The sequence below is a fragment of the Lithobates pipiens genome, unplaced genomic scaffold (assembly GCF_037356315.1).
Source record: "Lithobates pipiens isolate NorthernLeopardFrog02 unplaced genomic scaffold, aLitPip1_a1.2 Scaffold_8, whole genome shotgun sequence".
In the NCBI taxonomy this organism is placed as follows: domain Eukaryota; kingdom Metazoa; phylum Chordata; class Amphibia; order Anura; family Ranidae; genus Lithobates; species Lithobates pipiens.
In genome coordinates this window covers 480,619,355-480,763,533 of record NW_027507903.1, presented here as the reverse complement: position 1 = coordinate 480,763,533, position 144,179 = coordinate 480,619,355, and the positions used below count along the sequence as shown (strand labels likewise).

The following is a 144,179-nucleotide window of genomic DNA, read 5'->3' as shown; positions in this document are numbered from 1 at the left end:
CGAGAATTGAAATGCTTCTAGTCAAGCTTCAAATGTGAATAGGACCAATGTGCACACATTCTTACCAGCTTGATTTGCATTGTATTTGGGCAGCTCATTCAGTTTGAGTTGTGATTCACACTGACAGCAGGAATCAAATTGTGCGACTTCAGCTGAACTCGCACATTTTCATTCACGCATGTCAGTCCCGACTTCGGGGGGCGATTTCAGAGACATCTGTGTGGGGTGCTGTACAGATGTCAAAGGAAATCACACCCCGAAATCGGCAAAAGTCGTACAGAAACTACTTTTGGGAATCGGTGCGACACCACAGATGCGGTGTCGCACCAATTCGGACGGTGCCATTGTCAGCAATTGTCGCTGATTTGGCATGTCAAATCACATGCCAAATCGCATCCTTGTGAACCAGGGCTTAATCAACGCACAAAATAACGCACCTGAGCTTTTTTTTGGTAATGCAGCACACCGCACACAGCAATTAACCATTTGCATTGTGTTGTGCTATATTTTACCGTATATGTGCATTGGGGTCATAGGCGTGCGCACAGGGTGTGCCAGGTGTGCCTAGGCACACCCTAATCACCCTGTGTGGTCCAGTTTTCCCCTGTTATTTCACCAAAATCCCCTAGCAGTGCTCCCACAAATAAATTGTAAATAAAAAAAAATAAAAAATGATGTAAAATAAAATAAAAAAATAAAATAATAGAAATAAAAAATACTGACACCATCCACTGCCCTACTGATACTGTCCACTGCTCTACTGACACCATCAGTAAACAGTATATACACATGTACACACGTTTGAGCTAATGCACCCTAATGCAATAGGCTGTGCACACCTATGATCGGGGTACCATTACGAATAAATGGGGTTACTGCGAATTACAGTAAACTCCAAGAGAAGAAATGAATTCGCTATGGTATATCACTTTAAAAGTTCCTGGTTATCAAATCTGCTGCACTGTGACATCAATATCCTTTATTTCCACCATGTAAGCACATACATCTGTTATAGAGGAACTCCAGACAAACAGACTATATCACTTGTTTGTACAGTTATATAATCATTTCAATTATTGACATTTCAAAATTTACATGAATACGTCTAAAATCTTTCAGAGTGAAGTGTAGTTATAACACTGGTATTTGTGGTTCACCGACGCTAGCGGCCTCTGATTCAGTGTCTGCAGCTCTCACTAATGGCTGGTTTCCCAGTTTTAATATTTACATAAAAGATTTAAAATAAAGATCACGTTTGTCATTTATAAGGCCTCATGCACACAGAAGTATATAGTCATTAACCACGCGCCGACCATATACTGTAAATATACGGCGGCAAGCTGCGCTGGATCACGTGCTTAGTATGTGATCCAGCACTTCCAGGTCTGGGGCGTGCGTGCTGCCAACTGCTTGCCCCCGCTGTGATTAGACACAGCGGGAGCTGATTGGTGGATACAGCGGACTCAATGCTTCGGTACAGAGGCAGGACGGTGGTCTGCCTGTGTAAACAAGGCAGATTGCCGTTCTGTCAGTACAGAAGACATGGATCCTGTGTCTTTGCTAAGCAGGGGCACTGATCCATGCCTTCTCTTAGTACAAGCACCTCATCCACAGTAGTAAAGCATTGGTCAGGCACACATTTAACCCTTTGATTGCTCCTGATGTTAACCCCTTCCCAGCCAGTGTCATTAGTACAGTGACAGTGCCTATTTTCAGTACTGATCACTGTATTAGTGTCACTGGTTCCCAAAAAGTGTCACTTAGTATCAGATTTGTCCGCCGCAATATCGCAGTCCCACAATAAGTCACTGATCATTACTAGTAAAAAAAAAAAAAAAATATCCCATAGATTGTAGATGCAATAACTTTTGTGCAGACCAATGAATGTACACTTATTTGAATTTTTTTACCAAAAATATGTAGCAGAATTCATGGCTTAAATTGATAAAGAAATTAGATTTTTTTCAGTTTTTTAATTGGATATGTTTTATAGCAGAAAGTAAAAAAAAAATTTTTTTAAACTTTTTTTTTTTCAAAATGGTCAGTCTTTTTTTGTTTATAGCGCAAAAAATAGAAACCACAGAGGTGATCAAATACCAGCAAAAAAAGCTCTATTTGTGAGGAAAACAAATACATAAATTTTGTTTAGGTACAGCGTTGCACAACCACGCAATTGTCAGTTCAAATAACGCAGTGCCGTATCGCAAAAAATGGCCTGGTCAGGAAGGTGGGTAAATCTTCCGGAGGTCAAGTGGTTAATATGCCTAGCTTTAAAAAACTCTGAAAATTCATGCAGAATAAAACATTCAATAAATATTGTGAGCAAATAAAGTCCTCTGAAAATAATACAGGAAAATATTTTCACCAAAATGAATTTCAAATTAAATAAATTCAAATGCAGCAATCCAATGGTGCAATGACAAAATATTTCCCTTTACCAATATGATTCTTCCAAGTGTAGAAAAATCTTTAATCCAAGGTGATCACCATCACTAATAGAGGAAAATGCACTCACCAGACATGCATGCCTAGCTCACCTATCTCATCTTAAACATCCAAATTTATTTGACACAAGAAATCAAGGTACTCACAAAAGCTGTTTAAGCATAAATGTGTGTTTGCAAAGATATACAGAGAAGCTGCCAGCCACTCCAATTCTTCCCAGCTCACAGAAACAGCAAAAATGACAGGACACAGTTCCTACTCACTTCCAGTGTCAGCTCCACCCCTACATGTTTTGTCTGTGCTGACTACAAGGGGGATGTGATTGTCAGAAACCATGAATCAAGCCGAGACAGAAGTACAGTTAAATTACACTTGTTTATTATTAATAATAATAATAATAATAATAAAAGGTAAACAGAGTAAACATAGTCAAAACATAGCCAGAGTTCAGGAACCGGAACGGATAGTCAAACAAGCCAAAACGTTGGGGAGCCAGAGATGAGAGTAGTAGAACAGCAATCGGGATCTGGAGCCAGAAGGAATGTCAGCCAAGCAAGTCTTTAACAGGAACACAGGGCAGCGTCTCTAGAGATGTGACCAAGGTGAAGGCAGAGATCATCTGGGCTGGATGGCTTAAGTACACAGGACTGACAAGCAGGATATCATCAACAGGTGAGTCACTGTGGAGAGATAGGAGCTGGGAATTAGCCGGCAGCTGAGTGGCCAGCTCAGAGAAGGAAGGGCTGAGCCCAGCCCTAACAGTGCTGAAGTCAGACTCAGAACAGACAAAACATGTAGGGGTGGAGCCTGACATTGGGTGAGTTTAGGGGGTTATATTTATTTATAGCTGCTAGTTATTTGTAGAAGAATAAGTTATTTGCTTTACAATATAATTTTCTCATAGCTTATTATACCCATCAGCATGGAAGCATTTATACAGTTAAAAACTCTGTGTTTTCCTGCATCTGGGGAGACCACAGGTGCAGCATACAGCCTGTCATAGAAGTGAATGGCTGTATGCCCCTGTACTCATGTAAACACCAATGCTTCATTACATTGGCAGTCAACTGCACATACGTGTATGGGAAATGTTTGGCGCCTGCAACACTTCTGTGTAACACTTCTAAAAAGTATGCCATACGCACATGCACGCTTAAATGCTGATGCAATGAGTTGTACTCACAGGGATGTATATCCATTCACTTCTATAACAGGCTGTACACTCCACTTTGGCTTTCCAGCCTCCAAGGAAAACGCAGTTTTTGTTTTAAAATTTAGACATATTTAAATGCCCATATATATCTGTGTACATGTACCCTACAGCCCTGGTGCCCCACCTGCAGCCCTTTTGTATATGATGTGCATGATATTTTGCGCTGTGTTTTGGCGTAGTTTTTCGCAAATTTTAAAACAAAATTTGCAGGCTAAAGGCCCATACACACGTTACGAAAATCGGAAGTAAAATGTCGCTCCGACGAACGATCTCCCGAATTTCAGATCGTTAGTTTGGTGCTTTCCATTTTTGTGTCCAACAAAAGCTGGATGTCCACGTAAAATATATAGAACAAATATGCCATGTATTTATGTCCACATAAAATAGAGACTATAAAATTTTTGTCGTACGTGAACTCAACGTCCGATTTTCGTTTAATTAGTATGGTTTTCGTCCGAAAAAAATCGTAAGAGCAAGACTACGCATGCTTGGAAACTAAATAATACATACAAAACTATTCAACACAACGTTACTTCTGACGTATTCTGTCGTACGAGAATTTTCGTATGATGAGTAGCATCTTCACTTTCGACATGAGATTAGCATGCAACAAAAAACGGCCGTCCTAAAATCTGATTGTGTGTACGTGGATTAACGCTGCACCAGTAGGCACACAACAGTATTGTGAAACTATGAAAACATTCTAGGGTGCTTTCATTCACAAAAACGGTCTCCCTCTGATGAAATTTACAAGTTATTTTCATTCCTGAGCTCAGATTAGAATGAATTAGAGCATTTTCACACTGATACTTATACTGTATACTTTTCACTTCCTAGCCAGTGCAGAGTCATACTAATTGTTATTTTGTACATTTCTAAACTACTGCCAGGAAAGACCAGGTGATAAATAATGAATGGGTGTTTTTTAGTGAATTTGACTTTATTGGTTTATCTCATGTCTTTTTGCGGTATTTTTCTCACTTTTTTAATGGATAAATGAGTCACGTGACCTTCACATGGCATAAGGTAACCTTTAGTGAATTTACTCCATGTAACATTCCACCAAAGGAAGATCGTTCTGTGAATGAAAGCACACTGGAATATTTTCGTGGTTTTATAGTGTTACTGTGTGCATTTATTTCTACATCCGGTACAGTGTTAGCATGTGAAAAAAAGAATAAATTAATAAAATAAAATAAATTGTGAAAAAAACTACGCCAAAAATAACGCAAAATTTAAGTGATAAATATCACAAAACATAAATATTTAACACAATCAGTAAATGACGCATTTTTATTTTGGTGAATAGATTACTTTTGAGATAAGCATTTTTAATTAATGGCGTATTTAATTATCTCTTAGGCCGGACATACACAGTTCGAATTACGACCGGTTGAGCAGGAACCAGACGCGTTTCGAATAATTAATGGGCAGGCTGAATGTACCAAGTCGATTTTTGATTGATTGATGAACTTGGGTACAACCAACCTGCCGGATTCTCTTGCGATTGTCACTAGCAGTTGCTATAGCCACTAGCGATAATCACTGTCTCCTCCCAGTGGGGACGGCTTCCCTGCTCGCCACATTCTCCTGCCGGGAGAAGACAATAGCTCGGTAGGAGGTATTCCCACATCAACACTGTTGGTGGGGGAATAGAGCAAATTTCTTTCTGCAACCCATGGTTGCAGGAAAGAAATTAATTCCGGGTATGGCCAGCCTTAGTGAATTGCCCCTTACTGTAGTTGCACTGCATCATTATTTGTATCATATTTTGGAGGGGTGAAATGAGCGGCACAGATTTGTGAGCACGCTGATGTGTTTGTGATTTATGTACATCAGGTTTATATGACACAGATAGTTTATAGTATTTTGCATTTATAGTGATTCCGTCTCTCACTTTTCTGTACTGAATTATGTGTGGCGCTTTGATGTCATGGGCCTTATTTGAGGCCTCCTTTAACTCATATGTTAACAACTACTGCCCTAGAGCAATCCCATCTCTCCTGTACATATTTACATTGATTGTATATGATACGCTATTAGGGTACATGAACACATGCGGTTTGGTCCTTGTGCGTCAAATAACAGCATTTTTGGCCACCTGAGAGGCAAAGGCAGGGCCAGGACAAGGAGTGGGCAGGAGGGACGGCTGCCCTGGGCACTGTGGTATCATGACAGGTTGGGGGACACCACAAGGAGATTGGGGGAAGGGAACTTGTGTTGGGAGAGGGAATTTGGGGGGAAGCAGGGGGTATGAATTGTTCTAGGGGGAGATTTTGGGAGGTGCTAGGAGTTGTGATTTGGGGGAATTGTGTTGGCAGGGGGAATGGAGCAGAGAATTTGTGCTAGAAGGGGGGATTTGAAGGGTTTGTGCTAGAAGAGGTGATATGGTGGAGAGGATTTATGCTAGGAGGGGGAATATGTTTTTGTGGGGGGGGGGATTTGTGCTAGTAGGGATAATTGGGGGGCATTTCTGGTAGGATTTGGGGGAGGGGGTTGTGCTAAGTGGGTGGATGGGGGGAATTTTGCTGGAAGTGGGAATTTGGAGTGGGGGGGGGGGGGGGATGTGTACTGGGAGGAGAAACTTGAGGGGTAGAAAATTTGTGCTAGGAGTGACTTTTTGGGGGATCGAGTTCTGATTTGTGTGTGGGGGAGTTGTGAAGAGAGAATTTTTGAGCAAAGATTTGTGCTGGGAGTAGGGTAGATTTCAGCTAGGGTTGCCACCTGTCCGGTTTTGACCTGGACAGTCTGGGTTTTGACACATGTGCCTAGGTTTCAACCCAACAGAAACCAGGGCACATTCACGTTTAACCGTTCTGTGACCAGTGGCCACGACTGCAACATCTAGAGTGGCACATCCCGATTTCCATGCATGCCAACAATGTTACACACATGCCTGAGCCTGCGCGCACTGAGCCCAGCTCAGAGATGGGCAGCGGCACCCTATGATTGGCTGAATGGGACATGTGCAGGCAGCGGATACAAGGGTCCGTGATTGGCCCGGTGGAGCTTGTCACAGGTAGAGGGCTGGACTGTGGATGATCACAGCCACCCGGAGTCCCAACTCCCTGCCTGGCGTGCGCTGTGTGTCTCCTCACTGAGGTCTATTTCTCATCTGCCCTCTCACCCCCTTCTGTCAGCCACCTCCTCTATGTAAGCCACCCCCCTCGTCTGTCAGCTACTCCCCCCGTCAGTTACCCCTTCCTCTGTCAGCTACCCCCCCCCTCTGTCGGCTACGCCCCTCCTCTGTCAGCTACCTCCCCCTCTGTCATCTACCCCCCTTCCTCTGTCAGCAACCCCCTCCTCTGTCAGCAACCCCCAAACAGCAAGCACCTCCCCCCTTCTTCCCCCGCTCCAGCGGGGCTAATGTTAGGGTTGCCACCTCATCAATTTAAAACCGAACACATATTAATTGCACAGTTTCTGTGGCTGATTAAGGTGATAATTAAACTCACTTGGTGCCTTATCTGCATGAAATTAGCCTCAGAACCTGTGTAATTCATATGTGTTCGGGTTTAAAGGGATGAGGTGGCAACTCTAGCTAATGTTCGGCAGCTGGGTCACACTGCACTGTCTGTCTGTCTGTGCACTCTCTCTCTTCCACCCAGGAACCAGCACCGATGCCGCCAGAGACAGTGAATGAAGGACCAATAGACTGGTGTCCCAGCAACCAGGGATGCTTTTGCAAGAGAAAGCATGGTACTACAGACTCCGCCCCCTAACAGGTTCACACACACACACACACATCTTTGCAGCAGCCCCTGAAAGGTAAGTTTTTTTTTGTCTCGCTGAAATGGGGGTCTCTATTGAGGGGTGCAGGCACTGTCTGATATTTAATCTGTTATTTTCTTCTCTACTTGTGGGGTACCTGTGGATTGCTTTGATTTTTTGGGCTTTTTTTGTAATTAAAAGGTGCTTGAAAGGGTTGTAGAATGCACAGTGCCACTTTGTGAACAGTTTGTATGGGGTTGAGTTCAGTAGAGCTTATACTCTACTAACACCATCCTCTGCCCTACTGACACCGTCCACTGCTCTACTGACACCGTCCACTGCCCTACTGTCACCAACCACTGCTTTACTGAAGCCATCCACTGCCCTACTGACACCAACCACTGCTTTACTGAAGCCATCCACTGCCCTACTGACACCTATCACTGCTTTACTGACACCTTCCACTGCTCTACTGACACCGTCCACTGCCCTACTGACACCATGCACTGCCCTACTGACACCAACCACTGCTTTACTGAAGCCATCCACTGCCCTACAGACACTGTCCACTGCTCTACTGACACTGTCCACTGTTCTACTGACACCTTCCACTGCTTACTGCTCTACTGACACCGTCCACTGCCCTACTGACACCAACCACTGCTTTACTGAAGCCACCCACTGCCCTACTGACACCTTCCACTGCTCTACTGACACCTTCCACTGCTCACTGCTCTATTGACTCCGTCCACTGCCCTACTGACACCAACCACTGCTTTACTGAAACCATCCACTGCTCTACTGACACCTTCCACTGCTCTACTGACACTTTCCACTGCTCTACTGACACCGTCCACTGCCCTACTGACACCGTCCACTGCCCTACTGACACCATCCACTTCTCTACTGAAGCCATCCACTGCCCTACTGACACTGTCCACTGCCCCACTGACACCAACCACTGCTTTACTGAAGCCATCCACTGCCCTACTGACACCTTCCACTGCTCTACTGACACCTTCCACTGCTCTACTGAAGCCATCCGCTGCTCTACTGATGCCATCCACTGCCCTACTGACACGTCCTCTTCTCTACTGAAGCCATCCACTGCCTTACTGACACTGTCCTCTGCTCTACTGACATAATTTTCTGCTCTAGTGATGCCATCCACTGCCCTGCTGACGCCATCCACTGCCCTGCTGACACCGTCCTCTGCTCTACTGGCTGACAGTGTCCACATTTAAAGCGGGACTGCACTGCGGAAAAAAATATTAAAAGCCAGCAGCTACAAATACTGCAGCTGCTGACTTTTAATAAATGGACACTCACCTGTCCCGGGGTCCAGCGATGCCGGCAGCCGAGGTCGATCGATCGCTCGGCCCTCGGCTGCTGCCGCCACCATTCTAGGTGAGGGAATCAGGAAGTGAAGTGAAGCGGCTTCACTTCCCGGTTCCCTACTGCGCATGCGCGAGTCGCGCAGCGCAATAGGAATTGTCTGCGCTGTCTCTGGGACCCATGTGTGTCCCAGCAGACAGCGCGCAGGGACAGGAAGAGGCATAGACTCCCGTGGGAGTCTATGCACGGAAGTGGGTGTAAATACCTGTCTTTGACAGGTATCTGAAGCCCCCTCCCCACTGAAAGGTGCCAATTGTGACACCGGAGGGGGGGAGGGTTTCCGATCAGCGGAAGTTCCACTTTAGGGTGGAACCCCGCTTTGAGGTAGGCTAGTTTCATATTTTAACTGACATTTCTCATATTAATCAAATCTTTTTTTATGGGTACACAAATGCTTTTGTTTTATTTAACCATGTCCCCGCCCTCCTCCCCCACTGTTAATGCAATTTGGCCACAGCCACTGTTCACCGTAGCACACCTCATTACTACTCTCTTTGGGTAACCCAAAAGGTGTCCCAAGTATTTTACAATCCTATAGTGTGTACTACAAAAAAATTGCCGTGAAAGTGTTTGGGTTTGACTTGAAGGTGGCAACCCTAATTTCAGCAGGTGTTGGATTTGTTCTGGGAGGAGCAGGAAGTTATGCTTTAGGGCAGGAGTCTCCAAACTTTTCAAACAAAGGGCCAGTTTACTGTCCTTTAAACTTTAAGGGGGCCGGATTGTGGCCAGCAGGGGAAGTAAATGCCTCGGGGGGTCAGCATGATAATAAACGCGGTGGTGGTCAGTAAGAGGGGGAGGTTCTGTCCTTGGACCTCTACTATTCTCGATCTACACATCCTCCCTGGGTCAGCTGATAGCCTCCCATGGCTTCCACTACCATTTATATGCAGATGACACCCAAATCTATCTCTCTGCCCCTCAGCTTACCCCATTAATCACGCATCACTGATTTACTAACAGACATATCAGCCTGGATGCCAAACCACTTCCTCAAACTGAATCTATCTAAAACTGAGCTCTTAGTATTTCCTCCCCCATGTACCTCTTCCCCTGACTTCTCTGTCAACGTCAAGATCAATGGCACATCTATCAGTCCGTCCCCACATGCCAGGGTGCTAGTGGTAACTTTAAACTCTGAACTGTCCTTTCAGGCCCACATACAGTCCCTGTCCAAATCATGCTGCCTTAGCCTCCGTAACATTTCCAGAATACGCCCCTTTTTAACTGACACCACCAAGCTTCTAATTCACTCCCTGGTCATCTCTTGCCTTGACTACTACAACTCCCTCCTCATTGGATTACCTTTACATAGACTATCCCCCCCTTCAGTCCATAATGAATGATGCTGCAAGACTCATCCACCTTACCAGCCATTCACTGTCCTCCACCCCTCTCTGCCAATCCCTCCACTGGCTTCCACTCACCCAACGAATAAAATTCAAAGTACTAACAATTTACAAAGCCATCCATAACTCTGCCCCCAGCTACATAACTAACCTAGACCCAAAATACCAACCAAGCCACTCTCTTTGGTTCTCCCAAGACCTCATGCTTTCTAGCTCCCTTATCACCTCCTCCCATGCTCGCCTACAAGATTCCTCCAGAGCTTCTCCCATCCTCTGGAACTTCCTATCCCAATCTGTCTGACTGTCCCCTAATCTATCCATCTTTAGACAATCCCTGAAAACCCTTCTCTTTAAAATAGCCTATCCTGCTTCTAACTAACACTGTTTTACTTCCTCCATCAGCTCATTCCCCACAGCTATTACCTTTTGTATCAATTGACCCTTCCTTTTTAGATTGTAAGCGCTAATGAGCAGGGCCCTCTGATTCCTCTTGTACCAAATTGTAATGTAACTGTAATGTCTGCCTTTATTTTGTTAAGTGCTGCGCAAACTGTTGGCGCTATATAAAACCTGTATAATAATATAATAATAATCATTGGTATTAGCAGGAGGAACATTACCACATCATTGGTATCAGTGAAAAAAAATAGTGCCCCATTGTTGGTGTTAGTGGGAGGAATAGTGCCTCAAATCATTGGGAGTAATAGTGCCCCAAGGGCTGGGAAAAAGCTAGCAAAGGGCCACATCCGGGCCAATGGGTCGCAGTTTGGAGACCCCTGCTTTAGGAGAAAAGCATGTAGATTAATGGTCAATTGTAAAAAAAAAAAATTGAAGGGGGGATTTTTGCTGTCATATAATGCTTATAAATCTTGGGAGGGTTAGTTTGGCATGTTTGCCCTGGGCTCTAGACGACCTTGTCCCGGTACTGGGCACAAAAGCCACACCCAGCTCATTGCAGCAGACTGTCAAGATCTATGCGTTTAGGGATGTATTCCTGGAATGTAGAATTCCTGATAGGTGGAGAGTGACTGAAAAAAATTTAAATAAATTGGATCCGTATTTGGACAAAGCAAACCATTTTGTAACCTCCAGAAAAGGTCTGCTGGGACATATGTATTTTTCCCTGTGATTACACAGCTGCAAGGAGCCAATTCCTGAGCAGTGCCAACCAGATACAACTGTGTTAGGGTCCTTTCACACGGGGCGGATCAGTGATGATCCGCCCCGTGGATATCCGCTTGCTCAGTGGGGATCGCTCCGCCGATCCCCGCTGAGCAGGAAGATAACAGGTCCGTCTCTAAACACTGCGCAGGGACGGACCTGTCACAGAGCCGCTCTCCTCTATGGGAGATTGGATGACGACGGACCGCAGTGTCCGTCGTCACCCGATCTGATGACGGATGGAAAAATAGCTTTTTCCTCCGTCACACTTTTTCGGATCGGAGCGGGTCGGATGTCAGCGGACATGTCACCGCTGACATCCGACGCTCCATAGACCTCTATGGAGCATCCGTTCAGGTCCGCCTGAAAAACTGCCAGGCGGGCCAGAACGGAACGGTAGTGTGAAAGGGGCCTTAATCATGAAAGCATAATCAAACAGTGGTAGCACCTGCTCCGGAACCCTAGCTGTGGGGGCCCTCTGACCACGATTTCAGTATGTTTGTTGCCTCCGCCCTCCTTGCAAATATAATTATTGCTCTCATCCGATAGAATAGGCTTTGTGCGACGAGTGACGTTCTTATTTAAGGCAGTATCTGGGTTTGCAAAACAATTTAGTGCACACAAAGTGGATTTATTTCCTTCGTGGCTAATGAGGAATATATATATATATATATTTTGCCCAGAGTTCAGCTTAAATGTATGTATATCCAGTCCATCTCTTCCTATCTTAGTGACTACTATCACCAAGACAAATATCTCCCCAGGTGATGAATCTCCCCGGTGGCGACAAAGACAGCAATAAAAACTTGACTGGGGCTCTGACACTTCCACATTTCATCCATAAATAAAAAAAAATAAGGTTTTAGTTTAGACAAACGTATAGAATAAAAAAAAAGGGGAAAAGGTTGCTCATAACCGAGACGCATGCAGTCCTGTGGCAGAGATATAATATAGGACATGTCTGGATTGGTAAACAGTGTAAATCTGTGCAGGAATCGAAAGCTGCCAGGGCCTCTTAGGGCACTGAGGGATTCAGTTACACTCCAGGCAGAGTCGCTCTGTCAGGAGATGGAGCTCTGCCACAGAATAGTCGTACTTTCTAGTTTCATTTCCTCCACTGGAAACAAGCACTCTCGTTTTTTTGTTGTCCCATCGCTTACAGAGAAGTGAAAAACCTGGATAGAACAGATGTTTCTACAATGAAACTATTCACTGCAATGGTCTCTAGGAGTTGTGTAGGTGGAGTAAATGTTAGGGCTTGTAGTTCACCAAAAGAGGCAGAGAAACCGTAAATTCTCCGTGAATTCAGCCTATACTGAAAAGATAAAGCACCTGTAAATCCAATCAGGAAAATCTCATAAAAGGTTTTAACGCATTAAAGTCTTTTACAAAGGTACTTTTTAAATTTTTTTTTTCTAAATCTGCAGCTTTCTTTAACCACTTCAGCCCCGGACCATTTGGCTGGCCAAAGACCAGAGCACTTTTTGCGATTCGTCACTGAGTCACTTTAACTGACAATTGAGCGGTCGTGTGACGTGGCTCCCAGACAAAACTGATGTCCTTTTTTTCCCACAAATAGTGGTGGTATTTGATCACTTCTGCGGTTTTTATTTTTTACGCTATAAACAAACAAATAGCGACAATTTTGAAAAAAAAAACGCATTCTTTTTTACTTTTTACTATAGTAAATATCCCCAAAAAATATATATAAAAAAATATTTTTTTTCCTCTGTTTAGGCCGATACATATTCTTCTACATATTTTTGGTATAAAAAAAAAATGAAATAAGAGCTTATTGATTGGTTTGCAGAAATGTTATAGCATCTACAAAATAGGGGATAGTTTTATGGCATTTTTAGTTATTTTTTTTACTAGTAATGGCGGCGATCAGCGATTTTTATCGTGACTGCGACATTATGGTGGACACATTGGACAATTTTGACACATTTTTGGGACCATTCACATTTATACAGCGATCAGTGCGATTAAAAATGAATTGATTACTGTGTAAATGTGACTGGCAGTGAAGGGGTTAACACTAGGTGGCGCTACAGGGGTTAAGTGTGTCCTAGGGAGTTATTCTAACTGTGGGGGGAGGGGGGGAAGCTAAGTGTGACACATCACTGATCACCGTTCCCGATTACAGGTTACACAAGTGATTTGCACCAAATAGAAATGCAAATTTCCCCTTCTGGCCACAGTGAATTACTATTTTGCCACAGAGACTATACACTCACAGCAGCAGTCAACAGACATTTTCCAGTCTGCTGGGTGATGTACACCTACCATAACACATCAAGGTATGGACTCTACTAGATCTCTGAGGGTAAGCTGTGGCATCTGACACCAAGCTGTCAGTAGCAGATCCTTTAAGTCCTATAAGTTGTGAGGTGGGACCTCCATAAATCTGACTTCTTTTTCCAGCACATCCCACAGATGTTCGATGGGATTGAGATCTTGAGAATTTAGAGGCCAAGTCAATACCTTGTACTCATTGTTGTTTCCTCAAACCATTCTTGAATTCATCAGAGCAGGCCATCTTCTTCCATTGCTCCATGGTCCATTTCTGGTGCTCACATGCCCATTATAGTGCTTTTGGCTGTGGACACAGGTCAGCATGGACACCCTGACCGTTCTGTGGCTACACAGCCCAAAACACAACAAACGGGGATGCACTGCGTGTTTTTTCTATCAGAACGAGTATTAACTTTTCAGCAATTTCAGCTACAGTAGCTCTTCTATTGGATCAGACTACACAGGCCAGCCTTTGCTCCAAATGTGCATCAGTGACGCTTGGCCGCTCATGACCCTGTCCCCAGTTCACCAGTTTTCCATTCTTGGACCACTTTTAGTAGGTCTGGACAACCGCAGACCTGAAACATCCCATAAGAGCTACCGTTTTGGAGATGCTCTGACCCAGTCATCTAGCCATTACAATTTGACCTTATTAAAGTCGTTTGCCCATGGTTTCTGATTTCAACTTCAGGGGCAACATGTTCACTTGTTATCTAATATATCCCATTCGCCTTCAGGTGCCATTGTAATGAGATAATCAATGTTTTGCACTTTCTGTGTCATTGTTTCTAATGTTAGACCACTCTAGGTAACACCCACTTGTGATGCTTAGCCTTCATGATAGAAAGATAGAAATCCAATGAATGAAAGGTGCAGGCGTGGGATAGGCAGGCTGGGGAGGAAAGCGCTAGATGATGCTGGATGTCATTCAGCTTAGAAATTAAGTGTAAAGCTCACAAATCAGAGTAAACTATTTCAGTACAGGAGAAGACCCTGTACATCTGTGCAAGGCTGAAGGGAAGGCTGGAGTTCAGCTTTTAACCTGTGAAAATGAAATGAAACTACTATATTTCCTTTTCCAAAATTGATAGATTTAATAATAAAAGTGGAATAAAAGAGAGAAAAAATAGCACAAAACAGCGACACAGATCCAGTAAATGGGCAGGAAGTGAACACGTCAGCTAATGCAATCTGATGATAGATAAGTAGAAACAGAAGGTACTACTCATGTGAGTGTGTTCTGTTATCACTTGCAAAATAAATAACCAAAAGTTTAGTGGGTAAGGTACGCCTTATTGCTGATGACACAATGGTGTGCAATACAATAGAGTTGTAATATTTCTTTTGTATATTCTCTTTTTATGAGTATAAATGATTCAAGTTAATCAACATTATTATTAATGCATCTTTACAATATTAGTAGCTCTGTCTTTCATTTTTAATATAGCATTCAATATTAAGCATACATCCCCTATTCCCAAACCCCCAGAAAAAAAAAAATAATAATTAACGAGTAAGTGAATCTCAAAACTGTGACTCCTCTTAAATTCTCCTGTCTTTTTTCCTCCCCGGGACTCCATTCACTCCTGCTCCCTCCCATCCCCCTTAATGCTCCACCAGCAGCATGTATTCTGGTGATTTTTTTTAAACTCTAACCACTTCCCCCATACACTATTGTATGTTACTATGGAGTCTTCAATTCTATGTATTGTTTCTTCTATTGGTTTCAACCAGTCTATCTTTACTGCCCATTTCTTCATAGAGGGGGGTTCAGGGGTTCTCCACACTCTTGGAATCAGACTTTTGGCTGCATTTAAAAGGTGGGGCACCAAGGTATTCTTGTATCGGGCTACTGTTTTATCCGTATAATGGAACAAACATTTCCATGGCTCTTTCCGAACATGATCCCCTGTTATTTGGTAGATGTTATCTATGATTCTTTCCCAATAGGGCTGGATCTTCAAGCAATCCCACCATAGGTGCACAAAGGTCCCAAGGGCGCCTCATATTGGGGAGTATTGGGGGGTCTCTACACTAAACTTCTGCATTCTCTGGGGGACGACGTACCATCTTGCCATCAATTTATAGCACATTTCTATTGTCTTAACATCTCTAGAGGTAGAACAAGCTACCCTAAGAATCTTACCCCTATGTTCCTCGTCCCATAGGGTACCTATTTCCTCCTCCCATTACCCCAAATAGGGTGGATATTTAGGTTCTATTTCTTCTACCAATATTTTAGATATTTTAGATATGCTCTGATGCAAGCACTGAGAAGAGAATTGAGAAGAGAAGAGAATCATTTCTCCATTAACCTCATATTACCTCTTCCTCGTAATGGTTGGGGGAGTGTCTGTGTAAAGTGCTGTATTTGTATTTCCATCTAAGGCTGGGTTCACACTGCTGCGGTGTATGAGATCGGATATGATTCGCACTGCACTGCAGTGCAAATCACATGCGATCTCTGTGCGATGCGATTTCAGCCATACAGATAGTATGGCTGAATTTGCATCGCATCCGGCCCAAACTCGCACAGGACCCTTTTTTGGTCCGCAGCAGAATTGGATCGCATGGGTGTTCACACCATGCGATCTGATTCCTGTCTGAGTTTGCAGATCACACTGCGATATGCAAACTGATTTGGAGTTGTCATTAACTTTTCACTGACACTCCCAGCAGTTCACATAGGGCAGTGTGAACTGCCGCCGGGAGGCGGCAACCCGCAGTAGATTCGCAGCATTCCCACATCGCAGCAGTGTGAACCCAGCCTTAAGGTCTATTTCCCCATTTTGTATTCATTCAGTGAAACTGCATAGTCTATCTTCAATCATCACATCTTGTAAAATAATTTTGTCCTTCCTTGCCCACCTAGTAAAATACATGTTATTGTCTTTCCCAGGTTTAAAATAATTTGTGTCTAATAAAGAAATTAAAGGTGAATTGTATTGCCAGTGATATAGTCTACTCAATCCATCCCATACTCTAAAAGTGTTTTTTTGTCAATGGGTTTGTGCTATTTGATAATTCACGGTATTGTCGTGGAATCCATATCCTTTTCCCTAAATAAACTTTGCTTTGAGCTTTTTTGATATCCACCCACCCTTTACCATCCTTATTATTTATCCAATCTGCTATCCGTGAGATAATAATTGCCTGGTAATATTTCTTAAAGTCCGCTGCTGCTAATCCTCCCATTTTTTTCCCCTTTACGGGTGTTGCAAATGAGATTCTGGGAGTTCCTAATTTCCCCAAAAATTCCTGTGGGACTCTTATTGGGATCATTTGGAATATATATGTTAGTTTTGGCAGAATATTCATTTTTAACCACTTGCTTACTGGGCTCTTAAACCCCCCTCCTGCCCAGACCAATTTTCAGCCTTCAGCGTTGATGCACTTTGAATGACAATTGTGCGGTCATACAACACTGTACCCAAATGAAATTTTTATAATTTTTTTTCCTACAAATAGAGCTTTCTTTTGGTGGTATTTAATCACTGCTGGGATTTTTTATTTTTTTGAAAAAAAAAAAAAAAAGATGGAAAATGTTGAAAAAAAAAAATCATGTTTCATAGTTTGTTACAATTTTGCAAACAGGTAATTTTTCTCCTTCATTGATATACGCTGATGAGGCGGCACTGATAGGCTGCAATGGTGGGCACTGATAGTCTGCACTGATAGGCTGCACTGATGGGCACTGATAGGCACAGTTAAGGCAGCACTGATAGGCACAGATAAGGTAGTACTGATGGCCACTGATGGGTGGCACGGATGGGTGGCATGGATGGGCACTGATAGGTACCACTGATAGATGGCACTGATAGGTGGCACTGATGTGCAGCACTGTTGTTGAGGCACTGATAGGAGGTGGCACTGATGGGTGGCGCTGGTGGGCACTGGTAGGCGGCACTGTTGCCTACTGCTAGGTGGCACTGGCAGTGGCACAGGTGGGCACTAAGGATCTGCAGCAGCTCGTCATGATCGGGACTAATGTCCCGATCATGGCCGCCGGTGATTGGCTTTTTTTTTCTCCTCCCGCTGTCGGCGCGAGGAGAAAAAATAGCCAATTACTGGCTCTGTTTACATCACGTGATCAGCTGTCATTGGCTGACAGCTGATCACGTGGTAAGGGGTCAAGATCGACCCCGATCTCCGACTCGCTGATCACAGAGCGCACCGCGCGTGCCCTGCAGGGGGCGGGCAGGCCACTTGGGCACGGGACGACGTCAATAGAGGTAGTCCCAGCAAAGCAGGTTTGCGCTGTAGCAGTAATTTGGCTATATCGCAGATCTATAGTGGTTAAAGCATTTATCCTCCCTAACCATGACAGGGGCTTATATCTCAGGTAATTGAGTTGATCTTTAACCTTATTCAGTATAGGGATATAGCTGTATATAGAGTTGACAATGCTGCTGTCAGTTTTACGCCTAAATACTAGAGCTGCACGATTCTAGCTAAAATGAGAATCACAATATTTTTGCTTAGATAGATCACGATTCTCTCACGATTCTCACGGCGTAAAATCATCTTTCACATTAAAACCCAAAAATGTTGCTAACTCTACTGTTTTTTTTAATTTTTTATTATTGAAGTGTATTTTTTCCCAAACAACTGCATTTGAAAGACTGCTGGGCAAACACAGTGTGACATAAAATATTGCAGCAATTGCCATTTTATTCCCTAGGGTCTCTGCTAAAATTATATATATATATATACATATATAATTTTTATTTTATTTATTAATGTTTGGGGGTTCAAAGTAATTTTCTAGCAAAAAATATTGATTTTAACTTAAGAAAGAAGTGTCAGAAAAAGATTTACACTTTAAATGGTTAAACTTCCTGCATTTACATGTGGTTGAAAGTTTGGCAGACTGCCCAGATTATTTGTTTACACAAGAAGTTCTATGCCTTTGATCTAAGAAGTTAGTTACAATGTTTCATGCAAGTTCTAAACTTGGCAGATTGCCTGGGATGCTTTATTTTGACAGCTGAGTGAGCAGATAATCTCTCCACTTGTTTATATGAAAGAATTGCCTATTCTCAGTAGGAGAGATGTCAGAGGAGAGAATCGAGATCGCAGTTTTTTAACGATTAATCGCGCAGCTCTACTAAATACCCAAGCTCCTCTTTATGCCATACAAGAGGGAATATAGGTTGAATTGCCTGCTGTTCTTCTTTAGATATAGTTATGTTTAAAATCTCTGACTTTGATGTATTCATTTTAAAATTTGTAATTTTCCCATATCTACTCAATTCCTTTAATACTATTGGTATTGTTATCCTGGGGTCGGAAATGTAAAATAGTATATCATCTGCATATGCAGCTACCTTATACTCCCTATCTCCTACTCTAAGGCCGCGTACACACGGGTGGACTGTCCGCCCAACTAGGTTCGTCAAACAGTTTGACAAACAGTCCGTTCAAAATTAGCATGAACGGACTTGACCACACACGACGAACGAACAGTCCGCTGAAAACTTGCGCGATGACGTGAACGGCACGTACGACGGGACGAGAAATTCGAAGTCCTATACACTGCAATGCAACCTTCGGCGTGTAAATCCTTTCTGAGCATGCGCGGAACTTAGTTTGACGAACAAGCCTACACACGAGCGGACTGTCCGCTCAAACCAAGTTTCAGCGGACAGTCTTACGGAAATTCCAAAAAACTTTGTTCGTCAGACTGTCCGCTGAAACTGTCCGCTGAAGCCCACACACGAGCAGACTGTTCGCTGAAACACTGTTCAGCGGACAAAGTTGGGCGAACAGTCCGCCCGTGTGTACGCGGCCTAACTCCTCTTATGTGAGTGTTTCCCCAAATCGCAGCTAGCAAAGGTTCCAATGCTTGTACGAATAACATTGGTGAATGGTGACAGGCCTGTCTTGTGCCATTGAACAGTTCCAGGGGGGAGAGAGACTTCCTTATATTCTAATTTTAGCTGTTGGATGATATCCAATCATCCTTTCCCTTATTTCTACGTGCCTTAATGTTCCCAGCATGAAGCCCCAGTCGACTCTGTCAAAGGCCTTTTCGGCGTCTACTGACAGTAGTATGACCGGGGGCCCCACTCTCTCTGGCCTTGTGTATCAGGAACAGAGACTTGAGACAATTGTCTTTCCCTTCCCTCCCTGCTACAAACCCCACCTGATCACTGTGAATCCATTGTGGCAGAAGTAGTTTTAATCTTTCCACAATGATTTTTGAAAAAAATCTTTATATCGGTGTTTAGCAATGATATTGGTCTATAGCTCGCAGGTGCCAGGGTTTACCACATAAAACAATTTGCTGATATTCAGAGGGGAGCGAAACCCCTAAATTACAGTAGGATAGTATGCCAATAGGTGTGTTTTACAATAAGGTCAGAGGAAGGGGTCATGGGGGGAGGAGGGACCCCAAGTGATAAGATTAGTTACAAACTCCACATAAGTATTAGCAGGCAAGAAAACAGATAAGGAAACAATTATCGCAGTGCATCCTCAAGACCCAGATCATCATCTGCAATCCCTGAGCCCCATGCGTCTATCATAGTTTCATAGTTAGTTAGGTTGAATAAAGACACCAGTCCATCCAGTTCAACCTGAGTGAGTGTCTACAACTGTCCCTACCCTCAAGGAGCCCACAATCCAAGGTCCCCATTCATATACTAGGGGCATTTTTGGACAGAAGCCAATTAACCTACCTGCATGCCTATCCACCCTGATCAGATTTTATCAAATTTGCTAGGGCAATAGGTAGGTGATAGGCATGTGCAATTCGTTTAGTTCCGAATTCATTTGAGAATTTCGTAAATTCTGAAATTTCCGAATTTCCAAATTTTTCAATTTTCAAAATAAATTTTCAAAAATTCTAAATTTCCGAAATTTGAATATTAGAAATTTCATACATTTAAATGTTCTAAAATGTGGAATAAGAATGAAAATTTGAAAATTCAAAAGAATGAAAATCTGAAAATTCGAAACACGAAAATCTGAAATAATACCTAATAGTAAATATTAAATTATAGGTATTGGAATTTCTTTTCAAATTTGGCTGTTAGTGAACGTAACAAGTACGAATTTATCCGAAGCTACGAATTATCTGAAATAACAAATGCCAAACAGCCAAATTTGAAAGGAAATTCCAATACCTATAATTTAATAGTTCATTATTATTTCGAATTTTACTGATTTTCTTTCGATTTTTAAAATTTCCGAAAATTTGGAAAGTGGAAATCTGAAAAAAAATCGAAATTCGGAAATTTGAAAATCCAAAAATTTGAAATTTGGAAATTCAGAAATCCGAAATTAGGAAATTCGAAAATTTGCAAATCCAAATTTTCGTTTTTACGAATTCCGAATTCCCAAATTTCAAAAAAAGGAAAAAAAATGAATGAAACGAAAAAAAAAATTTTTTTGTCAGTGCACATGTCTAGTAGGTGATTCTATACCATGGGTCTTCAAACTACGGCCCTCCAGTTGTTCAGGAACTACAATTCCCATCATTCCTAGCCATGTCTGTGAATGTCAGAGTTTTGCAATGCCTCATGGGATGTGTAGTTTCGCAACAGCTGGAGGGCCGTAGTTTGAGGATCCCTGGTCTATACAGTAGCAGGACAGAATTTAGAACAGAGCGCCAGGAGGATGCGGTGGGTGGTACAGCATCTTTCCAATGGAGAAATATCTCCCTGCATGCATAGAATGTGGCATAGCTTAAGAACAGCCTCTCATCTAGGGACAGGGACCCCTTCTCATCTGGGGACAGGGACACCCTTCTCACCTGGGGACAGAGACCCCTTCTCACCTAGGTACAGGACTGATAGAGACAGAGCACTGGCCCCCGCTGAGAAAGAGGACACTGACTCCAGCACCAAGACAGAGCACACTGAGAAAAAGTGCCCTGACACCAGCACTGAGAGCACACTGACACCAGTGCTGAGAGAGACACCAGCGTTAAGATAGAGGACACTGAAACTAGCACTTTAAGGGTCTTAATATGTGCAATTTATGCAGTTAATTTTTATCGCTTGAATTATTTTTTCCATTAGGGGCGTGAGTGGGGCCCCATGTCTAAGTTATGCCTAAGGCCTCACAAAGTCTAGAGCTGCCTCTAAGTTATCACTAGAGGGATCACAGCAGGAGGAAGGAGGTCCTGATTCCCTTATATAGATCTTTGGGTATGACTAGAGGGATCACCAGCAGGAGGAAGGCGGTCCTGATTCCCTTATATAGATCTTTGGGTATCACTAGCAGGAGGACAGAGGTCCTGATTCCTCCATATACAGCATAAATGAGTACACCCCAACTGAAATTATTTACTTTCCTTTCAGAATCAACATTTTCTATGGGACACTATACTACAAAATACTCCCACAAATGCAGCCCATTGATTACAACCAAGATTTGTTCATTTGCACACACAAAAAGTATTTTTCCCAACAAATTCATTCAAGATCATATTGCAAATATGAATACACCCCAATGAAAGTCTTAGGAGCAAAGCTAAAATTTTAGACAACAAAATCCTAATTAACAAGAATTCAACTACATGTTAATCTAATTATTAATTAAACAGGTGTCCAGCAGACAGTTGATTATAAAAGGGAATTACTTAACAAAGCAAACCCCTTCCCATTTCATGCTATCAGCAATGGCATCACATGGAAGAGAAATGTCACAAGGCCTAAGATTGAAAATCATTTCTTTACACAAAAAAGGTGAAAACTACAAGAAGATCAGCAAAGCTTTACTTATCAGTCAGAATATTGAAGCAAAAGTGACACGAAAATTTTACAAAGATGGAACTGCAACCAGCTCACAGAGACGTCCAGGCCGTCCATGGACGTTAACACCTCGACAGAAGCATCTTCTGAGGAGAAGGGTTGAAGAAAATTGCCATGCAAGTTCACTGCAGTTATCTAAAAAGTGTAAAGCCAAACTTGGGTGATTGTTTTCCCTACTACAATATGGCGTACACGTCAGAGGAATGGCATGCATGGGTGTCGTCCATGAAGGAAGCCTCTCCTAAAGCCCATGCACAAAAATCCCACCTAGAATTTGCCAGGGCCTATGCAGAAAGAGAAGAAGACTACCAGGACTCTGTACCAGTAGCAGCCAGTGCTTAATATATTGGGGGGGGGGGGGTGACCAACTAACGCCAACCCCCCACGCAGCGATCACACAACACCCCCCTCCAGAGATGGACGGGAATGCAGCAATCAACCCCCCCGCACAGGAGACGGACAGGGCGGCGATCTGGGCATTACCTTTGGAGTCAGGGGGAATGAAGAGCCACGTTGTTTATTCTCCTCCCAGGTGAACAGTAAGTGTGTACCTGGGCAATCGGGTCACAGAAACTGCTTCCTGATTGGCCAGGAGGAGAATCAGGAAGACGATAGCGAATATTAATTTGCTATTGTCACACAACTGGGTGGGTTCAGGGCGCAGTGCTCTGCACCCCTAGCCCACCCTTTTTTGAATCCAATTAGAGCCTCAGACTATAATCACGTGCTTCAAAAAAAAAACATGGAATCCATGCGTCCGGTTCCCCCGCATGTAAATTAGGGGACAGCCGTATGGATTAGGGGGCGGCGCCTGTATGGACGGGCCGCCACTGCTCTCTACTCTGAAATGAGACCAAGACAAATGTTTTTGGAACTGATGGCTTCAAAACTGTATGGCATCATAAAGATGAGGAGTACACAGAAAATTGCATGGTGCCTACAGTGAAACATGGTGGTGGCAGTGTCCTTCTGTGGGGCTGCATGAGTGCTGCTGGTGTCGGGGAGTTGTATTTCATTGATATTATTATGAATTCACAGATGTACCGCTCGACGTTGAAAGAGAAGATGCTGTTCTTGGGGCCTACAGGCGCGCCATTCCTCATCACAGCCCGCCGCAGCAATCCTGGGGACGCAGGGGAATAACAGCCGAGGCCGCTAATCGCCGCACAGCTTCTGGACAAATGGTGTGGAGGATCTCCTGAACAGCCCAGACCCCACTGAAGACAGGCTGAGGTATAGGCCTATAGCTCCGGCCTACAGCGTGCTGTGAGTAACTGGGACATTACCCCCCCACCCATAACAGATAACCGGACCCCATAAGAGCACAGAATAGGGGGAACACTGCCTACTACCCTGTTCTTGAGGGCCCTGGACATATAGGGGGTGAGACCTGGCCATGCGGCCTCATATACAGGAAGGCCTGATGCTCCGGCCTGCATACAGTAGCTGGCGGCCATATTGCTACTCTCACTACACCCTAGCCCTTTTTGATTTACGTAGCCTGGTCCGGTTGTCCTCATTAAGGACATTTTGGCAGCAAAACTTGGGACCATAGTACACCCCACTCTATCACTAAAACTGCCATATACCCTAAGGGACTTAAAATAGGGGCGGTGGCTTGGTGTGCTGCTCTTATGACGGTGATGTAACAAAGCCCTGGTGACCTAGGGGCCTGAGATTTGAAAACGGACCAAAACGACTATGTCAACACACTTACTGAGAAGTACACATAGCCATACCCTCCGCTCTCTGGGGACCCCTCAGAAAAAGGCATCACCCGCAAACCTAAGCAAATTTAAATATTCTAGTGGCAGTAAGAGCAACAAGAAGGCACCGCCACAGAGAAACAGTGTTATAGAAGACATGGAAGATGATGAAGTCTCCCTACCTGCTTCTGAAGACTCAGCTACAGGTAACAACAAGGCTGATCACCTACTTACCTACGCTGCTATGACAGACATTGCCGCCGACAATAAAAGGTTCTTTACGACCGCAATCACTGACATTAAAACAGAAATATTGAGACTAACAGAGCAGTTGGCAATTTCAGAATGTGCTGGGAAAAGGAGAGACAGAGCTCTGATCAGATTGGACGACATCACAAACTCACACTCCCAACATCTAATCGATATGAACAGGCAAATCGAAGACCTAGACAATCGAGGCCGAAGGAACAATATCAGAATTAGAGGAGTACCTGAGACTGTCCCCCCAGATTAAATAAGACCAGCTCTTACCGCCCGCCATATTCAACAACCTCATAGAACGGCCTGAACAGTCCCCCATCGACTTTGACAGAGCACATAGGGCTCTCAGACCCAGAGCGCAAGATGGAAACCCTCCGAGAGACATAATTTGCTGCTTGCCTAACTACGGCCTGAAAGAAGATATTCTCCAAAAAGCCAGGTCCAAAGAATGGATCGTACATGAAGAAGCAATAATTCAACTTTTTCAGGACTTGTCGCCCATCACGTTTAAAAATAGGAGAGCTTTGAGACCTCTCTTAGAAGTGCTGCGACAAAAAGGAATCAACTACAGATGGAAGTTTCCCTTCGCACTACAAGCAAATTTCCTAGGAAATGCTCAAAGTCCCTGATGATTTAAGCAAATGTTGCGAAGAACTGCAGAATACCAATGGACCTTCCAGACTGGTACGCTGAATTTCGTACACCTCCGGAAGTAAATAACCCGCACTTCTCGCCGGGCCCATCTCATGCACCTACCAACAAACCAAACACCGTAGAAACGTTGACAGGGGCAGCTTTGAGTCTCCATACTCCTCCAAAAGTACAAGGAGCCTGAGAGGGAGAGATACGAGAGGCTATTGACAAGAAGACGCCTCTCATAAGCTATAGCTTTACCTGTTGAAAGTTCTGGTCACCCAGTTAAATACCTCAAAATTTACTTTGGAGGCATAATACCCGGTTTGGAACTGTTCTTTCCTGAGTCCACACTAACAGTTGCAACAAATCTTACAACTTGGGAGATTCATTCCCTCAGAACAGGCACTCTATACAAGATTCCACTGACTCCTGACTGATTCACACCACTGGGCACAGTGCACATACCCGAACTGTGTCTCACCGCAAAACGTGGCATGATCCTGTACTCAGTCAAGCAGCTGCACTAACCTATTTTATTGCCGTATACATCTAGGTAGCTCCTTCCTAACCTTTTCTTCATTTCCAGGTGTGAGAGTGCTGCAAATGATGAACTGTGTAAGGGCTGACCACCTGGAGCTCGTTACTTGCTTCAAGCCCACGTGATACCGTCTCTCCAGGACCAGCTGAACTGTGAGTAACAAGACTGAACCCCCCATGATTCACATGGGAAGGCTATGTGCAGCTCACCCACTGTAGAGAGAATGGAGAGGCAAAAACCTACAGATATTGCCCTATTTATCATGCGCAATGTTTAGCACACTCTTTCTTGACACCAACATCCCGGTTCCCTCCTCTCATGCAGGACTGGTTGGGAGGCAGGGGGCAGAAAATTAACACCGCACTTGCTTATGCAGAACTTAAACCTCATGCGGTAATTTAACTACTCTGTCTGCTATACTAACCACTCTCAAAGAGATCTTTATGACTTTGTCATCATGTCCACGGAACTTTAAGTCTCCTAATGTGGGGACCTCTCTTACACCCCTAGAACTGTAAGTGATCATATCTATATACTACCCCTCAGCCTCCATCTCCACCTGAAGGCTTGATGAGTATTGGTCTACACGGAGTCGCTTGCTATTCAATTTACTATACAAGGTTTAGAGTCCAACCACTCCTGTTTATGGTTAATTGTTTTATGTGACCTAAGTTGACTCTAGTTATATAATTGTATCTTTGCTACGTCAGAGATTGAATTATGGGTGCCGTGGCTAGATGATTATTAAAATATTGGTATAAAGAGACAAACTAGTTTGGCATAGCATAAAGTCAGTTGCCACAAAAAGTTTGAAACATGTATATACATAGGTATAGCATGCACTCTATAGGAAAAAACGATTCCTCTTTATGATCAGAAGATTGTGACATTCATTTCAATATAGATGCAAAAATCAATATATATATAAAAGATATAATAAAATACCAAAATAGGTCAAAGTGTCCTTATATACTATCTCTCGGGGCCGGGCCCATCCCTGTCATAGGACAGCGCACCACTATTCCTTGCCTGCTGTTTTATTCTTCTGGGTTCCCCCCAGTGTGTGCAGCAGTACGCCTTCTAGCTATACCCTGACAAGGCACAGGAATATTTCTCTATACCATAATTGTATCTTTAGTATACTGCTTTCTCCAAACAGTTGCAAAAGGTTTATAAGGTTTATGATACTAGCAAACGGGTTGAGAACAATCTAAATGTCATGTTGTCTCCCTGTATAGCTCCTCCTGTCGTTGACTATTACATAGCATAGGCTTTACACATGGTCTCAGATACTCTAACCACCGGGGAAAATTTCCCAACCTGATACTCGGGCCCCTGGGTCCCACTGGACTCCCCCACAGGGTTACCCCCTCACAGTTACAGAACAAAATACTACACCGCATAACTTTATAACACTTTACTGCCAGCACACCTCCCACTTTCCCCCACAGGCAAAGTACTATCTTACACCCGTACAAGTCAGACCCCAAGCTGACTCGAGACCCACTGGTGGTACTAAGTGCTACCTAAACCATCTTTTACTTTCGTTACACCCATACCCACCCCTCCCCACCTGCCTCCCCCTCCCACCCTACCCCCCTGATCTTTCCTATATACACACACTTGGGTCCCTCAACCAAACCCAACATTGCCATCTTGTACCTCACACCAGTAACACGCACAGTGTAAACTGCTAATAGCTTCCACGTCTTTGGATACCTCCTACCCTCCTTGTCACCCACAATATGGCATACGCTTTCCTGGGGAAATCACCTACTATCCTCTCACATAATGTAAACAGTTTGAACATACCTGAAAAGAGGGCTAAATTATTAAGAGAACTCAAAAAAGCTCGCCCCTTAATTGCATGTATACAAGGAACCCACTTCAAGGGTGAAATTATCCCTAAGATCACTGACAAAGTCTTCACGAAAGCTTACCATGCTACCAACCCTCTCGTCAAAACCAAAGGAGTATCCATCCTTATTGACAAAGATGCTCCTTTTGAATCAACACACCAACTGAAGGATCCAGAGGGATAATATCTATTTCTTAAAGGCTCCTGGGAAGGATCCCCCATAACACTAGCTAATGTGTACTTCCCGAACTCCTCACATATATCATTCTGCAACAAAATTGTTGAGGAACTTAAATAGTTTGCAGAAGGGTGTATCCTCCTGGGAGGAGATTTCAATATCCCTCTCGCCCCTCTCAAAGATACCTCGACAGGACACACTCATGTCACTTACAGGATCCTTAAACAAATAAAATCACTATTACAGTCCCTGACATTGGTGGATACATGGAGATCCACCCATCCCACAGATAAAGACTTTACCTTTTTTTCCGCACCCCATAAAAAATATTCGCGAATTGACATGATCTTCATCTCACAAAAAGACTTGGGTATTTTACTCTCAGCAGAGATAGGCATTATAGCCCTCTCTGATCACGCACCCACGGCTGTCACACTAAAACTTGACACTTGACACTTTGGCAATACTGATACGGATACAAACCCATTAAACAACTGGGAGGCACATAAATCTGTGGTGAGAGGCGAACTTATAAAATGGGGTGCTAGGAAAAAGAGAGAAAGAGAGGGAGAAATCACAAAATTATCCCAACAAATTGCCAGCCTTGAGTTACAACATAAACAGTCTCAATCGCTCAGACTAGAAGAGCAATTGACGCAATGCAGAACTTCTCTATGGCTTATATTAGATATGAAGATTAAACAATCTCTTATTTTTTTTTTTTTTTTTACAAACTAGGAGACAAGAGTGGGAAACAATTAGCCAAAACCCTAAAAGATGCCTCCATGTTAAACCGCATCCATGCCATAAAGGATAAAGAAGGAACTCTGAAGCACAAATCAGAAGATTTGGCAGCACTGTTCCACAACTATTAGGGTCCTTTCACACTGACGTCCCGTTCAGGCCCGCCTGTCAGTTTTTCAGGCGGACCTGAACGGGTGCTCCATAGAGCTCTATGGAGCGTCGGATGTCAGCGGTGACATGTCCGCTGACATCCGACCCGCTCTGATCCGAAAAAGTGTAACGGAGGAAAAAGCTATTTTTCCATCCGTCTGTGGATCGGATCGGATGACGACGGGCACTGCGGTCCGTCGTCATCCGATCTCCCATAGGGGAGAGCGGCGCTGTGACAGGTCCGTCCCTGCGCAGTGTGCAGAGACGGAGCTGTCATCTCCCTGCTCAGCGGGGATCGGCGGAGTGATCCCCGCTGAGCAAACGGATATCCACGGGGCGGATCAGAACTGATCCGCCCCGTGTGAAAGGACCCTTACTCTAAATTATATAACTTGCCAGCTCAACACAAACCACCCCATCTCACACGCACAAAACAAGATATAATCCAAGACTTCCTGAAAGACATTAAAATACCTTCCCTAACGAAAGAAGATTCGAGCACACTTGAGGATCCCATAACTATTTCCGAAATTTCAAATGCTATCACAGATTTAAAATCAGGAAAGAGTCCTGGCCCAGATGGCTTTACATCACAGTATTACAAAACGTACATAAATTCTCTTTTGAAGCCCCTCCGATCAGCCTTTAACTTACTAGCTAAGAATGGAAACAACGCCAAGTCCTTCCTTATGGCACATATAGCTGTAATCCCTAAGCCCAACAAAGAACACACTGACTGCGCAAACTTTAGACCCATCTCACTCCTCAAAATCTTAGCCAAAATTCTAGCCAACAGATTAACCACTTAAGGACCGCCGTATTGCCAATGTACGTCATTACAATGGCACAGGCAGGCACAAGCACGTACATGTACGTGCCTGCCTTCCAGCGGGTGGGGGGTCCGATCGGACCCCCTCCCGCTGGATACGGCGGTCCGTTTCCCTCCAGGAGCGATCCGTGATGAGGGGATAGCCGTTGGTTTCTGGCCACCCCCTCTGGATCGCTCCTGACCAATGACGAACTTCCTCCCACTGTGTATTGTTTACACAGGAAGGAGGAAGTGATGTCATTCTCCTCGGGGCAGTCTTTTTGACCGGACTACGAGGAGAAGACACAAAGTAAGTGTGCACCAACACTACACTGACATGTAGGCACACACAGGCACACAAACCCCCCCCCCCCCGATCCCCCCCCGATCGCCCCCCGATCCCCCCCCCCAGTCACAGTGTCACTGATTGCATTGATCATTTCTTTACTGATCAATGCATTCAGTGTCAGTTGTAAAAGTAAAAACTGTCAGGACAGTTAGTGTTAGGTCCAGGGTAGCCCCCTATCACCCTCCAATAAAGATTTAACCCCCTGATTGCCCCTAGAGTTAACCCTTTCACCCCCTTTTGCCAGTGTCACTAAACGATCATTTTTCTGATCGCTGCATGTGTCGCTAGGTAGCTAGTTATTTTTTAAGGTTCACCGCTTGGTTTTTATAGCGCTAGGTACCCCGATATACTACCCAATAATGGTTTTAACCCCCTGATTGCCGCTAGTTAACCCTTTCACCCCCTTTTGCCAGTGTCACTAAGCGATCGTTTTTCTGATCGCTGCATTAGTGTCACTACTGTCGCTAGGTAGCTAGTTATTTTTTTAGGTTCACCGCCAGGTTTTATAGCGCTAGGTACCCCGATATACTACCCAATAATGGTTTTAACCCCCTGATTGCCCCTAGTTAACCCTTTCACCCCCTTTTGCCAGTGTCACTAAGCGATCATTTTTCTGATTGCTGCATTAGTGTCGCTACTGTCGCTAGGTAGCTAGTTATTTTTTTAGGTTCACCGCCAGGTTTTTATAGCGCTAGGTACCCCGATATTCTACCCAATAATGGTTTTAACCCCCTGATTGCCGCTAGTTAACCCCTTCACCCCCTTTTGCCAGTGTCACTAAGCGATAATTTTCTGATCGCTGCATTAGTGTCGCTAGGTAGCTAGTTATTTTTTTAGGTTCACCGCCAGGTTTTTATAGCGCTAGGTACCCGGATATACTACCCAATAATGGTTTTAACCACCTAATTGCTGCTAGTTAACCCTTTCACCCCCTTTTGCCAGTGTCACTAAGCGATCATTTTTCTGATCGCTGCATTAGTGTCGCTAGTGTCGCTAGGTAACTAGTTATTTTTTTAGGTTCACCGCCAGGTTTTTATAGCGCTAGGTACCCCGATATACTACCCAATTATGGTTTTAACCCCCTGATTGCCCCTAGTTAACCCTTTCACCCCCTTTTGCCAGTGTCACTAAGCGATCGTTTTTCTGATCGCTGCATTAGTGTCGCTAGTGTCGTTAGGTAGCTAGTTATTTTTTTTAGGTTCACCGCCAGGTTTTTATAGCGTTAGGTACCCCCATATACTACCCAATAATGGTTTTAACCCCCTGATCGCCCCTAGTTAACCCTTTCACCAGCGATCACAGTATAAGTGTCACTGGTGATGCTGGTTAGCCAGTTAGTTATTTAGGTTCCCCGTCAGGTTTTTATATAGCGCCAGGGATCCCCATATACTACCTAATAAAAATTTGAACCCCCTGATTGCCCCTAGTTAACCCTTTCACCACTGATCACCGTATAAGTGTTACGGGTGACTCTGGTTAGTTTGTTTTTTATAGCATCAGGGCACCCACCATTTATTACCCAATAAAGGTTTAACCCCCTGATCACCCGGCAGGTGATATCAATTAGGTTTTAGGGTCAGGGTCTGCGTCGCCCCAGGCAGCGCTAGGTTAGTGCCAGTACCGCTAACTAAGCATAAACCTCCCGTAGTGGTATAGAATCTGAACAGATCAATATCTGATCTGATCAGATCTATACTAGCGTCCCCAGCAGTTTAGGGTTCCAAAAAAACGCATTGTTAGCGGGATCAGCCCAGATACCTGCTAGCACCTGCGTTTTGCCCCTCTGCCCAGCCCACCCAAGTGCAGTATCGATCAATCACTGTCACTTACAAAACACTAAACACATAACTGCAGCGATCGCAGAGTCAGGCCTGATCCCTGCAATCGCTAACAGTTTTTTTGGTAGCATTTTATATTTAAATCCGGAAGGCAGTGCTTGGTTTTCGGGTCCCGTACGTGGCTAGGCTCCCAAAAAGTCCCCCACATGTGGTATCCCCGTACTCGGGAGAAGCAGCAGAATTAATTTTGGGGTGTAATTTGATTTATGCCCATAGCATGTGTGAGCAATATATCATTTAGTGACAACTTTGTGCAAAAAAAAAAAAAGTTTGTAATATTCCCGCAACTTGTGGCAAAATATAAAATATTCCATGGACTCAACATACCTCTCAGTAAATAGCTTGGGGTGTCTACTTTCCAAAATGGGGTCATTTTGGGGGGTTTTGTGCTATTTTGGCATTTTATGGCCTTCGAAACTGTGATAGGTAGTGAGGAGTAAAATGAAAAATTTGCACCCTTAGAAATCCTGAAGGTGGTGATTGGTTTTCGGGGTGCCGTGCGCGACTAGACTCCCAAAAAGTCCCACATATGTGGTATCCCCATACTCGGGAGAAGTAGCGGAATATATTTTGGGGTGCAATTCCACATATAACCATGGCATGTGTGAGCAATATATCATTTAGTGACAACTTTTTGTAAATTTTTTTTTTTTTGTCATTATTCAATCCCTTAGGACAAAAAAAATAAATATTCAATGGGCTCAACATACCCATCAGCAATTTCCTTGGGGTGTCTACTTTCCAAAATGGGGTCATTTGGGGGGGGTTTGTACTGCCCTGCCATTTTAGCACCTCAAGAAATGAGATAGGCAGTCATAAATTAAAAGCTGTGTAAATTCCAGAAAATTTACTCTAGTTTGTAGACGCTATAACTTTTGCGCAAACCAAAAAATATACGCTTATTGACATTTTTTTTACTAAAGACATGTGGCTGAATAAATTTTGCCCTCTTTCTGTTAAAAAATAAAAATAAAAAATTTTGCCCTCAATGTATGACTAAAATTTAGTTTATTAGATTTTTCTTATAACAAAAAGAAGAAAATATCTTTTTTTTTCAAAATTTTCGCTCTTTTTCCATTTATATCGCAAAAAAAAAAAATCGCAGAGGCAATCAAATACCATCAAAAGAAAGCTCTATTTGTGGTAAGAAAAGGACGCAAATTTCGTTTGGGTGCAATATTGCATGACCGCGCAATTACCAGTTAAAGCAGCGCAGTGCGAAATTGAAAAAAGACCTCTGGTCCTTAAGGTGTTTATTGGTCCGGGGCTGTAGTGGTTAAAACCCCTTTTAGCAAAGATAATCGGCTCTGAGCAAGTCGGGTTCATGCCAGGTAGGGAAGCCCGTGATAACACCACTAAAGCCTTAAATCTAGTTCACTTTGCTCAGAATTCTAAGACTAAAGGAATACTACTCTCTACTGATGCCGAAAAGGCTTTCGATAGAGTCTCCTGGGACTACATGATGGCCACATGTGCTCACATTGGCCTAAACGAGAACATGCTATCTTGGATCTCAGCCCTTTATCGAAACCCCCAAGCCAAAATCAAAGTTAATAATATATTTTTTGAACCCCTATCTATCCATAATGGTACTCGCCAAGGTTGCCCTTTATCGCCACTCCTCTTTATCATTACCCTAGAACCTCTAATAAGAACAATTAACCTGAACGCAGATATCCAAGGATTCACAATAAACTAAAGGGAATACAAAATAGCTGCCTACGCGGATGATCTCTTGTTCTTCCTCACCAATCCCCACATTTCTATACCCAACCTCCAAAAACATTTCAAACCTTTGGGTTTATCTCCAACTTTAAAGTAAACAAATCAAAATCTGAAGCCCTCAACCTTACCCTCCCACCTGATCAACTCAAAAATTTGAAAGACAATCATCCTTATAAATGGGAACAAAAGGCTCTTAAGTACCTAGGTATAAACCTAACCAGTAATATTGACTCCTTATATAGCGTAAACTATAAACCCCTATTAACCACGATAAAGAAGGATCTTCTCAGATGGAATGTAAAAACATTCTCCTGGTTTGGTAGGGCTTCCCAGGCTTTTATACTTATTTAACAGTCTACCAATCAAAATCCCAGAACACTTTTTCAAACTACTTAGTCGAATACAAAGATGATTTCTCTGGGCAGATAAGAAGCCAAGAATTCAATTCAGACGCTTAACGCTACCTAAGAGAAATAGGGGTTTAGGCCTACACGATTTTAAGAAATACCACCAGGCTGCTCATATTACCAGATTGATAGATTGGCATTGCCACAGCCCAAGTAAAGATTAAAGATTGGTAAAGATTGGGTCCAACTAGAAAGCAACCTAGCCCCACATAAAACACTTTACTATCCATGGTTGCTTCACTCTAGAAAGGTTAAACTTATAAATCACCCACTGACTGAAAACATAATAAATATTTGGCATACTCTGGTAAAGTCGCATAAAATTGCTTCAATCCTCGGCCCACTAACACCACTTGCAAATAATCCCAATTTTATTCCGGGCATGCACCAAAAATTGCCACAAAACTTTCTTATACACAACTGCATGAAAGATTCAAAAATCAAGTCTTTTGAAACACTGAGCGCTGAGGTGGGTGAAACATTTCCTGGCAGATGGTTTTACATGCAACTAAAGGATTTCCTGGTAAACAACAAACACAAACAACAATTCTGCCTCCCAATGACACAGCTGGAAACTCTAAAGAGATCACATGTAACAAATACCACCTCTCTTGCATATTCGTGGCTAAATCAAACACCACATGCTGACAATAATAAACTCAAAAAGACGTGGGAACATGATCTCAAAATTAGGATATCTGAGGAGCAATTGGAAAAGGCATGCATCATGACACACAAGTGCTCTTTAAGCTCCAAATACCAGGAAATATCTTATAAAATCCTCACACAGTGGTATATAACACCACAAAAGGCCAGGAGATGGTTCCACTCTACCTTGGACGCATGCTGGAGATGTAATGCTCACACAGGTTCCTTCATGCACTTGTGGTGGGAATGCCCCATTATAAGCACATATTGGGAAGAAATTAAGGTCTGGACAAAACATATAACAGAGACTCGCTTGGTATTAAATGCAGCCGCATGTCTGATTAACTTGGTCCCCACCACCTTAAGCCGCTATAATAATTCATTAACCCGACATTTACTCACTGCTGCTAAAACACTTATACCCATTCACTGGAAAACCGCTAAAGCCCCAGGAATTACAGATTGGCTAAATAGAGTACAATATATCTATAAGATGGAAGAAATTGTGGCTATTAAGAGCACAAATTTTAACAAAACATGACAACCATGGTTAGCTTTCACACTTTCCTCTGAATTTCAATCACTTATCGGATAAATTCTCTAACACCCTTTCTACGATATGAACCGAGAACAGACCAGCATTATATATATGCAACATACTGAGTTATAACCAAATACCAAGGGCGTACCCTCCCCCCCCCCCCCCCCCGTTTTCCTAACAACCCCCTCCCCCCCTAATATCCTATTCAAAACACCTCCCTCTTTATTATACAATTTATTTTACTTTATGATCTCTTTTGTGTAATTCCCATGTGCTATACCATTGACTATGTCAGAAATACAGAGACTATGTAATTGTGTTCCTAAATGTTTACATACCTTTGGAAATAATATTTGTGATTGAGAATTAATTGTAAACCTGAACTTAATCTCAATAAAACTTTTGATTGTGAAAAAAAAAAGAAAGAGAAGATTCTACCATCACTCTGTACCCTTGTTCGTATTGCACTTTTCCAACATGACAATGATCCAAAACACATCTAACGCCACTGTTGCATTTCTGAAGAAGAACAGTGTGAAAGTAATTCAGTGGCCAAGTATTTTTCCTGATCTGAACCCAATCGAACATCTCCTTTATAGGAAATTCTGAAGAGATAAGTTGAGCATCACTCTCCATCCAGCACACAGGCTCTAAAAGAGGTCGTTCTTGAAGAATGGAAACAGACAGATGTTGCAATATGTCACCAACTTGTCCATTCCACGCCTAGAAGACTTGGAGCTGCCGTTACAAATTATGGAGGTCATACAAACTACTGGATGTAGTAGTTTTTGTTGTGGGGCAATTTATTTTTTGCATCAACTAATTTGAATAAAACTGAAGATTTTGTAATCTAAGTTATATTATTAACCTTACTGTGACAAGCTAAACAAATGTTCTATAAAAAGTTTTGTCAAAATTTTGGAAATTGTTCTTATGTTCATTGAGATATTTATTAAAATCTTATTTAAAACAAATATATAGTAATCAAAAATAAATCATAAAATCAAAAGATTGCCAATCAATATTAATAAAGTTCCTAGGAAATATAGAAAAAGCGCAGATTTCTTAGGAACACTTGGGAAATTTACTTCTGATCACTATATATTTTGTTCACCAGTGGATGCACGTTTTCTTTATATATATATATATATATATATATTATATATATATATACCCACACATACACACACTCTTTAGCTGAGTATTCAGGATATATAAGAAGCAGCACTGTCCTTAGTTTTTTTTTTTTTTTTTTTTATCCTTTTGGGTTAACATAGATATATCTTTTACGATATCTTCTATATCTTGACTGCAAGAGTGCTGCCATCACTGGGGAGCTACAGTTCATTGAGGGAACCATGAATGGCAACATGTACTGTGACATACTGAAGCAGAGCATGATCCCCTCCCATCCTCAAACGGAAGGTGGAGGAGTGCAAGGTCTCTAACATCCACCAGCTCTGTGATGTCATCATGGAGGAGTGGAAGAGGACTCCAGTGGCAACCTGTGAAGCTCTGGTGAACTCCATGCCCAAGAGGGTTAAGGCAGTACTGGAAAATAATGGTCACCACACACAATATTGACACTTTGGGCCCAATTTGAACATTTTCATTTAGGAGTGTACTCACTTTTGTTGCCAGTGGTTTAGACATTAATGACTGTGTGTTGAGTTATGAGTTGACAGCAAATTTACACTGTTAGGGCCCTTTCACACGTACATGGACACGGGCTCCAGAGAGAAGACGTTGCTGGAAGACGCAGCAGAGGAGATATGTTTCTCTCTCCTCCCTTATGCTTATAACCACGGAGCATACTCGGAAGTGAAGAGTGAACATTCCCCCAGCGCACCAGCAGCAGTGTTTAAGCAGCAGCACAGTGGCTTATACTGTGAAGGCTCGGTTAACCCTATGAGGGTGCTTGATCTGGTGAGCGCAATCATATTCCCACAGCACTGAGTGGCGCACCGGGGAGGAGTGTTTTCCCTCTACATTGCCTTCTTAGCACTAGTCACCTTATTCTACCACCACCTCTTGAAATACTGCATTTTTTTACATTGAAGGACGTTCTTTGGGACAAATTTTTGCACAATTTTTTGCACAAACTCTTTGCATATTTTGCACATGTTGTTGCACGATTCTTTATAGGACTGCTGAGAACAATTGATTTGCACTTTCATACAGCAATTTTGCATAATTGTAATTTCTTGTTTAATTTGGAATTTTTTATGTAGGCGATACTTATAATATTAGTAGAATATATATGCAGCACTGTACACACACTGTATGGTAGCACTAGCACTTCATATAGATATAGATAAGTAATATTTTTGTTAGCAAGGTTATATTCAAAGCACATATTTGTATGCACGGATTTGCATAGCATTCGGACCAAACTCAGCAGGGCGTTTTGGGAACGCTAAATACAGTGCTCCCAGCCCACCCCAAAGATGGGGTGAAAAGTCACACTGGAATGAATGGGTGGCAGTTTTCAGGCACTTAGCAGAGGCTATTTCCAGCGCTAAAGCGCATGAAAACCGCCCCAGTGTGAAAGGGGTCTTAGGGTGTCTCCCTAGATCCATTCCTGGATGGAGGAACTATGGAGACACCCTTGGACAGCAGTATTGTCTTTAGAGGGTGGTGTTAGATAGATTAGCAGATATAGATGAACTTTACATAAAAAAACTAATTTAAGCTGAACTCCAGCAGTTACAGCAACATTTTTTTTTTCTTTTGGAATAAAGTTTTTCATAAATGAAGAAAAGCTAACCATTGTCATCACCCCTGTCAGTGTTAAATGGTTTTGTCTCAAACCTCCTCTAGCTGCCACTTTTGCTGGACAACTTGGTCTGTTAAAGTAGGATGAAAAATAACAGACTTACTGGTCAGATCACATGAAAATAAAGGAGAAAAACTTGAAAAAGAAAACTAATGCAGCCACAACATCTAAGAACTGGTAAGCTACAATATAATACATTTTTGTTTGGGGGTTTAAGGGCTAATTTATACTTGCTGTTGGGTGGTGATAAAAATGAGAGATGCATTTTTAGTGCCTGCACCCACCCCGCTCCCAGCCACCTCCTTAAACTACAAAAGCAATGGATGGAGGTGTTCACATGCTGCAGTCACAATGCTTTGCGCCTGTGGCAATAAACGATCCCTCCTGTTGCATAATTAGCCTGCTGAACGCAACACCATTTAAGTAAATGGGGAAGTACCGCAAGCGCCCTGCAACCATCTACAACAGGGGGCAGCAACCCGGCCTGCTGCCGCTAAATATTCGGCCTATCAGTGCCCATGAATAATTCACGGGCAACCGGCCCGTGGACAAGCGATTAGATGTTTTTCATACTGTTATCTGCAAAATTGTCTGTAATATGATAAAACTGGAGCTATATTACTTCATTAAGAGCACCACTCGGCGCTCAGATTACTTGCCGCCTCTCTCCTCCCCCACCCGCTTCCCCTGCTGACTGAAGTCATTCTTGGCCCTGCCCATTGAATTGTCAGACGAGGAGAAGAGAGGCGGTGACTAATCTGAGTGCTGCTCTTAAAGGGGTTGTAAGTCTTTGTGTTTGTTTTTTTTAAATAACAAACATGTCATACTTACCTCCACTGTGCAGTTTGTTTTGCAAGAGGTGGCCCAAATCCTCCTCTTCTGGGGTCCCCTGGCAGCTCTCGTGGCTCCTCCCCACATCTGTAAACCTCCTGGGAGAAGCACTCTCCCAGGGTGGTACCTTGCGGGCACACTCCAGAGTCTAGCATTTGTGTCTGTGTCTATAGACACAGAATGCCGGACTTGGCCCCACGCCCACATCATTGGATTTGATTGACAGCAGCAGGAGCCAATGGCTGCGCTGCTATTAATCTATCCAATCAAGAGCCGAGAACCCTGGGCAGAGAGACAGCGCGTCTCTGCTGAGGGAATCAAGGACTCTGGTGAGTAAAAGGGGGGGGGGGGGGGGTAGGTAATATAGATGCAGTTTTATCATATAACAGACACTTTTGCAGATAACAGTATGAAACACAGTGACTAAAAGGAGGGATATTCAGGGCCATCCATCTTTAGTATGGTTTGGACCCTATCCACAACCACCACTGTACCCCCCGTTAACAGCCACCTCTGTATCCCCCCTCCCATGTCCACCTCTGTACCCCCTTGTCCACAGCCACCTCGGTATCCCCCCCCTCCACAGCCACCTCTGTGTATCCCCCTTGTTCACAGCCACCACTTTACCCACCCCCGTCCACAGCCACCTCGTTATTCCCCCCCCTCCACAGCCATTTCTGTGTATCCCCCTTGTTCACAGCCACCACTTTACCCACCCCCCTGTCCACAGCCACCACTGTACCCCCCCAAGACCACAGCCACCTCTGTATTTCCCCCCCCCCATCCACAGCCACTATTGTGTATCCCCCCTATCCACAGCCACCTCTGTATCACCCCCCCCCCCATACACCACTCTACCCCCCGTCCACAGCAACCACTGCACCCACCCTGTCCACAGCCACCTCTGTGTCCCTCCATCCAGAGCCACCTCTGTATCCCCCCCAACTTCATATATTAACAAGTGAATGCGACCCTCCATGCATTCAGATATATTGAATAAGGCGCTTAAGTGGAAAAAGGTTGCTGACCCTTGATCTACAATGCCGTTGCGTCACGTTGGTGCAGCAATTATTGGGTTAAAATAAGCTGTAAGGAGGCATTATATTGCTTCCTCACCACCTGTCAAATCTCTATAATAAGCAATCCAAGTGCAGATCACTTTTCAGAGACGTGACTGTTTAGTCACAAGTCTAAAGTTAGCCTAATACTGATATTAATACTAACCGATCACTGTTACAAAGTACCAAAAATTCACCTAAGAAGTTTCTTTTTCTGCATTTGTTCATGTACAAACATTGTTAGAGACACACCACCCTACCAAACACACCTAGTCACCCACACAGTCTGCACTGAGTTTTATCAGTTCATCTATCATCTGCACTGACATGTCAGCAAGTTTAACCCCTTCATGGCTGGTAAGTGACTCTGGTAACAAGGGTTGGAATTTTTGTTTTTTCTTCTTTCTTTTCTTTCCCAAAATACTACAAAGTGCTCAGACACATTGTAGAAGACGTTCTGTTTTTTGCTACAATTGTAAAGATTTCGCGAAAGGTATTACTGATCGAATTCTTTTAACAGCAATGTGGGAAATTTACTAAGACTGGAGCACATAGAGTCTGGTGCAGCTGTGCATAGTAACCAATCAGCTTCTAACTTCAGCTTGTCCAATTAAGCTTTGACAATAAGCTCAGGTTGACGCAGGTGCGTTTTGACATGTCAAATCGATGGCATTTGCTGGCAATGGCACCCTCCTAATCCATACGAAGCTGTATTTGCAGTGTCACACCAATTTCAAAAACTATTTTCTGTACTACTTTTTGCGATTTCAGGTGCGATTTGCATTGACATCTGTGCAGAAACGCATCCGGAACTAATCTAGAGTGCGTTTTTGTGGAGAGAGTTGTCATGCGATTTGGCCTCTCACAGCCTATTGCTGGCAATCGCTTTGTTCAAATCGGGGCGACGCTGACTTTGCGGTGCCGCACTGATTTGAAAAAGTAGTTCCTGCACTAACTATTGCCGATTTCAGGTGCAACTTGGATAGACATCGGTGCATAAAACCACACAGATGTCTTCCAAGTTGCACCCAAATTCGCACTGACATGTGGCTTTGAAATCGTGCAATTTCAGATGAAGTTGCACGATTTCAAAGCTGCAGTGAATGTGGATGGGGGCTTAGGCCAGTTCACACCACATGCAGTCCAGTGCATTTTTTTTGCATCAAAAACGCATAGCATGGAATAGATATAAAATAATATTTTCCTATTGTCCATACATCTATTCAAGAGACTGTCGGACATCTCTAACAACAGTGTGTTTTCATTTGCCACTGTTTATTTCGATGCTTAAGGGTCCTTTCACACGGGGCGGATCAGTGCTGATCGGCCCCGTGGATATCCGCTTGCTCAGCGGGGATCGCCGGAGCGATCTCCGCTGAGCAGGAAGATGACAGGTCCGTCTCTGCACACTGCGCAGGGACGGACCTGTCACAGCGCCGCTCTCCCCTATGGGAGATCAGGTGATGACAGACCGCAGTGTCCGTCGTCACCCGATCCGATGACGGATGGAAAAATAGCTTTTTCCTCCGTCACACTTTTCCGGATCGGATCGGCTCAGATGTCAGCGGACATGTCACCGCTGACATCGGACGCTCCATAGACCTCCATGGAGCATCCGTTCAGGTCAGCCTGAAAAACTGACAGGCGGACCTGAACGGATTGTCCATGTGAAAGGGGCCTTATGGACTATCACATGTCTGTTTTGTAATGTATTGTTTGTACGCTTATCATATGCCCAAGGTTATACATTGGTTTGTTTTTTCATTCACATATGATATTGAGTTTTTGGTAGTGGGTCATTATCATTGCCAATTTCATGTTATTATATTTATGTTTTTTGATCACATGCGAGTATATTTTTTAACACTGGTATACTGTGTTTTTTTACCAATATATTTCATTATAGTACTGCAACTTCTTTTCAACTCACTATCGCATGAGGTCTTTTATATCTATTCACTCACTCACTATGAGAGACGAATCACTATATACCTTTTAAATATATAAAAAAAAGTGCATAGAAAGTAGGTTATTTGGTTTTCAATGGCATAGTTCACACCAGTGCTTGCAGTTCCAGTTCCAGAAAAAAAAAAGTAGAACATGCTGCATTTTTCCTGCACTGGACTGTACTGGAACAAGGTAAAACTCATCAGAAATGCACTGCAACGCACAACAACAAACGCACTGGAACACGCCTTTCCTTATTTAAAGTTAAGAAAAAAAGAGGGGGAAAAAATGCACTGGACTGCATTAAAAATGCACCAAAAATGTGCATGCAGAAAAGCATCTGTACTAAAGTGCTATGGTGTGAACTGGTGCTTATCCTGCATACAGTAGGATGGAGGGTTTTCAGATGACAGTTATGTCTGCTGAGAAATTCAGTAAAAAGTCTGTCATTGGAAAACGGTCATTGATTCACTATAATGTATGTAAATTCTTGGATTTTAGGGTAAAATGCATTTTGTATTGATTGTCTGCAGAACAGTAGCGGATCTGCCCCACCTCTGTATAAGAGGAATGGATACAGTAGACTAAGCATTTCCAAAGCTCTCTGGAAGCCTGTAAAGTCCCATTCTACTCCTTTTTAGGAACCTTAAACTCAAATCTTAAAGGGGACCTTTCAGTATTTAAGTCTGCATCAATGTATTCCTGATCCTGACATGTCACAATATACAACAGTTTCATTTTCACGAAAAGCTCCGCCTCCTTTCATCACAAGTGTGTTGCAGACAGGAGGACCCATTTCCTCCTCTCCCTCAGGGATGACAGTACAATAGTGTAACTTTGTAGCAAGTCACAAGGTGCGAGGCTGCAGCGGACACTCATCTGTGTTTGACATTTGTGAACACAGCCGAGGACTGAACAGGCACCAGGATTTAAATGATCATGTCATCTGTGATGCCTGATCAAACATGACTCTGACCTTCTGGAGAGAAAAGCAGACGAAAGTAATGTCAGGGGGAGCACTGTGATCTCTGTGAGAGGTAATAAACACCTGGATGTGTTACAATGACAATGCTGCAATGATTATAACAAATCTATCAGAAGACCTCAAAGCCACATTTCAGTCCGACTTTGGGGGCGACTTGAAAGACATCTGTTCGGGTTCCTGAAATCGCCCCCAAACTCGCCAAAAGTAGTGCAGGAAATGCTTTTGGAAACCGGTGTGGCGTCGCACCAATTGGGACACTTCTATTGCCGGCAATAGGCTCCAATTTGACATGCGATTCGACCTGCCAAATTGCGCTGATGCGAACGGGGGGCTTAAGGCCGTCTGTTCCACATTCTTTTCTATGGTCACGTTCCATCCTGTATGGTCACACAGGCAAGCTATAATATGCATATACAGTAAGCCTAGGCTCACACTGATGCGGGTTTGAAATCGTGCAACTTCAAACCCGTATGTCAGTCCGATTTCAGGAGCGATTTCAGAGACAATCTGTGCGGGTTGCTGCACAGATGTCTATTGAAATTGCCCCCGAAGTCCCCAAATGAGTACAGGAACTACAGTGCAGTTCAGCGTCACACCAATTCGGACGGTGATGTTGGTGGAAATAGACAGCGATTTGACATGCGATTTGACATGTCAAATCGCATGTCAAAATGGTCCGATGTGAACATGGGCTTAATGTATGTATCAAGTTTAAGACCCCTTTCACACTGAGGTGCTCAAAAACTTCCCGCAAAAGGGCTGGCCAATTTTGCGGTGCTTTTGTGGCGCTTTAGCTCCGTTTTGCAGTGTAAGCAAACGTGACCTTAAGGAAAAAGAGCCATTTTGCAGCTCTTTGGAAGCGCTTCCTATTCAATTCAATGGACAGGGGCGTTTTTGAGGCGTTTTTTAAAGCGCTCCAAACATGCCCCAAAGGTGCTGCTTGCAGGATTTTTTGCAACGCCCCTCCAGCACACCGCCCCAGTGTGAAAGCATCCATTGAAATGAATGGGAAGCAGTTTTCAGGTGCTATTTTTTAGCTCCTGAAAAGCATCTCAATGTGAAAGGGGTCTAAATGGTAAGCTGCACACTGTACAGCTTACTGCGAACGCAGCGTGCAGCGTTCAGCTGCATTCAATTTAGCTGTGTTTGGAAAAAATAAAAATCCGTGAATCCTAGGACTGGTTAGATACTCTGAACGCATCAGAAGCATGTAAAGACTCATTCACCCCACTGGGCGCCCCTTATGGTGTTCATAACGCATGCATTCTTGTGTGCATTGTGGGCATTATTTTCTTTTTTTTATCTACTTGCCGACCACCCGCCGCAGATGTACTGCGGCAATGTGGCGATTGACGCACTAACATTCTTGGGCGCATGTGCGCTCCGAATGGCCCGCGGGGGAGCTAGTCAGCGGGTCCAGCAGACTCCATGTCCGCCGGCCGCGATCGTTCCCTGCACAGACAGAACAGGGATCTGCCGAAGTAAACAAGGCAAATCTCCATTCTGTCAGGGGATGACACTGAGATCTGTTTTTCTGCTAAGCAGTCCCCCATACAGTTAGTAATCACAAACAGGGAACACATTTAACCCCTTGATCGCCCCTGATGTTAACCTCTTCCCTGCCAGTGTCAGTACAATGTCAGTGCATATTTTTAGCACTGATCACTGTATTAATGTCCCTGTTTCCCAAAAAAGTGTCAAAAACATCAGTTAGGTGTCCGATCGGTTTGCCGCAATGTAGCAGTCCCGCTAAAAATCGCTGATTGTCACCATTATTACGAAAAAGAAAATAATAATAAACATGCCATAAATCTATCCCTTATATTGTAGACGCTATAACTTTTGCGCAAACTAATCACTTTACACTTATTGGGGTTTTTCTTACCAAAAATATGTAGAAGAAATATTGGCCTAAACTGATGAATACATTTTTTTTTTAGATATTTTTTTGGATCTGTATTATAGCAGAAAGTAAAAAAAATATTTATTTTTTTACAAAATTGTCAGTCTTTTTCTGTTTATAGCACTAAAAATAAAAACCGCAGAAGTGATCAAATGCCACCAAAAGAAACCTCTATTTGAGGGAAAAAAAGGACATACATTTTGTTTGGGTATAACATCACATGACCACGTAATTGTCAGTTAAATTTACGCAGTGCTGTATGGCAAAAGATGGCCTGGTCTTTAAGGGGGTAAATCATTGTGAGGCTGAAGTGGTTGTTTAACTTTTAACACTCCATTTAACTTTTAACACTCCATTTAACTCCATGCACAATAGCACATTGCGACATTTACCAATGCAGTTTGAATGAGGTATATAGACAGTAAATATCATTGCTGTGTTTTTCCACTGAGCCTGTGCTAATCAACTCGGATCAAACAGCTCAGCCAACCTCGTGTGAATGTGCATTTCTAACACAGGACTTAGAAGTATAAAGTTTGCTTATATTTTCCTCATCAATTTTCCCAGTACATAAAAATAACAAACTGAATGAAGGCTATCTATCGGTTCTATAAAAATAAATACATGGCTATAGCACAGAAAATACAGCCACTCCCTGCTCTGGAAAGGCCCTATTGGCACATAAAGGATGATAATTAAACAGTGAAGCAAAGAGTTTGGTGTTTTTCATTTGGAGTTTTTGTTTTTATGTGATGAAATAAGTTTCCTGCCAAGATCAGACAACAGACCTTAAATCGGAGGTACACCCTAAAATAAAAATAATTACATTAATATTCTTAAAAAAAAATATAAAAAAAAATATTTTTTTACTTACCAGAAACTCTGTTGCTAGGCAGTCTTCCTAATCTGCCTCTTACTATTCCACGGTGCTGTTCCTTCACTTCCTCCTCTTCGGTGAGCTGCCTCGTTGCCTTCTGGGACATGTGTATGTCCCAGAAAACAACAGGGCCATTCACAAAGCGCCACACGACTCGCTCATGTGCAGTAGGAAATGGGCAGTGAAGCTGCAAGGCTCCAGCCTGTTTCCCTTCTTTAAGATGGCGGCGCCGGCACCCGATTCGATGGACGGATCCGCCTTGGGGGACTGACATCGCAGGCTCCCTGGACAGGTGAGTGTCCTTATTAAAAGTCAGCAGCTACAGCGTTTGTAACTGCTGAATTTGAAAAAAAAATTTGCAGCTGGAACACTGCTTTAAAGTATTACTAAACCCACAACAGTAAAATCAGTCTGTATATGTAGCAACACATGCTTGTTATACTGTGGAAACTAAGGGATTCATTCTGCACATTGTGCAAAAAGGCTGTTTGATCCGGTCTTTTCAGATCACCCCCCTTTTTTTTACTGTCCCCAATCCATCTTCTGATATTATAGAGCATTTGGGGCACTCTGCACATGCTGTTTGGTGTGTATTGCTAGAGAGTTTTTTTTTTCTTGGGAGAGTGCATGTGATCAGCACAGGGCCAATCAGCACTGTCCAGACAGAGGGTCAGGGGTCCTGCAGTCTCATAGGACACTCAAAATAGAATGAAAACTTCTCCTACAAGCTTTAACCAGACACGGATAGAAGTCATATGACTGCTATATACTGCTGATGAGAAAAGGTATTTAGCAGTTAATATTTAATGAAAATTGCATTTCTGTGTACTGTGGGAGATAAGATATAGTGGATGCAGGGTCCTGGGTTTAGTAACACTTTAATGTACTGTTTGATTGGCCAACGGAGGTTTAACCACTTTGCCTTCATGGCAATATTTTCATTTTTTCACACACCAAAAAATTTGTATTTTATTTTATTTTTTTTGCTAGAAAATGATTTAGAATCCCCAAACATTATATATTTTCTTAAAACAGAGGCCCAGGAGAATAAAATAGTGGCAGTTGCATTTTTTTTTATATTGCACAATATTTGCAGAGCTGTTTGTCTAAGCTAAATTTATATTACAAGAAGGTTAACAAACCCCCCTATGTGACCGCATGGGCAGGTGACAGGTACACTTTATGAAGACATCGGAATATATTGGACTCCCAATGTCCACCTTGTATTTCACTGCAACTAATTAAGCATGTATCATGTTTGGTTAGCTCCTCCTTCTCTTCCTGTCTGGTCTGTTTACCATGGTCCCAGCCTCCCTGGAGGAACAGGAGAATCCAGAAACCACCGCAGGGTGGCCTGTACAGCCACCCGATCACTTTTCATGAACAGCTAATTGGCAGCTGAAAGAAGTTGCACCAAGCTCATGTCCAGGACATTTTACAATGGACTAAAGATGTGAAGTGGTTAATGTTAAAGCGGACCTCCACCCTGAAGTGGAAGTTCCGCTCATCTGATCCCTCCCCCCTCCGGTGCCACAATTGGCACCTTTCAGGGGGAGGGGGGTGCAGATACCTGGATAATCCAGGTATCTGCACCCACTTCCGGGACAAGCTAGCTGCAGCTGGCTTTTAATATATTTTTTTAATGGTGCAGCTCCTCTTTAAGGCCTCATACACACCACAGGGCATTTATTTTACTTTCCTAGAAGCCTTTCCTCCTGGCAGCAGCGTTTTTGCTGAACAAAATGTCTGACGCATTTAAACTATCTAAAGCTTTTACAGGAGTCAAGCTTTTGGGAATTAATTCATTTAATTGGCCAGAATAAATTATTTATTCTGACCATTTAAATGAATTAATGCTCAAGCATTAAACACACCTAGGATTTAGAAACTTTTAGGTGTGTGTAGCAGTTTCTTGCAGATTTTAGGGCTCATGCACACAGGACGTTTTTACAGCTGCTCTTAGGAGCATTTGACAATTTTTTTTTTTTACTGCCGGTAAAAGCCCCTCCATGTTAGCCTATGTGTCCATGCACACATAAACTGTCAGAGGAGTTTGGAAGCATAAGCGTTTAGTGGCAGTAAAAAAACAAAAAAAACAGCCAGCTAGCTTCCAGGAGCAGAAAAAATTAGCTGTAAAAACTCCAAAAAAACGCAGCTAAATGCGTCAAGTAGTGCTTTGCTGCGTTTGATGTTTTTAGGCGATTTTACATTAGAGAGTGTTTTCAATAAAAAAAAAAGCCCAAAAACGCTAACGCGGGAAAACGCTAATGTTCTAAACGCGCCTAAACGCAAAAAAAAATTGTTTTTAAAATGTCCTGTGTGCATGAGCCCTTTGTTTTTTTTTTGGCCAGAATCGGCTGCTCCTAGATCAGTGATGGCGAACCTTGGCACCCCAGATGTTTTGGAACTACATTTCCCATGATGCTCTTGCACTCTGCAGTGTAATTGAGCCTCATGCGAAATGTAGTTCCAAAACATCTGGGGTGCCAAGGTTCGCCATCACTGTCCTAGATGCTCTGGCAGTGTTTTTTTTTTCCTACCACTAAAAGCTGCTAAAAGCCTATGTGTGCATGGACACATAAGCTAACATACAGGGGAGTTTAGAGGCTGGGAAAAAAATAAGTCAAATACCCCTAGGGGCAGCTGTAAAAATATCCAGTGTGCATAAGGTCTAAATGTAAAGTTATGCAGCTGGTGGGATGCATCATACATACTAGGAGGAGAACAGTTGGGGGAATCAATGGTGGAGAAGGACCTGGGTGTTCTGGTAGATCATAGACTTAATAAAAGCTTGCAATGCCAAACTACGGTTTCTAAAGCAGGGGGTTCTTAACCTCGGCCTCTATGAACCCCTAAGTGGTCCATTGATGGTTTCAGGGGGTCTGTGAGAGTCAGACAAAAAAAAAACATTTTCATTTACTAAACAGCCCTCCTCCTTATCCCAACCAATGGATTATATAATATAAAGCAGTCAAAGTACCTGAATGTGACTGGGGATAGAGAAGCAGCACAAGGATCCAATAAGTTGTGGTACAGTGCAAAGATTATACTGGTAGAAGGAAAGAGCAGAGTGATGAGAAATTAGTTCATGAGTTTTCTACTTTTCTACTTCTCCAGTCACAGACTTCGAGAGTTCATGCACTGCACTGATGATGGGGTAAAACTCTGAAACAGGTGTATGCAGTATCACTTTTTGGCTAAGATCAAGTAAACTATTTGTTCTTATTACTTTCCACTAGGGGTGCTGCCGCAATTCTGACCTTTTGGCTCTGAAGGCTAGTACTGGCTGCAACAGAAACCAGTGCGCCCGCGGGATGTGGTGCCCGTTTTTTTGTCTCCTGAGAACAATGGAGGGGCCCAGTGCCCTCTGCTTTGAATGAGTCTACCTTATCTGGCCATGCGCTTGGGAAGGCAGAGAATCTGTGGTGTTGTGCCCCCTGGAAGTTGGTCGCCATAGGGGTGCTCTTAGTATCACTTAGGCGTGGGAAACCCACAGTGAGAATGAGCATGTGGCCATGGCACTAGAGCTTTTTCTGCACTGCGCCTCTTAGGCTAGGCCTTTTGGCTATGTCTCGGGCAATTTTAATTACCGGGCTTCAGGGCATAGCCAGTACCTATGCAAGCACTATTTATTTAATTCATTTCTTTCTTTCATGGTTTGTGACTTTGCACTTTTGCCTGTGTTTATTTTCTCATAGGATGGAGGGTGTGGGTCCTTGGGCCTACCCTGAGGTCTAGGGGGAGGAAGTGTGGCCATTAGGTTCCTTCCTTCCCTGAACTAGGAGAGAAGAGGTCTCTCTTCAGGAAAGCTCCCCACTAAGGCAGGCCATACAAGGTGCGTATTTTTTTCCTGCAACCCACAATCCCTTCTGCTGAGCAATTGTCAGCTCCTGGCTGGGGGCTGGGTGGGGGAAGCCTTCCCTGCCGGGAAAAAGACAGTGATTATCTTGCAAGAGATTCCGGCAGGCTGGTTGTACCCAAGCTGATTGATCGATCAACTTGGTACATTCAGCCTGTCCATTATCGGTTAGAATCTGGGCTGGTGTATAGCTGGCTTTAGTACTTGTTGTTTGGCTTTGACTGACCATGAGGAGAGGGGCTACACCTTTTGGCTAGGTGGACCAAGTTGAGCCTTGGCCCTGTCAGGAGCCTTACCCCCCCCCCGGGGTCTGGGTAAGGTCCTACCTCTTCAAGGGGTGGTCAAAAGACACACCCTTCAGCGCACTTTTTTGTGTGTGTACATTTTTTTTTTGTACAGCAGTTAGGTGTGTTGTTTTTGTGCACCACTGCAGATTAAAAAAAAAAAAATCTGTATGTGGTTTAGAATAAGTGGCCCTATAATATTAGGCTATGCTTTCTCCAAACACTGGCGGTTCTGAATCTGTGTCTGGCAGATAGGGCAAAAAGGAATGCTTTGCATGGCTCCGCCCACTGTTTTGAAATGCAAATAATTATTTTATTTTTGGGATATGAGATATCTTCTGTTTTATAAAAGGCTTTACTGTATTACGCCATATCTCCCAACTTTTGGAGATGGAAATGAGGGACACCTATCAGCAAAAGTATGCAGGCATAGGACACACCCCTTGTCACACCCCCTTAAAGTAGAATTGTACAGAAAAACAAGATTGGTTAAACCCACAAGTGCTTTTTTTTTTACCACAACTATTCCTTTATATTGGCTTTTGGAATTTACAAATGCAGCAATTTAGAAATCAGAAGAAAGGTTTAGCACTGGGAAACACTTTCTGATGGATAAAAAGTGCATTTTATATACAACTTTATAGATCAGACCAAAATGAGGGACAAATGAGCAGGAATGAGGGACAGAGGGACATTGCTCCAAATCAGGGATAGTCCCTCGAAATCAGGGACAGTTGGGAGCTATGTTATGCTTTGTTACAACAGTAAACAGTCGTTTGCATTCAAAACAAAGTACACATCACATGAGAGTTTATATTTATTTTAAGCATCTATTACACTCTCATTACTGTTAATAAATTTCTGTGTCATTCTCCTCTTCAAATGAGTCAATCCCGACCTCCTCATAATCCTTCTCCAGAGCGGCAAGATCTTCACGAGCTTCAGAAAACTCACCCTCCTCCATGCCCTCACCCACATACCAGTGGACAAATGCCCGCTTGGCGTACATGAGGTCAAACTTGTGGTCCAAGCGTGCCCAGGCCTCAGCTATGGCAGTTGTGTTGCTCAGCATGCACACAGCACGCTTTACTTTTGCTAGATTGCCCCCGGGCACTGCGGTGGGGGGCTGATAATTAATGCCAACCTGCAAGAGAAAGGAATCCAATTATTATGGCATGGTCAAGATTATTCTGCACCATTAGAAAGAAAGGGCCACCGCTCCAGGCCGATCCGTCAAGACAAGTGCTTATCTTTCAAAGAGTCCCAGGTGCTGGCTAATACATGTGCAGTTGAGAGGAAATGAAAAAACTCTGGACAGCCGCACTCCCGAAAGAAAATCTTTTCTTGTGCCTTTTATTACAAATTGAAGATCACATAATACAGTCCACAGCAAAAGTGATACAGAAAATCTGACGTGTTTCACACTATAAGAAGTGCTTACTCATAGCTTTGAGATTTTCTTTCCGGAGTGCGGCTGTCCAGAGTTTTTTTTCGTTTCTACTCTGCACCATTATCAGTGTTTAGGAAAAACTAAAACATTGATATTTTTTATTTGAATTTAAATATTATAACTAAAATTGCATGTAGGTAAAATATGGGGAGATGGTATTGTGAAAATATTTTGTATTTTTTTTAAAGCGTCGGTGTGCCTAAAACTAGTAAAACAATTATAATTGCTACCAAAGCCATTTTGTAATTCAAAACCCAACTCCGCTCTCTGTGCATATTTCCTTCCCCCCCTTGAGTTCCCTCACCTTGATGTGTGTGTGTGTGTGTGTGTGTGTGTGTGTGTGTGTGTGTGTGTATATATATATATATATATATATATATATATATATATATATATATATATATATATCACATACACACACACACACACGCCCGGCCTTGCCACTGGCCATAGGGGGTTAGATCTGATGCTCCAGGGCAAGAGAGTGCTCCTTTCCTTGATCTTTTTATTATACCTGGCTTTGTGAGTGATAATTTGTACCTGGCTCTGTGAGAAATAATTGGTACCTGGCTCTGTGAGTAATAGTTTATACTGTACCTGGCTTCAACACATCCTGAAACTCCAAATCACCAACCGCCCAGCCCCCTCCCCCGTGCAGGCTGCCCAGTCTTAAATGCCCGGGCCTTTTTTTGGGCCCACTTCGGGCCTGTATATATATATATATATATATATATATATATATATATATATATATATATAATACTCTCCTTTCACCCAGGACATTGGGTTCCAACACATTCACTTAGCGATAGTGACACTACTGGTCTTACTCTCGTGATCCTGGGGAGCCCAAATCCTGTGAGCAGTTGATCCTGCACAGGTGATTTGGGATCCTCCTCAGCTGCCCCAAGATCCCATGCTGAAGTCTATTGGCATCACCGGTACCTGCCAGTAAGTGTTTCGCACACTCTTTTCTCTAGCTTTCTCCCTGAACCTCTGTAAGGACCTTTTAATTAGAAAGCTGGCAGAAGTGTCAATGGACTAACAACCTGCTGATTAACGCAATCGATCGTAGGCCACTGGGAAATACAAGTCTGTCTGCAGTGATTGCAGACAGGACCTATAATTTATTAATTCATAGATCTGATAACGAATGACTCGGCTTTGTGAGCATAGCACAGCCAAGCTGATTTTAAATGTAACAGCAGTTGTGCGGAGAAGAACCCTGACATGTTCTCATGGGATATGGGCTCTGGGGTGGGAGGTGGGTGCTTAAATACATGGTGGGAGGTGGGTGCTTAAATACATGATGTTACATGTTACACCATAAATATGGGTGTAACATGTAACACGTTACTAAACATAAGATTACTAAAGGTACCAAGAGAATTGGAGTGACTCATCTCAGTATCTACAAAGCAGAGGCCGTAAGGATAAGAAATATGATAAGTTTGGATAAGTTCTCATGATGATGATACCTGGAGGGGATTTTATTTTGTTTATAAAATTTTTGTTTCGTCATGGTGCTAATGAAGTGTAACTACAGCCAAAACATTTTTATAGCTGTGGATACAATGACTAAAATGAACATAATCTCTGTTAGGATTTACTGCTATGCATGCTGGCATTGACCAAATGTCTAATGCCTCCCCACTCTACTTAAAAATTGTGTCCCCAATGGTGAGAGTCTAACCTCTCACCACTCTACTTAAACACAAAAAGAGGCACAGCCCACAGTTAGTGGTATCACCACCCTGAAAGCACTGGTATTAAAGCGTTCCATCCACATTTTTTACTCCTCACCATGCAGCACTAATGTGCATCCTTAAAATTAGTTGGCTATTTATTTATTTACTGTTCACTTATCTGATTTATGCCTATATCTAATTTCACTTCCTCCTCTAGGGGGCCACAGCGCCAGGCGTCATTTATGGTTTTGCATTGGCTCCTTGGAGATCTTGATCAGCTTGGCATGGACGTCTATGGAAATTCGTGGCCAGCTTGGCAATGCATGGCTACAGTAACATTTAACATTGGCGTCTATGGAAAATCTTGGTCAGCTTGCCATGGCTGTGCCATGCCAAGTTGACCAAAATTGCACCTCACTGCACATGCACAAGATCGGCAGGTGCATGCGGGGTAGCCAACATGTATGGAATCCAGGAAGAAGGACACCGTGGCTTCAGATGCCCACATTGGGGATGACCGCGCTGTGCAGAAACTTCACACAGTAAGAAAACGATGCTGCACAAATAGAAAACTGGCCATAGTTTACAGCATACTTTTGTTACATTGCACGAGGCATGAGTATTCTAGGGGTATTTTTATCTTAAAAGTATATTCAGCTGTAATCTGTCTAGTTCTTTCTGTCTGGGTTTGCGGCTTTCAAGTTTTTGAAGACCTACAAGTATCCCCTAAAAAGAAGACTAAATTCTCCTGAAATCTCAAAGCTTGGTAGATTTATAGACCTACAAATTATCTTCTCACCTTGAACCCTGTAGGACACCAGTCCACAAATTGAATGTTCTTCTTGGTTTTGATGTTGGCGATGGCCACGTTGACATCTTTGGGCACCACGTCACCCCTGTACAGCATGCAGCATGCCATATACTTGCCATGACGAGGGTTGCATTTCACCATCTGGTTGGTTGGTTCAAAGCAAGAGTTGGTGATGTCAGCTACGGTCAGTTGTTCATGGTGCGCTTTTTCTGTGGAGATAATGGGTGCATAGGTCACCAGAGGGAAATGGATGCGTGGGTAGGGCACCAGGTTGGTCTGAAATTCAGTCAGATCCACATTCAAAGCACCAGCAAACCGTAGCGAGGCTGTGATGGAGGACACTATCTGGCCGATGAGGCGGTTAAGGTCGATGTAAGTTGGGCGCTCAATGTCCAAGTTGCGTTGACAGATGTCAAAGATGGCCTCATTATCCACCATGAAGGCACAGTCTGAGTGCTCCAGTGTAGTGTGGGTGGTGAGGATGGAGTTGTATGGCTCCACCACAGCGGTTGAGATTTGGGGAGCTGGGTAGATGGCAAATTCCAGTTTGGATTTTTTCCCATAATCTACAGAGAGCCGTTCCATTAGTAGGGAAGTAAAGCCTGAGCCAGTTCCCCCTCCAAAACTGTGAAAGACAAGGAATCCTTGTAGGCCAGAGCAAGCATCACTCTGAAAGAAAACAATGCCAAATGCTTTAAACACCGCTTACAAAGCATTATTATTACACTTTAGAGGTACACAACTTTTTTAAACATGTCATCTCAAGGGAGATTCCACCGTTTCTTTTTTTGTAGGGTCAGCCCACTCTGCAGTGAGTGAATTTCACTGGAGCTCCCCTACCCCCAGAATCTCACATGTTCTGCTGCATTCTCCATAAACTAAACTGAATCCACTCCCAAAATGACTGAGGCATATTGAAGAAGCAGAGGTCTTGAGAAGACAGGTTTGAGTGCACTTTAAAAACAAAAAATAGATATACATGTGTATGTCCATACAACTACAAATACCTCTGTGTGCATGAGCCCTAAATAATTCCAATCTGGAGGAAGCAGCAAAATTATGGATACTGTGTATTACAATTACAAGAAGAAAAGAGAACATTTATGTGAAAAGAATACACTTTAGTTTCCCTGTAGCAGGACTGTATCTTTTTTCCCACTTGAGTGCTGATGGATTATGTCCGATTACCTTCACATATGTGCCAAAAGCCTTGAACACACCAGTAGTTTTTTATCTGGCTAAATGAAAGAAACAAAAATGGACATCTCCAGTTGAAGTCTCTATACTAACAATCCAATGTTAGTACAGTGATCTTCCCTGCTGTGCTATTGTGTTCTGACAGGCAGACACTGCCAGAGCACTCCGGTCAGCCATTGGTTTTCCAGCATGTTTTTCAGCATGCTCAATCGGCTTCTGCCAGACCGGCTGGCATGTTGGCCGGTTTTTACTGATCCGGCTGATGTCGCCTGACATTTGGCCCATGCTTAAGGCCTCATGCTCCCAGGTGCATAAGGCAGTGCAATGTAAATTGTGGTGTATCTCTGCGCACGGCAGATGGCTGCAGCTTACAGTAATGAATGGCTGTAGGCTAGCATTGAGTGGGTATATGCGATACTTATGTTAACATGCGCACGCAAACATGCCTACATGGACACCACGTTCAGGAATTTACACTTGTGCAGTTGTTTTTGGAAGTATGTAGTTTACCAGCATACAGCTAGTGTACAGTTTTTTTTTCTGGCCGAATGTAAAAAAAAAAAAAAAATCTGACAGCTCCAGTCAAAGCCTCTGTACTAACAATCTGATGTTAGTACATTGATCTTCCCGCTATTGTGTTTTGACAGGGAGACACCGCCAGAACACTCCGGTCAGCCATTGGTTTTCCAGCATGCTCAATTGGCTTGGCAATCTGTCAGACTGGCTGCCAAACACATGGGCCAAATGTTGGCCAGTTTTTATTGAACCAGCCGATGTGGCCTGATATTCGGCCTGTGTGTACTAGGCTTAAGGTCTCATGCTCCCAGGTGTATAAGGCAGTGCAATGTAAATTGTGGCACATGTCTGTGCCCGACACACTGCTGCAGATTACAGTAATGAATGGCTGTACGCTAGCTGTGAGTGGGTATATGCCATACTTATGTAAACATGCGCACGCAAACATGCTTACATGCCTGGACACCATGTTCAGGAATTTGCGCCTGTGCACATGTTTTTGGAAGTATGTAATTTACCGACATACAGCTAGTGTACAGAAATTCATTACTATGGGTGGCTGTATACTGTGGCTGTGTCTCCTGGGCCTGGAAATACACTTGCAATTTACATTGTATAGCCATCTGCATGTGGCCTTAAAGTAGATAGAAGATTCCTTTCAAAAGTCTTATCATTTTTCATCACATAAAGAGAAAACATTATTACTATATTGATCTCAAACTCACCAGCTTCCGGATACGATCCATCACCAGATCGATGCTCTCCTTTCCGATAGTGTAGTGTCCCCGTGCATAGTTGTTGGCTGCATCCTCTTTTCCTGTGATAAGCTGTTCTGGGTGGAAGAGATGACGATAAGCCCCACTGCGGACCTCATCTGTGGAGAAATTGGAACATTAACCTGGGGCAGAATTACTGACTGCTTAGCTGATGTGCTTCAACTTTCAAAAGCCCATTGGTCATTCTAAACAACTCTAGTTGTAAGTTCTGCCTAAGGCCTTGTTTACACGGGTGGCCAGGGGGCAGTGAAACAGACAAATGAGCTGCAGTTTTACTGTCTCCCTATTGCCCACCTAAATAACATGCTGATGCTCAGGGTTGTACACATGCCATTGGCCGTGATGCTTTGTTTCTCTGCCATGGCTAAGATGAAACTCCCAGTCACATTCAGCGTGCAGCATCAATGCCAAACACTACCCAAATAAATTGGGCTGAGCCACAATTGCCCTGACTGCAAGCAATGCTCCTGGTTCCCGGCACAGTGGCTCAGCATTTTTAGGGTTAAAACAGGTAGTGAGCAGGCTACATATCACCTTTCAGCTGCCTGTCAACTGCTCTCTAAAAAGTGATCCACTGTTTTCAGAGGGGCAGCAAGGGCTGCCACCTGTGTGAATGAGGCGTAAGTGTGGCCTCCATATGGGCAGCTATTTACTATCCAGAATAACCTCCTCCCTGTGCCCCACTGTTGTTGGTTTCACTCAGTGGGGTATATGTAAGAAAAACACTCCAGCGCTCAAGCGGCCACGCATTCAATGTTTTTTTTCCCATCTACAGGCCCCCTTCCCCTTTGGCATTGGCCCGTAGCCCGTACCATAGCTTACCGGTTGCTTGTCAACCAGCTTGTCTGCGCTCCTGCTTCTGCTATGAGCCCTGTGCGCGTTGGTGGGTGTGTGACGCAGGACACAGCCATGCCCTCCACGTGGCTATGCCACGCGCTGCTGGCTTGGGGACCAGTCTGAAGCGCAGGTCGCACCCGCGAGCCATTTTCACGCCTGCGTCATCACTCCTGCATTGGGTGCTTCCACCTGTGATGTCAGCTGACATGCCGCTTGGTTGTAGTGGTTTCACACTGCACAGCGCGACTCTTTCATAGCCCCCTAAAGCCTCGTACACATGATCTGATTTTTCAATGGGAATTGTATGATGTCATGTTGTTGGCGGAAAATCTGACCGTTTGTACGCTCCATCGCACAATTGTTGTCGGATTTTCCATGGACAAATGTTGGCTGGCAGGTTTTAAAATTTTCCACGTAAAAATGTCTGTTGTTGGATTTTTCGAGTGTGTGTGCACAAGTCAGTCGGACAAAAGTCCAAAGTACTAACAGGCATGCTCAGAAGCAAGGACAAGCCAGAAGTGGTCACTCTTGTAAACTAGTGTTCGTAATGGAGAATTAACATTCGTGACGTGGCAAATTTATGAAATTGCGAAATGCAGCGCACGTTCTCTTCTTCTGTAATGGGATAATAATGAAGCTGCATTGCTGGTGATACTGATGGAGTTATTGCAAACAAAAATTTTCAAAGGCTTTTTTTTTCTAGTGATTATCAAGAATAATATTATTATGCTTGTTATTTTTTTTTTTGGTGCAAGTTACCACAACACCATTATCCCGTAGTTTTTAAGATCAAAGATACAACTATGTTATTGTCCCTTGTTAATTTTACATTGTATTTTTTAAAATGTAACTGCCTACTCCCAAACTGTCATTTGAAGTAAAACACACATCCAAGTATTATTCTACACAATATTTTTTATTGTGCATTAAAAAAAGAAAACAAATAACATTAGACATGCTATCTGCCAATAGAACTTAACCAAAAAGTGCATTCTATGCATCCAAAAATATAGAAAATATACCAAATGAAATCATTGGTCTAACAAAAAATTAAATAAAAGCCTCATGCATGTGTCCTGCTTCTAATATAGGGGGTCAACAATGCCAAGAGTTGGTGAAAGCAGGGGTCCGTCATCTGGAGATAATTCCGAAAAACATCTGGATTATTCTCCTGGAGCTCCCGCAGCAAAGGCATATGACATAATTGGTCATGATTAATAAAGCAACCAATTTTTGGTCCAAGAAATCCTCCTCCTCCTGTTCCTGGATTGGACTTGGGTCAAAGGAATAACTCCAAGGCAAATAATAAATAACACGTTATCTCCTCCAATTCCGCAACATGGATGGTTGACGAATGACCGATCAGAAACTAACTGAAAAGCACGAAATTAAAAGCATGACATGAAAAGCATGAATCAATACTCACCAAACTTCTACTAACTCGAAATTAGCAGAAGGAGCCCAAAGGGTGGCACTAAAGAGCTGAAAAAACACATAGTACGTCACTACGTTCGTGTTTGTTGGCCGACAATTCCTTGGCGTTTGTATGCAAGACAAAATCCAGGCACACGCCTTCAGACAAAAGTCTGAGATTTTGTCTGCGGAAAATCCGATAGTGTGTACGAGGCTTTAGCCTTAATTTAAAAAAAATGTATCATCTGCTGGCGGGTGGGATGTGTGTGTGGCAGTAATTGCCCACACACACACCGGATGTGCAGTATGAAGGGAGTGACTCAGCCCTTTGCACTCCATTAATCTTCCATCTCCAGGCAACATCCTTGCTTTGTCTTCCTTTTGGGGGGGGGGGGGGCGAATTGCAGTGCTTTATTGCTTCCCTTGCTTCTATTGTGACCAGGTAATATTAGTTTGTCTTTTAGCTGGGGGCCCATTCCTTACATTACTTCCTTTTTGAGACACCACATTATTTTTCTCATTATTGTATATTATTTATTTTTGCAATACCATTGAATAAAAGTTACTCCCTCCTGCATGTCCATGGACGGTAAGTACTATATACTATGATCCCTGGCCATGCACACATGTATGTATGTATGTATGTATGTGTATATATATATATATATATATATATATATATATATATATATATACACTGTATATATAGAGACACATATATATCCTTTGCATGTATATGTTACAACATAATATATATAAAAAAAATCCTTGGAATTCCTTGGTATATCTTGCTATATACTTTTTCAATTTTTTCTGTTATTTGTCTAAATAGACTGCAAGGACCCTTTTAGTGGTATAAGGCAGTCCTTACAAGTTCTTTATCACTCTTGGTGGATGTGCTTTTTTTCTTTTTTTTGCTGGTCTCGCTGGCTGCTCACTGCTGTGCTTCCATCTTTGGAGGTTCTTTGGCTGCACCGCTGGATCCTGGTTGGAATATGACTGTTTTTTACAAAAATCACTCGGTGGCTGTGATATGTACCTGTATCTATTTTGGCAACATGTAAGTGTGTTTTTTTCTTGTACACTCTTATTTTGATGTTCTTCTGTATGAACAACTAATGATTGTATATTTTGTATACATGTTTGTATATATGTTTGCCTGTGCATGTTATCTATCATCATCTTTTGTTTGTTCTTAAATATAGACGTAAAACTGCTCTATACACTACTGAAGAAAGGGGTTTCTTAAACATGTCGGGTGTGGTCCGCATGCCCTACCATGGTGGTTGATCACGGTAGCTCTTATGCCTTGTACACACGGTCGGACATTCCGATCACAAAATCCGTCAGATGGATTTTGTCCTAAACTGGTGTTGCATACACACGGTCGGACAAAGCTGTCGGAAAATCCGATCGTTCGGAACGTGATGACGTTCATTCGTTACGACGAGACTATGCTGCGGCTAGTAGTTAATAGCTTTGGTCTCGTAATTTGATCTGCCCATGCGTGGCACTTTGTTCGATCGGAATTCTCTACAAACGATCGGAAAAAGTCTGATCAGATTTTTTTGTGGGAAAATTTGAGATCCTGCTCTCAAATTTTTTCCATCTGAATTTCTGACGGAAAAAGTGCGATAGAGCCCACACAAGATCGGATTTTCCAACAATATAATCCGATCGGACCTTTTCCGTCAGAATTTCCGACCATGTGTACAGGGCATTAGACCTTTCCAGAGCTGCATTTTTCTATGGTTTGCCATGTCTATATATTTAATATGTCTATAGCCGCTTATTGGTCATTTTTTTTTATATATTTCTAATAAGTGTACCTTTTTTCAGTGGTGGTGTGTCCATAAGGAGCGCAAGGGCGCCACCCCCTCTCTCCTGCCACCCCCACTATCACCAATAGATTCATGCAATACGTTAATCTACCTATCTATGGCCGCCTTGCCGGGCGTCTGAATTACAGCGGCAGGTGTTTTTTTTAAGCACCTGATTAGAGCCATAGGCTCTAATAGGTGTCAAAAAAGGTAAACAGCGAGCACCATGCTTGGCGCTCGCAGTTTACTCAGCTGCGTTGGAAAGCGAATGAATATTTGCTTTCCTAACACTGAACAGCCTCTCCACCAATCAGGTGCTTTGGTCTGTTACCCGTCACCTGATAGGTGTCCAATCACAGCTCCTGTTTCAGCCAATCAGGCGTCCAATCGTAGCAGAGGATGGGAAAAGAGGACGGGAGAAGACATTGAGGAGCATGGAGGACACCGCTCGCCGACATCACCCGCTGCCCCACTGAGAGACAGGGTAAGTGCCGGGCAGACGGCGGGGGGGGGCACACTGGCAGCATTTGATGGGCACAGTGGGAGTATTTGATATGGCACAGTGGCAGCATGTGATGGCACAGTGGGGGCATTTGATGGCACAGTGGGAGCAGTGGCAAGTAATATAAGCAATTTACTTTCCCCCCATAAAACAGAGGGAAGGGAGCTTTGTGTCCTATGATGTACTCTAAGAAAAGGATTTTACAGGTAAGCTGTTATAAAAATTCTGTTTTCTTTATCATACATCATAGGACACAGAGCCTCAAGTATTTACTTAGTGGGACGTCCCATAACAATGCTACTTGAGGGGAGGGAGACACAACCTGTAGGGCACCCCCAGACCTTGAAAACTCATACTGCTGCCTGCAACACACTGCGCCGAAGGCGATATCCTCATTCCTTCTTACATCCACTTGATAACATTTTGTGAATGTATGAACTGAAGACCAAGTTGCAGCCTTGCAGATCTGAGCAAAGGAGGCCTGGTGACACACTGCCCAAGAAGCACTAACCTCTCTGGTAGAGTGTGCTTTAATTTGAAAAGGGGCAATCTTACCCTTTAAATCATAAGTTTGAATTATAACTTGCTGAATCCACTTGGCAACAGTGGATTTCAATGCTGCCTGTCCTTTCTTAGGACCCTCTGGCAGAATAAATAAGACTTCAGTCTTACGAATCTGAGCAGTATTCTTTAAATAGATTTTCCCTGCTCTCACTACATCAAGACAATGTAAGGACTTTTCTTCCCTGCAACATGGTTTTGAGAAAAACTATGGCAGGACAATATCTTCATTCAGATGAAAACCTGAAACCACTTTTGGCAAAAAGCCTGGACGAGGGTGTAACACCACTCTGTCATCATGAATAATTAAATATGGCTCTTTACAAGAAAGAGCAGCCAATTCTGAAACCCTCCTTGTTGAGGATATAGCAACCAAAAATATCAGCTTCCTAGTCAGAAGGACTAAGGGAATATGCTGTAATGGTTCAAATGGCTGTTTTTGTAACACTGACAAAACTAAATTCAAGTCCCAAGGCGTTAAAGGTGATTTAACTTGTGGATTAATTCACATCACCCCTTGCATAAAACCCCGGACTAAAGAATGCATAGCAAATGGTCTTTGAAATAAAAGGCTGAGACTTGGCCCTTAATAGTACTTAGGGCCAACTTCATCTCTACCCCCAATTGTAGAAAGGCAAGGATCCTGCCTAATATATACCGCCGAGGGTGCAAGCCCTTGGATTCACACCAGGAAACATACGTTTTCCAAACTCTATAATATTTAGCTCTGGAAACTGGTTTCCTTGCATTGATTAAAGTTGAGATAACTGACCTGGAAAGCCCACGTTTCTTCAGAATGTGGGTTTCAATAGCCAAGCCGTTAAATTTAGCGTTAGTAAAGTAGGATGGAATATAGGCCCCTGCGAGAGCAGGTCTGGCCTCAGTGGGAGTGACCCTCCACTGCCATCTTTAGGACCTCTGCGTACCATGACCTTCTGGGCCAGGCTGGTGCTTCCAGAATTACTGTTGCAGAATTACAGCTTGATCCTGCAAAGAAGTCGAGGCAGCAACTGAATCGGGGGAAGAGCATAGATCAGTGAAAACTGATCCCATGGGGTTACCAGTGCATCTTTTCCGTATGAGAGTGGATCTCTTGTTCTGGACACAACGTTGAATAACTTCATGTTGAATGTGGATGCTAGTAGATCTATGTCTTGAGTCCCCCATCTTTGGCAAACAGCCCAAAAAACATCAGGGTGAAGAGACCATTCCCCCGGGAATAACTTTTGGCAACTTAGATAGTCCGCCTGCCAATTTTCTACTCCCGGGAATGAAAATTGCCGATAGGCATGGGACATTCTTTTCTGCCCAAGTTAGGATATGGTTCACCTCTCTCTGACCTGAGAGACTTTTGGTGCCTCCTTGGAGATCGATATATGCCACAGCCATGGCGTTGTCAGATTGGATCCTGACAGGACAATTCTTTAACCTGGAAGTCCAGGTTTTCAGAGCCAGGCACACTGGCCAAATCTCTAGGATGTTGATGGGAGGGCTCTTTCGAGTTTTGACCACTGTCCCTTTATTTCTAGTACCGCTCCCCAGCCTGAGAGGCTGGCATCTGTTGTTACTACTTTCCAGATAATTGGTCTGAAGGATTTCCCTTTCAGCAGATTCTGGCTTTGTAACCACCAATTGAGGCTTTGGGACACTCTTGGGGACAGCCGCATTGGCAAGTCCAAAGCTTGGATCGTCTTGTTCCAAGCAGAGAGGATACTGTTTTGCAACAGTCTTGAATGGAACTGTACATAGGGAACTGCTTCTAATGAAGCTATCATCTTTCCTAACAACCTCATGCAAAGGTGAATTGAAGGATTTGATTTTGACCTGGCCATCCGTACCAGCTCTCGTATGGAGCTGATCTTTGCTGAAGGCAAGAACACCCTTTTCTGGGCTGTATCTATGATCAGGCCTAAATAATCCAGCCTTCTTACTGGTTTTAAGGAAGACTTCTCTAGGTTAAGGATCCAACCAAGAGTTTCCAGGTAACTGGTTGTAATGCGTACGCTTTGTTTTAAGCGAGTTATTGACTGGTCTATTAACAATAGATCGTCTAGGTACACCAACACTTTTATGCCCTGTGCCCTTAACCTGGCTAGAGGTGGGGCCAGTATTTTTGTGAATACCGGAAGGGTAAGGCCGCAAACTGAAAGCGCAAACTGAAAGTGTTGTTCTACTTCGAATGCCAGAAACCTTTGGTGAGCGGGAAATATAGGGACATGCCGATATGCATCCCTGATGTCGATGGACCCTAGAAGTTACCTCCCCCCCCCCCCCCCCCGTAGGATGGAGACCACTGGCCTGATCGAGCGGATTTTCAAGAACCGATTTAGATTTCTTAGATCCAGAATGGGTCTGACAACTCCATTCAGTTTTGGTACCGTAAACAGGTTGGAATAGAATCCCAAACCCTGTTCTTCTGTGGGGATCTGTAGGATTACCCCTTGAGTCAATAATCGGTCTAATGCTTGAAACAGGGATTGTTTTTTCACTGGATCCTTCGGAACGTTTGATCTCAGAAAATTAGATGGTGGAAATTCCCGAAACTCTAGTTTGTATCCTAGAGTCACTTAGGAGAGTACTCATCTGTCCTGAGTTTCCCTTTGGAAGACTTCTACAAAATGCAGAAGTCTTCCCCCCACCTTGTTGAGGGGAGACACCTCTTCATGAAGAGGGCTTAGTATTCTGCTTTGCAGTTTTGTGGCTTCAGGTCTTCCTTTGAGCCTGGGCCTGACCCTGCGATTTTCTTCTGGAATCTGACTGTGGAAGCCATCGCCACTGCCTAGAGCAGGAGAGAAAGTCAGTTTAAATGAAGGATGTTTATACTTTATTTTGACTGGCAAAAGAGTACTTTTTCCACTGGAAATTGTCTGGATGTATTTATCCAAATCATCGCCAAATAGTTGCTCCCCATGAAATGGGAAACTAGACAGTAGATTTTTGCAGGGTGCTTCGGCGGATCAACACATTAACCAAAGGGTCTTACGCATGTGTACTAGCACAAGTGCAAGGCGAGACGCCTGGTGAATAGAATCCTTTATAGCATCTATGGAAAAACATTATGCTTTTGGTAAGTCGGCCAACTCATGGGCCTGTTGTGCAGGGAGCTTGTTAAGGGCCTCTGTGAACTGGTTCTTTAACTACTTAAGGACCGCCGCATGGCAATGTACGTCGGTGCAATGGCACCGACAGGCACAAGCACGTACATGTAGTGCTCGCCTTCCAGCGGGTGGGGGGTCCGATCGGACCCCCTCCCGCTGGATGCGGCGGTCCGTTTCGCTGCAGGAGCGATCCGGGATGAGGGGATGGCCGATTCTGGCGAATGAGAAGCTTCCTCCCACTGTGCATAGTAAACACAGGCAGTGAGGAAGTGATGTCATTCTCCTCGGGGTGGTCTTATTGACCGGACTACGAGGAGAGGACACAGTAACAATACACTAACACATAGGCACACACAGGCACACAACCCCCCCCCCCAGTCACAGTGTCACTGATTGCAGTGATCATTTCTTTACTGATCACTGCATTCAGTGTCAGTTGTGACAGTAAAAACTGTCAGGGCAGTTAGTGTTAGGTCCAGGGTAGCCCCCTACCACCCCCCAATAAAGGTTTAACCCCCTGATTGCCCCTAGAGTTAACCCTTTCACCCCCTTTTGCCAGTGTCACTAAGCGATCATTTTTCTGATCGCTGCATTAGTGTCGCTAGGTAGCTAGTTATTTTTTTAGGTTCACCGCCAGGTTTTTATAGCGCTAGGTACCCCGATATACTACCCAATAATGGTTTTAACCCCCTGATTGCCCCTAGTTAACCCTTTCACCCACTTTTGCCAGTATCACTAAGCGATCCTTTTTCTGATCGCTGCATTAGTGTCACTAGTGTCGCTAGGTAGCTAGTTATTTTTTTAGGTTCACCGCCAGGTTTTTATAGCGCTAGGTACCCCCATATACTACCCAATAATGGTTTTAACCCCCTGATTGCCCCTAGTTAACCCTTTCACCAGCGATCACCGTATAAGTGTCACTGGTGACGCTGGTTAGCCAGTTAGTTATTTAGGTTCCCCGTCAGGTTTTTATATAGCGCCAGGGACCCCCATATACTACCTAATAAAAATTTGAACCCCCTGATTGCCCCTAGTTAACCCTTTCACCAGTGATCACCGTATAAGTGTTACGGGTGACTCTGGTTAGTTTGCTTTTTATAGCATCAGGGCACCCGCCATTTATTACCCAATAAAGGTGTAACCCCCTGATCACCAGGCGGGTGATATCAATTAGGTTTTAGGGTCAGGGTCTGCGTCGCCCCAGGCAGCGCTAGGTTAGTGCCAGTACCGCTAACACCCACGCGCAAAGCATAAACCTCCCGTAGTGGTATAGAATCTGACCAGATCAATATCTGATCTGATCAGATCTATACTAGTGCCCCAGCAGTTTAGGGTTCCAAAAAAACGCACTGTTAGCAGGATCAGCCCAGATACCTGCTAGCACCTGCGTTTTGCCCCTCCGCCCAGCCCACCCAAGTGCAGTCTCGATCGATCACTGTCACTTACAAAACACTAAACACATAACTGCAGCGATCGCAGAGTCAGGCCTGATCCCTGCGATTGCTAACAGTTTTTTTTGGTAATGTTTTATATTTAAATCCGGAAGGCAGTGCTTGGTTTTCGGGGTCCCGTACGCGGCTAGGCTCCCAAAAGTCCCCCACATGTGGTATCCCCGTACTCGGGAGAAGCAGCAGAATTTATTTTGGGGTGTAATTTGACTTATGCCCATAGCATGTGTGAGCAATATATCATTTAGTGACAACTTTGTGCAAAAAAAAGAAATAGTAATATTCCTGCAACTTGTGGCAAAATATAAAATATTTCATGGACTCAACATGCCTCTCAGTAAATAGCTTGGGGTGTCTACTTTCCAAAATGGGGTCATTTGGGGGGGGGTTTGTGCTATTTTGGCATTTTATGGCCTTCGAAACTGTGATAGGTAGTGAGGAGTGAAATCTAAAATTTGCACCCTTAGAAACCCTGAAGGCAGTGATTGGTTTTCGGGGGTGACGTACACGGCTAGACTCCCAAAAAGTCCCACATATGTGGTATCCCCGTACTCAGAAGAAGCAGCAGAATATATTTTGGGGTGCAATTCCACATATAACTATGGCATGTGTGAGCAATATATCATTTAGTGACAACTTTTTGTAAACTTTTTTTTTTTTTCGTGTCATTATTCAATCACTTGGGACAAAAAAAAAATATACAATGGGCTCAACATGCCCTTCAGCAATTTCCTTAGGGTGTCTACTTTCCAAAATGGGGTCATTTGGGGGGGGGGGTTTGTACTGCCCTGCCATTTTAGCACCTCAAGAAATGAGATAGGCAGTCGTAAATTAAAAGCTGTGTAAATTCCAGAAAATGTACTCTAGTTTGTAGACGCTATAACTTTTGCGCAAACCAATAAATATACGCTTATTGACATTTTTTTTACTAAAGACATGTGGCTGAATAAATTTTGCCCTAAATGTATAAATAAAATTGAGTTTATTCGATTTTTCTTATAACAAAAAGTAGAAAATATTTTTTTTTTCTCAAAATTTTCCATTTAAATCGCAAAAAATAAAAATCGCAGAGACAATCAAATACCATCAAAAGAAAGCTCTATTTGTGGGAAGAAAAGGACGCAAATTTCAACATTGCATGACCGCGCAATTACCAGTTAAAGCAGTGCAGTGCGAAATTGTAAAAAGACCTCTGGTCCTTAGGCTGAAAATTGGTCCGGGGCTGAAGTGGTTACGGACTGACAGATGCCTATAGCTGCAATTGCAGGCCGAGCAACAGTACCTGCTAAAAGAAAAAGAGGATTTTAACAGAAATGTCAACTTTTTATCTATTGGATGCTTTAACATTTGCGCATTGTCCACTGGACAAGTCAAACTTTTATTCACACTGGAAATTGCAGCATCTACTGCAGGAACATTCCATTTTTTTTGGTAAATTTTTCCTCCATGGGATAGAGAACTGAGAATCTCTTTGGAGGGAGAAAATCCTTATCCGGGTGATTCCATTCGGTATGAGTTTCTCTAGTAATGCCTGGACAGGAAACGCATGCACTGGTTGTGAAGGTTTCAAAGAACCCAAATAAGAAACCAGACTTTCAGCTCACTCTGTTAGGGGTAGCATGAAAGTGAAATGAACCATTTTCATAAGGATTTGTAACTCAGATTGTGAAGCTAAAACATCAGCTGTTGTTTCCTCCGCAGAGGAATAATCGGTTTGTTTTTCCTGATCGTTATACAGCAGATAAAACAGTTTTTATGTTAACATAACATGTAACTCCCAGCCACTCAGTTTCCCCAGATGGGGAGGGAGGAAACCCCCTCCAGCTGCTGAGACACACGCTTTTAGCACACATTTAAACAGGGTACACACACCCTTTTTTTTTTCTTTTTAAAGGCATTACAATCAGGGGTGGACTGACAACTCATGGGGCCCCCGGGCAATAGAAGATTATAGGGCCCCCAGGCAAACAGAGATTATGGGGCCACACAGTATACACAAACACACACACACACACACACACACACACACACACAATCACACAGTATACACAGACATGTTTCTATTGGCTGAGAAGGTACTTGAGAGGTGGGGCAGCTATAATCTTGGGGTTTTTAGACCAAAAGGATGTCAGGACATTTCAGAGACAGATGTAAAAAAACACAGATTTTTACATACTGTCCCTGGTTTACTGAGGCTGGCAACCCTGATGGGGCCCCCTAGTGGCCCAGGGCCCTCGGGCAGTGCCCGAGTGGCCAAATGGTCAGTCTGCTCCTGATTACAATATAATTGACAGAAAAGTCATAGGTGGACTTTGCAGTTCCTATGCTTTCCTATTACCTTTTCCTCGCTGCTGGATACTGCTGTAAACAGACAGATACAAACTTTACCCATCACGGCAGGCAGCGTGGTTTAAGCTTTCAAACACTCGGGCCCTTTAGTAGGTGTTCCGCTGCTTTGGACCTTGTATAGCACCCCTCAGGACAACTTTAGGTAATGTAGCAAGACCAAAAGGAGTCCTGGTTTCTAGGGTCCAGCCCTCAAAGGAGCATTACAGGCAAAACCTTGTTCTTCTATGCGAGGCCCGGGTACCATTCTGGAGCCACAGTGGCAGGATGGATCCAGTTGTGGAGGCTTTTTAAATCCAGCATGGGGGGGGCGTGGCCTAGGCATGCAGGAGTGAGGACGCTTTCTCCGGGAGCTCCCGGTCCGTGACTCCTACGCACGCCTGTACCTCAAGCCGATCGCACATTTCGGCATCGCCGACATCCCCGCACGACAGCGGAACCCTGCCAGCCGAGTGGAGCCCTCCGCTGTAGCGATGGACAAGTATTTAGTCCCGCTGCAGCCGCCAGTCTCCACGCCGGATCCGTCCAAGATGGCGCCCGCGGCCTCCGGCGCTCCAGGACATGAGGCACAGAGAGAAGGTGAGCGGTTGACTATGCAGGGACACGACCTACCGCCGTTCTCCCCACCGAGTGACTTGTCCCCATGCCTCCCCCGCTCACTGTCTATGGCCTCGCTGGACAGCCCAGACCGCAGCAGCCTGCCACCCTGGTTCCCCCATAACTCACAACTGTCCCAGAGACCCTCTCACAGTGGATGCCTCACCCCCGGACTGCATGACCAGGCTACTCATGCCTCAGCCGCACAGGGGGCCAATCTGCTACCCACTGCACAGGCATTGTTGGGGGACAAGGCCATTTTGACTTTGCTGCACAACCTTCCCACTAAGGATGATTTTAGTTGCATGGCGGCCAGGATTGAAACAACCCTGCGTCAGGAAATCACAGGGGTCAAACGTGATGTGTCGGCTACGAACGAGCGGGTGACCACCTTGGCATCAGATGTAACCTCCCTGACCACTAATGTTTCTGACCTGAAAGTCGCTCATGATACCCTTGCTGACAGAGTCGCACAGTTGCAACTCCTAGTAGATGACCTTGAGAATCGCAATCGCAGACGTAACATCAGGATCAGAGACTTGCCCGAAGCCACGGGCCAAGCAGACCTCAAAGCCACAGTTACTGCTATATTTAACGCCTGTCTGGACCGCGCTGCTGACACAGTAATAGCCATTGATAGAGTCCACAGGACCCTGGGTCCCAGGAACCCCACAGAGAACCGGCCACGTGACGTATTATGCTGTCTCCACAATTACTCGGTTAGGGAGGATATCCTGCAAGCGGCGTGGCGCAAAGGCAGCATTGATTTTGACGGGGCCCAAGTCACCCTTCTGCCAGATATTTCCCGCAAGACCCTCCAGATGAGACGCTGTCTGCGACCCCTCTTGGAACACCTAACTGAACGGCGGATACCATACAAGTGGGGTCATCCGTTCCACCTCATAGTGCGCAGAAATGGGAGACCTCTGGCGCTACGACACCCTTCAGAGGTCCCGTCCTTCCTGGAGGCTTTGGACCTGCCCCCGGTTCCGATCCCAGACTGGTTGGCTCCAGTTGTTCCTCTGGGAGCCGTGGCCCCGACGAGCAACCTCTCAAATAGGCCGCAGAGAGGGAGACGCCACCGTCGATCCCAACGTCAACGATCGCAGGCCCCTCAAGATCGTGAACTCTGAAAGAGCACAGTAATTTACCCGCTGTACCTGTGTTACACCCCTTTTTTTTCTTTATTGTTTACTTTTTCTCTATCAATGTAGGTGGCTGGAGCGTCCAGCTTAGTGTTATACACCTTGCAACGGATCGTTGCCCCCGGCAACCCCACACGGGGAGAGGAGGGACATTGCAAGACCAGAGATGGACATGGCGCTTACGAGACGGGGACCTGGGATGCTAGCGGTACTGTTTAACATTCTAGCCACTGTTTATCTTCAGGTACCCGAATCTCGGAGCTCTTTTTGTTTTTGGAATACCTGGGGGTGCCCCCCGGATGCCCCTGGACGGTGTTCCTACTCCCTCCCCTTCTACTCCCTCCCCTTCTACTCCCCCCCCCTTTTTTTGGGGGGGGGGGAGGGGAGGGCGGGTACCTGGGTGGTATACTGTTATCCATGCTCTGTGTTGCAAAGTTAAATATGTTGATCGTATTATGCACTGTTCTACTGTTGTTGACTGCCTGCTACTAGCTAATAGATAATGTTATCTATACTCTGTGCTGCAAAGTTAAATAGGTTGGTCTAATTATGCACTGTTCTACTGTTGTTGACTGCCTGATACTAGCTGCAGTGATGTTCTATGATGTGTTTGATGTCGAAGTTACGATGCCAAAGAAGCTCCGTGCATGCCCAACTGTGGCTGCATGGACCATGGGCTGCTGGAGGGGTACTGCACCGACGAGTTCCTCCCTCTGCAGTGCCTTACCTCTTCCCCCACTAGGCCCTTCTGCCCTAACCGGCAGGTTCTCTCCGATAGGAGCATTAGCAACTCCCCGACCTATCCTCCCCCCTTCTACCCTCTCCCTCCCCACTAACTACTGCTTTTCCTCTTTCTTCTTTTCTTCCTTGGTGTTTGACCTCTATTTCTACTTCCGACTCTGGTGGAGCCCCTCGGCCGGGTACCGCTGCCGTCATGGCACTGAAGCTGGTTTCCTGGAATGTGAAAGGGCTGAATGTACCTGAAAAAAGGTCCAGCTGTCTCACAGAATTGTGGCGGCTGAGGCCCCAAATAGCTTTCCTCCAGGAGACCCATTTCAGGACAGGCCAAATACCCCGGCTTTATAGTAAACACTTCCCCCTGGCTTATCACAGTACGTCGCCTACCTCCAAATCGAGAGGAGTATGTGTTCTTCTTGCTAAAAACCTGCCGTGGCACGTGCTAGCTGTCCAAGCCGATAGTGAGGGGAGATATCTCTTCGTTAAGGGAACCCTCCACTCGCAAACCTTTACTCTGGCCAATCTGTACATGCCGAATGTGGACCAGCTGCCGGCCTTGGAAGCATGCTTGGATGCTCTGGCTGCATTCTCAGAGGGCACTCTGATCGTGGGAGGGGACCTTAACCTCACCCTAGACCCCCACAGAGACTCCTCTTCGGGCACTTCTGCGATATCTGCGAGAACGCGTTCGCACATAAGAGATCTGCTACATTCTCACCGACTGATTGATGTGTGGCGTACGCTCCACCCTCAGGATAGAGACTATACGTTCTTTTCCTCCGCTCATGGTTCTTACTCGCGTATAGATATGTTCCTAGTCGCCCACAATGTTATCCCGGCGGTCACAGATGCTCAGATAGGCCACATAGCCCTGTCCGATCATGCTCCGATCTCTTTGATGCTGAAGCTGCAACAGGAGTCCCGGGGTCAGTCCTGGTGGAGACTGAACGAGTCTCTCCTGAAAGACCCTGAGACCCATGCAGACCTACTTAGGGAAATAGAAAATTACTTTGAGCATAACCGTGATTCCGTTTCCAACCCCCTCATGCTATGGGCAGCTCATAAATGCTACATTAGGGGCATTCTTATTAAACATGGTCATAGACTTAAAGTGGCCAAAACAGAGGCTCTCTCCACACTTATTGCCAAGCTCCATGCATGTGAACGACGGCATAAATCCCAGCCGACTGCTGCGTTGGAGGTGGAGGTGAGGGATCTTAGAGAGCAAATCAGAGACTTCTCTCTCTTTCAGGCTAGAACCAGACTTATGTGGGTCCGCAGGACGTACTATGAATATGGAGACAAATGCAGTAGGTCCCTAGCGAACTCCCTGCGCACCCAGCGCAACGCGTCTTTCGTCCCGACCATAGCTTCCCCTTCGGGGGCTAAGCTTCATGATTCCAGGAGGATAGCAGAGAGCTTCCGATCTTTCTATGAAGCCCTTTATAACCGGCACCCCCGGGACTCAGGAGATGCCCTCCAGGCCAGCACGGCGGCCATTGACGACTACCTTGCTTCGGCAAACCTCCCGTCACTGACACAGGAAGAGATGGAGCTTCTCTCGCAGCTAATCTCCCCGGAGGAATTGTCGGCTGCGTTAAAAGACTCACCCAAGGGCAAGGCACCAGGCCCGGATGGGTTCACGGTCCCCTACTATAGGGCCTTCCTCTCTCTGTTATCCACGCCGTTTGTGTCAGCCTTTAACGCTCTATTGGAGGGTCAGACCTTCCCGCCAGAGCTGTTACAGGCCAGCATATCGGTCGTACCCAAACCGGGGAAGGATCCTCTTCTCTGCGCAAACTATAGGCCCATCTCATTATTAAACTGCGACCTCAAGCTCTTCACTAAGCTATTAGCGGAGCGGTTGGCGCCCATTCTCCAACGCCTGATACCTCTGGACCAGGTAGGGTTTGTTCGCAACAGGGAGGCCCGTGACAACACGACCAGGACAATCAATGTTATAGAACGTGCCAGACGCCTTAAACTGCTGATTATGCTGCTCTCTGTGGACGCAGAAAAGGCGTTCGACAGGGTGAGCTGGCCTTTTTTGCTAGCCACCCTGCGAAGTCTGGGTATACCTCCCCCCATGCTTTCATGGGTTTCGGCCCTTTACTCGTCTCCGACGGCGGTGGTTAGGGTCAATGGATTTGCCTCGTCGCGTTTCACCATTGGCAATGGAACGAGGCAGGGGTGTCCGTTGTCCCCCCTCTTGTTTGTCCTGTCGCTTGAACCATTGCTACATCATATCAGGCAGAACGCAGACATCAAGGGATTGGACACGCCCTCGTACCACCACAAGGTCGCAGCTTTTGCTGATGACCTCTTGTTTTATGTCTCAGAGCCTCACATTACATTGCCGAATCTTTTAGCGGAAATAAGACGATATGGCACCCTGTCAAATTTTAAAATTAATTTACAGAAATCGGAGGCACTCAATGTCTCCCTGTCTACTAACGCCCAGACGAGTTTAAGCTCTAATTTTCCCTTTCGTTGGGCAACTGAAGCTATACAGTATCTAGGTACCAAGATTCCCCCGGATCCGCATCTGATTTTTCAATTGAATTTTCAGCCGCTCCTAAAAAATTTTGACGTAGATCTAGAGAGGTGGTCAAAGTTGGCGACCTCCTGGTTTGGGAGATGTAACGTGCTCAAAATGAATGTAATGCCCAGACTCTTGTACCTATTACAAGCCTTACCGGTAAAAATCCCCCAATCATTTTTTAAAGCCATGCGCACCGTCTTTATTCGCTACGTATGGCAAGGCAGGCCTCCAAGACTCAGCAGAACACTACTGCTCAGACCGAAAGACAAGGGTGGGATTGGCCTACCAGACCCGGCATGGTATTGTACGGCGATACACATGAACAGAGTAGTCGACTGGTGCAGACATCTGAGGGATAAGCTGTGGGTTCGACTAGAACGTGAATCCGTACCATTTCCACTTGAGGGTCTGCCCTGGAGTGGTCCGAGCTGGTCGGGAGCAGCACGGGCGCACCCTCTCATTGAGCCAACGCTACGAGAGTTGGACAGATATTTTAAGCTGACGGGCGTGCCCAGTTTCCCTTCGTCCATGACTCCTATTATTGGACACCCATGCTTTGAACCAGGCATGACGGAAAAATCGTTCCGCCTCGATCTTGGCCAGGACTTGGTGCGGGCCTCTTCTTTTCTTGGCCCTGGGACGTGGACAGCGGTCTCCACTATGTACGAGGTGTTAGCAACCACGGCCCTGGGACAGTGGAAGCTAGCCCAACTCTCCCACTTCTTGAAATCCCTGCCAAACAGTAGCGAGTTCCGCAGACCCCTAACATCGTTTGAGGAGATGTGCTCAGGAGAGGGACCGACCCGAGGGTCTCTTTCCCTGTCCTATCGCATCCTACTGGATCAACTCTCCTGGGGGCATCTGGTGTTCTTGGAAAAATGGGAGCGGGACCTTCGTATCCGGCTCTCGCCGGATCAGAGGAGTCGCGCGCTTCTATTTGCGCACAAGTCATCCCTATGTAGTAAATACCAGGAAATAGCTTATAAGATTTTGACCCGATGGTACAGGACCCCCACTGTTCTGGCAGCTATGTTCCCCGGTCACAGCCCTTTGTGCTGGAGATGCGGTGAACAGCCTGGCACGTTACTACATATCTTTTGGGAATGCTCACAATTGACCCATTTCTGGAGACAGGTTCTCAGTATGATTTTTGACCTCACAGCTGTCGATCTGCAGAACGACCCGGCGGCGATTTTCCTCAATCTGACCCCACTCTCGAGCAGGAGGTACCACAAGTCTCTCTTAAAACATCTTCTGAGTGCAGCCAGGGCATGCATACCTAGCGTGTGGAAGCAGCGGGCCGCTCCAATGGTGTCTCACTGGTTTGCGAGAGTTTGCGACATCTACCGTATGGAACAGCTCACTTCGGCGTTGGGCGACAAGGAGGAGGAACACACTGCTCAATGGTTGCCTTGGAGTTTGTTTCGGTTTTCCGACGCTTACAGATCCTATCTGTAGGCTCTGGCACGTATACAGGGGGAGGGCCCCGGCCGTGGGAATCCATCGGAGTCCTCCTTCTTTCTATCCCTTCTCATATTCCACTCTGATTCACTCTCCCCCATCTGCTCCGTAGCACTCCTAACCCCCCATAACTTTCACTCTTTCTACCCCCATCCCCTTCTCCTCACTGTTTGCTCCCCCCTCTTTCCCTACCCCCCAACTTCCTCATATAATTAAAATACACGGTGATTGCACAAACCTCTCCTTTTTGTTTCCTCGGTTTCCCAGCTAGGGGTTGGTGACCCTTGGGAGGGTCCCGGCTGAGCTCTTTGCCCGATAAAATGACAGTGACAGATGTCGGATGCCCCTCGGCCTGGGCCTGGAGGGGCATCGCCCTGGAGTTTGCCCTCATTTTTAAGTGGACACTGGGATGCCAGATCATTTGACTGAGATAACGTGATGGTTTAGCCACGGCTGGGGCCACTGCTGTCGCAAACTGATTGGTTTCCCCTGATCCCCCACAAAGTGTTGGTTGACTATGTATGTATTTTTGTTAAACTGGAAAACTGAGTGATCTATGTCTTTTACAGTTTTTCTCTGTATTACCTGCAATCCGTAAATAAAGAATTAAAAAAATAAAATAAAAATCCAGCATGGATCCCTCCTAGAGCTCCTCAGAGCACATCTTTACTCGTGCCAACATTTTTAGACACTGGTGGAAAACTGAGGTACTCCTGGAAGGAAGAGGGGTTATATAGGGGAGTCAACTACCTGTATTGGGTGTGCCAGTGTCAACACCTGAAGGTAGCTATAACCCACTAAGTAAATACTTGAGGCTCTGTGTCCTATGATGTACGATAAAGAAATTTCAGTTTGCAACCCCCCCCCCCCCAAAAAAAAAAAAATGTTGAGCACCAGCCGCCACTGCTTTTTAAAATATTTTTTGTGTACTATTAATTGGGCCATTAAATTCCCGTAAGGGGGAAATTCCTTCTCCGCATCCAATGGTGTCACCGCAATGCTTCGCTCGATGCAGCCCTCCTCAGATAGGGAAGTCATCCACAAACTGTAGACACACACAGGAAGGCATTACAACCATTACATTTTATTGAATACGAATATGTAATGCCGCGTACACACGACCAGATTTTGAGGGACTAAGTCCGACAGACTTTCGACGGAGTTCTGACAGAGTTCTGACAGAGTTCTGACAGAGTTCTGACAGAGTTCTGACAGAGTTCTGACAGAGTTCTGACAGAGTTCTGACAGACTTTCCGAATGAACGGACTTAACCACACACAATCACAGCAAAGTCCGATGGATTCGAACGTGATGACGTACGACTGGACTAGAATAAGGAAGTTCATGCCCCATTCCTCAGGCTTACTTTGATGCGCTTGTTTCATACTACTTTTGTAAGTACACTAACATATTCTTATTCAATAAAATGTCATGGTGGTATTCCACTAGGTGTGTGTGCCTTCCTGTGTATCTCTTCACTCAGTGGGGGCCTGATGGCCCTGGCTTCTGGGCTATGCCCCACCCAACCTTATTCAGTGACAGCACTTCAGTGGCAATTAAGGGCCTGTTTACTGGACAGGCTGCAGACAGGTGTGCAGGGTTTACACAGAAGTCATTGAAATTACCGTTTAGTAAAAAAGTAAAAACATCAGAGGGGCACACAGAGGTGGATTTTCTAAACAATAAAGGCAACAGTAAGAAACTTATGATGCTGGGTGGGCCATTACATATTTAACATTGTAATACATTTATTTTTAGATGGGTTTACTTTAAACTCCAGGCAAACAGCTAAAAAGGCAGATGAATTCTGTCCATCCAGTGAAGAGAGATGCCGCTCTAGGAAGAGTGTCTGGACAAGAATCCAGAATAGGAACAGCAGGTGCAGGCTAAGCATAGGCAATTGGACGAAGAGAATATTCTGGACAGCCGCACTCAAAATCAATGCCTTTAATAAAAAGAGATAATAATCCAAAAAATACAAGCCACAGCAAACAACAGAATACAGGATCTGACACGTTTCACACTTTCAAAAGTGCTTATTCATAGCTATGAATAAGCACTTTTGAAAGTGTGAAACGTGTCAGATCCTGTATTGCGTTGTTTGCTGTGGCTTGTATTTTTTGGATTATCACCATCTGTCCATCCAATCTTGCGATTACAGTCTTACACAACCCTGATGCATAGCACAGACCTGTCTTGGCAGGGCAGGAGACCTGATTTCTCTCTGGTTCAGTTAAATAACACTTGTAAGTTCTTTCCCACCTTTCAGCAGCTGGAGTCCGTGCCCACTAGGGAGTAGACAGGCTCCCCAGAAATTAGCGTCACAGCTGAGGCTAGGGAGTGGCCAAGAGAAAGTCACATAAAAGTACAAGGAGTTTTGGAGAAGCAGGGTACCCGTTGGCACAAAGGGAAAACCTTGTGTGCCTGCCTGTATAGTGACAGTGAGAGCACTGAGAGCAGTGGAGATAGGTTTGGCTGAAGGTGACACCCAGGTTGCAGCCATCTCATCTCACTCAAGGATGCAATTACTGGGAACTCTAAGTGGATATGCAGGGAAAAGTTTAAGCAGCGCTGAGACACTGGCATTAAATGTTATGAATAAGGCCAACCAGGCTGAAACGCGTAAACTGCTGTACTAAGATTATGTGTTCTGTGGAGAATTAATAAATGGAAGACGTTTAAGAGCAATGTACCGGGTTGTGGATCATTTACATGGTATCAAATGTCTTTAAATTAAACATTTCAAACTGATAGACGTGCATGGGAACCACACAGTGGAGGAAAACAGTAGACATGTGCAATTCGTTTGATTCCGAAATTCGTTTTTTAACCTAATTTTGACAAATTTGTTTACTCCGACATTTCGAATTTCCAAATTTTACATTTTAAATGTTTGCATTTTTTGAATTTCAAAAAATTCGGAAATTCGAAATTTTGGAATTTGGAAAATTCGAAATATCAGAATTTCGGAAATTTGAAAATTCAAAAATTCTGAAATGATAACTAATAATAGATATTAAATTATAGGTATTGGAATTTCCTTTCAAATTTGGCTGTTAGTGAACATAACGAGTACGAATGTATCTAAAGTTACAATTTATGTGAAATAACGAATGCCGTATCTAAACGAATGGAACGTAACGCTCTAATAATAATAATGAAAAAAAAACGTTATTATTTTTTATTAATTTGTTTCATTCCATTTGTTTAGATGCGGTATTCGTTATTTCGGATAATTCGTAACTTCAGATAAATTTGTATTCGTTACATTCACAAACAGCCAAATTTGAAAGGAAATTCCAATACATAGTTATTATTAGTTATTATTTCGAATTTTACTAATTCTTTTTTTTTTTTCAATTTTCGAATCTTTGAATTTCCGAAAATTCGGAAATTTGTAATTTAAAATTTGAAATTTGGAAATGTGAAAATTTGGAAATCTGAAAATTTGCAATTCAGACATTCGAAGATTTGAAATTCGGAAATTTGAAAATCCAAATTTCCAAAAAAAAGCAAAAGAAGAATGAAACGAAAATGAACACATTTTTTGTCAGTGCACATGTCTAGAAAACAGATTAGGAGTGCACAGGAGCTGGTAACGAGAAACTGTCTGGAACACTCAGGGAATCACATTGGTGCAGAGGAGAAGGTACAGTGCATCTGGAAAGTATTCACAGCGCTTCACTTTTTCCACATTTTGTTATGTTACAAACTTATTCCAAAATGGATTAAAGAGGAACTGCAGTCAGCTCGGATAAGTTGTAATAAAAACACTTGCCAAAATCTCCCTCCACTGAGTCTGCCTGCAACCATTTTAATTCAAAGGATTTTTATTGAGAAAACAAAATCGTAACATAATACAGAAAATAGAGTGTTGGTTTACATTGAAATGTACATGCCTGCAACCATTTTAACTGTGGGCAGCTGAAACTGCTGCCTGTTCACTTCCTGCATTTACACAGACACACAGAGGCACACCTCCAGCTCTGCAGATTTCATTGGCCCTTTTTTGACTAATTTTCCTTCCCTTTGTGGGGAAACTCTCACAAGAGTAAGAGAGAGAGCTGTGCATGATGTCATAAGCCTACGCTTTTTACCAGACAAACAGGAAGTGGGCTGTATAAGATAATTAATGGCAAAAAAAATAATTACTGTCCAAAGTTAAAGCAACAAGGGCAGAAGATTCAATAGATGGAAAGTTAAAAAAAAATGACTGAAGTTCTGCTTTCAGTTCATTATTTTCCTCAAAATTCTACAAACACATAGTTGCCAACTGTCCCGAATTTCGCTGGACATTCCCGCGATTAGGACATCTGTCCCGAATTAATTTTGTCCCGGGAAATGTCCCGCGAAATTCGGTTTGTCCCGGGAAATTGAATTTCCAGTTTTTTTGCTGCCGGCCGCTAGAGGTCGCCATTTTTAAGAAGACCAGAAGTTGGTCTACACCTGTGGCGCCGCCCACCCCCGCTGCTAGCGTGTGTTTGTGTCAGTGAGTGTAAAGGGCTGTGGGCGGCGCCACAGTTAAATGTCTGCGTGCGGCAACGCGGCATCATGTCGGGGGCCAGTCTACAATGTGGATGTTGGGGCGGGGGCCAGTCGGATGTCGGGGGCCATTGACAGTCATGGTATGTGGATGTCGGGGGCCAGTCTGTTAATGTGGGGGCCAGTGGTATGTCGGGGGCCAGTCATGGTATGTGAATGTGGGGGCCAGTCTGTGGATGTGGGGGGCCAGTCTGTGGATGTGGGAGGCTAGTCTGTGGATGTGGGGGCCAGTCTGTGGATGTGGGGGCCAGTCTGTGGATGTGGGGGCCAGTCTGTGGATGTGGGGGCCAGTCTGTGGATGTGGGGGCCAGTCTGTGGATGTGGGAGGCTAGTCTGTGGATGTGGGAGGCTAGTCTGTGGATGTGGGAGGCTAGTCTGTGGATGTGGGGGCCAGTCTGTGAATGTGGGGGCCAGTCTGTGAATGTGGGGGCCAGTCTGTGAATGTGGGGGCCAGTCTGTGAATGTGGGGGCCAGTCTGTGAATGTGGGAGCCAGTCTGTGAATGTGGGGGCCAGTGGTATGTCGGGGCCAGTCTGTGAATGTGGGGGCAGTCTGTGAATGTGGGGGCCAGTGGTATGTCGGGGGCCAGTCTGTGAATGTGGGGGCCAGTCTGTGGATGTGGGGGCCAGTCTGTGAATGTGGGGGGCCAGTTGTATGTCGGGGCCAGTCTGTGGATGTTGGGGGCCAGTGGTATGTCGGGGGCCAGTCTGGAGATATGGGGGCCGGTCTGTGGAGTATGTGGGGGCAGGTCTGTGCAGGATGTGGGGGGGCGGTCTGTGGATCAGAGGGGCACCAGATGTAAGGAGGGGCTCCGCTGATGGACACAGATGTGAGGAAGGTACCTCTGATGGGGCACCTGATGTAAGGACAGACTCCGCTTGGGACACCTGATGGCATCTGGTGGCAGGCAACGTGGCTAGTGACGCGCGAATGGCTCCCACTGATTCTGCATTATGGTGAGTTTAATTATTTCATTTTATATTACAATGTAAAAATAGAAATAATGCGCTTCCATCATCCTGACACCATAACGATCATGGCGCCGGGATGATTGAAGCGCCAACACCAGGTATTTGGAGTATCTTTATCTGCTGATTGTCAAACTCTGGCAAACACATATTGCTATTGTGGTGTAGGATCGGGGGGCCGCTGTCCCTCCTTTTCCTCTCCCCCCCCTTTCCTCTCTCCATCCCCCTCCTTTGCCTCTCTCCATCCCCCTCCTTTCCCTCTCCATCCCGCATTCATCTCAGACTCTAACCACACCCATTTGAGCCACGCCCCATGTAAGCCACACCCACTATTCATGTAAACCACGCCCATTTTTTGCCGCACCACATTTTTACCTTTTCCTATGCCACACCTATAAACTTTTTTTTGCAATGTTGGCAACTATGCAAACAATACCCCATAATGACAACGTGAAAGAAGTTTGTTTGAAATCTTTGCAAATTTTCTTAACACTGACTGTGTTCATGGGGGAAACAAGCAATTTGTTTTCCTTCAACCCATGGAAAGGAAATTGCATAATGTATGGCAAGCCTAAAACTTGGTATTTTAAGGGATTCTTGTGCAAGAGCCCTAGAGGATCAACTAGTTGTGTATGACAGTTTTTGGTGGAATGTTGATCCTTGGGTATTTACAAAAGCCTGCTTGATGGTTTTGATCACACCCAAATTTGTAAAACGGCATAGATGGGTTTGTACAAGGCCCCCTGCTCCTGGACATTATATTTTGATTATATTTTGACAGCGAGAATTGCAACTGTCAGAATACAGTAAAGCCTCAGATTTCAAATAATGAGGTTTATGAGTGTTTCTCACATGCGCTGTTTTTTTCTTTCTTTTAAATCCTGACTCGGTTAGGGGCGTTGTCTCACAAGACGAACAGGATTCAAGTCTCTGGGGTGTGCAGTACTCGCTTTGATATACGAGTGCTTTGGATTACAAGCATTCTCCTGGAATGGGTTATGCTCGTAATCCAAGGTACTACTGTACACTGATCAGCGGCTGCAGTTGCTGATCAACAAAAGCTTCCCAACTTGTTTGCTTGACAGAAGTCAATCAATCAACTTCTGTCAAACAGGAATGGTCACACTTTCTATCCAATCTATGGCCAGCTTAAAAGTGTAAATTCACTTTTACAGCCTTGCTATAGCCATGTCACGAGTACGGGGCTTAGAAACCCCCGCAGCTTTCACTCCTTCTTCCCCCACTGACAGGACGGGCTACGTGGGTTCTGATTGGGCGGCCCATGTGACAGCGCCAAGCAACTAAAATGCTCCTAAACGTACCTCCTGACGGGGGGAATGTTTTGGAGATTAAGTTGCGGGGATTTATAAGCCCTGGGCCGGTGACACAGCTATAACAGGGCTTATAACGGAAGATCACCGCACTCCAGGTCAGCAGGAGTGGGAGTGAGGGGGGGGGGGTCGGGTCCTGTGTAAGTTCACTTTACAGATTTGGAGGATTAAGTATTTTTTGACGGACTGTTTCTGCATGCAAACTGACCTATGTAGAATGCTTAGGCATGCGCAAGGGGTGTGGCAGGTGTACCTGGGCACACCCTAATCACTACTGTGGTCTCGATGAGTGTGTCTTTAATCCAAAAATGATCCTACAATATATAGAAGACTCCTATATAGTGGAGTGAATATTGCACTCAGACTATTTGAATCCACCAACAGGTGAACTTACCCTTTAAGACTCTCCTCCTCGATTACACTTTTTCAGAGTATATTATTTATAACCAGGGCTTTGTTTCTCAGAGAATAGGTGCAGGGACTCCCCTCTTTCAAGTCACCCCTGGTCTCCACCCCCTTACCCACCTTCAAGCACTGTCCCTTGGCTCCACCCCCTACCCACCTCCCAGCATTGTCCCTTTTATAGAAAACAGAACCAAGTATTATTTTGTTTTGCTAAGACATTTTTATGGATGTTGTTAAGGATAATATGAAAAGCAGTAAAATAGATCCCCTGCAGCCAGCAACAATAGGCTCCTCAAGTAACAATAAATCCCTTCAGCAACAATAGACCCCCAGCAACAGCAGATCCCCCCAGCAACAATAGACCCCCCCTGCAACAAAATACCCCTTAACAACAACAGATTCACCCCAAGAACAATAGACCCCTATCAACAATAGATCTCCTAACAGCCAGCATTATTAGACCCTCCAGCAGCCAGAAACAATAGATCCCTTCCAGCAATAATTAACCCTCCAGCAACAATAGACCACTCCCTCAACAATACATCCCCCCAAGCAACATAAGATTCTCCAGCAGCAAACATCAATGGACCCTCAGCACACTCCAGAACCACTTTTCATTAGATACCTTCAGTGCTGGAGGTGCCAGAACTTCATTCCCCCACGTTCCCGCTGAAAAAAAGCCCTGTTTATAACACTTAACTGCAAGTGTTCTATTTTTTATTATTTCAAAATGGAAAACGTATGCCGAACAAAATTGCATTTTCTTTTTTTAAAGCCTAAAAATTCCCTGTTTTTCCAATTGACTGTTTTGGAGGAGTCCCCCAGGAGCCTTATATTTTAGCAAAGGTGGTAAAAGTCCCAGTATATCCTGCCAGATGAAGTTTTTTTCCCAGATGGTATTTAAAGCTGAAGTTTAATCTGATTATAGCTTGCTTTTCTTGGTTCCTCCCTGTCCCCTAATCAAAATGTAAAAAAAAAAAAAAAAACTCTCTCTTTTCATTCCATACCTTATTTTATACCCAGTGATGCCATCACTGGGCCTCTGTGCTTCTATGCAATGCAGGCAGATAATGGCTGGTACAAGGGGCTGGTAGGGTGCTGTACATGGCTTTTAGAAAACATCACAACACCCTGCTTCAGTATTCCTCTCAAGAGTCCTCAGCCCTGGTTAACCTCTTCACGCCGACAGTACGCATATACAGTATGCGGCCCCACTGGACTGGGCTTATTCCCATGGGGCCGCATATATGCGTATTTGTGCCCCCACAGCATGCTCCCAGCACAGAGACTGGGGTCCCATATTAATGATCAGAACCTGGAACTCCAGGTTCCAGGTCACCTGATTGCTGTGATAGCCTCTGATTGGCTATCACAGTGATCAGTCACTGTTAAGCCCACCCCTGTGTTTTTCTCTCTCTCTCTATGAATGGAGAGGAAAGATACATTCCTTACAGAGAGATAAATAAACTGTGTGTAAAAAAAAAAAAAAAAAACTAATTAAAAAATAATAAGATAAAATAAAGAAAAAATACCTAGATCAAGGTTGAGGTTTGTGCCAGGGTTAGTGTTTGAGTCAAATGTCATGGTCAGTATATTTTGAGCAGGATTTTATTAAAAGAAAAAAAATTTCAATTAATATCAGTGTGTTTTAAGTGGGATAAAAAAAAAAGAAAAAGAAACAAAATGTGCAATATTGTCTCTGGGCTGTTCTATGGGTACAAACAACAATGAACATAAACATATGTGTGTTGCTGCAATGGTCAGCAGCAGGAGAGTTTATTTGGGTTGTTATTTGGTGGTAGGTTATGATAGTAAGAAGAAATATACAGCTAAATGTAAAAAAAAAAAAAAAAAATGCACCAGTTTTTCTTTGATAATTAAAAAAAACAGGAGATATCTATCACCATTTACCACCAAATGAAAGCCCAATTTGTCCTGAAAAAAAAAACAAAAAAACAAGGAATAATCCACCTGGATGCACAAAGTAGTTGTGATGATATGTACGGTTTTACTAGCACGTGTCAAAGTTGCAAAATTGTGCTTGGGCATTAACATTTGTTTTACCCTTAAGCCTAGTACATACGGCCAAATAAAAAATGAACATTCAGCCCGTGTGTATGGCACTTGGTCTGACAGAAGCCAGCCGTGCATGCTGAAAAACCAGCAGCCGACCGACTCACAAACGGCACTCTCAGCCAATGGCTGAGAGTACTAACCTGAGTGTTCTTGTGGGGGGTCGCCCCCCTGTCAGAACACAATAGCTCAGTGAGGACAGTTGCTGTACTAACAATGAATTGTTAGTACAGCGACTTCCGACTGGAGCTGTCAGTTTTTTTTATTCAACCCACTGGGTTGAAAAAAAAAAAAAATGAATGGTGTGTACCAGGCTTTAGGTGCAAAGGGATTAAAGTAGTGGACTGGCAAATATCAAAATGTCTTAGTAGGTGGATATCAGTCTGGAGGATTAAGTATTTTTTGACGGACTGTTTCTGCATGCAAACTGACCTATGTAGCATGCATAGGCATGCGCAGGGGGTGTGGCAGGTGTACCTGGGCACACCCTAATCACTACTGTGGTCTTTATGCGTGTGACTTTAATCCAAAAATGATCCTACAATATATAGAAGACTCCTATATAGTGGAGTGAATATTGCACTCAGACTATTTGAATCCACCAACAGAATTAAAGTCATCATATGCTGTGGTTTGTACAGTGCTGCAGCTTCTAATGTACATTGTGTGAAGCTCACAGTGTGCAGTGAAATCAGATTCTCATTACAGGAGAGAAGCCTGTACAACTGTGCAAGACTAAAGGGGGGGGGGGTGTGGAGTTCAGCTTTAAATTAGACCTGGCACTACCTTTTATAGACCTGCATGAATACAATCCTGTCATGTCACAATATACAGCAACACCCCTATGCTCCAGTCAGTGACTTTGCCTCAGATGAGGTGGTGTTATCAGTCTGCTGCAGGCAGGTGGAAGCATTTCCTCAGTCTCCTCTCCCCCAGTGATCAGACTATAACATTGTAACATTGTAGTAAGTCACAAGGTGAGAGGCTGCAGAAGGGACTGATCTGTGCTAGACATTTGTACACACAGCCAACAACTACACAATAACCAGAATTTACATGATTGTGTCATCTCAGTTCAAGAAGTATTCTGTGACCCTGGATGAGACCTGAACAAAGATAGCTCCATCCTTCTGGAGAGAGAAACAGATGAAGGCATTTCCAGAAAGAGTACTATGATCTCAATGAGAGGTAATAAATATCTGAAAGCGCTACACGGACATAGTACTTAACATGTTGCACTCAATATGAAAAAATATCTGAGGACAGGTCCACTTAAAAATATTCTGATGAAAGAACTCTGAGTTTCCTATCAATGAGGTGCAGTAGTTAGCCCTTGGCCACTTACCCACGACAGAGGGCTCCAGGTCAACCATGACGGCCCGTGGCACATGTTTCCCGTTGCCGGTCTCGCTGAAGAAGGTGGTGAAGGAGTCGTCCTTGATTGATTCCTTTGCTTCGTCTCGCAAGGTACCATCAGGCTCGATGCTATGCTCCAGGCAGAAGAGTTCCCAGCATGCATTGCCAATCTGTACGCCAGCCTGGCCTATGTGCACAGAAATGCATTCCCTCTATGGGCAAGAGACAACATGTACTTAAAGAAATGGCAGAATAGAGTTCTGTTTTCATAGGTTCCCCTATATGGCTGCTACAGCACTTTTAGCGATAGTGATGTCATTGGTCAGAGTTTTAGGAGATATTTTCTGTAGAGGGTTAGAATAGAAATACTTCACTGGTTGCTACTGGCAATAGCACAACACCACAATTTTGCTTGAATCATGGATACGTTTGTTTTCTTTTGTTACTTCAAAGTATATGCAGTTAACAGATGATTACCTTTTTTTAGAGCCAGGATTAAGTTGGTCATACACCCATCTTGCATCCACCAGAAATTGCACATACAATTACAAGTAATTGCCATAAACAAATCAATCTACCACCTACAAAGCTGATCGACTACCAGAATATGGTCAAAACCGCATTGAAAGCTTCTACCATTTGTTGTATTAAATGATTGCACTAAAAACACAGGAAATCTATAGCAATAACATCAACAGCGATACAAATTTTCATTCAAGTTTGATCCAGAAAGTTTACAATGCCAGCAACAACCAATCAGATTGACCTTGCAGTTTCTAAATTGCACTAAAAATATAAAAAAACAAACTATACCGATTTTGATTTCCACAGTTGTTTTGTGGATTTACTCATCAGGTCCTCAGCAATTACAAAAATAAAAAATAAATCCAAGACCAAAATAAAATGATATGGTTTTTCTTTTAGCAGGGCCTTACGGTAATAAATACTAAAATGCACACAGAGAAGTCTCTTTCCCATTATCCAAAACTTGACACCCCTCCCCAACTATCGTCCCCGTCACCCCCAACCCAGACACAACGTACAGATTTTGTTCTTATCCCCCACATGATGATGGGTCTGGAAGGGTCTCTTCTCCGGGCCGTTTGCTGCACAGACACACAGAGGGGGTAGACGGGGTCTAATTTCAGCTCTATAAACAGCCACCAATAACAGGAAAGGGATAACGTGACATACAAACTAGTACATAGGTCCATCTCTAACTACATATTTTACTTATTTCCTGTATTTATGCAACATATTCCACTGCGCTATAGAGAGAGCACCAAACCATGTGCACCAAAGGAGCTTACACTCTAATATCCCACCACAGTCACAGACTAATATTATATATGAATATGGCTCTGACATATACTACAGTACTATATAATGAACACTTATTCACATCAGCCTTTGCAACAAAGGCGCTTACACTCTAATATCCCACCACAGTCACAGACGAATATTTTATATATATATATACATACATATATATATATATATATATTACACACACTAATATGGCTCTGACATATACTACAGTGCTATATAGTGAACACTCTAATATCCTACTACAGTCACAGACTATTATTAATATATATTTAGATGGCTCTGAAATATACAACAGAGCTATAAAGTGAACACTTTTATTCACATCAGCCTCTGCACCAAAGGAGCTTACACTCTAATGTTCCACCACAGTTACACACTAGTAGTGTACATTTATTTAGCTCTGACATATTCATATTCATTCACAGTGCAATACAGAGAACATTGAGCCAGTCAGCCTCTGCACCAGAAAAACGTACACGTTAATGTCCCACCACAGCTGTCCCAAAGCTCTTATGTAAATAAGCCTATGTGTTGAGGTAAAGTGTTACTAAACCCAGGACCCTGCGTTCACTATATCTGGTGAACCACAGTACACAGAACATGGAAATGCAATTAGAACACTTTCACACTGGGGGGCTGGGGGTGTTGTGCGCTTTACTGGCATTTTAGCAGCGCTTTTCGGCCGCTAGCAGGGCGCTTTTAACCCCTGCTAGCAACTGAAAAAGGGTTAAAAGTGCCGGCAAAGTAGTGCTGCCCATTGATTTCAATGGGCAGGGGCGCTTTAGGAGTGGTGTATACCTCAAAGATGCTGCTTGCAGGACATATTTCAGCGCTCTGCCAGCACACCGCTCCAGTGTGAAAGCCCTCGGGCTCTGACACTGGAGTGACAGGAGAGGCGTTTTACAGGTGCTAGTTTTAGCGCTATAGCTCCTGTAAAGCGTCTCAGCATGAAAAGTAGCCCAATTATACTAAATATAAACTGCTAAATACCTTTTCTCATCAGCAGTATATAGCGGTCTTGTGACTTCTATCAGTGTCCAGCTGAGCACTGGTTAATCTTGTAGGAGGAGTTTTCATTCTACTCTGACTGTCCTATGAGGCAGCAAGACTCTTGACCCTCTGTCTGGACAGTGCCGATAAACCCAGTGATGATCATGACCTCCCAAGAAAAAGAAACTCTATCAATACACACCAAACTGAGCAGGTGCAGAGTGCCCCCGAAGAGATAGACTGGGAACTGTGGAAGAAGGGGAGGATCAGAGAAGACAGAATCAAACAGCCTTTTTACACAATATGCAAGATTAACCCCTTAGGTTCCACAGTGAGTAAAATAAGCATGCTTTACTGCATATACAGACTTATTTTACTGTTGTGGGTTTAGTAACCCTTTAAACCTATTTTCTAGAGGTGTAAATGTGCCTACTTGTCTTTTGTGGGGTGCGTCTTTCCATCAAGTTTGATATATTGACCATTTATGTAATTGTACATTGTGATCTTAACTCCCCCTTACAGGAGAACCCTAACTGGGTAATTAGGTTTGTGTCAATGGGTGTTCTTGTCAAATGCCGCATTTCCCATTTGAATGCAGGAGGGTACATAAAAAAAAAAAATGGAAAACAGGATTTGACAAAAAACAGCTGCAGTTCAAGCACACCTTAATAAGACATGCTGCATACAAAGAAACACAGCGCAATGCAAATCTGGTCCCACACAGCCTCTGCCCAATTACATGCCAAGTTCACCTTCTGCACCATGTTACATCTTTATGTAGGGTCGTAACATGGTGCAAACGCAACCTCCACCCACACAGCTGAGTCATTCATTCACAGGGATCTGTGAATGAATGAACTACAATTTTGTCTGCCACTGCAAAGATGGACTTCATGGTAATCAGCACACTTGTAGTCCAATGACACTTTTTCCAGCTCTATATCTGACAGTCCGTAGAGATGTATGGGCAGAGAGCTGGAGGAAGAGTTTGCAGGAGCATCACATTGAGCCTGGGTTCACACTTGTGAGAACACAGACATCGCATGCGATTCCCACCTGCACTGTGTTGCCGATCGCATGCCATGTCTGCGCAATGCGAGTTCAGCTATACAGTTTTATGGCTGAACCCGCAGTGGATTTGCAGGAATTTTTTTTTCCCATACTGGAATTGGAAAACACCCATGCGATCTGATTCCTGTGTGAGTTCACAGTTCTCACTGTGATCTGTGAACCGATCTGGGGGTGTCATTAACTTTGTATTGACACCCGCAGTGTGATGTCCTGAATTTCATGTGTTCCAAACAGGTTCCCGCACAGTGACCGAGATGACATAGACAGCTCAGAGTCTTTAGTACTGATCAGGAGGGGGTGAGATAGGCTCTAGGACATGTGACCACTGTGACAGCCAATCACTGTGGTCACCTGATCAGGCATTCCACCCCCCACCCCAGCCTAAAGCCTAGTACACACCACTAGTATGAAAAAACTGACATCTCAGGTCAGAGCCGCTGTACTAACAATCTAATATGTTAGTACAGCTATCTCCCCTGCTGTTCTGACACCCCCCCCCCCCCCCCCCCGTCCGAACACTCTGGTCAGCCATTGGCTGAGAGCACTGACAGGGAGCCGGCCGGCAGACCTTTTCGGCCAGCTTCTGTTAGACTGGCTGCCATACACAAGGGCCGACACTTAAGGGATTATTCTAAAAAAATAAAAAATAAAAAAAGGATGCAGATTTTTGAAAAACTGACTTTTGAAACATTAAGATTTTAGTGATTAGCTTTACATCAACTTTATTTGCCTCTGAGTATTAAGTTTAGTTGATCTCATCTTCATTTTGCATTCAGGTAGGGGCACTCATTAGAGACATCACAGCGGCCGGTCGCTAAAACCAGACATCCCCCTTTCCCTAATTGTTGTCAGGGCACGCTGGGCCTTGTAGTACCTGGAGGTCTGTGATTCGGATATCCCTACAGACAAAAACAGTACACTGGCTCTTGTTGATGTGTGTATTTTGGTTTTAAACTGGATAATTACACAGCATGCACAGTGGGAATACAGAAAAGGGAGGTGGGGGCTGGAGCGAAGAGAACATATGACAGGCTGTAATAAGCTGCTATTTCTAGACCACAACTGGCAGATGGAGCAGAGAAGCACTGGGTTAACCCCTTGGAGCCTGCACTGGTGGTGGGGGTGGGGGGCAGGAGGATGTTTTTTGTTTTCTGAGCTAAAACACTTTATGCTGCTCGTATGAATGGAACCTCTTGTAGAGTGCAAAAGCCTCAAGCAGTGTGTCAGGAGCCAAAATACTTAAGCCTGGCTTAGCTGGGCATTTACATTTGCTATAGAGAGGGGGTTGGGAAAGCATGGTGGTGCTACTGGCACTTAGGAAGGAACAATAATGATTGTCATTGCCTAGTCCTCAGACAGTGTCATATTGCTGGTAGAAAGTCCTGGTGCAGCAGATTGAACATAATGTTGTTCCCTACAGTGACTGCATTCAAATAAACCAGCTAGAATCCTATGGGTTGCTATCAACATTTCCGGATCCAGAATAAAAAATGGCCAGGCCACGCTGGGGCTGGATTCAGGTCTCAGCAGACTTACAGAACGAGAATGTTGTTCTCATTCAAAAAAACTTTATTGACACGTAAACAACAAAATGACATTCATGGACGCAATCACATAATTTTAGAACTTCATTACATTTGATTTGATCAATTATTGCAGGAATTATCTTCATAGAACAGTCCGTAGCTGTGGTGGGTCTGAAAAGGATATTTGGCTGGCCACATCTGAATGCAAAGGGTGCTGCCCATAGCAACCAAGACAACATGGGGAAATCTGGCTGACAAACAGTCCACCCAAAACTCACATTTCTGTATCACACCATGCCTGCTGGTAGTTCTAAAAATGTTTATATTATGGAGAATGTCAGAGGAGGGATGCACAAAGTTGGACAGGGATACCCAAACCTCCCAGGTGGGCAGGAACAGAACCGCGAATTATGGATGGGAGGTCTCAGTTCTGCAGTTCCCAGAAGATATAAGAATCCAGCTGTATCTCAGCCCACAATACTCCATGTACAACTGAATTACCACTTTTGCACAGAAATTTCTTTACAGCTGCTCACGGCTGACTTGGCGATGTATTCTTAAAGATGTTAGCAGCAATCTGTCGCAGCAGGAGAAGCAAATGAGCGATAGGACCCTGGGACAATGGAGATGCTGAAAGGAAAACAAGTAAAACAAGTTATATACTGGCATAAAGCAAAGAATCTAATTGCTGAAATCAAATTAGGGCCTGGGTGTGAAAGGAGGAAAGTGAAAAAAAGCAGATCGTATAACAGGGGTAGGCAACTTTAACGAGGTCGAGGTCTACCTGAAGAACATGGGGGAAGTCAAAGATCACCGGGGCACAGTGTTGCCCAGTGTCGCCTCCTCATACCTGCTTTAAACCTGTAATTGCCATACTACCATGTGGCAATCACGTACATTGCATGGAAACTATAGGTTTAAATCAGGTGGTGATTTACTCACTACCTACCCAACACACTTGAATTGCTTTTCAGAGAGCAGCAGAGTCTGCTCCGTTTGTGAATGAGCCCTTAGTTGCATTTGGTAGCAGCACCCTTAAGGCTCATTCACACATAAAGTTGGAGGGTGGTAAAAACCTGTGGTTGATTCGCGGTTTTACCGCCCCCAATCCCTACCCTCTTTAACAGCTGAGGGAGCAGCCAAAGGTGTAAACATTCTGCAGCAGGAATTTAGCCCCCTGTTGCCTTTGGTGGGTGCTACCATCTGCCAATCATGACCCATTCAAGTAAATAGAGGCACTCTGCAAGCTCCCCCCCCCCCGCAACTGCATGCTTTGCGGGGTCCAAGGGATTAAAGCAGGTGGTGAGAAAGAAACACAACACTGCCTGCTTTAAACCCTTGTTTGCTGTACTGCACAAGGTTGCAGGGCACTTGCAGAGAGGCCTCATTCACTTGAATGTGTCATGCTTGGCATGTGCTACACCCACCAACCACAACAGGGCACATAATTCCTGCTGTGGCTGTGACATGTGTACCTCCTTGGCCACTGCAGAAAAAGGTAGTGCGGTTGGGGTGGGGGTGGTAAAAACACAACTATGGGGTTTCACCACCCCCCCAAACTGCAAATGTAAATGAACTGTTACTTTACCTTACTGTTCTGAGGCCCTTAGAAGGCTGCTTTCATACTGATGTGCTGCAGTTTACCTATACCGCAGGTGCAGCACAGTTGCCATTGACTTCTATTATATCCTGCAGGTGTAGTGCATTTTCTGAAAATGTACCAAAACGCCTGCATTCATAAAGCACACCAAACCCAGAGGATATAAAAAGAAGTCTACGGTACAGCAAACCCACAGGAAAGCTGCAGGTACACTGAACTACACCCACAGTGTGTGTAAACCGCAGGACATCAGTGTGAAAGCAGCCCTATACTATTATGTCTAGTGTATTGCTTCACACTGACCTGAAGATCTCTTCCTTCCTGCTGCTGGAGACTGCTAGCTGGCATAAAAGGTGGTGTGCAGTTGGTATCACCCCACATGGGACAGGAGCCAGCACTACAGAGGAGGCATCGGCTTATGTGGCTACTTCAGCGCCAACTTTACAAGTAGTCCCTCTGCACTGCACTCTGTTTGATGCTCTGGAATAGAAGGTCAGCAAGCCCAGACCACAATCTACTAGTCACCTGGCTGCAATCTACTGGTAGATCGTGGTCTAAAGGTTGCTGACCCCAAAGAGTATAAAGTCCACATTTCGTTTTATTCAAGACTTAGATCATAAAAGCATGTGTGTTTTGGGATTCAAGGGCTCCCCTTCAACAGGGCTTGGTACTACTGAACAATAAGGATGAGCTCAGGCATGTTCGCATGGAACACGTGCAGAGCCCACCAGGAAGGTGGCGCAACTCTGCGCTAATCACAGGCAATGAGACATTGCCCGATCTCTGCAGCAGCAAGTCGGCCTGTGATTAGCGCAGAGCTGCGCCGACTTCCTGAAGGGCTCTGCACGTGAACCATGCGAACGCGCCTAAGGAGTAACTCCACTTTTGTTGAAAAAATAAATAAATTCCCGTCTGAGTGATCTATGTACATTACATTAACAAATTTTGTTGCAGATTCCTGCATTTTGTTATTCTGAAGAAATGGCTGTTTGTTTGTGTCTACTGTATGTGCAGAGGGAATCTAATAGGAGTGATTTTATACTCAATCAGCTGCTGTACTTGCAGGGTTCTAATGACAAAAGTGGCTGGGTCGGCATCCCTTTAGACGTGGTTTCCCTTTGGGAGAATCTCACCAAAATTATATTTTTGTTGCAGGGGATGCCCGAAATCCAACTTGTATCTTACTGCAGATTTAAGGGAAAATCAGAAAGCCAAATCGCACAAACAGGAAAAGACATTTGTTGGGGGGTCATTCTGTACAGAACACCGTATTGTATTGAATTTTATAGAGAATTTCAGCTCTCTAATTTTCATTCTGGAGTCTTTCTTCTAGGGGAAGCTACATTTTCCCAGCTGCTGTTGGCCTTTTAAAGTCTGAACCAGTGAAAATGCCGCTAGTGTGTTTCCTGGTTGGAGCCCCACCCTCCCTTTGAGCCCACTTCAGCCTTACCCACACACACACTGGGCAAAAGGGGAAGGTTCAGCACAGGATCATGTGAGAAGAGGCTGAAGTCATGCCAAGAGGTCCTGTGAAAAAAACCTCCTAAATGACAATGTACTTTATTATAACAAACTTTGACTTTGTTCAATTCTTTATGTAGGATTGTTGATTCACTATTATTTTCAGTCTGGAGTTTTTAGATTATCTGTAATATCTGCAAGTTATTTCATCCCTTCTTCACACAGTATGCATCTACAGCTGTCCTGACCTGGATCCAGTCGCAGCAGGATGACGGACATCAGAAGAAGAGCCACCAGGACACGCTGTAATGGAATCCTGCGAACCCATGTCACCACCACGCTCAGTGCTCCATAGAGGCACCGCACCACATGCTCCCGCCTTGCCTGCAAACGTCCTGGCGCTGCAAAACAGAGAGAGCAATAGGAAACACATTATCATCTGCAATTTAATGATCCAAACTAACACCCAAGGGCTTATGTAGGCAGGCTTTGTCTATTAACACTGTGTCTTGTATCTAATTCTTGCAATATTCAAACACGCTTGGGTGAAGTATGTGACTGGCTTCTGCCTGCAGAGATCTCAATAGGACCGAAACAAAGAAACCCTAAGCAACACAGGCCGAATGGGGGAAAATAGAAGGTTTCCACACTAAAATGACGTAATTAAATAACGTAATTAATTAACCACTTTTGGACCTCCAATATACACTATATTGCCAAAAGTATTGGGACACCTGCCTTTACATGCACATTAACTTTAATGGCATCCCAGTCTTAGTCCGTAGGGTTCAATATTGCATTGGCCCATCCTTTGCAGCTATAACAGCTTCAACTCTTCTGGGAAGGCTGTCCACAATGTTTAGGTGTTTATGGGAATTTTTGACCATTCTTCCAGAAGTGCATTTTTGGAGGTCAGGCACCGATGTGGACAAGAAGGCCTGGCTCCCAGTCTTTTATTCTAATTCATCCCAAAGGTGTTCTGTTGGATTGAGGTCAGGACTCTGTGCAGGCCAGTCAAGTTCCTCCACGCCAAACTCACTCATCTATGCCTTTATGGACCTTGCTTTGTGCAATGGTGAGCAGTCATGTTGGAACAGGAAGAGGTCATCCCTAAACTGTTCCTACAAAGTTGGGAGCATGAAATTATCCAAAATGTCCTGGTATGCTGACACCTTAAGAGTTCCCTTCACTGGAACCAAGCCCAACCCATGAAAAACAGCCCCACACCATAATCCACCCCAATCCACCAAATGATTTGGAGGGGTGGCCCAATTCTTTTGGCAGTATAGTGTGGATGAGCGAGTTTGGGGTGGAGGAACTTGATTGACCTCACAAATGCGCTTCTAGAATATCTGTCAAACATTCCCATAGACACACTCCTAAACCTTGTGGACAGCCTTCCCAGAAGAGTTGAAGCTGTTATAGCTGCAAAGGGTGGGCCAACTCGATATTGAACCCTACGGACTAAGACTGGGATGCCATTAAAGTTCATCTGCATGTTCAACGGCAATCTGATATTCCATCTCTTACGGAGGAATCTTGGTCCCAGGTTAGTGAATCGCTGTTGCCTTTGGTGATTTCAGCCAGGAAGGAACGTATTCAGTTTAATAATCTCCACCGTGTGTATTATACTCCCGTCACAGTGAAACCAATCATAGTGATCACAGATGTAAGCAGTGTGGTGTTTACACCCCTTCCTTTTAGGAGGTAGCAATTCTTTAGCTCCTGATCACAACACAATATGATCTGTAAATTAACCCTTCATCTCCATTATCCTGTATATCTGCACATGAATCCCCTAATCTTCATCCTACCACCGTATGTGAAACTATGAAATGTGATCTGTTGCATTAAAGTCCCAAGGGCAAAATGTTGTTTTTGTAACTCCCACTGTATGTGATCTATATATTAACCTCTTCCACACATTCTCCCCCTCTGTGTATGACCTTTAGGTGCTGTATTTAGTGCACCATTACTTAGATCAGGGATCTACTAACTACGGCCCTTCAGCCGTTGCAGAACTACACATCCCATGAGGCATTGTAAAACTCTGACATTCACAGACATGACTAGACATGGTGGGAATTGTAGTTTCTGAACAACTGGAGGGTCCTAGTTTGGAGACCCCGACCTAGCTCTATGAGAGAATTAAAGAGGTATTAAACCCAAACATTTATTATATTTGCAGCTTAGCAATTCTTAGATGTGATGACTGCATTTGTTTTCTTTTTTAGGCTTTCTTCTATTTTCATCTGGTCGATCCAGCCAGCAAGTCTGTTGTTTTTCAAAAGAACAAGCTCTCCGGCAGAATGTATCAGTTACAGAGATGAGACAAACCATCTAACACTAGCGGGGATGCTTCCAATTATCAACTTTATGTAAAACCTTTATCCCAAAAACCAAACAAAAATGGTTTGATGTAACTGCTTATAAAATATTAGCTGGAGTTTGGCTTCAAAATATTAGTGTATTTAAATCTGCTAATACGTCTAACACTCCCCTCCCCCAAGACCAACAATTCTGCTGTCCAAAGGTGCCCCCTGTGCTCATTCATCCAGAGTTGGGGCACTGTGATCCAAGTGATGTGTTACTGGCCAGATCACCAAGTGAAATGCTTGCGAAAGGAAACCTGATGCAGCCACCATATCCAAGGGTTGGTAAGCTGCAATATGTTACATTTTTGTTTTTGGATTTAATACTGCTTTAAACCCAAAATCAAATATTCATTTTATTGCAGCTTACAAATTCTTAGATGTGATGGCTGTAATTGTTTTCTATTTTAGGCTTTCTTTCCTTTCCAAAAAGTCTATTGTTTTTTAACAGAACACGCTGTCCTGCAGATGTAGCAGGTAGAGAGAGAGGGTTGAGACAAATCATTCAGCACTGATAGGGGTGCTTACAATGATTAGCTTTTATTTATTTAAAACATGTATGCCAAGTGGAAAAAAACAGTTGCTGTAACTACTTAATAAGGCTTCTTTCACACTGGGGCGGCCGGCGTCGGCAGTAAAACGGCGCTGTTTACCGTTGTTTTAGCGGCGCTATTCGACCACTAGCGGGGCACTTTAATCCCACGCTAGCGGCCGAAAAAAGGTTAAAAGCAGCGTTTTGCCAGCGCCGCCCCATTGATTTCAATGGGCAGCGACGCTTTAGGAGCGGTGTATATACGCTCCTACAGCACTGCAAAGATGCTGCTTGCAGGAATTTTTTTAAGCACTCGGGCTTTCACACTGGAGAGACAGGCATTATTGTTAGCGCTGTATCGCCTGTAAAGCGTCTCAGTGTGAAAGTAGCCCTAGTGTTAGCTGGAGTTTGGCTTCAATTTGTTAGTGTATCTAAATCTGCTAGTGCATCTAACATTACCCTCCCCCAGACTGACAATGCTGCTGACCAAAGGTGTTTCTATTGCTCCTTCATCCAGAATGGGGGCACTCTTAGCCCTTGTACACACGGTCGGATATTCCGATGGACAATGTCCGATAGGACCGTGTTGTCGGATAATCCGACAGTGTGTGGTCTCCATCGGACTGTTTCCATCGGAGTATCCGACGGACCAAGTTTTCCAACTTGTCTATAAAATTTTCTGACAACATGCTCCGATCGGACTTTGTCCCATCAGGTGTAGAGAATTCCGATCGGACAAAGTGCCACGCATGCTCAGATCAAATTCCTAGACCAAAGCTATTGGCTACTAGCCTGAACGTAGACCCGTCGTAACGAAATAACGTCATCACGCTAAGTACGATCGGATTTTCTGACAACTTTGTCCGACTGTGTGAATGCAATAGTTTCAGACAAAATCCGACGGATTTGGTTGTCGAAATGTCCGACCGTGTGTACAAGGGCTAATAGAGTAGATGTGTTACTGGCCAGATCATCCGGTAAAAACGGAGGGTGGAAAAGCCTAAAGAAAGAAAACAAATGCAGCCACCATATATAATGATTGGTAAGCCGCAATATATTACAATTTTGCTTTCGGGTTTATTACCGCTTTAATCACCGCAATACCAGCATGTCATCTTGGGGTGTCTACTTTACATAAAGGGATCATTTGTACTCTCCTGGCATTTTTATTTTTACAGAAAAATGAATTGCATCAATTTCCAAACCAGCTTTGATCATCTGATCGATCAAAACCAGTAAATGATTTAAGTGTATTAACCACTTCAATACTAAACACTTTTACCCCCTTCCTGCCCAGGCCAAATTTCAGCTTTCAGTCACACTTTGAATGACAATTGTGCGGTCATGCAACTCCGTACCGATATGATATTTTTATTTATTTTTTTCACACAAATGGTGCTTTCTTTCGGTGGTATTTAATCACTACTGGGTTTTTGGTGGTTTTTTTGCTGACTAAAGGAATTAAGACTTTTTAACATTAAAAACACATTTCTTTTCCTTTCTGTTATAACATTTTGCAAATAAATAATCTTTCTTCATAAATTTAGGCCAAAATGTATTCTGCTACATTTCACTGGTGAAAATAACCCAAATCCATGTATATTTTTTAATCTGTAGGAAAGTTATAGATTCCACAAACTATGGTACAAATATGTGAAAATTGATCAACCCTGATGTAATGACGGCCTATCTCATTTCTTGAGCCCCGAAAATGCCAGGACAGTACAAATTATGCCTTTTTGGAAAGTAGACAGTCCAAGTTATTTAGTAAGAGGCATGGCAAGTATTTTGAAGTTGTAATTTTTTGTCATAATTTTTTTGAAGATAAAGAAATAAAAAAAAAATTGTGTTTAAAATGTTTTACATCCTGTCACCAATGCAGTACAAGGTCATCATATAACAAGTGAGGCGGTAATCAGGGACAGATCGATTGGTGACAGTATGTAAAAAAATAAAAATAAAAAAACTATAGTAACACTGTACTACTCTGGGAAGGTGATCAGGATTTTTTAAAAAAAAAATTGTAACACACCATGATTGCTTATAACTGAGAATTTTACAGTTAAAATGAACCATTTTTTCTGAATGAAAACCATCAATTTAATGTTTACTATTCTGATTAGCTGAGATTGGCCTCGTCTGTACCATGTGATCACTGTGACCAATCACAGGGCTCATCACAGCAAATCACATGACAATTGTACACAATGAATGGCTTTTTATGCAATTGTCATGTGATTTGCTGTGATTGGCCATAGCAATCACATGATACTGGCAGCGAGCTGATACAGTGATCTGTCATCGTCTGTGTCCAGTGGACACAGCGGGTGACAGATCGTGCCGGAGTGCCGCCTGTGGGGCTCGCGTGAGGCGCAATCCTGGAAGGGAGCTATATGATGTCTTACCACGATAAAAGCACAGGTGGGAAGGGGTTAAAAAAAGTAAATGGTTACAGTGTATCTAAACCCGAGAACAAAAATGTAAAAAACAAAACAAAAAAAATTTAATATATTGCAGCTTAGCAGACCTGGTAGCTGCATCAATTTTCTTATTTTTCCCCTGTATCTACGGCTAAGAACCATTGTCCACTCTCCTAGTCTCCGTAACATAAAGGTGTTCTGTAGTCACCAAGAAAAGCTGGGAAAAAATGTAACTAATAGAGTACGGTATAGAAAATGATCAACTCAAAGGATTTCTGGCAGGATCAACAGGTCCCCCCCCCCCCCCACACACACTTATCGAACAGGTATAACCAAATGCTTTCAACCTCTGCAGACTTCTATTTGACTGAAAGTTGGAGGAGAGCTTCAGAAATTGGCAAGTGTATAGCCAGCACGGAGATAGGTGGGCTGCCAAAAGTTCTAGATGACAGTCTGTGTTATCCAATAACCCCCCCCCCCCCCCCCCCCCCCTGACCAATTACAAAGGATTGAAAGGAAAATTTGATTGACTGCTTCCCTCAGACAGTCAGATATAGGAGGAGTTCTGTCACTTGGAAGAGATGCTCATACCTGAAGGACAGTGTGGCTCCCCCGGAATCTCGCTCTCAGCTTCTTCCCCTGCCTGCTTTAGACGCCTCCTCTCTTCAGCCACGGCTGTGAGGACCACTTCCTGTTGCTGCGTGGTGAATGCACTGGGGTCCTGTGCCAGCTCCTCAGCCTCTGACAAGTGACCAAGGGGGAGCAAAATACGCAGCAGATGGAGCTCTGACACTTTTTGGTACCCTGGCAGGAGCTGATTCTTAGGATCTTTCAACCAATCACGGCTCAGATCTAGCATGACATGGGGCTGCTTCACACTGCTGTACAGGAGGAGGCTGCAGAGAAACAGAATGTTCAGTTGTAAGTGGATATCACACAGAAGCAATCCCTAGAGGAGAATTGGCATCAGAAAACTCTCAGCTCCATCACTAATTACTCACCACAGACCACCATAGGAAGTTCATTTTTTTTAAAAAATCTGCTTTTAAAGTGGACTTGTCATCAGCTATATGATTTCATCGTAGCTTAAGATGTGATGTATTTATGAATACAGAGCTGCATACAATTGTGTCTTTTAGATCTGGCTGAAGTTCAGATTTAAGCCCTGGGCTTTGTGAGGTCTGAGCCCCAATCTATTATCAGGACTGCTGGAAAAGCCTGAAGAGGATTGTTAGGATAGAGCTGAAAATAGGGATCCCCTACCAACTTGTTCTTAATTTAAGCGCAGAGCCCGGATGTCTTTAGGTCTCATGCATATGGACGTTAGTAGCTTCTGTGTGCCGAAGTATAAAATCCTTTGCTCTTTCCTTTGCCCAGAGAGCCGAACAAGCCATATGCAGCCACCAATACAAGTGAATGCTGATGTGGGTGCTTACTTACAGGTGTGTATACAGAATTTCTTCCTAAAACGCAAAAGTGGCACATATGGGGAGAAATGCCATATGTGCATGCACAAGTAAGCACTGATGCAGAAGCAATCTATGTTTACACAAGTACAACCATGTACAGCCATTCACTTGTATTGGCTGCTGCACACAGCACATGCAGCTCACAGGGTGCAGCAAAGCGCTGGGTATTTTATGCTTCAGCACACAGAGCTGCTGAACATCCATGTGCACAAGGCCTTGCTGGAGTGGGGATAGGTTATAATGTTTAGATTGCTGCCTGTGTCTTCCTGCAGCTGTAACATCCACACCCCTCATTGATTGTATGGGTGTCCCTGGAACAGGAAGTAAGGAAACATCCCCCTTATGGGGGTCACAGACAGGATTAAAGTGAAAGTAAAGTCCACCTGTTAACTTGTACCTACAGTAAGCCTGTAATAAATAGAGCTTACTTGTAGGTACAGTGAATATCTTCTAAACTTGGACGGTTTGGGAAATATTCACATGGGATGCAGCCAGTGACGTCACCTGTGCCATACCTTCAGAGTTCCATTCCAGGGCAGGAGCTCCCGCACGCATGTGTGGGAGTGACATCATTGTGGCCCCCGACATTCATACAGCTGGAGCCCGCAAACTCAGATGGAAGATCGGGTAAAGATGGAAACGCTGGGGAGCTGTGACAGCACCGCACTGGAGGGCTCCATGTGCAGGCAAGTCTGTCACAATGTGCTAGAATGTGATGCATTCTAGCATGTTATTACATTATTCTGCAGGGGCCCAATGTTTTTATTTCTGTGACGGTTTACTACTGCTTTAAAAACATGACAGAAATTTTAAAGGATAAGTTCACCTTTAGGAGCATGTTACATGTTACACTGTGAATGAAAAACTACAAGTACCATCATCCACTGGGGCAGGCGTACTTGTAGTCTGAGTGGGATGCTCGGCTCAATTACAGTTCATTCATTCTTCCTCTAGCTTTGTAACTGAAAGTCTGTACAGGGATATGAACACAAAGCTAGAGGAAGACTGTGCAGGAGCCTGACATTGCACCTGTGAACCGCTGACCTTGGGTGCAATGCTCTGCAGGCTGCAGTAAAAAAAAAAAAATAGCAAAAATATGTGCATTAATTTATTTGGAAAGGGGATATTATCCTTTACTCTTCCCTGCTCCAAAACAAAAACTAAAAAAGAATGTATCTCCTGACCTGTTCCTGTCCAAAACTTTATCCCAGAGATCTTTTGACAATGCCTTGCCACCCATAGTTGATGGTTTGCTTCAGCTGCACTACCAGGGACTGAAATTCTTCAGGAAAGCTCTTTATGCTGAGCTAATCAAAATGACTACAGTTGAAAGTCGAATGGCTGTTTGTGCCATTGAGAAGGTGATTAGCTACACCTGATTGCATTTACAAGTCCTTTTTAGGAGGAGGTGATCCTTTTCCCAACCCAGTAATTCTATTTTTGAACTTTTAAGTGTATGTGTATACATATCTTATGTGATAAAAGATTACACTTTCCATCTACATATGAATGAAATAGTACCCTAATAGACTGTATTTACTCAATGACATGTCACTTGTAGACTATCTGCTCCTACTGTGTAATACAAAGCATTTGCAGGTAATAGAGGCAGTACATGTGATGACAGCAGAGAGGGGGAAAGGAGTTGGATAAAAGAGATGCATCCTGAAATTTTTGCTGATATTTTTTAGAACGTATCTCTTTGTGTCAGTGGTTGTCCACACTAGCAGAAGGGTGGCCACTGGCCACTGTATGGAGAATTTCTTGGGTCAGATGACCATTACCACAGCTCCATGATGTTGTGTGGCATCTCCTGTGCGCTCTGGTAATACTGAAAGAGCCAGGGCAGGACCTCCCTCCATTGCTCCATCTCAGCCAGGGCCTGAATCCCGATCACACACAGCGAGGCCTTCACTTGTCCATTCCTGAAGGGAGAAACAATTGATCAGTTCTTTCATCTCACTCACCAGAGGCTCACTGTGAATTATGCATTTTTTTTTACCAAAAACCGTCTATGATCTGCATAATCTTCTGTCATATGACAATCTCCCCAAACTATTGAGTTTAAATTAAATCAGGCAGGGCCTTATTTCACAATTTTCGATTGATCTAAAAGAGATTGATTCAGATTGTATTATCTGTAGTCAGTGTGCCAATGAGAACACAATAGTAAATACTGGAAAGTTGAGCTCTGTTAACAACTAGAATGTTGTGCATAAAGCATTCACCATGGCTGCCTCAGGAAGGAGAGATTTACTGGTCCTGAATCAATTTAGGGTGGGAAAAATCCAGAAAAATCCTATAAAGTAGACTTGTAATCAAATAGAATTTTCATGAGTAATGTGTAAAGTTAACAGCATTAACTGATCATAATAGTACTCTTGATTTTTCCTGTTATTTAATCTCATGCAATGCATTCCCATATACAATTTTTGTTTTATTTTAAAATTAGATAGGCGCAAAGACACCATATCTTTGGTCTTTTTAACATTGTGATACGTTAATAAAACATTTTTATTTATTTTTTTTAGTTGATGCATGCTCCTTTTCTGGCCGGTATAGTCTGACATCCCTCTGGTTTTCCTGTTGTGTAAATGTAACACATCCAGGTATTTATTGCTTCTCGCAGAGATCACAGTCACGCAACAAACCCCCCCCCATGCCTTCATCTTCTTTTCTCTACAGGAGGAAGGAGCCATCTTTGTTTTGGGCATCATCCATGGTCACCATCTTTTTCCTGGTCAGATGGATATGACACAGTCATGGAAATGTTGGTGCCTATGTAATTCTGTCTGAAACATAGCAGCCCCTGCTGCAGCATCTCCCCTTGTGACTTTCTACAAAGTTACAATGTTGCAGTCTCATCAAAGGGAGAGAGGAGACTGAAGAAATGCTCCCTCCTGTCTGCAGCTGCCTGGTGAAATCATCTCAGCTTTGGCAAAGTCACTGACTGGAGCTCAGAGCTTTTTAATGATAAAGCAGAAAGAGGAATAATAATGCAGGGATAGCTACCAGCCCACAATGATCTGTAAGCCACTATTGACTGAGGATTAGTTAGCACTAAGCACTGCAAGTAGAAATCTAATCTGGGTTCCACCAAATAAAATCCATAGGCATGTCACATGCACTGATATTATCAGTTAAATTGGAACTCTTGTAAAACAACTTAAAGGATAAGTTCACCTTTTGTAACATGTTACACCCTGAACATAGGTGTAACATGTTACAAATGTACTGGTCCACGCATTTCATCTAAAGAAAAACACGGCCGTGCGGGTCTCTGCTCACATCATTTATTCAGTGTTCGTAGAGTGAATGTTCTACAACTACCGACAGCCTTTGCAGACATTGGTTTGTAGTTCTCAATAAACTACCACAGCGCTGTTGAGAGCTGTGGTAGTTAAAGGTGTTGTAAAGGTTTGTGTTTTTTCACCTTAATGCATCCTATGCATTCATAGGATGCATTAAGGATGTATTGCAAGATGCATTAAGGATGCATTGCAGGACCAAGTCATACACTTGGCGTCTATGGACGCCAAGTGTATGACACGGGAGCGCGCCTGCAAGCTAACCCCCTCAGGAAAGAGCTTCCAAGAGAGGGGTTAGCTTTAGCGGGGAGGAGCTGAGACAGCCGCCGTGGGACCCCAGAACAGCAGGGTCGGGGCCACTCTGTGCAAAACAAACTGCACAGTGTAGGTAAGTATAACATGTTTGTTATTAAAAAATAAATAAAAAAATAATCAAACCTATACAACCCCTTTAATTAAGTCTTCCTGTCAGTTTGTATCTGCCTGGCCATATGATATACAGGCAGACAGCTTAGGCTCGCCATACATTGTGCAATTTTCCTTTAGATTTACCAAAACCCTAAAATATGAGGTCAAACCTAAACACTCAATTTGTATGGAATCGGGCAGGCCCTTCTACTACATAGTTGAAGGTAAATCTAAAGAAAATGGAATAAGAAAATTGTATGGTGTATGGGCCATCTTTACACTGACAGTCTGAAGGAGATCTGCATGGCATCTGCGATCTGCTTTTCACTAGTGCAATTCTTTCCAGGCTCCAAAAAAAAAAAAAAAATAGTAAATGCACTTTTTTTTTTTTACCTGCAAAAAAATTTGCATTTATTATTTTTTGTTAAAATGTGAACTTATCCTTTAACCACTTGAGATCCGCGCTATAGTCAATTGACGGCTACAGCGCGGATCTCCTTTTCCGGGACTACGTCTATTGACGTAGTCCCATGCACGAGCGGCCTGCGCGCCCCCTGAGGGGCGCGCGGCGCGCTCTGTGATCGGCGAGTCTACGAGACTCGCCTGATCACCGATCCGTGCAAGGGGTCGATCCCGACCCCTTATCACGTGATCAGCTGTCAACCAATGACAGCTGATCATGTGATATAACGGAGCCGGTAATCGGCTATTATTCCTCCTCACGCTGTCAGCGCGAGGAGAAAAAAAAAAAGCCGATCACCGGCGGCCGTGATCGGGACATCAGTCCCGATCATGGCCAGCACTGCTAGTGCCCACCTGCAACCCTGTCAGTGTCCACCTGCCCCCTGCCAGTGCAACAATAAAAAAAAGTAAGTGCCACCCAGCAGTGCCCACAGTGCCACCCAGCAGTGCCCAGTGCCACCCAGCAGTGCCCACAGTGCCACCCAGCAGTGCCCACAATCTGCCTTAACAAAGGTGCTGCACCCGTGCCACATATCCGTGCCCATCAGTGTCATCTACCAGTGCCCAGCAGTGCCGCCCATCAGTGCCACCTATCAGAGCCACCTATCAGTGCCCATCAGTCCCATCTATCAGTGGTACCTATCAGTGCCCATCTGTGCCACCCATCCGTGCCACCCATCCGTGCCATCTTATGTGCCCATCAGTGCCGCCTTATCTGTGCCCATCGGTGCTGCCTTATCTGTGCCTATTTGTGCTGCCTTAACTATGCCTATCAGTGCCCACCAGTGCAGCCTATCAGTGCCCACCAATGCAGCCCATCAGTGCCCACCAATGCAGCCCACCAGTGCCCACCAATGCAGCCCACCAGTGCCCACCAATGCAGCCCATCAGTGCCCACCAATGCAGCCCATCAGTGCCCACCAATGCAGCCCATCAGTGCCCACCAGTGCAGCCCATCAGTGCAGCCTATCAGTGCCGCCTCATCAGCGCACTTCAATGAAGGTGAAAAATGACCCGTTTGCAAAATTTTATAACAAACTTTTAAACATGATTTTTTTTTTTTTTTTGCATCTTTTTTTGTTTGTTTAGCAAAAAATAAAACCCCCAGCTGTAATTAAATACCACCAAAAGAAAGCTCTATTTGTGGGAAAAAAATGATAAAAATTTTATTTGGGTACAGTGTTGTATGCCCGCGCAATTGTCATTCAAAGTGCATCAGCGCTGAAAGCTGAAAATTGCTCTGGGACTGAGGGGGGTTTAAGTGCCCAGTAAGCAAGTGGTTAATCTACAGCTAAAATTTACACTAACTGCTGTAATTTTAGTGATTCTGTTCAGCCAATTCTGTGATCTAGTTGCACTGCAAAGCCAGGAGGGTGACACTACTTATGACCACTACAGATCCCCGTGCCACCTGCCTGCTACTTTGGCCTGTGAGCGTGTATACCATGTATACTACCTAAACACTTTCTTCTTTGGATCCCAGTTTCCAAAAAATTTTGAACTGACAGCTCTGCACAATGCAATACAAACAGATTGCCTCACAGCACAGAAACCGTCCACCATCCCCAAGACTGATTTCTGCTGTGGTGGGGATTGAGGCAATATAATATGAAGACACATTTCAAGCTATATGTAGAGTGTAAACTGATGGCACTATAGAAGTACCTGTAATAAATACATTGTAAATATTTTTTAAATGCTGAAAATACAATGGATTTGTTTTAAAATAAAATACAATTGAAATGAAAGATATTTTCATCTGTCCTGAAAAACATAATTGATTCCCAATATCCTTCGCCTTTACTTATCTCAGATGTTCTTAGGTACAGCCCATGATTCATTTGTTATGTGGGTGGGGTTTAATGCACACCTAAAAGCAAAAATATCTGTTTGGGGTGGGGTTTGTTTTTCTGGGTCAGGAAGTGGCATGGTTTGAGTTTCCTGGGTTCGGAGATGGGCGGGGCTTTTTTCCAGGGTCCAGTGGGGATGTGTTTCCTGGGTTTTGGAAGTGGGCGTGGCTTGTGTTTCCTGTGTCCAGAAGTGGGCTGGGTTTGTGTTTCAGGGTCAGGTAGTGGGTGGAGTTTGTGTTTCTGCACCAGGGAGTTTGTGTTTTTGGGTCAGGAAGTTGGTGTTATCTGTGTGTCTAGGTCAGGATTTTTGTTTCTGGGTCAGGAAGTGGGTGTGGTTTGTGTTTCCTGGGTCAAGAAATGGGCAGGGCTTGTGTTTCCTGGGTCAAGAGGTGGGTGGAGCTTGTGTTTCTGCGTCTGGGAGTTGGCAGGGTTTGCGTTTCTGGGTCAAAGAGTTGGTGGAGTTTGCTTTTCATAGACTCATGACTAAGGTTGAGCTGAGGCGTGTTCGCACAGCCCACATGCAGAGCCCGCCAGGAAGTCGGCACTGCGCTAATCAAAGGTGGTGAGCCATTTCCCGATCTGTGCAGTCATGGAACATGCCTAAGCTCATCCTTAGTCATAAGTAAGGATGAGCTCCGGCGTGTTCGCACATCCCACTTGCAGAGCCCGCCAGGAAGTCGGTGCAGCGATGCGCTAATCACAGGCAGAGACATTGTCCCGATGCACGGCTGCAGAGATCAGGAAATATCTCACTGCCTGTGATTAGCGCAGCACAGTGCTGACTTCCTGGCAGGCTCTGCACGTGGGCATGGGCAAACACGCCGGAGCTTATCCTTACTTATGACTAAGGATGAGCTCAGGCGTGTTCCACGGCTGCACAGATTGGGAAATGTCTCACCACCTTTGATTAGTGCTGCAGTGTCAGCTTCCTGGCGGGCGCCGGCACGTGGACTTGCGAAAACGCCTGAGCTCTTTCTTACTTATGACACAACCCGACAGATCTCTGCTGCACACACTCACTTTGTGTCTCCGCCACCCGCTGATAAGATCTGCAGACCCCTCTCACACAGCGCCAACGCTCCAGCAAAGTTCCTTTCCAGCACCAGCAGGTCAGCTGCGGCATCTAACAGACACACAGTTGGCGGCGTCCCTGACAGTGACAGGTGTGACCAGTCCCACATGGCGCTCAGAGAGCAGCTGGACACATTCTCGGTCACCGCCATCGCAGAGTGGTCGACATCAACAGGAGACCCTGAAAACCAAGACATGACGGTCAGGACAGAATAGGTAATTACATCCTGATAAATGAGGATTACTCCATGCAACAAAGATAAAGGGATCTGCATTAAAGCTGGCCATACATTATGCAATTTTCTTATTCAATTTCCTTTATGTAGTACGTAAGTGTTGCCCGATTGCAAACAAAAGGAAACGTGTTTCGGTTTGATCTTCTATTATATGGCTTTTGGTAAAGCTAAAAGGAAAATTGTATTAAGTATGACAAGCCTAAGATGGCCATCCACCTTACATTCCAATAGTGCAATCACACACAAATTGATCAACCCTCTCCTTGTGCCTACAACACACCTTACAATCTGGTTGTACAGGCTTCTCCAGAATTACCAAAACCAGAGCCTGCCTTAATATCCCCATTAAGCTTGTATTAAATAAGACAGTCCCTAGAAATGACATAATTATTGATTGATCTAAAGAAGATTGTACAATCAGACTATCAGAATGCTTGTGATGTCCGCCCAGAGCAGTCCCTTTAACTCTAAGGACCTCCCCATCCCTCCCGCCTTCATTTCCTGCAACCACTCCCACTGCAAGCCTGATTTCGCCTTTCATCGGTTGTGCAGCAACTCAGCAGAAGGCCACATTTACACTGAAGTGCTCCAGCCAAACATTTCTGTAGATTTCATTCTGCAAGGGAGAAGAGTATGGGTTTTATTTGTCATTTGTGTCTCTAATATCAGAATCTCCCCAGTGTGGACACTGACAAACACAAAGGATGTCATTAGAACACTTGGAGGTATAAAAACTCCCACCTCCAGAAGGGGTGTGACACTCTATGGTAGAACTACAAGTCCCAGCACTGCCCACCTGAGAAGGATGACAGCACTGCAAGAAAACCCCCACAGTGTTCCAGGTTAAGAAATCTCCCAGCATGCACCGCGCCTTCAGTCAGTCTCCCATACAATACTGGGATTTGCAGTACCTCAACCCCTCCCCCACACACCGGGGCTGAAACGATGGTCTTCAGGAAGTGCTGACTGCAGCTCCTCCCCGGTTCTGAGGCTCCGTTCTGCGCATGCGCAGTTCCTGACTCGTTTACTAGATTTGCCGAAGTCTAGGCCAGTTGTCCTATCATATACGGTCCCCCATCGGATAGTGTCCATGCGCAGTACGGGGCGGACACTATACGATGGCAGGACACTATCTGCCAGAACACCGGCAACTAGTGACGTGAAGCAGGGATTTGGCTGTTCTGTTCTGTGATTGGTTGGACGGAACATTACCTCTCAGCACTGGTTGGCTGAGCGGTACATGTCTGAACTGGGCAGTGAGAAGAGTGAGGACATGTTTACCTGGCTCTCCTATCCACATCGGATATCATGTCCATTGCTTCAGCACAACATTCATAGGATAAATCACATGTCATCTAGTGGGGAATACCGAGAGCTGTCTGTGTACAAAGCCAAGTCCCGGATAGGTGTCCAAAAACATTCATCTGCCACTGTTTTGTCACATTTGGCTACCTGCTGGACTGCGCATGCGCGACGCCGCCATATGCGTTCCAACACTGGCGATCTGCAATTGCGCTGAATTTTGTGGCCACACCCCTGAGTCCAGGTTCAAGCCCCATTATCCAAGTGGACATAGAGTTAAATTATAATTATGCTGAAAAGAAGTGAGGCTGTGCCCAAAGCGCGGCGAGCCTGCGAGGGGCTCTGTATTGGAACGCATATGGTGGCGTCGCACATGCGCACTCCAGCGGGTAGCAAAATGTGATGGGTCGCCGAATGTGACATGACACCTCTATAGTCCCTTCTACAGCCCTCATATTATCATACACAAGGAGCTTCCCGAACGTGAGCGCCTGTGATTCTTTTTTTTTATTTCCAAAACAATTATTTACATTAACCACTTCAGCCCCGGAATATTTTACCCCCTTAATGACCAGTCCATTTTGCGTGATTCGGCACTGTGCCATTTTAGCTGACAATAATGCGGTCGTGCGATGCTGTACACAAACTAAATTTGTGTCCTTTTTTTTTTCCACAAATAGAGATTGAGAATTCTTTTGGTGCTATTTGATCACCTCTGTGGTTTTTATTTTTTGCGCTATAAACCAAAAAAGCGACAAAAACTTTTTGATCTAATAAATATAGCCAAAAATGTTTTAAAAAAAAGATATGTCTTCATCAGTTTAGGCCAATATATATTCTACATACTTTTGGTAAACAAAAGTGCAAAAAGTGTATATTGATTGGTTTGCAAATGGGTTTTTTGGTGCCTAAACTGATACCAAAAATGAAATATACACTAGGCCAAAAACCGATACCGAAAATGACTGGTTTTAAAACATATTTTTATATAAAAAAGTATTTTTATATTTTAAATAAAACGTATGCATTTTTATTATATAACACACTGCTAATAATATTAGCAAAATTTACATGAGGTGCACCTCTATCAGATCCGATCAGCCCCTACCCTGTCCACCTTTAGGAAATCCCTGAAAACTCATTTATTAAGGGAAGCCTATCCCACACCCACCTAACAACTGTCCCTGAGCCACCGCCATCAAATCATTCCCTGCATCTATTACCTTTTGTACCACCACCCCCTCCCTTTAGAATGTAAGATCTATGAGTAGGGCCCTTCTGTACCTTTTGTATTTTGTACTGTAATTGTGTTGTCCCCCCCCCCCCTATACATTGTAAAGCACTGTGTAATATGTTGGCGCAATATAAATCGTGTATAATAATATGATACAGGAGATGGTCAGAGACTGCAGATGTAGTACAGGAGATGATCGGAGACTGCAGATGTGGTACAGGAGATGATCGGAGACTGAAGATGTGGTACAGGAGATGATCAGAGACTGCAGATGTGGTACAGTAGATGGTCAGAGACTGCAGACGTGGTACAGGTGATGACCGGAGACTGCAGACGTGGTACAGGTGATGACCGGAGACTGCAGACGTGGTACAGGAGATGATCAGAGACTGCAGACGTGGTACAGGAGATGATCAGAGACTGCAGATGTGGTACAGGTGATGACCGGAGACTGCAGACGTGGTACAGGAGATGATCGGAGACTGCAGACGTGGTACAGGAGATGGTCAGAGACTGCGGACGTGGTACAGGAGATGATCAGACTGCTGACGTGGTACAGGAGATGATCAGAGACTGCTGACGTGGTACAGGAGATGATCAGAGACTGCAGACGTGGTACAGAAGATCAATGCAGCCTCACCAGTGTCCATCAAATGTAGCCTACCAGTGCCCGTCATTTGCAGTCTGCCTGTGCCTCACCAGTGCCCAGCAGTTTACCAGTGCCCATCATGCAGCCTGCCTTAGTATGTCAGACAGGATCAAGACAGTGCAGTGTTAGCAATTCAAAGCCAAGAACAGTGCTCTATCTATGGAGGAAAGCTGTCAGCACACCACGTTAAGGAGCGGCGGCTTTGATCTGTGATTTTTAGCGGTATTGTGACAGACAGATCGGACGCATTTTTTTTTCTAACTGTATGGGGATACCACTGACAGGGGGAGGAGACATCATTGTTCCTACTTCAGGATTGAGTGTGCTACATACCCTAAAGCCCCATACACACTATCAGATTTTCTGCTGGTTTTTGTCTTCAGATTTACCAAAACCATATAATATGAGGTCAAACCTTAGGAGTTTCAATTTGTATGCAATCAGGCAGGCCCTTGCACTACATGGTTTTGGTAAATCTGAAGACAAAAATCAGCAGAAAATCTGATAGTGTGTATGGGGCTTTAGTCTGGAAAGGACTACTGGGGTTGTACGCACAGCCTGGCCACCGCAGCGGCTTGACACTTGACAAAAAAACGATGACAAGTGTCAAGTCGCTGCGGTGGCCAGGCTGTGCGTAAAACCCCAGTACTCCTTTTCAGACTTAGGTTATGTAGCACACTCAATTCTGGAGTAGGAACAACGATGTCTCCTCCCCCAGTCAGTGCTATCCCCATACAGTTAGAACACACTGAGGGAACACACGTTTAACCCCTTGATCGCTCCCTAGTGTTAACCCCTTCCCTGCCAATACCGCTAAAAATCAGATCACCGTCATTACTAGTAAAAAAATTAATAAATAATAAAAATGCCAAAAAAAAATGTGCGCAAACCAATCAATATACACTTATTGCGTTTTTGTTTATAAAAAATATTTAGAATAGATATTGGCCTAAACTGATGAAGAAATTAGTTTTTTAAAATCATTTTTGGGGATATTTTATTATAGCATAAAGTAAAAAAATATAGTTTTTGTTTTTTTAACCACTTAAGGACCGCCGTATTGCCATTGTACATCATTATCGGACCCCCTCCCGCTGGATACGGCGGTCCGGTTCGCTGCAGGAGCGATCCGTGATGAGGGGATGGCCGTTGGTTTCTGGCCATCCCCTCTCGATCGCTCCTGGCCAATGACAAGCTTCCTCCCACTGTGTATTGTATACACAGGAAGGAGGAAGTGATGTCATTCTCCTCGGGGCAGTCTTTTTGACCGGACTACGAGGAGAAGACAAAAAGTAAGTGTGCACCAACACTACACTGACATGTAGGTACACACAGGCACACAAACCCCCCCCCCCCCCCCGATCGCCCCCCCCAGTCACAGTGTCACTGATTGCATTGATCATTTATTTACTGATCACTGCATTCAGTGTCAGTTGTAAAAGTAAAAACTGTCAGGGCAGTTAGTGTTAGGTCCAGGGTAGCCCCCTATCACCCCCCAATAAAGATTTAACCCCCTGATTGCCCTTAGAGTTAACCCTTTCACCCCCCTTTGCCAGTGTCACTAAGCAATCTTTTTTCTGATCGCTGCATTAGTGTCGCTATTGTCGCTAGGTAGCTAGTTATTTTTTTAGGTTCACTGCCAGGTTTTTATAGCGCTAGGTACCGCGATATACTACCCAATAATGGTTTTAACCCCCTGATTGCCCCTAGAGTTAACCCTTTAACCCCCTTTTGCCAGTGTCACTAAGCGATCATTTTTCTGATCGCTGCATTAGTGTCGCTAGGTAGCTAGTTATTTTTTTAGGTTCACCGCCAGGTTTTTATAGCGCTAGGTACCCCGATATACTACCCAATAATGGTTTTAACCCTCTGATTGCCCCTAGTTAACCCTTTCACCCCCTTTTGCCAGTGTCACTAAGCGATCATTTTTCTGATCGCTGCATTAGTGTCGCTAGTGTCGCTAGGTAGCTAGTTATTTTTTTAGGTTTACCGCCAGGTTTTTATAGCGCTAGGTACCCCGATATACTAACCAATAATGGTTTTAACCCCCTGATTGCCCCTAGTTAACCCTTTCACCCCCTTTTGCCAGTGTCACTAAGCGATCATTTTTCTGATCGCTGCATTATTGTCGCTAGGTAGCTAGTTATTTTTTTAGGTTCACCGCCAGGTTTTTATAGCGCTAGGTACCCCGATATTCTACCCAATAATGGTTTTAACCCCCTGATTGCCCCTAGTTAACCCTTTCACCCCCTTTTGCCAGTGTCACTAAGCGATCATTTTTCTGATCGCTGCATTAGTGTCGCTAGGTAGCTAGTTATTTTTTTAGGTTTACCGCCAGGTTTTTATAGCGCTAGGTACCCCGATATACTACCCAATAATGGTTTTAACCCCCTGATTGCCCCTAGAGTTAACCCTTTAACCCCCTTTTGCCAGTGTCACTAAGCGATCATTTTTCTGATCGCTGCATTAGTGTCGCTAGGTAGCTAGTTATTTTTTTAGGTTCACTGCCAGGTTTTTATAGCGCTAGGTACCCCGATATACTACCCAATAATGGTTTTAACCCCCTGATTGCCCCTAGAGTTAACCCTTTAACCCCCTTTTGCCAGTGTCACTAAGCGATCATTTTTCTGATCGCTGCATTAGTGTCGCTAGGTAGCTAGTTATTTTTTTAGGTTCACCGCCAGGTTTTTATAGCGCTAGGTACCCCGATATACTACCCAATAATGGTTTTAACCCTCTGATTGCCCCTAGTTAACCCTTTCACCCCCTTTTGCCAGTGTCACTAAGCGATCATTTTTCTGATCGCTGCATTAGTGTCGCTAGTGTCGCTAGGTAGCTAGTTATTTTTTTAGGTTCACCACCAGGTTTTTATAGCGCTAGGTACCCCAATATACTACCCAATAATGGTTTTAACCCCCTGATTGCCCCTAGTTAACCCTTTCACCCCCTTTTGCCAGCGTCACTAAGCGATCATTTTTCTGATTGCTGCATCAGTGTCGCTAGTGTCGCTAGGTAGCTATTTTTTTTTTTAGGTGCACCGCCAGGTTTTTATAGCGCTAGGTACCCCGATATACTACCCAATAATGGTTTTAACCCCCTGATTGCCCCTAGTTAACCCTTTCACCCCCTTTTGCCAGTGTCACTAAGCGATCATTTTTCTGATCGCTGCATTAGTGTCGCTAGGTAGCTAGTTATTTTTTTAGGTTCACCGCCAGGTTTTTATAGCGCTAGGTACCCCGATATACTACCCAATAATGGTTTTAACCCCCTGATTGCCCCTAGAGTTAACCCTTTAACCCCTTTTGCCAGTGTCACTAAGCGATCATTTTTCTGATCGCTGCATTAGTGTCGCTAGGTAGCTAGTTATTTTTTTAGGTTCACTGCCAGGTTTTTATAGCGCTAGGTACCCCGATATACTACCCAATAATGGTTTTAACCCCCTGATTGCCCCTAGAGTTAACCCTTTAACCCCCTTTTGCCAGTGTCACTAAGCGATCATTTTTCTGATCGCTGCATTAGTGTCGCTAGGTAGCTAGTTATTTTTTTAGGTTCACCGCCAGGTTTTTATAGCGCTAGGTACCCCGATATACTACCCAAAAATGGTTTTAACCCTCTGATTGCCCCTAGTTAACCCTTTCACCCCCTTTTGCCAGTGTCACTAAGCGATCATTTTTCTGATCGCTGCATTAGTGTCGCTAGTGTCGCTAGGTAGCTAGTTATTTTTTTAGGTTCACCACCAGGTTTTTATAGCGCTAGGTACCCCAATATACTACCCAATAATGGTTTTAACCCCCTGATTGCCCCTAGTTAACCCTTTCACCCCCTTTTGCCAGCGTCACTAAGCGATCATTTTTCTGATTGCTGCATCAGTGTCGCTAGTGTCGCTAGGTAGCTAGTTTTTTTTTTAGGTGCACCGCCAGGTTTTTATAGCGCTAGGTACCCCGATATACTACCCAATAATGGTTTTAACCCCCTGATTGCCCCTAGTTAACCCTTTCACCCCCCTTTGCCAGTGTCACTAAGCAATCTTTTTTCTGATCGCTGCATTAGTGTCGCTATTGTCGCTAGGTAGCTAGTTATTTTTTTAGGTTCACTGCCAGGTTTTTATAGCGCTAGGTACCGCGATATACTACCCAATAATGGTTTTAACCCCCTGATTGCCCCTAGAGTTAACCCTTTAACCCCCTTTTGCCAGTGTCACTAAGCGATCATTTTTCTGATCGCTGCATTAGTGTCGCTAGGTAGCTAGTTATTTTTTTAGGTTCACCGCCAGGTTTTTATAGCGCTAGGTACCCCGATATACTACCCAATAATGGTTTTAACCCTCTGATTGCCCCTAGTTAACCCTTTCACCCCCTTTTGCCAGTGTCACTAAGCGATCATTTTTCTGATCGCTGCATTAGTGTCGCTAGTGTCGCTAGGTAGCTAGTTATTTTTTTAGGTTTACCGCCAGGTTTTTATAGCGCTAGGTACCCCGATATACTAACCAATAATGGTTTTAACCCCCTGATTGCCCCTAGTTAACCCTTTCACCCCCTTTTGCCAGTGTCACTAAGCGATCATTTTTCTGATCGCTGCATTATTGTCGCTAGGTAGCTAGTTATTTTTTTAGGTTCACCGCCAGGTTTTTATAGCGCTAGGTACCCCGATATTCTACCCAATAATGGTTTTAACCCCCTGATTGCCCCTAGTTAACCCTTTCACCCCCTTTTGCCAGTGTCACTAAGCGATCATTTTTCTGATCGCTGCATTAGTGTCGCTAGGTAGCTAGTTATTTTTTTAGGTTTACCGCCAGGTTTTTATAGCGCTAGGTACCCCGATATACTACCCAATAATGGTTTTAACCCCCTGATTGCCCCTAGAGTTAACCCTTTAACCCCCTTTTGCCAGTGTCACTAAGCGATCATTTTTCTGATCGCTGCATTAGTGTCGCTAGGTAGCTAGTTATTTTTTTAGGTTCACTGCCAGGTTTTTATAGCGCTAGGTACCCCGATATACTACCCAATAATGGTTTTAACCCCCTGATTGCCCCTAGAGTTAACCCTTTAACCCCCTTTTGCCAGTGTCACTAAGCGATCATTTTTCTGATCGCTGCATTAGTGTCGCTAGGTAGCTAGTTATTTTTTTAGGTTCACCGCCAGGTTTTTATAGCGCTAGGTACCCCGATATACTACCCAATAATGGTTTTAACCCTCTGATTGCCCCTAGTTAACCCTTTCACCCCCTTTTGCCAGTGTCACTAAGCGATCATTTTTCTGATCGCTGCATTAGTGTCGCTAGTGTCGCTAGGTAGCTAGTTATTTTTTTAGGTTCACCACCAGGTTTTTATAGCGCTAGGTACCCCAATATACTACCCAATAATGGTTTTAACCCCCTGATTGCCCCTAGTTAACCCTTTCACCCCCTTTTGCCAGCGTCACTAAGCGATCATTTTTCTGATTGCTGCATCAGTGTCGCTAGTGTCGCTAGGTAGCTATTTTTTTTTTTAGGTGCACCGCCAGGTTTTTATAGCGCTAGGTACCCCGATATACTACCCAATAATGGTTTTAACCCCCTGATTGCCCCTAGTTAACCCTTTCACCCCCTTTTGCCAGTGTCACTAAGCGATCATTTTTCTGATCGCTGCATTAGTGTCGCTAGGTAGCTAGTTATTTTTTTAGGTTCACCGCCAGGTTTTTATAGCGCTAGGTACCCCGATATACTACCCAATAATGGTTTTAACCCCCTGATTGCCCCTAGAGTTAACCCTTTAACCCCTTTTGCCAGTGTCACTAAGCGATCATTTTTCTGATCGCTGCATTAGTGTCGCTAGGTAGCTAGTTATTTTTTTAGGTTCACTGCCAGGTTTTTATAGCGCTAGGTACCCCGATATACTACCCAATAATGGTTTTAACCCCCTGATTGCCCCTAGAGTTAACCCTTTAACCCCCTTTTGCCAGTGTCACTAAGCGATCATTTTTCTGATCGCTGCATTAGTGTCGCTAGGTAGCTAGTTATTTTTTTAGGTTCACCGCCAGGTTTTTATAGCGCTAGGTACCCCGATATACTACCCAAAAATGGTTTTAACCCTCTGATTGCCCCTAGTTAACCCTTTCACCCCCTTTTGCCAGTGTCACTAAGCGATCATTTTTCTGATCGCTGCATTAGTGTCGCTAGTGTCGCTAGGTAGCTAGTTATTTTTTTAGGTTCACCACCAGGTTTTTATAGCGCTAGGTACCCCAATATACTACCCAATAATGGTTTTAACCCCCTGATTGCCCCTAGTTAACCCTTTCACCCCCTTTTGCCAGCGTCACTAAGCGATCATTTTTCTGATTGCTGCATCAGTGTCGCTAGTGTCGCTAGGTAGCTAGTTTTTTTTTTAGGTGCACCGCCAGGTTTTTATAGCGCTAGGTACCCCGATATACTACCCAATAATGGTTTTAACCCCCTGATTGCCCCTAGTTAACCCTTTCACCCCCCTTTGCCAGTGTCACTAAGCAATCTTTTTTCTGATCGCTGCATTAGTGTCGCTATTGTCGCTAGGTAGCTAGTTATTTTTTTAGGTTCACTGCCAGGTTTTTATAGCGCTAGGTACCGCGATATACTACCCAATAATGGTTTTAACCCCCTGATTGCCCCTAGAGTTAACCCTTTAACCCCCTTTTGCCAGTGTCACTAAGCGATCATTTTTCTGATCGCTGCATTAGTGTCGCTAGGTAGCTAGTTATTTTTTTAGGTTCACCGCCAGGTTTTTATAGCGCTAGGTACCCCGATATACTACCCAATAATGGTTTTAACCCTCTGATTGCCCCTAGTTAACCCTTTCACCCCCTTTTGCCAGTGTCACTAAGCGATCATTTTTCTGATCGCTGCATTAGTGTCGCTAGTGTCGCTAGGTAGCTAGTTATTTTTTTAGGTTTACCGCCAGGTTTTTATAGCGCTAGGTACCCCGATATACTAACCAATAATGGTTTTAACCCCCTGATTGCCCCTAGTTAACCCTTTCACCCCCTTTTGCCAGTGTCACTAAGCGATCATTTTTCTGATCGCTGCATTATTGTCGCTAGGTAGCTAGTTATTTTTTTAGGTTCACCGCCAGGTTTTTATAGCGCTAGGTACCCCAATATTCTACCCAATAATGGTTTTAACCCCCTGATTGCCCCTAGTTAACCCTTTCACCCCCTTTTGCCAATGTCACTAAGCGATCATTTTTCTGATCGCTGCATTAGTGTCGCTAGGTAGCTAGTTATTTTTTTAGGTTCACCGCCAGGTTTTTATAGCGCTAGGTACCCCGATATACTACCCAATAATGGTTTTAACCCCCTGATTGCCCCTAGAGTTAACCCTTTAACCCCCTTTTGCCAGTGTCACTAAGCGATCATTTTTCTGATCGCTGCATTAGTGTCGCTAGGTAGCTAGTTATTTTTTTAGGTTCACTGCCAGGTTTTTATAGCGCTAGGTACCCCGATATACTACCCAATAATGGTTTTAACCCCCTGATTGCCCCTAGAGTTAACCCTTTAACCCCCTTTTGCCAGTGTCACTAAGCGATCATTTTTCTGATCGCTGCATTAGTGTCGCTAGGTAGCTAGTTATTTTTTTAGGTTCACCGCCAGGTTTTTATAGCGCTAGGTACCCCGATATACTACCCAATAATGGTTTTAACCCTCTGATTGCCCCTAGTTAACCCTTTCACCCCCTTTTGCCAGTGTCACTAAGCGATCATTTTTCTGATCGCTGCATTAGTGTCGCTAGTGTCGCTAGGTAGCTAGTTATTTTTTTAGGTTCACCACCAGGTTTTTATAGCGCTAGGTACCCCAATATACTACCCAATAATGGTTTTAACCCCCTGATTGCCCCTAGTTAACCCTTTCACCCCCTTTTGCCAGCGTCACTAAGCGATCATTTTTCTGATTGCTGCATCAGTGTCGCTAGTGTCGCTAGGTAGCTATTTTTTTTTTTAGGTGCACCGCCAGGTTTTTATAGCGCTAGGTACCCCGATATACTACCCAATAATGGTTTTAACCCCCTGATTGCCCCTAGTTAACCCTTTCACCCCCTTTTGCCAGTGTCACTAAGCGATCATTTTTCTGATCGCTGCATTAGTGTCGCTAGGTAGCTAGTTATTTTTTTAGGTTCACCGCCAGGTTTTTATAGCGCTAGGTACCCCGATATACTACCCAATAATGGTTTTAACCCCCTGATTGCCCCTAGAGTTAACCCTTTAACCCCTTTTGCCAGTGTCACTAAGCGATCATTTTTCTGATCGCTGCATTAGTGTCGCTAGGTAGCTAGTTATTTTTTTAGGTTCACTGCCAGGTTTTTATAGCGCTAGGTACCCCGATATACTACCCAATAATGGTTTTAACCCCCTGATTGCCCCTAGAGTTAACCCTTTAACCCCCTTTTGCCAGTGTCACTAAGCGATCATTTTTCTGATCGCTGCATTAGTGTCGCTAGGTAGCTAGTTATTTTTTTAGGTTCACCGCCAGGTTTTTATAGCGCTAGGTACCCCAATATTCTACCCAATAATGGTTTTAACCCCCTGATTGCCCCTAGTTAACCCTTTCACCCCCTTTTGCCAATGTCACTAAGCGATCATTTTTCTGATCGCTGCATTAGTGTCGCTAGGTAGCTAGTTATTTTTTTAGGTTCACCGCCAGGTTTTTATAGCGCTAGGTACCCCGATATACTACCCAATAATGGTTTTAACCCCCTGATTGCCCCTAGAGTTAACCCTTTAACCCCCTTTTGCCAGTGTCACTAAGCGATCATTTTTCTGATCGCTGCATTAGTGTCGCTAGGTAGCTAGTTATTTTTTTAGGTTCACTGCCAGGTTTTTATAGCGCTAGGTACCCCGATATACTACCCAATAATGGTTTTAACCCCCTGATTGCCCTTAGAGTTAACCCTTTAACCCCCTTTTGCCAGTGTCACTAAGCGATCATTTTTCTGATCGCTGCATTAGTGTCGCTAGGTAGCTGGTTATTTTTTTAGGTTCACCGCCAGGTTTTTATAGCGCTAGGTACCCCGATATACTACCCAATAATGGTTTTAACCCTCTGATTGCCCCTAGTTAACCCTTTCACCCCCTTTTGCCAGTGTCACTAAGCGATCATTTTTCTGATCGCTGCATTAGTGTCGCTAGTGTCGCTAGGTAGCTAGTTATTTTTTTAGGTTCACCACCAGGTTTTTATAGCGCTAGGTACCCCAATATACTACCCAATAATGGTTTTAACCCCCTGATTGCCCCTAGTTAACCCTTTCACCCCCTTTTGCCAGCGTCACTAAGCGATCATTTTTCTGATTGCTGCATCAGTGTCGCTAGTGTCGCTAGGTAGCTATTTTTTTTTTTAGGTGCACCGCCAGGTTTTTATAGCGCTAGGTACCCCGATATACTACCCAATAATGGTTTTAACCCCCTGATTGCCCCTAGTTAACCCTTTCACCCCCTTTTGCCAGTGTCACTAAGCGATCATTTTTCTGATCGCTGCATTAGTGTCGCTAGGTAGCTAGTTATTTTTTTAGGTTCACCGCCAGGTTTTTATAGCGCTAGGTACCCCGATATACTACCCAATAATGGTTTTAACCCCCTGATTGCCCCTAGAGTTAACCCTTTAACCCCTTTTGCCAGTGTCACTAAGCGATCATTTTTCTGATCGCTGCATTAGTGTCGCTAGGTAGCTAGTTATTTTTTTAGGTTCACTGCCAGGTTTTTATAGCGCTAGGTACCCCGATATACTACCCAATAATGGTTTTAACCCCCTGATTGCCCCTAGAGTTAACCCTTTAACCCCCTTTTGCCAGTGTCACTAAGCGATCATTTTTCTGATCGCTGCATTAGTGTCGCTAGGTAGCTAGTTATTTTTTTAGGTTCACCGCCAGGTTTTTATAGCGCTAGGTACCCCGATATACTACCCAATAATGGTTTTAACCCTCTGATTGCCCCTAGTTAACCCTTTCACCCCCTTTTGCCAGTGTCACTAAGCGATAATTTTTCTGATCGCTGCATTAGTGTCGCTAGTGTCGCTAGTGTCGCTAGGTAGCTAGTTATTTTTTTAGGTTCACCACCAGGTTTTTATAGCGCTAGGTACCCCAATATACTACCCAATAATGGTTTTAACCCCCTGATTGCCCCTAGTTAACCCTTTCACCCCCTTTTGCCAGCGTCACTAAGCGATCATTTTTCTGATTGCTGCATCAGTGTCGCTAGTGTCGCTAGGTAGCTATTTTTTTTTTTAGGTGCACCGCCAGGTTTTTATAGCGCTAGGTACCCCGATATACTACCCAATAATGGTTTTAACCCCCTGATTGCCCCTAGTTAACCCTTTCACCCCCTTTTGCCAGTGTCACTAAGCGATCATTTTTCTGATCGCTGCATTAGTGTCGCTAGGTAGCTAGTTATTTTTTTAGGTTCACCGCCAGGTTTTTATAGCGCTAGGTACCCCGATATACTACCCAATAATGGTTTTAACCCCCTGATTGCCCCTAGAGTTAACCCTTTAACCCCTTTTGCCAGTGTCACTAAGCGATCATTTTTCTGATCGCTGCATTAGTGTCGCTAGGTAGCTAGTTATTTTTTTAGGTTCACTGCCAGGTTTTTATAGCGCTAGGTACCCCGATATACTACCCAATAATGGTTTTAACCCCCTGATTGCCCCTAGAGTTAACCCTTTAACCCCCTTTTGCCAGTGTCACTAAGCGATCATTTTTCTGATCGCTGCATTAGTGTCGCTAGGTAGCTAGTTATTTTTTTAGGTTCACCGCCAGGTTTTTATAGCGCTAGGTACCCCGATATACTACCCAATAATGGTTTTAACCCTCTGATTGCCCCTAGTTAACCCTTTCACCCCCTTTTGCCAGTGTCACTAAGCGATCATTTTTCTGATCGCTGCATTAGTGTCGCTAGTGTCGCTAGGTAGCTAGTTATTTTTTTAGGTTCACCACCAGGTTTTTATAGCGCTAGGTACCCCAATATACTACCCAATAATGGTTTTAACCCCCTGATTGCCCCTAGTTAACCCTTTCACCCCCTTTTGCCAGCGTCACTAAGCGATCATTTTTCTGATTGCTGCATCAGTGTCGCTAGTGTCGCTAGGTAGCTAGTTTTTTTTTTAGGTGCACCGCCAGGTTTTTATAGCGCTAGGTACCCCGATATACTACCCAATAATGGTTTTAACCCCCTGATTGCCCCTAGTTAACCCTTTCACCCCCTTTTGCCAGTGTCACTAAGCGATCGTTTTTCTGATCGCTGCATTAGTGTCACTAGTGTCGTTAGGTAGCTAGTTATTTTTTTAGGTTCACCGCCAGGTTTTTATAGCGTTAGGTACCCCCATATACTACCCAATAATGGTTTTAACCCCCTGATTGCCCCTAGTTAAACCTTTCACCAGCGATCACAGTATAAGTGTCACTGGTGACGCTGGTTAGCCAGTTAGTTATTTATGTTCCCCATCAGGTTTTTATATAGCGCCAGGGACCCCCATATACTACCTAATAAAAATTTGAACCCCCTGATTGCCTCTAGTTAACCCTTTCACCACTGATCACCGTATAAGTGTTACGGGTGACTCTGGTTAGTTTGCTTTTCATAGCATCAGGGCACCCACCATTTATTACCCAATAAAGGTTTAACCCCCTGATCACCCGGCGGGTGATATCAATTAGGTTTTAGGGTCAGGGTCTGCGTCGCTCCAGGCAGCGTTAGGTTAGTGCCAGTACCGCTAACACCCACACGCAAAGCATAAACCTCCCGTAGTGGTATAGAATCTGAACAGATCAATATCTGATCTGATCAGATCTATACTAGCGTCCCCAGCAGTTCAGGGTTCCAAAAAAACGCATTGTTAGCGGGATCAGCCCAGATACCTGCTGGCACCTGCGTTTTGCCCCTCTGCCCAGCCCACGCAACTGCAGTATCGACCGATCACTGTCACTTACAAAACACTAAACACATAACTGCAGCGATCGCAGAGTCAGGCCTGATCCCTGCGATCGCTAACAGTTTTTTTGGTAGCATTTTATATTTAAATCCGGAAGGCAGTGCTTGGTTTTCGGGGTCCCGTACGTGGCTAGGCTCCCAAAAAGTCCCCCACATGTGGTATCCCCGTACTCGGGAGAAGCAGCAGAATTTATTTTGGGGTGTAATTTGACTTATGCCCATAGCATGTGTGAGCAATATATCATTTAGTGACAACTTTGTGCAAAAAAAAAAAAAGTTTGTAATATTCCCGCAACTTGTGGCAAAATATAAAATATTCAATGGACTCAACATGCCTCTCAGTAAATAGCTTGGGGTGTCTACTTTCCAAAATGGGGTCATTTTGGGGGGTGTTGTGCTATTTTGGCATTTTATGGCCTTCGAAACTGTGATAAGGTAGTGAGGAGTGAAATCAAAAATTTGCACCCTTAGAAATCCTGAAGGTGGTGATTGGTTTTCGGGGTGCCGTGCGCGACTAGACTCCCAAAAAGTCCCACACATGTGGTATCCCCATACTCGGGAGAAGTAGCGGAATATATTTTGGGGTGCAATTCCACATATAACCATGGCATGTGTGAGCAATATATCATTTAGTGACAACTTTTTGTAAATTTTTTATTTTTTTTTGTCATTATTCAATCCCTTAGGACAAAAAAAATAAATATTCAATGGGCTCAACATACCCATCAGCAATTTCCTTGGGGTGTCTACTTTCCAAAATGGGGTCATTTGGGGGGTGTTTTACTGCCCTGCCATTTTAGCACCTCAAGAAATGAGATAGGCAGTCATAAATTAAAAGCTGTGTAAATTCCAGAAAATTTACTCTAGTTTGTAGACACTATAACTTTTGCGCAAACCAAAAAATATACGCTTATTGACATTTTTTTTACTAAAGACATGTGGCTGAATAAATTTTGCCCTCAATGTATGACAAAAATTTTGTTTATTCGATTTTTCTTATAACAAAAAGAAGAAAATATCTTTTTTTTTCAAAATTTTCGCTCTTTTTCCATTTATATCGCAAAAAATAAAAATCGCAGAGGCAATCAAATACCATCAAAAGAAAGCTCTATTTGTGGGAAGAAAAGGATGCAAATTTTTGCGATATAATTGCGCGGTCCTTAAGGTGTTTATTGGTCCGGGGCTGTAGTGGTTAAGGGGGTAAAATCTTCCAGGGCTGAAGTGGTTAATGTAAATAATTGTTTTGCAAATAAAAAAAGTATCGAAGGCGCTCACGTTCAGGAAGCACCTTGTATATGATAATATGAGGGCTGTAGAAGGGACTATAGTGGCAGATGAATGTTTTTGGACACCTATCCGGGACTTGGCTTTCTACACAGACAGCCCTCGGTATTCCCCTCTAGATGAGATGTGATTTATCCTATGAATGTTGTGCTGAAGCAATGGACATGATATCCGATGTGGATAGGAGATCCAGGTAAACACGTCCTCACTCTTCTCCCTGCGCAGTTCATCTGCCGCTCAGCCAGCCAGTGGTGAGAAATAATGGTCCATCCAACCAATCACAGAACAGAACAGCCAAATCCCTGCTTCACCTCACTGGTTTCCCTTGTAATGAGACTACTGAAAATCTAGTAAACAAGTCAGAGTTTCTTGACAGAACGCCGGAACTGCGCATGCGCAGAACAGAGCCTCAGAACAGCTGAATTTAAGATGTCTCGCGTGGCCGAGGCACGTTCATGTAGGTGAGGGATGGATATTTATACGAATGGGATGGATATTTCCATGATGGGCAGTGCTGGGGGGCGGAATTTTTATCGATGGCCAAACAAATCTGCTAAATAAATCTTTATGTAATGTAGAAAAAGCTGCCCTTCAATTAACTAAACAAACCCCCCAAGCATTCATAATGAATAGCAGATAAAGATTTATTTAGCAGATTTCATTGCCCATCGAATACAAATTCCGCCCCCAGCACTGCCCATCATTGAAATATCCGCCCCTCACCAACATAAATGTGCCTCGGTCAAGTGAGACAACAGCTGATCTTAAACTCAGCTGTTCTGAGGCTACGCGCGGTGCATGCGCAGTTCCACCCGGGCACTATTTGATAGCCGGGCACTTCTTGACAGAACACCTGCCTTCCCTGCTAGTAGGAGCCAGCTAATAGCAAAGTACCTTTCATCTTCCCTTCACAGTAGCTTCTGTAATTGGCTGTCTGCCAGTACTGACTCACGTGGCCCTCGGGCACCTCTCAGCGGTTCGCAGTGACAGTATGAGAATGTATCCAGCAGGGGCACGGGAGACATTTTCCTGTACACAAAGCAGTAAAGTGGGCTGTATACAGGTTTTTTTATTATGGGGGATAGGGATCAGAGGTCCAATATTATAAGTGTCGCGATTACAGTGCCCACAAGTGCCTATTAGTGATGCCAGTTAGTGCTGCCTTTCAGTGCCCCCTACGTGCCACCTATCGGTGCTGCCTCATCAGTGCAGCCTATCAGTGCACATCAGTGAAGGAGAAAAATTACTTATTTACAAAATTTACTGAGAGAAACAGAGAACCATTTTTTACTTACATGCCTGTGGGCTTAGGCACATTACAATTAATGGGCTGTATTTTAGCTCAGTAAAAAAAAAAAAAAAAAAAAAAAAAAAAAAAAAAAAGCTGTACTGAGCTTTTTCAAGCTGCAGTGTGCAAGAGGCCTAAAGGCCAAGCTTTTTATATTATGGATAGATTAAGGTAGGGTCATAACCCCATAATGTTTATTTTTTTCTTCTGTGTCAGGGTGGTTTTAATCCACTTTCTGTCCCATAGCCAAAACAGGAAGTGAGAATAAATGCCTCTAAAGTGAAGGAATCCATGGTTGTCACTAGAACTGGAGTCCTCATTGGAAAGTATGCCCGCCATTCTTGTTTTGGGGACAACCCAAAAATTTGGAGTCTTCTTTTACTTTCAGTGATAATGGTAAACAGGATTATTAGAGAGAGAGAGAAATAAAATCCTTTGCAGAGAAACAGCCCCAAAGCATGATGTTGCCACCCCCATGCTTTACAGTAGGTATGGTGTTCTTTGGTTGCAACTCAGCATTCTCTCTCCTCCAAACACGACGAGTTGTGTTTCTACCAAACAGTTCTTCTTTGGTTTCATCTGACCATATGACATTCTCCCAATCCTCTTCTGGATCATCCAAATGCTCTCTAGTAAACCTCAGATGGGCCCGGACTTGTACTGGCTTAAGCAGGGGGACACGTCTGGCACTGCAGGATCTGAGTCCCTGGCAGCGTAGTGTGTTACTAATGGTAGCCTTTGTTATGTTGGTCCCAGCTCTCTGCAGGTCATTCACTATGTCCCCCTGTGTGGCTCTGGGATTTTTGCTCACCATTCTTGTGATCAATTTGACCCCATGGGGTGAGATCTTGTGTGGAGCCCCAGATTGAGGGGCTGCTCCCACAGTTGATTTTTTTCACACCAAGCTGCTTGCCTATTGCAGATTCAGTCTTCCCAGCTTCAGTTTCTGGTGTCCTTTGACAGCTCTTTGGTCTTCACCATAGTGGAGTTTGGAGTTTCACTGTTTGAGGTTGTGGACAGGTGTCTTTTATACTGATAACAAGTTCAAACAGGTGCCATTAATACAGGTAATGAGTGGAGGACAGAGGAGCCTCTTAAAGAAGAAGATACAGGTCTGTGAGAGCCAGAAAAGCCAAGGTCGGGGCCACAAGCAGACAAGAATAGTCGGGTACACGCCAAAAGGTCAGGATCACAGGCAAACAGGGATAGTCAAGACACGCCAAAGTCGTTAACGGAAAACAGTAGCAGAGCACATGGCAGGAAACAGGAAGCTAACACACAAACGTTGATCAGCAGGATAGGCTAGCAGTGCACAGGTTAATATAGAGTTGTCTGATAGGAGCTAGGGTGGAGCCATGCCAGAGGATGGATTATAAAAGCAGTCAGGTGAGGCTCGGCTGGTCTCTAGAAATGAACACATGCAAACAGGTAAGCAGACGAACTCTATTGCATAACCATGACAGTACCCCCCCTCTTACGAGGCCTCCCCCTTCCCCGCCTGGGACCAGGTTTAGAGGGGAACTTCAAATGAAACTTCCTCAACAGACGAGGTGCAAAGACCTCGGAAGCCGAAATCCACGACCTCTCCTCAGGACCAAAACCTTTCCAGTGCACGAGGTACTGGAGAATGCCTCTACAGAGTCGGGAATCCAAAATTTGGCTAACCTTGTACTCCTGATCATCCTCAGAAACCGGTGCTACGGTAGAGAGAGGACTAGAAAACATATTGAGGACTAAAGGCTTCAGAAGGGCAACATGGAAGGAGTTAGATTTTGAGGCTTTTGGGAATCTGGAGCTTGAAACAAACCGGATTCAGTTTAGAAATTATGGTGTATGGACCAATGAATCTTGGGGCAAATTTGAGGGAAGGAACCCGGAGTTTGATGTTCCTGGTGGAGAGCCAGACTTTGTCTCCTGGCTGAAGAGAAGGTGGCTTACGCCTGCGACGGTCAGCAAAACTCTTGAATTTGTTGGCAGCTTTCTGGAGGGAATCATGAACTTCAGCCCACATGGAATTGAATGATTCCTGAACAGTAGGCAAAGCTGGAATGTCAGAAGAACAAGTCATAGGAAGATGAAGCTGAGGATGTCTTCCATAAACAGTGACAAAGGGTGTTTTCTGAGAACTGACGTTAACATGATTATTGTGGGAGAACTCAGCCCACGGTAATAGTGATGCCCAATCATCATGATGGGCAGAGACCAAGGTACGGAGAAAGACCTCCAACTCCTGATTAACTCTCTCAGTCTGGCCATTGGATTGGGGATGATAAGAAGAGGTAAAATCCAAGGTAATGTTGAGGGATTTGCAAAAGGCTCTCCAAAAACGAGAAGTAAATTGCACACCCCTGTCCGAAACGACATGAGAAGGAACACCATGAAGGCGGAAAATCTCTCGTACAAAAATGGAAACCAAGGCAGGGGCAGAAGGGAGACCAGGAAGAGGAACAAAATGAGCCATCTTGGAGAACCGATCGATTACTACCCAAATGGCCGTATTATTCTCCGACAGTGGAAGATCAGTGATAAAATCCATGGCGATATGAGACCAGGGCTCCTTAGGAATGGGCAAGGGCATGAGAAGACCAGCAGGGGCTTGAGTGGAAGATTTAGACTGAGCACAGACGTGACAAGCCTTAACATAGTCTTTAACATCTGAGCAAAGATTAGGCCACCAGTAGTGACGACTGATGAGCAGGAAGGATCGGAGGAACCCACCATGACCTGCCACCTTGGAATCATGTCCCCAACGAAGGATCTTAGTTCTTATCTCTGTGGGAACAAAGGTCTTACCAGGAGGAATTTTTGATTCCAGGGTGGTAGAATGGGCAACAATGCAAGAGGTAGGAATGATCAGCTCAGGATCAGGGTTGGATTCCTCGTCCAAAGTGTCAAATGACCTAGAGAGCGCATCAGCTCGACCGCTGCAGGAACCAGGTTTGTACGTAATCGTGAATTTAAAACGAGAAAAGAAGAGACTCCACCTGGCCTGCCTGGGGTTCAGACGTTTAGCATTCTGTAGATTCTTATGATCAGTAAAGATCGTTATGGAGTGAGGAGAACCTTCCAAGAGATGACGCCACTCCTCCAACGCCAATTTAATTGCGAGAAGTTCCCGATCACCAATGGCATAATTTCTCTCTGCCTGAGAATTTTTTTGGAGAAGAACGCACATGGTTGACGTTTCTTCTCAAAGTCCTGAAGAAGCACAGCTCCCACCCCCATCGAAGAAGCGTCTACTTCAATAAAAAATGGGTCCTCAGGATTTGGCCTCCTCAAGAGGGGTCCAGAGACAAAGGCCTGTTTCATATCGTGAAACGCAGAGACAGCCTCGGAAGGCCAGTCCCTGGCATTCGCACCCTTCTTGGTCAAGGCGATAATAGGCGCAGCGATGGAAGAGTAATTCCTTATGAACTGCCTAAAATAATTTGTGAAGCCAAGAAAGCGCTGTGTGGCCTTGAGGCTAGCAGGAAGGGGCCAGTTGGTAATGGCTGAGACCTTTCCGGGATCCATGCAAAGACCCGCACTAGAAACAAAACATCCCAGAAACAGGACCTCGGAACATTCAAAGGAACACTTCTCCATCTTGGCATAGAGATTGTTCTCTCTAAGGCGCTGAAGTACGGTGCGTACATGGTTTCTGTGAGCAGGCAGATTTTCGGAAAAGATGAGAATATCATCCAGATAGATGACAACAAACTGGTACAGTAGATCCCTGAATATTTCATTGACAAAGTTCTGGAACACAGCTGGAGCATTACACAAACCAAAAGGCATAACCAAGTATTCGTAATGCCCGTCCCTAGTGTTAAACGCGGTCTTCCATTCGTCACCTTCCCGTATTCGAATGAGATTGTATGCACCTCTGAGATCCAACTTAGTGAAAATGGAAGCCCCCTTCAACCTGTCAAATAGCTCAGATATTAGAGGTAAGGAGTAACGTTTTTTAATTGTCACAGCGTTTAAACCTCTATAGTCGATGCAGGGTCTGAGGGTACCATCCTTTTTGGCAACGAAAAAGAACCCTGCTCCTGCAGGCGATGAGGATTTCCAGATGAAACCTCTCTCCAGATTCTCGGCAACATACTCAGACATGGCCTGGGTCTCTGGAATGGACAAAGGGTAGGTACGACCCCTGGGCAGGGTTGCTCCAGGGACAAGGTCAATAGCACAGTAAAAAGATCTGCGAGGAGGAAGCACCTCAGCAGACTTCTTGCAGAACACAGAAGTCGCTGTATGCCGCGGGAAGATCGGACGATACAGATGTGGTAGCAATGGGAAGTTTCCTCTTGGGGGTCACCTTGGGAAGACAAGACGAGAAACACGAAGAACCCCAGGCCAGGATCTGCCCAGAGACCCAGTCCACATGTGGCGAGTGGAGCTGTAGCCAAGGAAGGCCCAATACAATGGGGGTAGAGGCCTTGGGTAGGATGAGGAAGGAGATCCACTCCTGGTGGAGTATCCCTACCGACATCCTAATAGGTAGCGTCTGGAAACGGATAGGGCCCCCTGGGAGCACAGTGCCATCAATTGCCGAGACTACTAGTGGAGTAGCGAGGGGAGAAAGGGTAAGCTTCATTGAAAGAAGCAGTTTTCCAGTCCATAAAATTGTCGGCAGCCCCGGAGTCCAGATATGCTAGGACCGATTGGGAAGAAGTGCCTACATGAAGGAACACCGGAAGAAGGAGACGAGAAGGTGATGTTTCTGGGTCCAATACTCCACCTTCCAAATGTATTAGACCCGAGCGTTTCCTGGACGGAGCTAACAGGAGTCACGAAAATGACCCTTGCCCCCACAATAAAGACACAAGCCCAGAGTTCTGCGTCTAGCACGTTCTTCGGGGGTTATTCTGGTCCGGCCCAGCTGCATTGGTTCCTCAGCAGACAGAGGATGCTCCACAGGGTGACGGGGAAAAAGCTCAGGCTGACTAGAACTTAGGGGGTGCTGGCGTCTTTTTTCTAAGGACCTCTCCTGGAAACGAATGTCAATCTGATTACATAAGGAAATTACATCGTCCAGACCGGCGGGGATAGCTCTTCCTGCTAATTCGTCCTTCACTCGGTCAGAGAGGCCATGTAAAAAGGTTGCGACCAGGGCCTCATTGTTCCAGCTCAATTCCGCTGCAAGGATACGGAACTGAAGTGCATATTGGCCCACTGAACAAGATTCTTGGCGAAGGCGTAAAAGGGCACTAGCCGCAGAAGAAACCCGAGCTGGCTCCTCGAAGATGTTACGAAATAGCTTCAAGAAGTTGGACAGGCTGGAAACCACTGGATCATTTTTCTCCCACAGGGGAGCAGCCCAGGCTAAAGCTTCACCGGAGAGGAGGGAAATTATATAGGCTACCTTTGCCCGATCAGACAGAAAGTTTTGAGGCTGGAGCTCAAAATGAATGGTGCATTGGCTGAGGAAGCCCCTGCAGGCCTTGGAGTCCCCAGAGAAACGTGACGGAGCTGGCAGTAATAATGAATGCGTGGATGCGACTGGTGCGATAGGTGCAGTCGCAGACTGTACTTGAGGCTGCAGGTTGGGGGTTCCCAAGGAAGCCTGTAGCTGCTCAAAGCGGGAAGCCAGATCCTGAAGGAATCGCATCACCTGAGTCTGATTAGATTCCTGGGTCTCGAGTCTCCGCACTATGCCCTGCAATGGATCGACTGCAGGGAGCGACACGTCAGCCGGGTCCATGGCTGATCAAACTGTCAGGTCACCTAGAGCCCAGGTGACAGATGCACACCGTAGGGTTTAGGAGTGCACCGCAAGGTTGTGGATCATCTCCTGTACCACGTCTGCAGTCTCCGGTCATCACCTGTACCACGTCTGCAGTCTCTGATCATCTCCTGTACCACGTCTGCAGTCTCCGGTCATCACCTGTACCACGTCTGCAGTCTCCGGTCATCACCTGTACCACGTCTGCAGTCTCTGACCATCTACTGTACCACATCTGCAGTCTCTGATCATCTCCTGTACCACATCTGCAGTCTCCGATCATCTCCTGTACCACATCTGCAGTCTCCGATCATCTCCTGTACTACATCTGCAGTCTCTGACCATCTCCTGTATCATATTATTATACACGATTTATATTGCGCCAACATATTACACAGCGCTTTACAATGTATAGGGGGGGGGGACAACACAATTACAGTACAAAATACAAAAGGTACAGAAGGGCCCTACTCATAGATCTTACATTCTAAAGGGAGGGGGTGGTGGTACAAAAGGTAATAGATGCAGGGAATGATTTGATGGCGGTGGCTCAGGGACAGTTGTTAGGTGGGTGTGGGATAGGCTTCCCTTAATAAATGAGTTTTCAGGGATTTCCTAAAGGTGGACAGGGTAGGGGCTGATCGGATCTGATAGAGGTGCACCTCATGTAAATTTTGCTAATACTATTAGCAGTGTGTTATATAATAAAAATGCATACGTTTTATTTAAAATATAAAAATACTTTTTTATATAAAAATATGTTTTAAAACCAGTCATTTTCGGTATCGGTTTTTGGCCTAGTGTATATTTCATTTTTGGTATCAGTTTAGGCACCAAAAAACCCATTTGCAAACCAATCAATATACACTTTTTGCATTTTTGTTTACCAAAAGTATGTAGAATATATATTGGCCTAAACTGATGAAGACATATCTTTTTTTTAAAACATTTTTGGCTATATTTATTAGATCAAAAAGTTTTTGTCGCTTTTTTGGTTTATAGCGCAAAAAATAAAAACCACAGAGGTGATCAAATAGCACCAAAAGAATTCTCAATCTCTATTTGTGGAAAAAAAAAAGGACACAAATTTAGTTTGTGTACAGCATCGCACGACCGCATTATTGTCAGCTAAAATGGCACAGTGCCGAATCACGCAAAATGGACTGGTCATTAAGGGGGTAAAATATTCCGGGGCTGAAGTGGTTAATGTAAATAATTGTTTTGGAAATAAAAAAAAAGAATCACAGGCACTCACGTTCGGGAAGCTCCTTGTGTATGATAATATGAGGGCTGTAGAAGGGACTATAGAGGTGTCATGTCACATTCGGCGACCCATCACATTTTGCTACCCGCTGGAGTGCGCATGTGCGACGCCACCATATGCGTTCCAATACAGAGCCCCTCGCAGGCTCGCCGCGCTTTGGGCACAGCCTCACTTCTTTTCAGCATAATTATAATTTAACTCTATGTCCACTTGGATAATGGGGCTTGAACCTGGACTCAGGGGTGTGGCCACAAAATTCAGCGCAATTGCAGATCGCCAGTGTTGGAACGCATATGGCGGCGTCGCGCATGCGCAGTCCAGCAGGTAGCCAAATGTGACAAAACAGTGTCTTTTTAAGTGGGAGAACTTGCACAATTGGTGGCCGACTAAATACTTTTCTTTATCATACATCACGGGACACAGAGCAGTTATTCATGACTATCTGGGTTATATGCTACCTCTAGGTGATTGGACACTGGCAACCAATAGCAAGAAGGTTCCTCCCATATAACCCCTCCCCTACAGGAATTACCTCTGTTTTTCGCCAGTGTCTTTAGGTGAAAGTCATGAACATGAAGCTCTTCAAAATTTCGTCAATTGAGCGTCCCTGTGAGGACGTTGTAATCGGATCCATTTGGATGGCACGAAGAAAAAGGAATGGTACCCGAGTCTCGATGCAAGAATGAGGTTTTGCTTGTAATGTGTCCTATCTAGGCACTGGACCCTTGGATAGTGGTATTCTGGTCATTAGCTTGAGATAAACCCAAAGGGTGCTTTACAGGCCCAAGAGCGTGGACCCCAAGATGGGGGACCCGGTCCTTGAAGGCGTGCAGGCATAGAGCTTGTTGGACACGTGAGTCTGCAGGTTTTTGGACACAGTTGCATCAGGCTAAAGGAGACAGTGTTGAAACTGTAATAGCTGCTGTATACTGGATTACAGTTAGAAGCTCAGAGGGAATGCTGTCTTCCCATACTTGTAAGCAATGTCTTCCAGGAAAAAAGGGAACAGGGAGCAAGACCAATACAGGGTTAAGAGTACCTCCTTTAAAAGCAGGAGTTCAAGCTCTTGAGGATATTATCCCAGCTTTCCCTGAAGGTCCTGCGGCTTCTGGCTTGGCTGAGCCATTTCATTTGTCAGGCGTTGTGGCTACAATTGGTACCCCTGCCTCGGCTTATGTTACTAAAGATGATTTGGCATCTGCCTTATATGGCCTTGAAGGTAAAATTGCAGGTATGATTGCCTCGGTAACACAAGCAGGGAGAAAACGTAACAGATCTCCCTCTCCAGAGTCTGATCATGATGGTGAGTCATCTGAGCATCAGGACTCTAATAACCAGGCAGGGCCAGGGGACCCAGACCCAGAATGGGAGGAGGATCTGGTCGCAAAGGATCGGGAAGAAGGAGAAGCTGAGGACTCTTCAATAGGAGAGTCTAGCTCGAACAAGCCATTCTCAGCCTCCCATTCACAAAAATTATTTGTCAATTCTCTGACCGAGATGGTTCGAGCTGGATTTAAATTACCCCCAGTCCAGGAAACTGGACCCTCCTGTTCTACTTTGGGTTCTCTTCGATCTCAGCAGGGTTCCCAGGCATTTCCTGTGCATCCATTGTTAGAATAGGTGATCTATTCAGATTGGGATCATCCTGAGAGGATATATTTGCCTCCAAAAAGGTTTCCCCTCTTGTATCCTATGGAGGAGAAATTCAGGAAGAAGTGGGGTATACCTCTAGAGGATCCCGCCATTTCTTCAGTAAATAAAAATTTGACCTGCCCAGTGGATAACGCCCAGGTATTTAAGGATCCGGCCGATAAAAAGGTAGAAACTTTGCTAAAGGCCTCCTTTACAGTAGCTGGTTCGGCTGTTCAGCCAGCCATAGCGGCTATTGGCATCTGCCAGTCCTTAAAAGATCGTGTTAAGAAATTGGTCAGGAACCTTCCTTGTCAAGGAGAAGCTACCGAAGAGTTATCGGAGCTCCCTCGCACCTTGTGCTTTACAGTAGACGCATTAAAAGATGCGATCCAACAGATGTCTCGTTGTGCACTTCTGTCGGTACATATGCGCAGGGTCTTGTGGCTGAAAAACTGGTCGGCCGAAACACCATGCAAAAAGCTTCTTGCAGCTTTTCCTTTTCATGGTGAATGCCTGTTTGGCGAAGATCTGGATAAGTATATCCAAAAGATCTCAGGTGGGAAAAGCGCTTTGCTCCCTGTTAATAGGAAGAATAAGTGACCCTCCTTTAAGATTCCCCGTGCTCCAGGACCTAGTTCTTCTTCTCCCAATCGGTATCGATGGCCTCAACAGTCCGGTTTTAAAAAAAAATGCAGGGTCAGAAAAAATCCTGGACTCCAAGGTCAAACAAGCCCAGTTCCAAGTCTACCCTCTGCAGGGGCACCCCCGCTCTTACGGGTGGGGGGAAGACTTTGGCTGTTTTTGGATGCTTGGGGAAAACAGGTTCAGGACAAGTGGGTCATTTCCATCATAACATCCGGTTACAAAATAGAGTTTCGGGAGTTCCCTCCAACTCGGTTCTTGAACTCAAGGGTTCCGGCGGAACCAGAGAAAACTAAATGTCTGCTCCTAGATTTAGAGCATCTGCAAAAGCAGGGAGTAATCATTGAGGTCCCGCATGGAGAAAGGTTCAAAGGGTTTTACTCAAACCTGTTCACCGTACCAAAACCGAATGGGGAGGTAAGGCCCATTTTGGGCCTCAAATCCCTCAATCTGTTTCTAAATGTCCGAAGTTTCCGTATGGAATAAACTCACTCAGTGGTAACATCCCTAAGCAAAGGGGATTACTTAGCATCCATAGATTTCAAGGATGCATACCTTCATGTGCCCATCTCCATGCCGCATCAACGGTTTCTGCGTTTCGCGGTAGAAGGGCGACATTTTCAATTCGTTGCACGGCCGTTCGGTTTAACCACGGCTCCTAAGGTCTTCACAAAAATTCTGGCCCCTAAATTGGCAGTCCTAAAATCCCAGGGAATTGCTGTGGTAGGATATCTGGACGATCTTCTTTTGAAGGATCAATCTCGTCCCGTCCTGGTCCAAAACATATTAAAGACCGTATAAGTTTTGCAACACCTAGGCTGGATTCTGAATATAAACAAATCAAACCTTCACCCCACTCAAGTGTTAATGTACTTGGGCCTAAACTTAGATACTGTCCAAGAAAAGGTGTTTCTACCTCCTGTAAGGATCAACTCCATAGTGGAGCTTGTCCGAAGGGTGAAAAGAGAAGAGAAACCATCTGTTAGCCTTTGTATGAGGCTATTGGGCAAAATGGTTTCGTCTTTCAGCGCAGTCCCTTATGCTCAATTCTACTCCAGGTTGTTCCAGAGCAACATTTTAAGGGCTTGGAACAAAACCACTCTAACTTTGGATCATCCTATGGTCCTGTCCCAACAGACTCTACGGAGCCTAACTTGGTGGTCAAAAAACAGCAATTTAAAGGTCGGAAAGTCCTTTCCACCAGTGGCCTGGAAATTTGTGACCACGGACGCCAGCCGTCTGGGCTGGTGAGCAGTTCTTGGGGAAGCATTGGTCCGGGGACAGTGGTCTCAAGCAGAGAAGGCTTTGCCCATCAATCTCATGGATATTCGGGCAGCCCGACTAGCTCTGCTTTTCTGGACAACCAAGCTGCAGGGTCTCCCAGTCCGAGTTCAAACCGACAATTCCACAGTAGTCACTTATATCAACCACCAAGGGGGCACCAGGAGCATAGTGGCTCAGAAAGAGGTGGATCACATATTAAGATGGGCAGAGAGGCATGTGTCGTTTCTGTCGGCGGTATTCATACGGGGGTAGACAACTGGAAGGCGGACTATTTAAGTCGCCAAAGGTTGTTGCCAGGGGAATGGTCCCTTCATCCCAAGGTGTTTGTCCAGATATATCTGCATTGGGGGACCCCAGATGTGGATCTCCTAGCATCAAGCATCAATGCCAAGCTGGACAGATTTATGTCCAGAACCAACGATCCTCTTGTAGTCGGTACAGACGCATTGGTGACTCCTTGGCATCAGTATTCTCTGCTGTATGCCTTTCCTCCAATCCAAATCCTGCCACATCTGCTGCGCAGGATACAAGAGGAACTAAGACCAGTGATCCTGGTGGCCCCAGCCTGGCCCAGGAGGTCCTGGTACACAAAAATTGTGAAATTAGCAGTAGGGGATCCGTTACGCCCGGATTTATTGTCCCAAGGACTAATATTCCATCCTGCTTTATGGTCGCTGAATTTGACAGCCTGGCTATAGCGGCCAGGGTATTAAAGGACCGCGGGGTTAGAGGTGCAGCCTTGTCCACTTTGATAAATGCTAGGAAACCGGTTCCCAGGGCCATTTACTACAGGGTTTGGAAATCATACATTTCCTGGTGCGAAGGGAAAGATTGGAACCCTCGTAAGTATACAATTGGAAAGATCCTTGCTTTCCTTCAGGCAGGAGTACGCTTAAGATTGGCCTTGGGCACAATTAAAGGTCAGATTTCGGCCTTATCTGTTTTTTTCCAAAAACCAATTGCAGCCCATTCCTTGGTGCGTACTTTTGTTAAGGGAGTGATGCACCTAAGACCACCGATTAAGCCCCCCTTATGCCCCTGGGACTTGAATTTGGTACTATCAGCCCTTCAGTAGCTACCCTTTGAGCCTATTAAGCAGATTCCTTTAGTCCTATTGACTAGGAAGTTAGTCTTCTTGGTGGCTATAACTTCAGCCAGAAGAGTGTCACTTTCATGTAGAGAACCTTACTTGATCCTGCACCAGGACAGGGCAGTCTTGCGCCCTCGTCGGGAATTTTTGCCAAAAGTAGTTTCCAATTTTCATTTGAATCAGGATATCATTCTGCCCTCCTTTTTTCCAAAGCCCGGGTCTAAGGAAGAAAAGTTACTCTACTCGCTGGATGTAGTAAGGTCTATTAAAGTCTACTTAAGGGCGTCGGCCCCTTTCAGGAAAACTGACTCTCTTTTTATTCTGCCTGAGGGTCCTAAGAAAGGACAGGCAGCTACGTCTTCAACTATCTCAAGGTGGATTCGCCAAACTATCATTCAGGCATATGAGTTGAGGCATAGGATTCCACAGAGAGACCTGAAAGCACATTCCACTAGAGGGGTTAGTGCTTCGTGGACAGTGCGTCGACAGGTGTCTATGGCTCAGGTCTGCAGGGCAGCCGCTTGGTCTTCAGTTCGCACATTCACCAGATTTTATCAGGTGGATGTCAGGTCTCGAGAAGAGACCATCTTTGGTCATAGCGTGTTGCAGGCAGCCTTATAGGGCCAAACGACAGTTGGGACTTGTCTAAGCTGTGTATCCCTCCTCTCAGGTGCATCGCTTTAGGACATCCCAGATAGTCATGAATAACTGCTGTGTGCCGTGATGTATGATAAAGAAAAATGGATTTTTAAATACAGCTTACCTGTAAAATTATTTTCTTTGAATACATCACGGGACACAGAGATCCCTCCCCTCTTTCCTGGGACTCTTCATTGCTTGCTACAAAACTGAGCTAGTTCCTGTATGGGAGGGGTTATATGGGAGGAACCTTCTTGCTGTTGGTTGCCAGTGTCCAATCACCTAAAGATAGCGTATAACCCAGATAGTCATGAATAACTGCTCTGTGTCCCGTGATGTATTCAAAGAAAATGATTTTACAGGTAAGCTGTATTTAAAAATCAGTTTTTTTTGCCCCAATGTACCTGCTGAGTATTTTGGTGTCCAGACTCTGATGCTGCACAAACCTGCCCACAGACATGAATGGGTGTATGTGGCTGTACGCTGGTATGTGCTGCTACTTGCATAAAGTGGTGCTACTATAAAACTCTATTACAGCTAACATCCAAGCCCTGATGAAGGGGGACTTTTGAGCCCCAGAAATGTGTGGGATTTTGGCTTCTGACTTTTTATCAAGAGTAAAATACCTGTACTATAGTCGCTATAAACTTGTGGATTTTCAGGTTTTTATGTTATCTCATCATGCATTCAGTATATGGCACAGTGCATTGGGTTGCCATTCACAATGGATGGCACAACACACCACACCACACATTGAGTTGGTGCATGGCAATGCTTTGTTTCACTGCATCGAATAAAAGCAGCCGGCAACTCCATACCATCAAGCGTATTTATTTTCAAGCCTTCACAGTGAGTACAGTCAGCAGCAAACTAGTTTCGGCGATGAGCCTTGTCCACAGCACTCCAGTGCTAGAGTGCTGTGAACAAGGCTTATCGCCGAAACTGGTCTGCTGCTGACTATACTCACTGTAAAGACTTGAAACATAAATACGCTTGATGGTATAGAGTTTCCGGCTGCTTTTATTCGATGATTGATTGTCTATAGGTGTATGGGAGGACACCTCAGGTGGTCACCCTGACTGCAAACTTCCAAAGTAAGACTTTGTTTCCCACTGCTCTGAGCCATAAAATCTTTGATCAAAAAATTTGTTTCATTGCAGTTCCAGTGTCTGAGCTCCTAATATCTAGAATAGGTTGATCTGCCTCCAGTGCAGTGCATGACTGAGGCAGATTGGATAATAAAGATCTATGGCATGCTATGCTGGATATCTACTGGCAAGCAGAGCAAATTAAGCCAGCCATGGGCCCTACATGTTGATAAGACAGCACCTGTCAGGTTTAGATCTCGGGACTAGTGCTGGAGGAGCACTGTAAACACCTCTGGACAAACCAGTGATTGGACGATTTTTTTTTCCTACTATTGTTAGCGCCGCTTTACTGTCGGTATTTGGCTGTTAGTGGGGTGGTTTTAACCTCTGCTATCGGTCAAAAAAGGGTTAAAACCGCCCGCAAATCGCTGCTGCAGCGGTTCTTTGCCGGCGGTATAGCCGCGCTGCCCCATTGATTTCAATGAGAAGGAGCGGTGAATAAACTGCTCCAAAGATGCTGCTAGCAGGACTTTTTTTTTTACCGTCCTGCTAGCGCACCACTGAAAGAAGCCGCTTTTTTCAGGCGCTATTTTTAGTGCTGTAGTGCCTGAAAAACGCCTCAGTGTGAAATCCTCTCTCGGAGGTCTACAGACAATTCCTTGGTCATCATGCCCTGGTTTGTGCTCTGACATACACTGTTAAGGCCCCTTTCACACGCGACTTGATGATCCACCCCGTGAACATCATCTTGCTCAGCGGGGGGAATCGCTCTGTTTATCCCTGCTGAGCCGGCGGATGACAGGGCAGTCCCTGCACACTATGCAGGGACCGACCTGTCAGATCTCTGCTCTCCTCTATGGGGTAATCGGATGAACACGGACCATCCGTCTATGTTCATCCGATGCGCTCTGCAGACAGATAGAAAAATAGGATTTTCCTCCGTCTGCAGAATCGAACCATAGCGGAGACGGATGATATCGGGTGTCAGCGGATGTTCTTCAGCTGACACTTGCTATCCCATAGGGATGCATGTATGTGTATGTATCCTTACTTCTTCTGAAAACGGATGGATGAAATACAGACATACGGTCCGCATGTGTCAAAGGGGCCTTACTGTGGGACCTTTTATATAGACAGGTGTATGCCTTTCCAAATCATGTCCAATCAACTGAATTTACCACAGGTGGACTCCAATCAAGTTGTAGAAACATCTCAAGGATAATCAGTGGAACAGGATGCACCTGAGGTCAATTTTAAGTGTCATGGCAAAGGCTGTGAATACTAAATGTATTAAAAATAAAATGTACATAAGATTTCAAACTTCTTTCACGTTGTCATTATAGGGTATTGTTTGTAGAATTCTGAGGAAAATTAATTGAATCCATTTTTGGAATAACATGTGGAAAAAATTAAGCCCTGTGAATACCTCTCTATTTGCAAAAATGTGTTTGCACTACTGTTCTATTACTGTCATTTACAATACAGCATTCTGTTAGTTCACTAAAAACCTATTGGAATCTAAAATTAAATAAAAAAAAAAAAAAAAAATGTATGTCATTTGTGAAAATGCTTGGAATATCTTTCCTTGCCCTCTGCATAGCCAAAATCAGGCTGGGAGTTGGGGTGTCCATGTAAAGAGCCAGCTAGGTTCCATTGCATTACACAAAGCCATCATCCTAACATGTTCTACACACAGGGACCTGGTAACCCCCCCCCCCCCCCCAAAGCTACTGAAACACAAATGATCATTGCTTGGCCAGCAAAAATCTTCTAATGTGTTTTTAGCTTTGTACTATAGAATCAAATCTCACATTCACCACAATAATACATTTTGTGCAAAGCTGCAGTAACAACTTTTTTTTGCTTCACTTACAGCAGAAAACTCACAGCTGAAATCCCATTGGCTGATTTACCGGGTAATAAAGACATATGAATTTCCCCTCTTAGTAACTGGAGAGGGACATATAGATTAAAAAGAGACACCACAACAAAGTTTAACTGTAATAACTTTATTACAAATCAAAACACAAGATTAATTATGCTAAACTAATTTGTATCCAAAGTGGCCCCAAAACATAACCCAATGTTCTAGAAAATGTTCAATGCTTTCTTGGAAAACAAAGCTTTCAGAATGCCCATATACCTGTGTTATCCGCAATAGCAGGGATTTTATTCCTGTGTCCATTCTACCCATCTCAGGTCTTAGCCAGGTCTTTTATAAAGAAAAAAAAAAAAAAACACACACACACACACAACTCCTATAATATAAGAGCCTCTCCTGTTCGGTGTGTGAACATTGTGATGTATTGCAGGTGGAGAATAAAGATGTGATGGGGTCCATTCATAGGTATGGAGAGCTTGCTACTTTCCACAATTTTGCATTTTGAGTTATTTATCAAAGTTAAATAGTTAAATTTGCTGCTTTAATGTCACAATTTGACACTTTACGGTTCCGGATTTTCACAAAACTGTTTTACCGCATATTCCATAAAAGCAGATCTATACCCAAGTGACTGCCAAGGGGTGTGGCTGTTACTCAGCTCTGCCAGGTCAGAGCTTCGGAGGGGGAAAGCAGGAAGTAGCATTTTCAATGAAAGAAAGATTCTAAAAGAGACCCTGTCACCCGACTATTCATTTCAACAACAATCTTTCTATAAGATTATATGTATATTTACCATATTGTATGTATGTTATTTACCTGTAAAAGCCTCCCTTGTGTAGACAACCAAAAGCCCTACAGCTGGAAGCCGCCATCTTGGATGTGATGTCAGCAGCACCAGCAGAGCTTTCACTCAATTCATACTCTATACTATAGAGTATTCCCATTGTATTCTTCCCCAGTGCCTACCGTAAGAACTTACCCACCCCAGCAAATTCTAGCACTTCTCTCCTACAAGTAAAAATATTTTTTTTTTTGCTAGAAAATTACTCAGAGCCCCCAAACATTATATATCTTTTTTTTTTTTAAGTGGAGACTCTAGGGAACAAAATGGCAGTCATTGCAAATTTGTCACACAGTATTTGCACAGTAATTTTTCAAGTGTGATTTTTTTTTGGGGGGGAAAGAAAGTTTTTTTTGTTTTTTCCTGAAAAACTGTAGTCTGCCCAATTTTTAAGTGAAAAGATGATGTTACGCCAAGTAAATAGATACTTCACATGTCACGCTTGCGCACATTTGTGGTATGGTGCCAAACGTAAAAATATCTATATATTTTACAGGTTACATTTTTAGAGTTAGAGTGCTAGAATTGTTGCTCTCGTTCTAATGTCTAATGTGTGGTTTGAACGTTGTTTACATATTTTGGCACGCGACCTACGTAGTCGTTCACTCCTGCGTGCGAGCTAGCGGGGAAGGGAGCCCTTTATTTTTTATTTTTACATTTTCCCTAAAAAAAAAAAAAAAAAAAAAGTTTTGATCACATTTTTTCTATTACAAGGGGTGTAAACACCCCTTGTAATAGGAATGGTGCATGACAGGTCCTATTTATAGAGATATGTGGGGTCTACATCTCTACTCCAGGCTGGAAAGCATCAGGTCAAAAAATAAAAATTAACTATCTGATGCTTTCCTGCCATGTCCCTGGCACTGTTTACTTACGCCGGCTCGGACGTGATGTCATAACGGGCCTCCGAGAGTCAGACATTGCCGGGAACCATCTGTCCCTCGGAAATCTCTATGACTAACTTCCGCCAATGGCGGATTCTTTCTCCGGGTCGCCAATGACCCGAGCAGCACTGGAGGGCGGCCGCGGGGGGTGGGGGGGGTGTGAGGGAGATGTCCCCTCCCGCCGCCTGTAAGAAGGATCAAGTGGCTGAACAGCTGCTATAATTGTTCTTACGGTGAAGGGAATCGCGGGCGGAAAAAAAAATAAAAATAAAAAACATAGCTGCAGGCATCATTCAGATATCACCACTGAAAGACCAGGATGTCATATGATGGCCAGTGGTCAGCAAGTGGTTAAAGTTTATATAGGGGAGGGATGGAGTAGCTGGGCCAGCACAGAGAGCAATTAGACACTTCCAGAAGAGGAGAGGGCTATGACATGCTAGGAGGGGGGTGGATAAGAGGTGTGGGGAGGACTGGAGGAGCTGGGCCAGCACAGTAATCAGACACTACCGGAAGTGGAGAGGGCTATGACATCAGAGACAGAGGGGGCTGTGCTAAGAAAATCGAGTTTTCCTGAAGTAGTCACAATTTTTTGTATGTTCAAAGACACATGCAAGTGAATAAAAATCATTTACGAAAATGTTGCAAGTGAGCATTTTAAAATACTTGATTTTTCTGTGTTTTTACCTGAAAAGCCGGTGACAGAGTCTCTTTAAAGGCATTTTCACGCAAACATGAATCACAAAATATAACAAGACCTAACATTACAGAAATTTAAAGTGATAGAAAGGAATGAGATTTCAATTGAGCTTTATGCCAAAAAAAAAATCCTAAGATTTTAGCCGAATGCGCAGAGGATAAACGCCAGCAAGATTGTTTGCATATGGAAAGCCCCTTTCCTAAGGTGTAAAAGGTAAGTGCACGCCTCTTATTGCCCCCAATAAATATGCATATAAAAATAAATTGTTTGCTAGAGATGAGCTTGAGCATCCCCTGAACTCCAGGGAGAGGCAAGTATCCATTATGCTCTTCACAGGGAGTTCTGTGATTGGACATTAATTTTAGCGACAGAGTCAGTTTAAATAAAGACACACACGTTTAATGTGGCATATGCAAAACTGTCATGAGTGCATACCATTCACATGGCAGCAAGAGTACCACTCGGTATAGACACTGCAACAGTTTCAAGCTTGTCAGGCAGTAAATACTTTTGGATTTGATGAAATGCAACATATTTATTTGTCCATGCATATTTAACGAGATGGGCAGGAGAGGCAAATACAATTTATTGTATTATTTATAGTGTATCTTAATCCAAAACATTATTTTGGATGGAGTATTGAAGCGTTAGAACCTTTGTCAGGTTTTTTTGGTGCCCGTGTCCTCACTGGGAAGATTCAGTCAGTGGTGGGAAAATGAAAAATTTTGAGTTGTCACAGCAACAGAATTGGGAAATCTTCCAATGGGGACAACGAATCAAGCAGTGCTTTCCCCTTTAGAGCAATTTCCATTCACTTCCTTGTGTAACGACAGGAAGCAAAACTATGTCTAATTAGATAGATTAGATTGATAGATAAAGATTGGATGGATAAATCTGATATAGGATAGATAGATAAATCTTCCCAGTGGGACACAGATGAAGAAAAAAACTGTTCTGGCTCAAGACTGGCATTCATTATACAAAATTTTCTTGTTCGATTTCCTTTAGATTTACCTTAACCACTTCAATACCGGGTGGGCCTATTCTAGCACTTCTCTCCTACATGTAAAAATCATCATTTTTTTTTGCTCAAAAATTACTCAGAACCACCAAACATTATTTAATGTCTTTTTAGCAGACACCCTAAGGAATAAAATGGCAGTCGCTATTTGCGCAATCATTTTTCAAACGCCTTTTTTTGGGAAAAAAAAAACGGTTTCATGAATTAAAAAAAAATATATATATATATATATATATATATATATATATATATATATATATATATATATATATATATATATATATATATATAATTTTTTTTTATAATGTGAAAGATGGTGTTACGCTGAGTAAATAGATACCCAACATGTCACTCTTTAAAATTGCGCACACTCATGGAATGGTGCCAAACTTCGGTACTTAATCTCCATAGGGGACGCTTTGAAATTTTTTACAGGTTACCAGTTTAGTGTTACAGAGAAGGTCCAATGCTATAATTGTTGCACATGCTCCAACGCACGCGGCGATACCTCAGCATTTACATATGTGGGCGGGACTTACATGTGCGTTCGCTTCTGAACGCAAGCTACCAGGGACAGGGGCTTTAAAAAAAAAAAAAAAAAAAAAAAAAATCACTTTTATTCCTATTACAAAGAATGTAAACATCCCTTGTAATAGGAATCTATTGCGACAGGTCCTCTTTATGGAGCGATAAGACCTCACATCTCTCCTCCAGGCTGGAAAGCATGAGATGAAAAAAAAAAAATTCACAGATCTCATACTGACAGCCGCGATCACGGCTTTGTTTACTTCCAAGAACCCGGGCGTGAGGTCATAACGTCCGCCTGGGCCTGGATGACCGGAATCCTCTATCGTCATCATCCGGCGGC

General features: G+C 44.2%; 3 protein-coding genes across 6 annotated transcripts in view; all 3 read right to left on the bottom strand.

Moving 5' to 3' along the window:
- Window positions 1-50,036: 50,036 nt before the first annotated feature.
- On the bottom strand, window positions 50,037-86,081 carry TUBA8 (tubulin alpha 8). The gene is made up of 5 exons (XM_077468820.1): window positions 85,896-86,081; window positions 84,842-85,064; window positions 55,620-55,768; window positions 53,170-53,850; window positions 50,037-50,376 (listed from the first exon to the last, which is right to left on the bottom strand). Exons 1-5 carry the CDS (start codon window positions 86,064-86,066, stop codon window positions 50,083-50,085), a joined length of 1,518 nt encoding a protein of 505 aa, XP_077324946.1. The 5' UTR covers window positions 86,067-86,081; the 3' UTR covers window positions 50,037-50,082.
- Window positions 86,082-89,790: 3,709 nt separating this feature from the next.
- On the bottom strand, window positions 89,791-108,181 carry PEX26 (peroxisomal biogenesis factor 26). 3 transcript variants are annotated; one of them, XM_077468821.1, is made up of 6 exons: window positions 107,890-108,181; window positions 106,671-106,902; window positions 101,407-101,547; window positions 98,745-99,049; window positions 93,078-93,230; window positions 89,791-90,398 (listed from the first exon to the last, which is right to left on the bottom strand). In XM_077468821.1, the coding sequence occupies exons 1-6, from the start codon at window positions 108,164-108,166 to the stop codon at window positions 90,301-90,303; spliced, it is 1,206 nt and encodes a 401-aa protein (XP_077324947.1). In that variant the 5' UTR covers window positions 108,167-108,181; the 3' UTR covers window positions 89,791-90,300. The 3 variants fall into 3 exon arrangements, with proteins under 3 accessions (XP_077324947.1, XP_077324949.1, XP_077324948.1); XM_077468823.1 differs by having other exon boundaries at window positions 107,869-108,017; XM_077468822.1 differs by having other exon boundaries at window positions 107,754-107,920.
- Window positions 108,182-143,573: 35,392 nt separating this feature from the next.
- LOC143960341 (uncharacterized) overlaps window positions 143,574-144,179 on the bottom strand; it is an 8,625-nt gene continuing 8,019 nt past the window's right edge. For both annotated transcript variants that reach the window (XM_077468818.1, XM_077468819.1), the window contains exon 2: window positions 143,574-144,179. This exon is cut by the window's right edge and continues 1,689 nt beyond it. The gene's annotated coding sequence lies outside the window, so the exon portion shown is untranslated.

Excerpts from the sequence above, each read along its gene's own strand:
- TUBA8 (XM_077468820.1), bottom strand. The coding sequence starts at position 86,066 with ATGGACCTATGTACTAGTTTGTATGTCACGTTATCCCTTTCCTGTTAT. Across the intron at positions 53,851-55,619 it reads TGGATCGTATCCGGAAGCTG|AGTGATGCTTGCTCTGGCCT; the intron begins GTGAGTTTGAGA and ends GTTTTCTTTCAG. Across the intron at positions 50,377-53,169 it reads GGTGTCCTACAGGGTTCAAG|GTTGGCATTAATTATCAGCC; the intron begins GTGAGAAGATAA and ends TTTCTCTTGCAG.
- PEX26 (XM_077468821.1), bottom strand. The coding sequence starts at position 108,166 with ATGTTCCGTCCAACCAATCACAGAACAGAACAGCCAAATCCCTGCTTC. Across the intron at positions 106,903-107,889 it reads AGACCATCGTTTCAGCCCCG|GGTCTCCTGTTGATGTCGAC; the intron begins GTGTGTGGGGGA and ends CTTGGTTTTCAG. Across the intron at positions 101,548-106,670 it reads GCGGGTGGCGGAGACACAAA|GAATGGACAAGTGAAGGCCT; the intron begins GTGAGTGTGTGC and ends TTCTCCCTTCAG.